The sequence below is a fragment of the Anomaloglossus baeobatrachus genome, chromosome 1 (genome assembly GCF_048569485.1).
Source record: "Anomaloglossus baeobatrachus isolate aAnoBae1 chromosome 1, aAnoBae1.hap1, whole genome shotgun sequence".
In the NCBI taxonomy this organism is placed as follows: domain Eukaryota; kingdom Metazoa; phylum Chordata; class Amphibia; order Anura; family Aromobatidae; genus Anomaloglossus; species Anomaloglossus baeobatrachus.
Genome location: NC_134353.1, coordinates 319,499,920 through 319,644,098, shown reverse-complemented (window position 1 = coordinate 319,644,098; position 144,179 = coordinate 319,499,920). Strand labels below are relative to the sequence as shown.

The 144,179-nt window shown below is 48.9% G+C and overlaps 3 protein-coding genes across 6 annotated transcripts in view; 1 reads left to right on the top strand and 2 right to left on the bottom strand.

Moving 5' to 3' along the window:
• The window catches only part of ABCG2 (ATP binding cassette subfamily G member 2 (JR blood group)), a 171,217-nt gene extending 161,820 nt beyond the window's left edge, over nucleotides 1-9,397 (top strand). For all 3 annotated transcript variants that reach the window (XM_075351489.1, XM_075351506.1, XM_075351498.1), the window contains 5 exons: nucleotides 872-996; nucleotides 3,974-4,128; nucleotides 4,270-4,359; nucleotides 6,139-6,230; nucleotides 8,594-9,397. In XM_075351489.1, the coding sequence (XP_075207604.1) occupies nucleotides 872-996; nucleotides 3,974-4,128; nucleotides 4,270-4,359; nucleotides 6,139-6,230; nucleotides 8,594-8,741 (610 nt within the window). In that variant the 3' untranslated portion in view covers nucleotides 8,742-9,397. The remainder of the gene's footprint in view (nucleotides 1-871; nucleotides 997-3,973; nucleotides 4,129-4,269; nucleotides 4,360-6,138; nucleotides 6,231-8,593) is intronic.
• Nucleotides 9,398-23,666: 14,269 nt separating this feature from the next.
• Nucleotides 23,667-124,324, bottom strand: PKD2 (polycystin 2, transient receptor potential cation channel). 2 transcript variants are annotated; one of them, XM_075351469.1, is made up of 15 exons: nucleotides 123,651-124,324; nucleotides 114,144-114,257; nucleotides 100,917-101,050; nucleotides 94,534-94,784; nucleotides 94,080-94,304; nucleotides 93,629-93,857; nucleotides 87,788-87,955; nucleotides 78,305-78,486; nucleotides 76,765-76,885; nucleotides 55,757-55,855; nucleotides 47,016-47,137; nucleotides 46,255-46,372; nucleotides 26,462-26,625; nucleotides 26,146-26,293; nucleotides 23,667-25,767 (listed from the first exon to the last, which is right to left on the bottom strand). In XM_075351469.1, exons 1-15 carry the CDS (start codon nucleotides 124,138-124,140, stop codon nucleotides 25,528-25,530), a joined length of 2,805 nt encoding a protein of 934 aa, XP_075207584.1. In that variant the 5' UTR covers nucleotides 124,141-124,324; the 3' UTR covers nucleotides 23,667-25,527. The 2 variants fall into 2 exon arrangements, with proteins under 2 accessions (XP_075207584.1, XP_075207593.1); XM_075351478.1 differs by having other exon boundaries at nucleotides 26,462-26,622.
• A 7,775-nt stretch (nucleotides 124,325-132,099) lies between these two features.
• Nucleotides 132,100-139,834, bottom strand: SPP1 (secreted phosphoprotein 1). Its single transcript, XM_075351456.1, has 7 exons — nucleotides 139,724-139,834; nucleotides 139,556-139,623; nucleotides 139,177-139,200; nucleotides 137,434-137,616; nucleotides 136,839-136,859; nucleotides 136,376-136,525; nucleotides 132,100-133,877 (listed from the first exon to the last, which is right to left on the bottom strand). The coding sequence occupies exons 2-7, from the start codon at nucleotides 139,607-139,609 to the stop codon at nucleotides 133,665-133,667; spliced, it is 645 nt and encodes a 214-aa protein (XP_075207571.1). The 5' UTR covers nucleotides 139,610-139,623; nucleotides 139,724-139,834; the 3' UTR covers nucleotides 132,100-133,664.
• Between the last annotated feature and the right edge of the window lie 4,345 nt (nucleotides 139,835-144,179).

The following is a 144,179-nucleotide window of genomic DNA, read 5'->3' as shown; positions in this document are numbered from 1 at the left end:
TTCTCCTTGTCAGTATTTTGAATAGCTGGCATGTAGTAGTACATTTTCTCCTGCAGTGGCTACTGTATGGCTTCACTTGGCTTCACCGGTTTCTATTTTCATAGACATGCTCAGTCTGTGCAGTAGTTTTTACAATCTTTTTTTTTTTCTAGAAAATGTTATAAATTGTTTTTAGATCTTCCACAAAATGTACTTAATATTACCTGATCTTTACCTGCAAACCCTTTCACTGTTGTCTTTGAATGGTTATTCCCCCCATAGTTGTCCCCCCCCCATATTTATGTTCCGTTAGGGTATATGACTGTCCTATTTGAGCCAGTATGAAGTGAATCTAAAAGTGGCTTTAAACACTGCAACATCGCAAACGACATCGCTGTAACGTCACCGGTTTTGTGATGTAATAGCGACCTCCCCAGCGACATTGCAGTGTGTGAAACACATCAGCGACCTGGCCCCTGCTGTGAAGTTGCTGATCGCTACAAATCGTTCAGGACCATTCTTTGGTCCTTTGTTTCCCGCTGTGCAGCAAAGTTTTAGTGTGTAAAGGGGACTTTACAGCGACTTCGTTAGCGACTTCCCTTTCAAAAAGCTGCTTTACAACGTCCCCAATGACTAGCTAGGTCGTTCTGCAGGTCCGGATCGCTGTTGCGTCGTTGGCCAGGTTTGCCTGTTTGACAGCTCACCAGAGACTTTGTAGCGATCCCGGCCAGGTTGGGATCGCTGGTGGGATCGCTAGAAAGTTTCAGTGTGTAAAGGGGCCTTAACTTATGGCGAAGGTAGACCTACTACAACCATGTTTGAATAAACTTCGGCTCAGTGATCCTCAGGCACCTATGTCCGATCACTAACGGAATAATTTGTTATCTTTCAGACACGAGTACATCAGTGGATACTACAGACTGTCAGCATATTTCTTCTCCAAGCTGATTGCAGATATGATTCCCATGAGGACAATGCCAAGCATTATTTTTACATGCATTATCTATTTCATGATTGGTAAGTGGATTCCAAAATACGGTAGAAAGTATTTGCTATATGTTGCCCTGATAATATGCTGATCAGCATTAAACTGCCCACAGAACTAAAAGATTACATGATTAAATTCCAACTGCCCGATCCTTAAGGTGGTGTCACACACAGCGACGACGACAACGACGTCGCTGCTACGTCACCATTTTCTGTGACGTTGCAGCGACGTCGCTGTCGCTGTGTGTGACATCCAGCAACAAGCTGGCCCCTGCTGTGAGGTCGCCGGTCGTTGCTGAATCTCCTGCTTCATTTTTTCGTCGTCGCTCTCCCGCTGTGAAGCACACATCGCTGTGTGTGACAGCGAGAGAGCGACGAAATGAAGCGAGCAGGGAGCAGGAGCCGGCGTCTGGCAGCTGCGGAAAGCTGTAACCAGGGTAAACATCGGGTAACGAAGGGAAGACCTTTCCCTGGTTACCCGATATTTACCTTCGTTACCAGCCTCCGCCGCTCTTGCTGCTAGTGCCAGCTCCTGCTCTGTGCACATGTAGCTGCAGTACACATCAGGTAATTAACCCTATGTGTACTGTAGCTAGGAGAGCAAGGAGCCAGCGCTAAGCAGTGTGCGCGGCTCCCTGCACTGTGACATGTAGCTGCAGTACACATCGGGTTAATTAACCCAATGTGTACTGTAGCTAGTAGAGCAAGGAGCCAGCGCTAAGCAGTGTGCGCGGCTCCCTGCTCTCTGCACTTTGACATGTAGCTGCAGTACACATCGGGTTAATTAACCCAATGTGTACTGTAGCTAGGAGAGCAAGGAGCCAGCGCTAAGCAGTGTGCGCGTCTCCCTGCTCTCTGCACATATAGCGACGTTATGATCGCTGCTGTGTCGCTGTGTTTGACAGCTAAGCAGTGATCATAACAGCGACTTACAAGGTCGCTGTTACGTCACAGAAAATGGTGACGTAACAGCGATGTCGTTGTCGCTGTGGTTATGTGTGAACCCAGCTTTATGTCCCCAGACTTAATCTGTAGAACAGTTCGGGAGGCACCCCATATAGTGGGTCATCTGAGTCAATAAAGATTAGGTGCAGTCAACTTTTATTTGATCCTTGATTCTCTGAATATATAGTCAATGTGGGACCATCCTTGGCTGTCAAAGGAGACAATTAGCAAAATTGGCGAAGACAACATACAAATTATTCTTACAAAATAAAATGTATCAGCAACTCTTGACTCTTAAGAGGTGATGCCTGGGAAGTGAAGGATTGAGCTCTCTAAATTGAAACATGTGAACCTTTTTGTTTTCAGGGTAGACACGCAGCCTCTATTGATGTATGACAGGTATTCTTTCCTATCCCAATTGAAAACTCATGAGCTGCGCATTGATGTGTATAGGACACTTGAAAAAGATAGCTGTCATAGGGCTCATGTGTGTGGGTACCGTAGGTTGCTGTGAATTTAGCAGCCTTTTTATACTGCATTAGTGGCTATTAACATGGAGCTTCATTTAAAGGAAACCTGTCAGGTCCTGGATGCAGAACCATGAGCAGCTCGGGGTGCATATTGCTAATCCCTGCCTGGCAATAAGGAATCTTTAGAAAACGTATTTCTAAAAATCCTTTATGATATGCTAATGAAGCCAGGGACTAGTCCCCTGGCCATTGCTTCTCTTGCTAGTCGACTCCTTTGGCTATGTGCGCACAGTGCGTTTTTCGCTGCGTTTTTGCGCGTTTTTCGGGTGCGTTTTTGGCCTCAAAACTGCAGGACTTTGCTTCCCCAGCAAAGTCTATGAGTTTTCATTTTTGTTGTTCGCACACATCTGTTTTTTTTACCTGCGTTTTTGAGTTAAAAAAAAAAAAATGGACATGTCAGTTCTTTCCTGCGTTTTTCTGCGTTTTCCCCCCTTGCAATGCATTGGAAAAACGCAGCAAAACGCAGAGATCAAAAACGCAGCAAAACGCACCAAATCTCGGCAAAAACGCATGCGTTTTTTGATGCGTTTTTGTGCGTTTTTAGCGACCAAAAACGCGTCAAAAAGACGCAGTGTGCGAACCTAGCCTCTAGCATGTAATCACGCCCCTGTGGGCGTTCTAACATGCTAATGAATGCATAGTATCAGAGGATGACCTCACTCACCTCTCTGCTGCCACTGCGTCCGGCTCTGGATTTTGGCTCCGTGTGCATGATCCCTGGACTTTCAATCATGCACACTATGAAGCTGGGTTTACATGTCACGGCTTCAAATTGGTGTAGTTGGCATGACTGGAAGTCCAGGATCATGAGCACTGAGCCAAAATCCAGTGTCGGACGTGGTAGATCTCTTTATCTATGCTACTATAGGTTGGGACTACACCCAGAACCGCTCTTGAGACCTGACAGGTTCCCTTTAAAGTTATTTCAGATTCTGTCACTTAAGTGTAACTGCTGAACGATATTCAGTAAATGTAGAAAATTTGGCATTATAATAATCTTGGCCAAGAAAAAAAGAATTAGAGTACAAATATATAAAATGGACATGATGCAACATTGAATCACAAAAGACCTGTTAGGTTTAATTTCAGCATCAGACAAATGTCTGTTCCCTATGTGTAGTAAAATACTTACCAGTCGCCATTTTCTACTGGTGCTGTCACTGCTCCGGTCCATCTCTGCCATCTTGTCCACATCTGTGACTGGCTGGAAATCAGAGGTAATGGTCACTAGCTTTCAATGTAATTCTTTGAAAGCCATGTTCTGACTGTGACAGACTTTCATTGAGAAATGACTTGCGGTCCGCCTAGCAAACACTGGAGCGATCCAGCTAGTCATAACTCCCGTCATGTGGACTTGAGCAGTGCCCAAAACAGCAGAAGACTGTGACCGGTAAGTATTTCACTACACATAGGGAAAAGATGTTAGTGCTGAAAAAAAAAAATATATGGTGCTTTAAAGGAGCTAAGAAATATCAATGCTACCTCACTAAAATGTTAAATCTATAATTATATTTTGTCTTTCTATGTTTTAGGATTCAAGCCTACAGCAGGAAGTTTCTTCACCATGATGTTCACCTTGATGATGATTTCCTACACCGCTACATCCATGGGTTTAGCCATAGCAGCTGGTCAGGATGTAGTTGCTGTTGCTAATCTTCTCCTGACCATAAGCTTTGTGTTTATGATTGTGAGTATAGCACATCATATCAAATAATAACTTTCTGTTCTTATTTATACCTTTCCTGGAGAATTTGCAGCGATTTCTTGTGTAGAATAACAGCATAGTAAATCGATATAGATATATGATGATTATCTGTTTGCTTTGTAGATATTTTCTGGTTTACTGGTGAACGTCACATCCATTATGAGTTGGTTATCTTGGCTCAAGTATTTCAGCATTCCTCGATATGGCCTGACTGTAAGTCATATTTTGAGTAATCTTTTTTATTTCTTTAGATATTATCAGTTTATTTTTGCATTATTCATTACTTCTATGATGTAATTGTATTCTCATTAACGACAGGTAACTGTGATTGGTATGCAATGTCCCGTAATGATTTCTTTAATTAATTTGTTCTATGCATGGAAGATTTGCAAAGAATTGAAGCCACCTATATTTTCAGAGTCTCAGATTTTTGTGTGCAGGTGCTTGTTTTTTAGTAAGATTACTAACCCAATCTATTTTTCTCTGAATGTCCATGTTTAGAGTAAGGGGTACTTTACACGCTGCAACATCGCTAGCGATTGCTAGCGATGTCGAGCGCGAGAGCACCCGCCCCTGTCGTACATGCGATATCTGGTGCTTGCTGCCATAGCGAACATTATCGCTACGGCAGCTTCACATGCACATACCTGGTCAGCGACGTCGCTGTGACCGCCGAACAATCCCTCCTTCAAGGGGGAGGTGCGTTCGGCGTCACAGCGACATCACCGTGATGTCACTAAGTCGGCCGGCCAATAAAAGCGGAGGGGCGGAGATGAGCGGGACATAACATCCTGCCCACTTCCTTCCTTCCGCATTCACGGTGGACGCAGGTAAGGAGATGTTTGTTGTTCCTGCGGTTTAACACAGATCGATGTGTGGTGCTGCAGGAACGACCAACAACATCATATCTGCAGCAGTAACGACATTATGGAAATTAATGACGTGACACAGATCAGCGTTTTTTTTTTGTTTACGTTTTTGCACTTATTCTTCGTCGCACCTAGGATTTACACATTGCGATGTCGCTACCGGCGCCGGATGTGCGTCACTAATGACAAGACCCTGACGATATATCGGTAGCGATGTCGCAACGTGTAAAGCCCGCCTAACTGCTTTGGCCTGCACATCCAATACAAGAATTAGAGTGAGGCCTAGGACACACAGTGAGAAAAACGGTGCGAATGGAATTCGATAAAAAATCTCATTCCACTTGGATTAATATTACTCTATGGGGCAGTTACCATGAGCGATTATTTTCTCGGTCCTAATCGGACCGAGAAAACAGTCGCAGCATGTTGCGAGTGGAGCACGATCCTGTTCCACTCGCACCCATGCAAGTCTATAGGGCGAGAGAAACATCGCACTTCTCTCGCGTTACACCGGTGTAACGCGAGAGCAGTGCGATTCTCGCATCAGCTGCCAACAGAGAAGATAGGGAGATAAAACCCTCCCTCTCCTCCTCAGCGCCGGCCCCCCCTCTGCAGCTGTGGTCTGATCGCACGATCGGACCACAGTCGCATGACCCTCGAATGACACTCTGCTCCCGCTGTGCTGCGAGTGTGAGCAGAATGTCATGCGAGGAATCACATATAACCTTGTGTGGCCTTGGCTTGAGAGTGAGAGAGACTTTCATGATCAGGACATGTGGTTAAGCAGCGATATTTCATAACAACATTGAAGTCAATGAGTGAAAAACGCTGCTAAACTGAACTGATAATTGACATGCTTCAGCTTTTTTCTGCATCAAAAACCGGACCGAAACCGGACAGAAAAAAAACGTGGTGTGTGCACAGCAAATCAGCAAACCCATTAACTTAGCTGGCTCTAGGAGAGACATGCAAATTTCGATGCAGATTTAAAAAAAAAAAAAAAATGCATGAAAAACTGCATCAGAAATCACAGCGTGTGTACAGGGCCTTAGGGGAAAAATTCCTTGTAGTCACCACATAGTCTTTTTTATTTTGCTCATTGTTTTATTGTTTCTCATACCAGGCTCTGCAAGCAAATGAATTTCCAGGGTTATATTTCTGCAGTAGCAAGAACACAACAGTGGATCAGTGCAATGCAAACAGCCCAAATGTAATGTAAGTGTCCCCATTTAAATATACAATTAAATGATGTTTTTCATTTTTTTTTTTTAAAAGGGAACCTATCACCAGATTTTTCATGTATAAACTAAAACAACCACCTTCAGCAGCGCTTGTGCTGCTTCCATAAAGGTGCATATGATCCCCTGACTCCTACTGTATACCCCCCAAATACCTTTTAAAAATCTCCTGTGCTGTATGTAATCCAGGCGGTCCAGTACAATGAGCGTGCTAGCTGCGGAGTCTGTCCCTCCCCTCTGCGCTGTTAGTCGTCCTTTTATTATGATTGACGTGAATGATGCCTCCTCCATAGCTGGGTCAAATCTCACGCCTGCACAGAGACTTCGCCGGCTCACAGGCAGAGCGTAATACATAAGTGTGCATGCGCAAAACGGCAAGGTCTCTGTGCAGGCGTGAGAGTTTGCCTGGGTATGAAGATGACGCACCTTTATGGAAAGCAGTGCAGGCGCTGCCGAAGGTGGTAGTTTTAGTTTATACGAGAAAAATCTGGTGACAGGATCTCTTTAATTCTATGTATTTTATATAATTTTCAATTAACACACAACGAAATACTGTATAACGGTTATATGAATGAAAAAGTAAATGATCAGGGTTTACATAGCTTTCCTGGATTTTGCTGCATAGACTTAAAGGTGTGTTCTGTGACTATGATACTAATGACCTATATTTTAAACAATAATTTGAATATGTCTCATCTGTACTGGAATTTTTGTCTTATACCCCAGTCAATATGGTAGAAACCTGCTAGCCCCTATTAAAACTTAACAGAAACCACAACAGTACATTAAAAGCTGTATATACAGGCACTACACAACCATACATTAATTCCACTATGGCTACACACATGCAAAACATTAGGTACTTAGTGCAAAATTGCATAAGCCCATCTACCAGTAATAGGGTACCATCTAAGATAAGGTTACCTTAACTTTACTGACTAATCTCACTTTGTACCTAACCAGGCCTTAAATAGTGGGGAAGAGATCCAAACCGGCTTTGCTCTAATTAAAAAATGTCTAGGAAAAAGAGTAGATAAGGGTTTACTACTGAGGGGACCAATCTGATTTGCGGTCACCTTGTCGCTGATGCACGAGCTTATACATTCTGAAACTAAATTCATCACGTTGTAATGTGTAATAAAGGTAGAATTCATGTATTCATTAATTGCCGAGTATCATTTCATGATAGACACATTGAAAGCTAGTTTTTTAGATTTTGGGTAGGGCTTTCAAACCCTTCATTGATTACCAATAAACCTATTTTTATAGCTGTCAATAAAGGGCGTTGTTCTAGATCCACCAAAAAAAAGAATAAATAATAGTTAAAAAAAATGTAACAATCACCTGATAATAATAATAATCAAGGCTTGGAAATCAATGTTATCCCTAACTAGATATTGATACAGTGCCTTGTGAAAGTATTCACACCCTTGGCATTTTTGTCTTTTGCTACCTCAAAACCTGGAATTTCACTTAGATTTTTTTTTTTTGAGAATTTGCATCAGTTCATGCAAAGAACATGCCTAAAACTGTAAACATTTGCTTTTCTTTTTATTGTGAAGCAAACAGATAGGACAAAATAACTGGAAACATCAGTGTGCATAACTATTCACCCCCTTGAAGTCACTACTTTGTTGAGCCTCCTTTTGCGGCAATTACAGCTGCAAGTCGCTTTGGATAAGTCTCTATGAGCTTTCCACTAGGATTTTTCCCATTCCTCAAGGCAACACTGCTCCAGCTCCTTGAAGTTAGATGATTTCCTGTGGTGAACATCAATCTTCCAGTCTGACCACAAATTCTCAATTGGATTATATTCTGGACTTTGACTAGGACACACCAATACCTTTTTACATGTTGCTCCTTAAACCACTTGAGAATTGCTTTAGCAGTATACTTTCGGTCATTGTCTTGTTGGAAAGTGAGCCTCCTCCCAGTCTCAAATCATTGACAGACTGAAACAGGAATATCAAGAATATCTCTATATTTTGCACCATCCATCTTGTCCTTGACTTGGATCATTTTTCCTGTTCCTGCTGCTGTAAGACATCCCACAGCGTGATGCTACCACCATCATGTTTCACTGTGGGGATGATGTTCTCGGGGTCATAAACTGTGTTTGTTTGGCGCCAGACACAGCGTTTACCTTGGTGGCCATTTTGGTCTTATCTGACCACAGCACCTTCCTCCATACATTTGGAGAATCTCCCAAATGTTTTTTTTTTTTGCAAACTGAAAATGAGCCTTCTAATTCCAATGAGCCACAAAATATCAAGGAGAGCTGTTCGTTCTCCTAAAGTAATATCTATGTTTAATTTTGTTTTCTGTATTTTTATTTTAAAGGGGCTCTGGAATAGAACATCTTACAAATCAAGGGATTGACTACAGCAGCTGGGGCCTGTGGCAGAACCACTTGGCATTAGCTATAATGACCCTGATATTCCTCACAATCGCCTATCTGAAGCTGAAATTCATGAAGAAGCTGACATAGGCTGCACCAACAAGACCACTTTGACTAGCCACTAATCCTATATGTAAATATGTGTTATAAGCCAAATCACTAAGTGACCTGTCTACCCTAATGTATGGAACACAGATAAGGATTAGCGGAGTAATATTGCCATTGTATGACCACCCGTATGTTTCCGCAGGTGCTTTGCAGACCATCCTGAATATAACTGGTGCGCCAAGAGAGCTGTGAATGTAATGTTATGTAACAGTTGTAGGAATATGAAAGCCAGAAATGTCTTAAAATATCGTATATGCCTGTCGAGCCTTGCCATTATATGGTTTACACTTTCAGGAGGAGGCAACATAATTTTGCCTATGCTACATGTACTAAGTATTGTTTTACAGTAATGTAAATTAAACTTGAGAAGAATTATTTATGACTAATGTTCAGAATATACTTTTATTAATATTCTAATTTGTGACTTTTTTATGTTTGTGTAGAGGCTACTTACCAGGAATTGTTTTGTAACAGCTGTAAATTAAACGTCTGAATGTTAAAATTCAACAGAAATGCTATGCAGCGTTTGCACAGAAACAGCATTTTTATGAATATTTTTTTAAGATAATGTAAGCTTGTAGGGGCAGAGTTAAGTAAGAACTGCCTTGTGAATGTCAAAAATAAACTTGTTTTCCTTGTGCTAATTTTGTAGCTTTATTCTTCTGACCTTGGTTGCTTAAGTGTCATGCTCATTGTCATTGGTGTGTCCCGCACTGGGGAGACCTCTGGCAAGTCTGGGACCAGAAGGTCACAACGCCTTATTATGCGCTGGTCTGCAGCTTGTGTTTGCGTGAATCTACTTTCTTTAGGTGCTGTAGGGGTTAAGGACTCTTTCCTATCTGGCTACTTTGTAGCCTTAACCTTAGGTGCAGCTCTTTGACTACTCCCATTCGCAATAAAAAGTCAAGTTTCTCACCATCTGATACCCCTTGTAAAATCTTATTCGTATGCAGTCCACTTTGGAAGGAGCCAGTCTCTGGTAGAAGCTGAGGAGTCGTGACAATTACAGCTGTGGTGTCTAGCTGCGTTAGAAGTGCTTGGAATCTTTTCCTTTTTGTGTCTATTTTCCCTCTGTCTGCCTCCCTTCCCTTGTGTTGTATAATTGCAGTGGTGAGAATAGTACTCACACCACCCTTCTCACTAGCCACGGTGAATTCAGGGCAAGCTAGGGCCTTGACTAATAACGGCAACGAGGAGGGAAGGACACACATAGTAATGTTAGACAGCGTAGGGTACAATCTCAGGTGAGTGGCAGGAGGTGTACCCTCTCCCTATAGCCGGGGTCTTCCATCTATACCAACCCTGTTAGTACCCCAGAAAGATAACAATACAAAAAAAGGCATCGACTGTCTATACAGGTGTCCCGATATGTAGTAGGTATAATAATAATATTAGCAAATACCTTCAATTAGAAATGTAGTATAGTTCTCTTGATTTAGCCATGTCCCACCTCATCTGCAAGGCATTAAAGGTTAGGTATCCATGGTTACGTCCACTCATAGTGACAGTAAGTTGCTCGTGGTCGTAACCATAGACCTAAGCTGCAATGCTTTGCAGATGAGGCAAGATACATTGCTATATCAGGAGAACTATATTACATTTCTACTATGGTACATTCGTATAAGAGCTGGGAATAACCCTTTAACTCTGAGGAACACAAACTGAACAAGCTGTACAATAATATAAATGAAAAAACTCACAACATTATCTATGCATTGATCATTTTTTTTGTCCCAGAATTTATGTAGGCTAATGTATGCATGAAATGAATGCAACAGCAGCTCTCGACTATTGATTTGGAAAGATGAGCCATCGATAGTGACGAGACTTTGACATTGGTCGTCAAACATTTCTTGTATCAACATAATGGAAATGATTAAGCTTGGTTGATTTTAAAAGTTTTAAAAATCAGCATTGGGATCTGTGCACAAGTCCTCTTTTTCACCCGGGTGTGCTCCGTAACCTGCCTAAAAAAAAGAGCTTAAAAAACGTTAAGCGCAAACATATGCACAGCGGAAAAAAACGACTTGCTGTGCATATGTTCAGCTTATTTACCTTCTTTAGGCCATGTGCGCACTAGAAAGTGTCTTTTTCTTAAGAAAAAAATGGACCCTCCTTAAAGAATCCCACACCTGTGGTAGAAAACCGCAACAAAATCCGTATATGGTTTTACTGCGGCTTCCTACGGATTTACCGTGGATTTTCCACAGGTTGGTCCCTGCGGATTTTTACCATTATCTATGGCAAAAACCACAGGTACCTGCAGAAAAAAAGTGACATCCACATTAATTCCGCAGCGAGGAAATCCGCAGGTAAAAAAAATGCTGTGCGCATTCTGTGTGGTTTTTTTTTTTTTCTCAAAAACCCATAGGATTTGCTGGGGAATGACTGCAGCAATGTTAGACACATTTTCCAAAGCAAATCCGCGGTAAATCCACAGCGTGCGCACATAGCCTTAAGGCCACTTTACACGCTACGACATCGCTAAAGCGATTTCGTTGGGGTCATGGAATTTGTGACTCACATCCGGTCGCTTTAGCGATGTCTTTGCGTGTGACACCTATGAGCGATTTTGAATCGTCGCAAAAACTGTCAAAATTGCTCATTGGTGACATTCTCGAATATAGTTGCTGCTGCAGTAGCGATGTAGTTCCTTGTTGCTGCGGCAGCACACATCGCTCCGTGTGACACCGCAGGAGCGAGGAACGTCTCCTTTCCTGCGTCCCGCCCGCAATGAGGAAGGAAGGAGGTGGGCGGGATGTTACGTCCCGCTCATCTCCGCTTCTATTGGGCGGCCGCTTAGTGATGTCGCTGTGACGCTGCACGGACCGCCCCTTTAGAAAGGAGGCGGATCGCCGGTCACAGCGACGTCGCTAGGCAGGTAAGTAGTGTGACGGGTCTGGGCGATGTTCTGCGCCACGGGCAGCGATTTGCTCGTGTCGCACAACCGATGGGGGCGGGTACCCACGCTAGCGATATCGGTACCGATAAAGTGGCCTTTAGGCCCTGTGCGCACACTCCTGCAGAAATTTCTTGAGAAAATGGTTGTAATCTTTCTGCAGACATTCCCCAGCAAAACCTATGGAAAAAATAGCTATGTGCACACTGCGTTTTTTTTCTGCAGAATTTCTTGAGAAAAAGAATGTGCATGTCACTTCTTTTCTGCAGGTACCTGCATTTTTTGCCATGGATAAATGGTAAAAAACGCATGGACCAACCTGCAGAAAAAACGCATCAAAAACTCACAAAAACACGGTAAAACCGCATGCATTTTTCACTAATCTTTTAGACAAGAAATTTCTTGAGAAAAATCCTTTTTCTAGTGTGCACAGGGGCCATAAACAGCTTTGTGTTTTTTAAGCCCGGTTAATTCTTAACATGGCTTCCAGTTAGAAGTGGCTCATTGTTTTATACAAACAAGTAAAAGAAAGCCACTGCAAAAAAACAGAAAAGACGCTTCGGGGAAAAAAAAAATGGGAGTGTTTTCCTGAATAGTTTTGTTTGAAACAATCGACAGGTACACCGGCATCTAAAAAACACTGTGTGCATATTCCCTTAGAGGAGAAGATGTGGTTCCGAGGCCGCTATGACATAAGGCTTAATGGGATCTATTAACTTTATAGCCTTAAGGGCACTTTACACACTGCGATATCGTTATCTATATCGCTAGCGAGCGTACCCGCCCCCGTCGGTTGTGCGTCACGGGCAAATCGCTGCCCGTGGTGCACAACATCGCTTACACCCGTCACACGGACTTGCCTTCCCTGCGACGTCGCTCTGGCTGGCGATATGCCTCCTTTCTAAGGGGCCGGTTCGTGCGTCATCACAGCGACGTCACACGGCAGCCGTCCAATAGAAGCGGAGGGGCGGAGATGAGCGGGCGGAATATCCCGCCCACCTGCTTCCTTCCTCATTGCCGGTGGACGCAGGTAAGGAGATGTTTGTCGTTCCTGCGGTGTCACACATAGCGATGTGTGATGCTGCAGGAACGACGAACAATCAAAGGCATGCACCACCAACGATATTATGAAAAGGAGCGACGTATCAACTATTTTTGACGTTTTTGCGATCGTTGCTCCTAGCTGTCTCACGCTGCGATGTCGCTAACGACGCCGGATGTGCGTCACAAACACCGTGACCCCGATGATATATCGTTAGCGATGTCGCAGTGTGTAAAGCACCCTTTAGGCTGGCCATATACATTAGATGCTTCAGCTGATTGTTTGGCCAACAGCCGTTGCTTTCAACTCTCCCATACACGGGTGCGCTCCTGTGTTTTCTATGAGAAAGACGCATGTTGCTATGTCAGCTGGTGACATATTTCAAGAACAATGCAGTCGACAGTCCAAAATTGGACATGCCCGATTAACATCTCTAACGACCATCAGTCAGCTGGCGCACATTAAACTGCCGACCAAACCCGTCAATATCGTCAGGTTCAGCAGACTTTAGTCTAATATTTATCATTTTCTGCTCATATAGTAGAAATCTTTATGCATCTTCTGTGGTGGGGACCCCTCCTGGTTTTGGTTGAGAAATAATGTTGCAAAATAAGTAAATGACACCTTCTGAAAGCAGGAATCAGTGGAAAAGTAGTAAGTGACCCTCAAGATTCAGAATCTCTTGAGCTCTTCATTTGTGCTATTATTATAGGTCTCAATTCCACTACTAACCACTGGCACAAACCACAAAAGACAAAAATGGCAATATCTTTATTAAGGTAAAGTGCATGTGGTATAACATACTGTACCTATGGAATACAAGTGTATACAAGCTTACACTACACAACTACTCATTAAAGGCAGGGGTGCACAATCTGCGGCCTGCAATACCCTTCTCTGCGGCCCTCAACTATCTGGTCAAAGATACTCTTGACAGTGTCTGGTACATGATAAAGGAGTGGGGAATAACACCATTGTGCGGGTATTAATGGTGCACTGTGTGACCGTCTGTGAGACCCCAATATTTTTGGCAAATGGGAGTTTTATAACACAAAACAAACTAGATGAGGTGAACAAGTGGCCATGCATGAGTGATAGATTACTGATCAGTGGGGATCTGAATGCTGGAACCGGCACCAGTCAGCAGAATGCGGAATTTTTATAAAAAAAAAGGGCAATTTAATCCCAGTTACAAAATGGAGCAGTAGGCTGGACACCCAACTGATGCTCCATCATTCTCTACCGGGCTGCCGGAAAAATGCGAGCACAACGCTCAACAGCTCAATAGGGAATGATTAGGGCGGTGGTTGAACATGTGCAGTCACTCGACTCTAACGATGGCCAATTGTTGAAGGTTGCAATGGTCAGATCTCTACCAATCAATAAGTTATCACCGGCAACCCCTATAACTACAATGAAAAGAGCTGAATTGTGTCACTTCCTTTCTGTACAGTGAATGGGGACAAAGGGACCTTTTATCCTTCTGATAGCTGCAACTATTAGGTACCTATGGCATATACTTATCGCATGCCCTCAGAAGGTAATACCCCCTAATATCTAAGATTTATTGCGGCCCCTTGGGGATGGTTCAATCTAACAATGCAGCCCTCAGACCAAAAAAGATTGTGCACCCCTGCGTTAAGGTAATGTCAAGTCAGTGATATTTAGTCAGCTGTACTGTACACTACAGACAATGCAAGAGACAAATCAGCTTACAACATGAGCAGTAAGTGTATGTTCACACAGTGAGTTTTTTTCACAATGATGTTGAAGATGATCCACGCAAAAATCCACACAAAAAGAACTTTGAATACTCGTTGAACACTGTTTAGACGATGATTGTTTAAAGAGGTTTTCTAAAGAGAGAGTGAAAACTTTGCAGCAGTAAATAAAGTCACATCTTTGAGGCAGATTCCATGTGGCACCTGCTCTAATTGTCAATGTAAGGCCGGTGTCCTACTTGCGAGTGCCTCGCGTATATCTCGCGTGAGTTGCGCGTTGCATCACCCGTCACGGACTCACACTCTCCTCGCAGGAGTGTCTCAGCTGCATAGAGATGTATACAACCAACCCGCTCCTGTGAGCAGAGCGTGAGTCCGTGCCGGGTGATGCAACGTGCAACTCACGCGAGATATACGTGAGGCAATCGGAAGTGGGACACCGGCCTAGAGGGCCATAAAACTCCAGGTGGAAAATCCACCGTGCTGTAGATATGAACAATTATTTTAGCGTTTGTTTCTGACAAGGTTTGGAAAAACACGCCACAAACGAAAAAAATATGGTGACACTTCAATGATTTAAGGCAGAAGCTTTGTAAAATCCACTGTAAAGACAAAAGCTGGGTTTATGGAAATGGATTTCTAGTTTTGTCAGCCTCCCAAAACCTCTGTGTGAACATACACCATACACTTCTTGGCCGCTTCCGTCTGACTACACACACTGTGTGAATAGCCATCCAACATAACACAATTATGTAAGTACTACACATATACAATCTCGCCATGTTATGTGATTCAGAATGTTCTAGTGTAAAATCGATTTACTTCTCACACTCGAGCAGACTCGTAAAACGTACACGGATATCCATGAAACTTTAGCACTTCAAGATGAAGTTTGTTCATAAAAATATAGTAACAACGTGCTACAGAATTATTTACAAAGCCTTTGATCTCTGGACACCGGGCAATAAGAACAGTTTTCCCTTTGATTTTTCAATGATGCCGGTCGTCCAGTTTCAGAATTATTTGTGTAATCCGTACTGTATGTGGCAGAACTGTCCTATACATGTGAAAATAATAATGTATATCAAAATCTATACACATAGTGGTGACAACATCCTATTTATATGTGTTAAATGGATTTTCCGCCCCCAGAAATTTCGGATGTAGATCTGCCATGTTTGAGCCTTTCCTAGGTATCCACCTAAAGTAAAATTCTAGTGTGATAATACTGTATTGTATAATGCTGTATCGGTAATAATAGAGGACTGTTCTTTGATGTGGGTGCTTCTACAAAGTTGGATCAGATTACATGATTGGATTAAATGATGCAGAGGATATGCAGTTAAAGGGAATCTGTCACCAGGTTTTTGCCCCCTAATCTGAGAGCAGCATAATGTAGAGACAGATACCCTGATTGCAGCAGTGTCACTTACTGGGCTGTTTGCTGTAGTTTTGATGAAACCACTGATTTATCAGCAAATTATGACTAGAGGACTAGTAAACCTGCTGCCAGGTAGTCCCCCATATTCATGATCTGTGTATAGCCACACCCCCACCTTTGATTGGCAGGTGTACACAGACAGTGGCCAATCAGTGATGTGGGTGGGTTTATACAGAGCTCAGCGTTCAGAGAACTGGTAAAACGCCAACAGATAAAACAGTGATTTGATCAAAACTGCAGCAAGTAGCCCAGTGAGTGAAACTCTGCTGTAATCAGGATCTCTGCCTCTATATCATGCTGCTCTCAAATAGGGTAGAAAATATTTGGTGGCAGATTTCTTTTAATTTGAGGTAGGCAATAGCATATGAACCCCGATTCTTGTTTTCTTTCAAAAAGATCATCAATCTGGGCTTCTGTACAATGAAAATAATTGGTTCACACCCAATGTATTTCAGAAAAGCAGAGCAAGCTCTACTATTCTTCCTTCATAGGAGATTCTAATGCATTTCCTTTCATGGACCAAAAAAAACCCCAAAACATGCCTAATGCCTAACATACCCCATTATGTTCCGTTAAATTGTGTACATTTTAGCAGTAACATGATCAGTGTCTCAGCTCACCAGAAGTTGGTGTGTTACTGCAGGACACATATGTAAGAGGAATATACAGATGTAGCAGTTTTGACCCAAAGATATAAGATGAAGGGAATTTTGTTTACTTACCGTAAATTCCTTTTCTTCTAGCTCCAATTGGGAGACCCAGACAGTGGGTGTATAGCTACTGCCCTCTGGAGGCCGCACAAAGAACTACACTTAAAAGTGTAAGGCCCCTCCCCTTCTGGCTATACACCCTCCCGTAGGAGTACAGATTCCTCAGTTTTAGTACCAAAGCAAGAAGGAGGAAAGCCAATAACAGTTTCAAAAACAAATTCAATCCGATAACACGATCGGAGAACTTAAGAAACAACATGAACAACATGTGCACCCGAAAAAACGAAACCCTAAGAACAAATAGGGCGGGTGCTGGGTCTCCCAATTGGAGCTAGAAGAAAAGGAATTTACGGTAAGTAAACAAAATTCCCTTCTTCTTTTTCGCTCCTAATTGGGAGACCCAGACAGTGGGACGTCCAAAAGCAGTCCCTGGGTGGGTAAAAAGATACCACATGAACGGGCTGTCAGACAGCCTCTTCCTACAGGTGGGCCACCGCCGCCTGAAGGACCTGTCTACCTAGGCTGGCATCTGCCGAAGCGTAGGTATGCACTTGATAGTGTTTGGTAAACGTGTGCAGACTCGACCAGGTAGCCGCTTGGCACACTTGCTGAGCCGTAGCCTGATGCCGCAATGCCCAGGACGCACCCACGGCTCTGGTAGAATGGGCCTTCAGTCCAGATGGAATCGGAAGCCCAGCAGAACGGTATGTGTGAAGAATTGGTTCCTTGATCCACCGCGCCAGGGTGGATTTGGAAGCTTGCGATCCCTTATGCTGACCAGCGGCTAGGACAAAGAGCGCATCAGAACGGCGTAGAGCCGCCGTGCGAGAAATGTAAATCCTGAGTGCTCTCACCAGGTCCAACAGATGTAAACCCTTTTCAAATTGGTGAACTGGATGCGGACACAAAGATGGCAAAGTGATATCCTGATTGAGATGAAAGGAAGAAACCACCTTGGGAGAAAACTCTGGAATTGGACGCAGTACTACCTTGTCTTGGTGAAACACCAGGAAGGGAGATTTGCAAGATAACGCCGCTAGCTCGGACACTCTTCGAAGAGACGTGACCGCCACAAGAAAAACTACCTTTTGTGAAAGCCGAGAAAGGGGAACCTCTTTCAAAGGCTCGAAAGGCGGCTTCTGGAGAGCAATGAGAACCTTGTTCAGATCCCAGGGTTCCAATGGCCGTCTGTAAGGAGGAACGATATGACAAACTCCTTGGAGAAACGTGCGTACTTTAGAAAGCCGTGCCAAGCGCTTCTGAAAGAATACGGATAGCGCGGAGACTTGACCCTTAAGAGAGCTAAGCGACAAACCTTTTTCCAACCCAGACTGCAGGAAGGAAAGAAAAATTGGCAATGCAAATGGCCAGGGAGAAAACCCTTGAGCCAAGCACCACGCTAAGAATATCTTCCACGTTCTGTGATAGATCTTAGCTGAGGATGGTTTTCTAGCCTGTCTCATTGTGGCAACAACCTCATGAGATAAACCTGAGGCCGCTAGGATCCAGGACTCAATGGCCACACAGTCAGGTTCAGGGCCGCAGAATTCAGATGGAAAAACGGCCCTTGAGACAGCAAATCTGGACGGTCTGGTAGTGTCCACGGTTGGCCTACCGTGAGATGCCACAGATCCGGGTACCACGACCTTCTTGGCCAATCTGGAGCGACGAGTATGGCTCGATGGCAGTCGGACCTGATTTTCCGGAGAACTCTGGGTAACAATGCTAGAGGTGGGAACACATAGGGGAGTCGGAATTGCGACCAATCCTGAACCAAGGCGTCTGCCGCCAGTGCTCGGTGATCGTGAGACCGTGCCATGAAAACTGGGACCTTGTTGTTGTGCCGTGACGCCATCAGATCGACGTCCGGCGTCCCCCAGCGGCAACAGATCTGCTGAAACACGTCCGGGTGAAGGGACCATTCTCCTGCGTCCATGCCCTGGCGACTGAGAAAGTCTGCTTCCCAGTTTTCCACGCCTGGGATGTGAACTGCGGATATGGTGGACGCTCTGCTTTCCACCCACGTCAAAATCCGTTGGACTTCTTGAAAAGCTTGGCGACTGCGTGTTCCCCCTTGGTGGTTGATGTACGCCACCGCCGTGGAATTGTCCGACTGAATCCGAATCTGCTTGCCTTCCAGCCATTGTTGGAAGGCTCGCAGGGCAAGATAGATTGCTCTGATTTCCAGAACATTGATCTGCAGGGTGGACTCTTCCAGAGTCCACATCCCCTGAGCCCTGTGGTGGAGATACACCGCTCCCCACCCTGATAGGCTCGCATCCGTCGTGACCACTGCCCAGGACGGGGGAAGGAACGACTTTCCCTGTGACAATGAGGTGGGGAGAAGCCACCAACGCAGAGAGTCCTTGGCAGCCTGAGAGAGGGAGACAGTCCTGTCGAGGGACGTCGATTTCCCGTCCCATTGGCGTAGAATGTCCCATTGTAGAGGGCGCAGATGAAACTGCGCGAACGGGACTGCCTCCATTGCTGCTACCATCTTTCCTAGGAAATGCATGAGGCGCCTCAGTGAGTGCGACTGGCTCTGAAGGAGAGATTGCACTCCAGTCCGTAGCGAGCACTGCTTGTCCAGTGGAAGCTTCACTATCGCTGAGAGAGTATGAAACTCCATGCCAAGATAAGTCAGAGATTGGGTCGGGGTTAGATGAGACTTTGGAAAGTTGATAATCCACCCGAAACTCTGGAGAGTGTCTAGTGCCACCTTCAGACTGTGTTGGCATGCCTCTTGAGAGGGTGCCTTTATAAGCAGGTCGTCTAGATACGGGATGACCGAGTGACCCTGCGAGTGCAGAACAGCTACTACTGCTGCCATGACTTTGGTGAAGACCCGGGGGGCTGTTGCCAGACCGAAAGGTAACGCTACGAACTGCAGGTGTTCGTCGTGTATGACGAAGCGTAGGAAACGCTGATGCTCTGGTGCGATCGGCACGTGGAGATACGCATCTTTGATATCTATTGATGCTAGAAAATCTCCTTGAGACATTGAGGCTATGACGGAGCGTAGGGATTCCATCCGGAACCTCCTGACTTTTACGTGTCTGTTGAGCAACTTTAGATCCAGGACGGGCCGATACGATCCGTCCTTTTTTGGGACCACAAACAGATTGGAGTAAAAACCGTGACCTTGTTCCTGAAGAGGGACGGAGGTCACCACTCCTTCCGCCTGTAGAGCGGCCACCGCCTGCAACAGAGCATCGGCTCGGTCTGGTGGTGGAGAAGTTCTGAAGAAACGAGTTGGCGGACGAGAACTGAACTCTATCCTGTACCCGTGAGACAGAATATCCCTCACCCAACGGTCTTTGACGTGTGACAGCCAGATGTCGCCAAAGTGGGAAAGCCTCCCACCGACCGCGGGTGTGGGAATCGGAGACCGCAAGTCAGGAGGACGCCGTCTTGGCAACGGTTCCTCCGGCTGTCCTTTTTGGGCGTGACTGAGACCTCCAAGAATCTGAGCGTCTCTGGTCTTTTTGAGTCTTTTTTGACGAGGCGAATTGGGACCTGCCCGGTCCTCGAAAGGACCGATAACCAGACTGACCCTTCCTCTGTTGGGGTCTGTTTTGTCTGTGTTGCGGTAAGGATGAGTCCTTACCCTTGGAGTGTTTGATGATTTCATCCAAACGCTCTCCAAACAATCGGTCACGAGAAAAAGGCAAATTGGTTAAGCACTTCTTGGAATGAGAATCTGCTTTCCAATGTCTCAACCACAGGGCCCTACGCAAAACAACGGAGTTGGCTGACGCCACTGCCGTGCGGCTTGTAGCGTCAAGAACAGCATTAATCGCGTACGACGCGAATGCCGCCATTTGCGAGGTCAATGGTGCTACCTGCGGGGCAAATGCACGTGTGACGGAGTCAACTCGCGCAAGCCCGGCTGAGATAGCTTGGAGTGCCCATACGGCTGCAAAAGAAGGCGCTAATGACGCTCCAATCGCTTCATAGATGGATTTCAGCCAGAGTTCCATCTGCCTGTCAGTGGCATCTTTAAGTGCCGCTCCATCTTCCACTGCAACCAAGGATCTAGCTGCAAGCCTGGAAATTGGAGGATCCACTTTTGGACACTGGGTCCAACCCTTGACCACCTCAGGGGGAAAAGGATAGCGTGTATCTTTAAGCCGTTTAGGAAAACGCCTTTCAGGATAAGCGTGGGGTTTCTGGATTGCGTCTCTAAAGTCAGCGTGGTCCAGAAAAGTGCTTAAAGTACGCTTAGGGTATCTGAAATGGATTCTCTCGTGCTGCGAAGCTGACTCCTCCACAAGAGGAGCTGGTGGGGAAATATTTAACATCTTATTGATGTTAAATATAAGATCATTAACTATGGCGTCACCATCTGGTGTATCTAGATTGAGAGCGGTCCCAGGATCAGAATCCTGATCAGTTACGTCCGCCTCATCACCCATAGATTCATCTCGCTGGGATCCTGACCATTGAGATGAATGTGAAGGCCCGTCATAGCGAGCCCGCTTAGGCTGCCCGGGGCCATCGTCCGAGTCAGAGTCTTCACCCTGAGGTGTATATGCCCGTCCCGGAGCTTGGAGCTGAGGGGGACCAGGGGGCAATGATTGCACAGTGTCCGTGGCCTGAAGTACAGGCCTAGCTCGCAATGTGTCAAGAATTTGTGACATAGTGAGAGACATTCTGTCAGCAAAAGCTGCAAACTCAGTTCCTGTCACCTGGACAGCATTCACAGGTGGTACACCCTGGGTCACGTCCAGCAGAGGTCCCGACTGTGCAAGCGCCGCAGGGGCCGAGCACTGCACACAATGGGGGTCCGTGGAGCCTGCCGGTAGAAAAGTCCCACATGCGGTGCAGGAAGCATATAATGTCTGTGCCTTGGCACCCTTGCGTTTTACGGACGACATGCTGCTGGCTCTCTGCAATGTGAGAGAGTCTATAGCCAAAGGGCGACCAGCGCTATGCAATACAAAGTATTTGTAGAAACAAAATACTAAGAATACTACTGGCACAAGAGGGGGTGAGCCCTGAGGGCTGCTTACCGCCCGCTGAATAGCGGGTAAGAGGCTGCAGAATTCCTTGTCTGGGTCTCCCCGGCTCCCCTCTGCAGCTCAGCGTGTCAGCAGGAATGGCTGCCGGCGTCTGTGGAGAGGGGCGGTCCGTGGGAGTTCCCAAACAAAAGTGCGGGAAACAGTGTCCCCTCTGTGCCGATTGTGAGGGCTGGAGTATGTAAAAACGACTCCAGCCCTCGGCGCTGATGCACTGGCCAGCGTCCCGCCCCTCTCCTGACTGGCAGGTCTGGGGGCGGGAACGAACGGAAGTAGGCCGCAAAAGCCGGGGACTCGAGTTATCAGCGCGGCCGCCGTAAAAGCGCGGGCCGCGCTGAAGTCCCCGGCGCACCACAAGTGCCAGCCGCGCCGCAGTCCCAGCGGCCGGCGTGACCGATTCCTAGACGTGGCCAGCGTCCCGCCCCTCTCCTGACTGGCAGGTCCGGGGGCGGGAACGAACGGAAGCAGGCCGCAAAAGCCGGGGACTCGAGTTATCAGCGCGGCCGCCGTAAAAGCGCGGGCCGCGCTGAAGTCCCCGGCGCACCACAAGTGCCAGCCGCGCCGCAGTCCCAGCGGCCGGCGCGACCGATTCCTATAAGTGTGCCTGCTTCAGCGAAGCTGAATGAGGCCATGGCACAAGCGCCGTAGCGCTGATGTCCCCCGGCGCACTACAACACCCAGCATGCTGCGGTGTGAGCGCCAAATGCACGGGGACACAGAGTACCTTGAGGAAGCAGGGCCATGTCCCTGATGTACTCCGCTCCATCCAGCATCTTCTCCAGGGGCTGTAGATGGAGCACGGTCTCAGTGCCTGGAGACCAGTAAATCCCACTTCACCCAGAGCCCTGTAAAAAGGGATGGGGAAGGAATCAGCATGTGGGCTCCTGCCGCCGTACCCGCAATGGGTACCTCAACCTTACAAACACCTCCGACATACAGTGGGGTGAGAAGGGAGCATGCTGGGAGCCCTGTATGGGCCCTCTTTTCTTCCATCCGACATAGTCAGCAGCTGCTGCTGACTAAAAACAATGGAGCTATGCGTGCGTGTCTGACCTCCTTGCGCACAAAGCTAAAACTGAGGAATCTGTACTCCTACGGGAGGGTGTATAGCCAGAAGGGGAGGGGCCTTACACTTTTAAGTGTAGTTCTTTGTGCGGCCTCCAGAGGGCAGTAGCTATACACCCACTGTCTGGGTCTCCCAATTAGGAGCGAAAAAGAAACAGTATATCAAGCTTACTTTTCCATAAAGAAAAGCACAAATAAATGAGTGATACAATGATAGGAACCACCCCAAATTTAGCTATGCTACACCTGTTAGACATGGAGATGATTGGCCATGGAAGGAAACTATCTGAAAGTGGGCAATAAAGAGAAACGGTCACCATGAAAATGTAGTCCAATCTGCTGATACCAGGTAAGGCTAGTTTCACACTACGTCTTTTTAACATCCGCTGAAAACGTTTTTTTAGCGGAAGTACGGATCCTGCTTTTACAGCAAATAACGCATGCAAACGCATATGTTATTTTGCAGGATCCTGCACTGGATGTTTAGGGGCGGGCATTGGAGTCATGTGATCGGGAGTGAGGGGAGCTAGACTGGGAGGAGGCTTCTGACAGCTGCAGACGCTGGTAACCAAGGTAAACATCGGCCTTGGATACCCGATATTTATCTTGGTTACGAGTGTCTGCAGCTGCTGGGAGCAGGGCTGCCTGCACGCGTAACCAACGTAAACATCGGGTAACTAAGAGAAGTGGTTACGCGATATTTACCTTGGTTACGAGTGTCCGCAGCTCTCAGGTGGGAGAGAGAGGAAGGGGGAAAGACAGAGATAGAGAGAGAGAGGGTGAGGGAGGGAGTAGAGAGATAGACAGATCACGCGAGACTGGTTCTGGGCATGCTCAGTACTTTCTGGGCATGCTCAGTACAAAAGCAGGATCCTGTCTATCAGCACGCCAGCGTTCACCTGCGTTTGCGTGCGTTATAGTCAGGATCCAGCAATTTGCAGTATTTGGACGGAGCTCAAAAACGCTACAAGTAGCGTTTTTGAAACATGTTAAAAAACTGCAAGTCACTGGATCCTCACTATAACGCACGCAAACGCAGGTGAACGGATGTTAACGCGAGTCCATTGCAAATGCATTGAAATGAAAACGCATTTGCACTGGATCCGCTTGTCCGCTAAAATAACGTTAAGGACGGATGTTAAAAAGACGTAGTGTGAAACCAGCCTTATAGAGCAGGGTGAGTGGACTAGATTGATGTATAGCTTTCAGAGAAAATATTCAGTGTAACCTTGTACATCATTAATGTTTAATCATTTAAACCTGTGCTTTTTTGGAGATTTTCGGTCCAGTGGGCGGCCCTATCAGTAACTGACAGTCATCTCTGCATGCACTCTCATAAACAGCGCTGCTGTAGAGAAGAAACTGAAGTATCTGCAGGAAGTGATCTTTACTTCTACGCATTTTGGAGGCACAGCTCCTTCATCAGGAAAAAAAAAAAAAATCACAGATGTACATGTTCGTGTTCCGATAAACACAGCTCCTTCATCAGGAAAAAAAAGATCCACAGATGTACATGTTCGTGTTCCAATGGCACAGCTCCTTCATCAGGTGTAAATCACAGATGTGCATCCTACATGTTTCGGAGGCACAGCTCCTTCATCAGGAGTAAATCACAGAAGTATATCCTACACGTTTCGGAGGCACAGCTCCTTCATCAGCAAAAAAAAAAAATAACAGATGTACGTACTGATCAAGGAGCTGTGCCTCCAAAATGTGTTGAAATAAAGATCACATCCTGCAGATACTTCAGTTTCTTCTCCACAGCAGTACAGTTTTTAACCCTTTCCCTTCTTGCATCGATTTGATACCTCTCTACAGAGACTGCTGCAGCGCTGCCTATCAGTTACACTTCTATAGTGGTTCTGACGTTTCACAATTGCTCCAGGTGAGCAATATCGTTGTGTGTAATATCCAATCCTACTGGAATAAAACCCTAATTGCGCCTGTTTTTCTTTCCAGTTTCTTTAATACATGCACTCTTATAGTCAGCTTCTCCTGCTCTATAACATGAAGCCTGCAGATTGAGCTGTATCGTCATGAAAACAGGTTCTCTTTAAAGATAACTCCTTAAACCTATGACCTAAGATATTTATCATGGCCCCATATATGTTTAATAAAAGCCTGTCTCAGAGCTGATTTATCAGTAGAGACTTATGGCAATGTTGTCCTCATTCAGCTGTCTCTCCTCTGCATCCTTCTTCTGTATTTTCTGCGATCTTCTGCTGTCCTCCCTGCAACCCTCAGTAGTTACACTGAAGTGTAAGGGAGCAGACCTAAAGCAAACCCTTCTCTCCCAGCCAAAAACATGGCACACAACTCTGCAGAGAAAGACACAGGATGCTACTGTACTCTGTGGGGTCTAACTCTGAAACCCACCCAAAACTGAATTGTCATTTTGGTGAAAACCATGAGCAATCTTTACATCAAGCTGGTAAACTGGACTAAAATCTTTGGCATCCAAAGGGCAGCAGGACGTAAGCCTGTACGCAATATATTGAGGTGGGGTGGACGAGGCTAAATTGCATTGAACCTTTCTATTATAATATATTGTAGACATTCAGCACTGATAGACAGCCATACTGTACAAGGAAATGGCTCTTCAGCCTGCAGCACTAAGCCTTATATTCATCTACATGCAGGGCACGGTATGCCTATTTCTTCTCTTATTATTATGGTCTGGGTATAAATCTCTAGGCAGGTGCTTTCTCTGTGTTGATCGCTCTACTACTCTCTGGAGTAGTCTGGGATCATTGTACGCTTGGTTGGATGTCTAGAATAAGAAATTGCTCAGGTCTGGATTTGTCAAGCTGCAGGTTTCCTCTTGTTGGCCTGAAATCGAATAGCCATACTCTACTACCTGTGACCTCAGTATTTAGATCTGGCTGTTTGCAACACTAGTGGCTACTGCTCCTCCATCCTGGCCCTCTGTTGACTGCGAGGAGGGGGGTCGTGAGCTCCTGGAGCGAGCCTGGCCATTGGCTCCACTAGGAGTCCCCAAGCGGTGGCTCATTTGGGAAGCAGCGTCATCGGATTCCCATCTTTCTAATTCTTCTCTCACCAGGCGCTCCATTTGTTCTCTATGCATTTCATTATCTCGGCCAAGCCTTTCATCCTACATATGGAAACAAATGAAAATTATAACTTGTGATAACAGCCCCTTTGGACTTATGTTTATTGCTCTATGCTCCCCGCAATTATTTCACATTTCACCATTTCTCTCCCTATAAAGTCCTTCCAATCCCATGAGGCCACAGAATAGCATAACACAAACCATAAAAGCCAGAACCATTTGTGCCAGAGAGTTATCCTTCCCTCAATATCCTCCTAGATAAGCATAGAGCCATGATAGAGGAGTTGTAATGTTCTCCCCTCCGACTGCTTGCATTAGGTACTCATCCCATTTAAGAGTTTTCATAAATTCTTTCCACTATATAACCAAAACCCATAATTCAGTAAAGGATGTGAATAAAGTCTTTAATAAGACACATGCCTCAGTGACTCCATCCAGAAGTCTTGCCAGGACCTCTCTGCGCTTCATTTTAGCCCTCTCCATGGCTTCCAGCTTAACAATCACTGCATCAATCTTGGACACGATACTTCCAATAGAGTGTTCCATCCGATCAACTCTCCTAACCAGACTAAAGGAAAAGATATTCATAAACTTGCATCACAAGCATTAGCTATAGCAAAAGACATAAGAAATTGTTTCATGGGGACAGTGAGTGGACCTCACACTACCCTTTGGTATCAAGCCTTTTATACAGAGATAGAAAACTACCAGCCATATAGGTAAAACGTGCACTCACACTTGAAATTCTTCATAGGAGACACCACTAGAGCTGCTGCCTCTCCTGCGAGAGCTGTGTCCACTGTCCTCATCATCATCCTCTTCTGAGTCATCAAGGCTGCGTGGGAAGCTACGGCTGCTCATGGGGCGAGGCAGAGAGCTGCGGTCCAGCTCCAGGTCCTCCTTGTAGGAAACAAACATGCAGCTACTGATTGCTGATCATTGGACAAAAAGAAGCTTTGAGTTTTAACATTAGTCATAAAAGGTAACTAAAAAAAATGCCCCTCCCTTACTGATAACAGGGTGTGCGCTAGTGACTGGCGAGGGTGCTCACCACTGCTCGTTACTCGATCAAGCCTCGGAGTTTGAAAATGCTCGAGTTTCCCATTGACTTGTACTATACTCGAATCGCATTGGAGCAGCCAGATGCTAGATCGAGTAACGAGCAGTGGCGGGCACGCTCGCTCTACACTAGTGTGGGCACATTGTGTCTGAGTTTTCCATCACAGGTGCAGTATTTGGCAGGAACTCTTCCCAATGTATACTTCTGCCTTATAACACCATTACACAGTGGAATACACCATCCTGTAGCTCCAATTGTGCAAGAATAGTAAACAGCGCAGTATTAGCGCAATTCATCAAAGTGCTTTTACCAAACCTCTGTGAAATATGGAATTGCGCAAAATTTTTGCATCATTTGGCTTCTTCACTTTCACCCATTGTGCCCTACTACCTATCTTCTGTGACTCTGGTAAGACATTTGGTGGATCTGTGTCATTACTTGTACAGTGGAACCTTGGTTAACGAGAACAATCCGTTCTGGGAGTGTGCTTGTTAACCAAGTTACTCGTTCAGCAAAGCAAGATTTCCCATAGGAAATCATTGGAATGCAGACGATTCGTTCCACAACTTGTTAAATATCCCATCCTGGTGCCCTATTGTGCCATTCCACACATGCACAAACACATACAAGCATGTACAAACACGCACAAACACACAAGCACAAACACATATTATGCTCACCTTACCTTCCGTTTCCTCGCTGGTCTCCTAGAACTTGCAGTTCACCCGTACAAGATGTGCATCGGGTAACCAAGGCGACCGATGCTGGACCTTCCGCACCCAGCACGCTGACGTCAAAGGCAGGATCCGCTTGCCTCTGATTGGCCAGCGCGCTGCCTTTGAGTAGCGCCTGACAGGGGAAGTTCCTCCCTCATCGCGATGGTTACCGGATACACATCCTGTGGAGGGACGACCTTTCCCTGTCAGCCGCTACTCAAAGGCAGCGCGCTGGCCAATCAGAGGCAAGCGGCTCCTGCCTTTGACGTCAGTGAACTGGGAGCGGAATTTTCGGCATCGGTCGCGATGGTTACCTGATACATGCAAGTTCCAGGAAGCCGGCAAGGGACCGGAAGGTAAGGTGAGCATAATATGTGTGTGTTTGTGTGGACTGCAAGAGCGGGTTAGAGCGCGTTGGATGTATGGAACCGGAAGTGTGTGCGGTGAGTATTTGCTCGTACAGCAAAGCTTTCTTGTAAACCGAGTTACAAATTTACAGCAAGCTTTGCTAGTTAGGCGAAATACTCGCGAACTGGGTTACTCGTTAAGCGAGGTTCCACTGTATTGTGTTAGCACTTTTTGCACAGCAGCACCTTTAATTGTCTCAAACTTATTATGGCTATTCAAATATAGCCTGCTTATGTATGTTATACCGTGGTTGACGTACTGGCACTGTGGCCTATTCCTATCCTTACATATCATTCTTATATGTATGTACTTTGTTTTTATATATGTTGTACATTTAAATCTCCTCCTTTTGTCGGTGTACATATATGTGCATATGTAGCAGAACTGGTTGTGTAATACACACTGCAGAGAAACACTAACATTAGATCTATTACCTCCCTATTCTACCATAGTGCATTAAAATCAGTGGTAAGGATGCCTCCACAATACACCCCAGGGAAGCTTTAATTAGTAGGAAAAATATTTTTCCTATTTTCTAATGTCTACACATGGGGTGCCTTTTAGGCTGTGTGCACACACTGCGTTTTTTGGTGCAGTTATCATAAAACTGCATGCCTATCCTTATGCTAGCAAAGCCAATGAGAATTTTGAAGTGTAGTGCAGGTTGCTTTTTTTTTTTCTTTGCAAAAAAAATCTGCAGCATGTCAATTCTTGGTGCATTTTTCCCCTACGTTTTTCAGTCCTTCCATCCAAGGACATCATTATGAAAAACGCACAGAAAAATAACAAACCAGAAACGCACCTCATGTTTTGTGCGTTTGTCTGAAAGACAAAATGTCTGCACGAAATACTCAGTGTATGCATACCCTTATGGTATAGTGTTTCATATAGTCTGATAAATACGATAAGGCCTTGGTTCCACTTGCTCATAGCTTCCCATGTGACACATCGGAAGTGATACGCTAATGACCCTATGCTGCAGGTGTCAGCCGAGGGTCATGCGACTGTGATCCGATCTTGCAATCACATCACAGGTGCGGAGAAGAGGGAGGGAACATTTTCTCCCCATCTCCTCCACTGCCTGTCTCTGCATACATCGCACTGCGGTCGGATAACATTCGAGTGCAGTGCAATATTTCACACTCTCCCATAGACTTGTATGGGGGCGTGGGAGCCGAGACTCGCTGCCAACCACAGCATGCTGCAATTCATTTCTTATGCAGCTATGGCATAAGAAATCAATCGCAAATGGACACTGCCCCATAGTTTTGCACTGGTGCAAGTGCAGTCCAATGTTTTATCCGATTGCCCTCGTCCCTACAAACCGCAAGTGGAGCCGAGGTCTAAGTGAACTAATCTGTAGATTCAGTCTTCTGGCATCCTTTGGTGCCTGACTAGTGAGGTCATTGACCTGGAACAAGTTTACACACCCAGCAGAGTCTACTCTAGTGATCTGCAGGTACTTTCTAGGTCAGTGACATATCTATATAGGTAAGCTGTGGAAAAGGATCAGCCATATTCTGCTGACACAGTCTCTTTAAAGTTGACGGGTTCTGGAATACAAAGTCCAGGTGATTTTATTTTGCAATGTTTTCTGCACACCTAAATAACAGCTTATTAATGCAACAGAAATTTAGGGTAAAGTCCAAATGTGGTGGATTTTCTGGGCGCAAATCCACATAAGATCTTCCCTGCAAAGCTGCAGCAAAAATCTAGTACAGAGTTTAAAGCATAGTGACCTCAAATTTCATCCCTGTGAGGAAATGAGAGGTAACAATCTGCAACAGAACTTGACCTGCTGTGTTTTATCTGCAGCGTGTCAATTTCCATCAGGAGAAAATCTTCAGAAAGTGGATGAGATTTGTAAAATACCATTCATCCACTTGTCAGCTACTATTTTCTACTGCAGATTTACCCTAGACATACCGTGTTTCCCCGAAAATAAGACCTCCCAGGAGTTTTCAGGGAAGCTTTAATATACGATATCCCCTGACAATAAGACCTAGCCACGGTCAATAATGAAGTATCATGCAGCGGTGAAAGAGTTAATGACACTGCAGGACACTTCATTATAGGCAGCGGACACCCCCAGAAAAGAGAAAAGACAGAAGACCCCTGATCATACTCACCAGACGCCGACCAAGAGCAGGTGAGCGCATCAAGGTCCTGCAGCAGAACACACACACACACACACTACAGATCGCATCCACACACTCACAACATCCGGCGATATCGCTTGCTTCTCGGCGGCGATACTGTGCGTGCAGTGACCTTCCACGACCTGCCAAGGATCACATGGCCGGAATCATGTGGTATGTCCGGATGTTGTGAGTGTGTGCACGCGTATGTGCAATATTGTGTGCGTGCGTGTGCGTGCGAATGTATGCGATCGGATGTGTGAGTGTCGGCAGGAGGCAGAGGAGCACGGCGTGCAGCACAGCTGCTGGGACCGCCCACCGGAGGGCACAGGGAGAAGTGGGGTGTGTGTGTGTATATATGCGATCAGATGTGTGACTGTGTGAACGTAAGCGATCGGATCTGTGAGTGTCGGCAGGAGGCAAAGGAGCACAGCGTGCAGCACAGCTGCTGGGACCGCCCACCGGAGGGCACAGGGAGAAGTGTGTGTGTGTGTGTGTGTGTGTGTGTGTGTGTGATATCTGATGTCAGCCAGACGTAGGGGAGCACAGCTGCAGGGAGATCACAGGGAGAAGTGATGTGTGTGTGTGTGTGTGTGTGTGTGTGTGTGTGTGATCTGATGTCGGCCAGATGTAGGGGAGCACAGCTGCAGGGAGATCACAGGGAGAAGTGATGTGTGTGTGTGTGTGTGATCTGATGTCGGCCAGATGCAGGGGAGCACGGCTGCAGGGAGATCACAGGGAGAAGTGATGTGTGTGTGTCTGTGGAGTATGTGTGTGTGTGTGATCTGATGTCGGCCAGATGCAGGGGAGCACAGCTGCAGGGAGATCACAGGGAGAAGTGGTGTGTGTGTGTGTGTGTGTGTGTGTGTGTGTTCTGATGTCGGCCAGATGCAGGGGAGCACAGCTGCAGGGAGATCACAGGGAGAAGTGGTGTGTGTGTGTGTGTGTGTGTGTGTGTGTGATCTGATGTTGGCCAGACGCAGGGGAGGCATGCAGCACACCTGCTGGGAGATCACAGGGAGAAGTGATGTGTGTGTGTGTGCCTGTGGAGTGTGTGTGTGTGTGTGATCTGATGTCGGCCAGATGCAGGGGAGCACAGCTGCAGGGAGATCACAGGGAGAAGTGATGTGTGTGTGTGTGATCTGATGTTGGCCAGACGCAGGGGAGGCATGCAGCACACCTGCTGGGAGATAACAGGAGGATCTGGGAGCCACACAGACGACCTGGGCTGGTAAGTATGACGATCCTGGGATGGGGGGGGGGGGGGTGTCTGCTTTTTGTGGGGGTAAACTTAACCCCAACCATGTCTCCTCGAGACTAAGGCACCTCCTGAAAATAAGACCTAGCGCTTTTTTCAGGGCAAAAAAGAAGGGAATTTTGTTACTTACCGTAAATTCCTTTTCTTCTAGCTCCTATTGGGAGACCCAGACGATTGGGTGTATAGCTACTGCCTCCGGAGGCCACACAAAGCATTACACTAAAAAGTGTAAGGCCCCTCCCCTTCTGGCTATACACCCCCCGTGGGAACACGGGATGCTCAGTTTTAGTGCTAAAGCAAGAAGGAGGAAAGCCAATAACTGGTTTAAACAAATTCACTCCGAGTAACATCGGAGAACTGAAAACCGTTCAACATGAACAACATGTGTACCCGAAAAAACCAAAAATCCCGAAGGACAACAGGGCGGGTGCTGGGTCTCCCAATAGGAGCTAGAAGAAAAGGAATTTACGGTAAGTAACAAAATTCCCTTCTTCTTCGGCGCTCCATTGGGAGACCCAGACGATTGGGACGTCCAAAAGCAGTCCCTGGGTGGGTAAAGAAATACCTCATATTAGAGCTGCAAGACAGCCCTCCCCTATGGGGAGGTAACTGCCGCCTGCAGGACTCTTCTACCTAGGCTGGCGTCCGCCGAAGCATAGGCATGCACCTGATAATGTTTGGTGAAAGTGTGCAGACTCGACCAGGTAGCTGCCTGGCACACCTGTTGAGCCGTAGCCTGGTGTCGTAATGCCCAGGACGCACCCACGGCTCTGGTTGAGTGGGCCTTTAGCCCTGAAGGAACCGGAAGCCCAGCAGAACGGTAGGCTTCAAGAATCGGTTCTTTGATCCATCGAGCCAGGGTGGCTTTGGAAGCCTGCGACCCTTTGCGCTTACCAGCGACAAGGACAAAGAGTGCATCGGAGCGGCGCAGGGGCGCCGTGCGGGAAATGTAGATTCTGAGTGCTCTCACCAGATCTAACAAATGTAAATCCTTCTCATACCGATGAACTGCATGAGGACAAAAGGAAGGCAAGGAGATATCCTGATTAAGATGAAAAGAGGATACCACCTTAGGGAGAAACTCCGGGATCGGGCGCAGCACTACCTTGTCCTGGTGGAAGACCAGGAAAGGAGCCTTGGATGACAGCGCTGCTAGCTCAGACACACTCCGAAGAGATGTGATCGCTACCAGAAAAGCCACTTTCTGTGATAGTCGAGAAAGTGAAACATCCCTCAGAGGCTCGAAGGGCGGCTTCTGGAGGGCAACCAGTACCCTGTTCAGATCCCATGGATCTAACGGCCGCTTGTACGGGGGTACGATATGACAAACCCCCTGCAGGAACGTGCGCACCTTAGAAAGACGTGCTAGACGCTTCTGAAAAAAGACGGATAGCGCCGAGACTTGCCCTTTAAGGGAGCCGAGCGACAAACCTTTTTCTAACCCAGATTGCAGGAAAGAAAGAAAAGTAGGCAATGCAAATGGCCAGGGAGACGTGGGCTTCCTAGCCTGTCTCATGGTGGCAACGACCCCTTGAGATAATCCTGAAGACGCTAGGATCCAGGACTCAATGGCCACACAGTCAGGTTCAGGGCCGCAGAATTCCGATGGAAAAACGGCCTTTGGGACAGTAAGTCTGGTCGGTCTGGTAGTGCCCACGGTTGGCCGACCGTGAGATGCCACAGATCCGGGTACCACGACCTCCTCGGCCAGTCTGGGGCGACGAGTATGACGCGGCTGCAATCGGATCTGATCTTGCGTAGCACTCTGGGCAAGAGTGCCAGAGGTGGAAACACATAAGGGAGCCGGAACTGCGACCAATCTTGCACCAAGGCGTCTACCGCCAGAGCTCTTTGATCGCGAGACCGCGCCATGAAGGTCGGGACCTTGTTGTTGTGCCGAGACGCCATTAAGTCGACGTCCGGCACCCCCCAGCGGCGACAGATTTCCTGAAACACGTCCGGGTGAAGAGACCACTCCCCTGCGTCCATACCCTGGCGACTGAGGAAGTCTGCTTCCCAGTTTTCCACGCCCGGGATGTGAACCGCGGATATGGTGGATGCTCTGTCCTCCACCCACATCAGAATCCGCCGGACTTCCTGGAAGGCTTGCCGACTGCGTGTCCCTCCTTGGTGGTTGATGTATGCCACCGCTGTGGAGTTGTCCGACTGAATTCGGATCTGCTTCCCTTCCAGCCACTGCTGGAAGGCTAGTAGGGCCAGATACACTGCCCTGATTTCCAGAACATTGATCTGAAGGGTGGACTCCTGCTGAGTCCACGTACCCTGAGCCCTGTGGTGGAGAAAAACTGCTCCCCACCCTGACAGACTCGCGTCTGTCGTGACCACTGCCCAGGATGGGGGTAGGAAGGATCTTCCCTGTGATAAAGAGGTGGGAAGAAGCCACCACTGCAAAGAGTCCTTGGTCGTCTGGGAAAGGGAGACTTCCCCGTCCAGGGATGTTGACTTCCCGTCCCATTGGCGGAGAATGTCCCACTGAAGTGGGCGCAGATGAAACTGCGCAAACGGGACTGCCTCCATTGCTGCCACCATCTTCCCTAGGAAGTGCATGAGGCGCCTTAAGGGGTGCGACTGACCTTGAAGGAGAGACTGCACCCCTGTCTGTAGTGACCGCTGCTTGTCCAGCGGAAGCTTCACTATCGCTGACAGAGTATGAAACTCCATGCCAAGATACGTTAGTGATTGGGTCGGTGTCAGATTGGACTTTGAAAAGTTGATGATCCACCCAAAAGTCTGGAGTGTCTCCAGCGCAACATTCAGGCTGAGTTGGCATGCCTCTTGAGAGGGTGCTTTGACAAGCAAATCGTCTAAGTAAGGGATCACCGAGTGTCCCTGAGAGTGCAAGATTGCTACCACTGCCGCCATGACCTTGGTGAAAACCCGTGGGGCTGTCGCCAGACCAAATGGCAGAGCTACGAATTGAAGATGGTCGTCTCCTATCACGAAACGCAGAAAGCGTTGGTGCTCTGTAGCAATCGGCACGTGGAGATAAGCATCTTTGATGTCTATTGATGCAAGGAAATCTCCTTGAGACATTGAGGCAATGACGGAGCGGAGGGATTCCATCCGGAACCGTCTGGCGTTCACATGCTTGTTGAGCAGTTTTAGGTCCAGAACAGGACGGAATGAGCCGTCCTTTTTTGGCACCACAAAGAGATTGGAGTAAAAACCTTGTCCTTGTTCCTGAAGAGGAACAGGGATCACCACTCCTTCTGCTCTTAGAGAGCCCACCGCCTGCAGAAGGGCATCTGCTCGGTCGGGATGTGGGGAAGTTCTGAAGAACCGAGGCCGAGGACGAGAGCTGAACTCTATCCTGTACCCGTGAGACAAAATGTCTGTTACCCACCGGTCCTTGACCTGTGGCAGCCAAATGTCGCAAAAGCGGGAGAGCCTGCCACCGACCGAGGATGCGGAGGGAGGAGGCCGAAAGTCATGAGGCAGCCGGCTTGGAAGCGGTTCCTCCGGTTGCTTTCTTGGGACGTGAGTGAGCCCGCCAGGAATCTGAGCTCCTTTGCTCCTTTTGAGTCCCTTTGGACGAGGAGAATTGGGGCTTGCCCGAGCCTCGAAAGGACCGAAACCTCGACTGCCACTTCCTCTGTTGAGGTTTGCTTGATCTGGGCTGGGGTAAGGAGGAGTCCTTACCCTTGGACTGTTTAATGATTTCAGCCAGTTGCTCACCAAACAGTCTGTCTCCAGATAGTGGCAAGCTGGTTAAACATTTCTTGGAAGCAGAATCTGCTTTCCATTCCTTTAACCACAAGGCTCTGCGCAAAACCACAGAGTTGGCGGACGCCATTGAGGTACGGCTCGTAGAGTCCAGTACCGCATTGATAGCGTAGGTCGCAAACGCAGACATTTGCGTAGTTAAGGACGCCACTTGCGGCACTGCTGGACGTATGATAGAGTCCACCTGTGCCAGACCAGCGGAAATAGCTTGGAGTGCCCACACGGCCGCGAATGCTGGAGCAAACGACGCGCCGATAGCTTCATAGACAGATTTCAACCAGAGGTCCATCTGTCTGTCATTGGCATCTTTAAGTGAAGCCCCATCCTCCACTGCAACTAAGGATCTAGCCGCAAGCCTGGATATTGGGGGATCCACCTTTGGACACTGGGTCCAGCGTTTGACCACGTCAGGGGGAAAGGGATAACGTGTATCCTTAAGACGTTTGGAGAAACGCTTGTCTGGGTAAGCATGATGTTTCTGGACTGATTCTCTGAAGTCAGAGTGGTCCAGAAAAGTACTCAATTTACGCTTGGGATACCGGAAATGGAACTTCTCCTGTTGGGCCGCTGCCTCCTCTGCAGAAGGGGCTGGGGGAGAAATATCCAACAGTCTATTGATGGCCGCTATAAGGTCATTTACCATAGCGTCACCATCAGGGGAATCTAGATTGAGAGCGGTGTCAGGATTAGACTCCTGATCCCCCACCTCTGTCTCACCATACAGAGACTCTTCTCGCTGAGACCCTGACCAGTGTGATGATGTCGAGGGTCTGTCCCAGCGAGCCCGCTTAGGGTGACTGGGACCGTCATCCGAGTCAGAGTCTTCAGCCTGTGATACCTGGGACCCCCTTGAAGTACGGATTAGTTCCAACTGAGGGGGACCGTGGAGCATAGACACAGCAGTGTCCATGGTCTGAGTAACTGGCCTGGCCTGCAAGGTCTCCAGGATTTTTGTCATAGTCACAGACATCTTATCAGCAAAAACTGCAAATTCTGTCCCCGTCACCGGGGCAGGGTTCACAGGCGTCTCTGCCTGGGCCACTACTACCATAGACTCTGGCTGACGAAGTGGCACAGGAATTGAACATTGCACACAATGGGGGTCATTGGAACCTGCCGGTAGATTAGCCCCACATGCGGCACAAGCCGTGCATACAGCCTGTGCCTTGGCACCCTTGCGTTTTGCGAATGACATGTTGTTGTCTCCTCAGAGCAATATAGGGTATAAGCCAAGAAGCGACCGTACAGTGCAATATAATATATATATATGGTACAGGGAAAAAGTACCCAAAATAACACTGTGGCACTAGTGGGGCCAGCACTTATGTGCAGCTTACCGCCCGCATAACGCGGGTGTGTGGTCAAAAGAGTCCCTTGTCTGGGTCCCCCAGAGCCTGTGTCCTTTCTCCAGCCAGACTGCATGCAGGAATGGCTGCCGGCGTCCTGTGGAGAGGGGCGGGCCCTGGGCGTGTTGAGACCAAGAGCGGGAAACTTGCGCCCCACTGTGCCCAGTGAGAGGGCTGGAGTATGTAAATAAGACTCCAGCCCTCAGCGCTGACTATGTAACAGCGTCTCTCCCTTCCCCTGATTGAACAGGGGGGGGGGGCGGGAACGAAGCGGAGCTAGGCCGCAAAAACCGGGGACTAGATTTATGAGCGCTGCCGCCGTAAAAGCGCGGTCAGCGCGAGTCCCCGGCGCACTACAAGTCCCAGCCGCGCCGCCGCTCCCGGAGCGGCCGGTGCGGTAGTTCCCAACAATAAAATCACTCAGCTAAGCTGCAGTGACAATTACCCCAGCGCGCAGCGCTATTGTCCCCGGCGCACTAGCACACCCAGCAAGTCTGGAGTGTGCGTGGCCTGTCTGTGCGGGGACACAGAGTACCTGAAAGTTGCAGGGCCTTGTCCCTGATGGTACTCAGCTCCTCCAGCAGGTTCTCTGGGTCTGTGGATGGAGCCCGGCCTCAGGGTTTGGGGGCCGGTAAGATCCCACTTCCCCAGAGCCCCTCAGGGGGATGGGGAAGGAAAGCAGCATGTGGGCTCCAGCCTCCGTACCCGCAATGGGTACCTCAACCTTACAAACCGCAAGTGGGGAGAGAAGGGAGCATGCTGGGGGCCCTATATGGGCCCTCTTTTCTTCCATCCGATATAGTCAGCAGCTACTGCTGACTAAACAGTGGAGCTATGCGTGGATGTCTGACCTCCTTCGCACAAAGCTTGAAAACTGAGCATCCCGTGTTCCCACGGGGGGTGTATAGCCAGAAGGGGAGGGGCCTTACACTTTTTAGTGTAATGCTTTGTGTGGCCTCCGGAGGCAGTAGCTATACACCCAATCGTCTGGGTCTCCCAATGGAGCGCCGAAGAAAAAAAATATAAGACAGTGTCTTATTTTTGGGGAAACAGGGTATGCTGGTAAACTGAGCAATATTTTCATGTAGACTTACCCTAAATGTCCAGGGTGGGCCATATGTGTATCATGTATTTCTGATATAACACTAAACTATATGTAAAAGGGGGTCTCCAGATTTAGTAATGCATAGCAGCAACAATAGGTCTTGTGTAGTAACGTCAGCTCAGCCCCTTTCACTTAAAAAGAATTGTCGTTGGCCTGGCACTTCATGTTCTGTAGAGATCACTTTTCAGCAGTCATCTCACTATCATCACAGGCAGGATTACATGAAAGGTATCACTTATATTTAAAAAATATAGAATCCATCATTTGCTAACAGGTAATATCACAGCTCACCGCCTCCCCCTCCCTGCATTGACGTCCACACACATCGCAAAGCATGCAGAGAGAACTCTCCCTCACAATATAACCAATATGCAGACTAGAAGCTTCCATTTGGCAGTGTAGTTTCTTTAAAGTATAACTGAATGCAGTGAAAGAAGTGTTATATCGTGTTAGGCCACGTTCACATGTTCAGTATGTTTCATCAGTATCTGTAAGCCAAAACTCGGAGTGGGTAATAATACAGAAGTGGTGCCCGTGTTTCTATTAGACTTTTCCCCCGATTGTTCCATTCCTGGTTTTGGCTACAAATACTGAGGTAAAAAACTCACCAAATACTCACCATGTGCATGTGGCCTAAGTGCATGAATACACTTCCAGGTTGCCGTCCTCCCTGGCTTCCAGCGCTTCTCCAGTCTACTTCACACTCATGTGGCTTCTATTACGAATTGCTGACTCGCACTGGGCTCTATTTGGGAGCCAGAAGTCTCTTTTACAATATAAGCCTATAGATCCTCGTTCTGACACTGAATAGACTTACACTGTAAAGCCAGAGTCACACTTGCAAGTGACTCGTGCAAGTGTCACATCGCATCACCCAGCACAGCCTGACGCTCTCTGGACAGGAGTGGGTCAGCTGCATGTATTTCTACGCAGCTGACCTGCTCCTGTCCGGTCAGCGGCAGGCCATGCCGGGTGATGTGATGCGAGTGTGCGACCCCTGCAGCGGTCGAACCGCTCAGATCCGGGGTCTGCTGTGGCTCGAGGGTCTCCGGACCCAGGGCTTGCAGCCACTTCAAATGAAAAGGGGTATTTACAGGGGGTAAGAGTTTGTGACGCCAACCGTGGTTCGCGGTAAGGGGAGTACCACCGCTGCCGATGGGAGTACCCTGGGGAGTTGGAGTGGGGCAGCCAGATGACGTTCCCTCTACGGGTAGGGGAGGCCCCGGGACTATGGATGGTGGAGGTGATGGGGAGTGTGGTGCAGATGGGAAGCAGGAGGAGGAGTGCGTACTCACTCAGGTAATGTTGGCAGTCCTGCGACCGCAAAGCAGACTTTTACACACAGGTAAACCAAATCTCTGGGTGCCGCTGCCACTTCAGGGGAGCTCGTCCGGGAATCCGCTCCCTTTGGTATTGCTGATCTGTACCTTGCCTCCATGCACTGTATTTTAGTGTTCGTTGTGACCCCTATGCTTGAAGCTGTCGGGGTCCCGCTCCCCACTGTTAAGTAGTGAAGCTGTGCTCTCGATGGCTAACATTTGGGATTTCAGTGGGCTGCATAAGCTGGAAAGAAGGGAATTTTGTTTACTTACCGTAAATTCCTTTTCTTCTAGCTCCTATTGGGAGACCCAGACAATTGGGTGTATAGCTTCTGCCTCCGGAGGCCACACAAAGTATTACACTTAAAAGTGTAAACCCCTCCCCTCTGCCTATACACCCCCCCGTGCATCACGGGCTCCTCAGTTTTGGTGCAAAAGCAGGAAGGAGGAAACTTATAAATTGGTCTAAGGTAAATTCAATCCGAAGGATGTTCGGAGAACTGAAAACCATGAACCAAGAACAATTCAACATGAACAACATGTGTACACAAAAGAACAACAGCCCGAAGGGAACAGGGGCGGGTGCTGGGTCTCCCAATAGGAGCTAGAAGAAAAGGAATTTACGGTAAGTAAACAAAATTCCCTTCTTCTTTGTCGCTCCATTGGGAGACCCAGACAATTGGGACGTCCAAAAGCAGTCCCTGGGTGGGTAAAAGAATACCTCGGTAAAAGAGCCGTAAAACGGCCCCTTCCTACAGGTGGGCAACCGCCGCCTGAAGGACTCGCCTACCTAGGCTGGCATCTGCCGAAGCGTAGGTATGCACCTGATAGTGTTTCGTGAACGTGTGCAGACTCGACCAGGTAGCCGCCTGACACACCTGCTGAGCCGTAGCCTGGTGCCGCAATGCCCATGACGCACCCACGGCTCTGGTAGAATGGGCTTTCAGCCCTGAAGGAACCAGAAGCCCAGAAGAACGGTAGGCTTCAAGAATTGGTTCCTTGATCCACCGAGCCAAGGTTGACTTGGAAGCCTGCGACCCTTTACGCTGGCCAGCGACAAGGACAAAGAGCGCATCCGAGCGGCGCAGGGGCGCCGTACGAGAAATGTAGAGTCTGAGTGCTCTCACAAGATCTAACAAGTGCAAATCCTTTTCACATTGGTGAACTGGATGAGGACAAAAAGAAGGTAAGGAGATATCCTGATTGAGATGAAAAGGGGATACCACCTTAGGGAGAAATTCCGGAACCGGACGCAGAACCACCTTGTCCTGGTGAAACACCAGGAAGGGGGCTTTGCATGACAGCGCTGCTAGCTCAGACACTCTCCGAAGTGATGTGACTGCCACTAGGAAGACCACCTTCTGCGAAAGGCGTGAAAGAGAAATATCCCTCATTGGCTCGAAAGGTGGTTTCTGAAGAGCCGTTAGCACCCTGTTCAGATCCCAGGGTTCTAGCGGGCGCTTGTAAGGAGGGACTATGTGGCAAACCCCCTGCAGGAACGTGCGTACCTGTGGAAGCCTGGCTAGACGCTTTTGAAAAAACACAGAGAGCGCCGAGACTTGTCCCTTAAGGGAGCCGAGAGACAAACCCTTTTCCATTCCGGATTGAAGGAAGGACAGAAAAGTGGGCAAGGCAAACGGCCAGGGAGTAAAACCCTGATCAGAGCACCAGGATAAGAAGATCCTCCACGTCCTGTGGTAGATCTTGGCGGACGTTGGTTTCCTGGCCTGTCTCATAGTGGCAATGACCTCTTGAGATAACCCTGAAGACGCTAGGATCCAGGACTCAATGGCCACACAGTCAGGTTGAGGGCCGCAGAATTCAGATGGAAAAATGGCCCTTGAGACAGCAAGTCTGGTCGGTCTGGTAGTGCCCACGGTTGGCCCACCGTGAGATGCCACAGATCCGGGTACCACGACCTCCTCGGCCAGTCTGGAGCGACGAGGATGGCGCGGCGGCAGTCGGACCTGATCTTGCGTAACACTCTGGGCAGCAGTGCCAGAGGAGGAAATACATAAGGCAGTTGAAACTGCGACCAATCCTGAACTAATGCGTCTGCCGCCAGAGCTCTGTGATCTTGAGAACGTGCCATGAATGCCGGGACCTTGTTGTTGTGCCGGGACGCCATTAGGTCGACGTCCGGCTTCCCCCAGCGGCAACAGATCTCGTGAAACACGTCCGGGTGAAGAGACCATTCCCCTGCGTCCATGCCCTGGCGACTGAGAAAGTCTGCTTCCCAGTTTTCTACGCCCGGGATGTGAACTGCGGAGATGGTGGAGGCTGTGGCTTCGACCCACAGCAGAATCCGCCGAACTTCCTGGAAGGCTTGCCGACTGCGTGTGCCGCCTTGGTGGTTGATGTATGCCACCGCCGTGGCGTTGTCCGACTGAATTCGGATCTGCCTGCCTTCCAGCCACGGCTGGAACGCCTTTAGGGCTAGATACACTGCCCTTATCTCCAGAACATTGATCTGGAGGGAGGACTCTGGCTGAGTCCAGGTACCCTGAGCCCTGTGGTGGAGAAAGACCGCTCCCCACCCTGACAGACTCGCGTCCGTCGTGACCACAGCCCAGGATGGGGGCAGGAAGGATTTCCCCTTCGACAAAGAAGTGGGAAGAAGCCACCACTGAAGGGAGGCCTTGGCCGCCCGAGAAAGGGAGACGTTCCTGTCGAGGGACGTCGACTTCCTGTCCCATTTGCGGAGAATGTCCCATTGAAGTGGACGCAGATGAAACTGCGCAAAAGGAACTGCCTCCATTGCTGCCACCATCTTCCCTAGGAAGTGCATGAGGCGCCTCAGGGGGTGCGACTGGGCTCGAAGGAGAGATTGCACCCCTGTCTGTAGTGAACGCTGTTTGTCCAGCGGAAGTTTCACTATCGCTGAGAGAGTATGAAACTCCATGCCGAGATATGTCAGCGATTGGGCCGGTGTCAATTTTGACTTTGGGAAATTGATGATCCACCCGAATCTCTGGAGAGTCTCCAGCGCAATGTTCAGGCTGTGTTGGCATGCCACCCGAGAGGGGGCCTTGACAAGCAGATCGTCTAAGTAAGGGATCACCGAGTGTCCCTGAGAGTGTAGGACTGCTACCACTGTTGCCATGAAATTGGTGAAGACCCGTGGGGCTGTCGCCAGGCCGAAAGGCAGTGCCACGAACTGAAGATGTTCGTCCCCGATGGCGAAACGCAGGAAGCGCTGATGCTCTGGTGCAATCGGCACGTGGAGATAAGCATCCCTGATGTCGATTGATGCTAGGAAGTCTCCTTGGGACATCGAGGCGATGACGGAGCGGAGAGATTCCATCCGGAACCGCCTGGTTTTCACGTGTCTGTTGAGCAGTTTGAGGTCCAGAACGGGACGGAAAGATCCGTCCTTTTTTGGCACCACAAACAAGTTGGAGTAAAAACAGTGACCCCATTGCTGAAGGGGAACAGGGATCACCACTCCTTCTGCCTTCAGAGTGTTCACCGCCTGAAGAAGAGCATCGGCTCGCTCGGGGGGCGGAGATGTTCTGAAGAAACGAGTCGGGGGACGAGAGCTGAACTCTATCCTGTAACCGTGAGACAGAATGTCTCTCACCCATCGGTCTTGGACATGTGGCAACCAGGCGTCGCAAAAGCGGGAGAGCCTGCCACCGACCGAGGATGCGGTTTGGGGAGGCCGAAAGTCATGAGGAGGCCGCTTTGGGAGCGGTTCCTCCGGCGTTCTTTTTAGGACGTGACTTAGACCGCCATGAATCGGAGTTCCTCTGACCCTTCTGTGGCCTGTTGGACGAGGAGAATTGAGACCTGGCTGAGGGCCGAAAGGACCGAAACCTCGATTGTACCTTCCGTTGTTGAGGTCTGTTTGGTTTGGACTGGGGTAAGGACGAGTCCTTTCCCTTGGATTGTTTAATGATTTCATCCAATCGCTCGCCAAACAGGCGGTCGCCAGAAAATGGCAAACCGGTTAAGAACTTTTTGGAAGCAGAGTCTGCCTTCCATTCACGTAGCCACATGGCCCTGCGGACTGCCACTGAATTGGCGGATGCTACCGCCGTACGGCTCGCAGAGTCCAGGACAGCATTCATGGCGTAGGACGCAAACGCCGACGCCTGAGAGGTTAAGGACACAACCTGCGGAGTAGCGGCACGTGTGACTGCATTAATCTCAGACTGACAAGCTGAGATAGCTTGGAGTGCCCATACGGCTGCGAATGCCGGAGCAAAGGACGCGCCGATGGCTTCATAGATGGATTTCATCAGGAGCTCTATCTGCCGGTCAGTGGCATCCTTGAGTGAAGCACCATCTGCCACTGCAACTATGGATCTAGCCGCCAGTCTAGAGACTGGAGGATCCACCTTGGGACACTGAGCCCAACCCTTGACTACGTCAGGGGGGAAGGGATAACGTGTGTCATTAAGGCGCTTAGTAAAGCGCTTATCTGGAAAAGCCTGGTGTTTCTGGACTGTATCTCTGAAGTCGGAGTGATCAAGAAACGCACTCCGTGTACGTTTGGGAAACCTAAAATGGAATTTCTCCTGCTGAGAAGCTGACTCCGCAATCGGAGGAGCTGGAGGAGAAAGATCCAACACCTGATTGATGGACACTATAAGGTCGTTTACTATGGCGTCCCCTTCAGGTGTATCAAGGTTGAGAGCGGCGTCAGGATCAGAGCCCTGATCTGCCCCCTCCGCTTCATCCTCCAGAGAGTCCTCATGCTGAGACCCTGAGCAGTGTGATGAAGTCGAGGGAAGCTCCCAGCGAGCCCGCTTAGCCGGTCTAGGACTGCGGTCCGTGTCGGAGTCCTCACCGTGGGACCTATGAGTCGCCTCAGGAGCACTTTGCTGCTCCAACCGAGGGGGGCCTGGGGACAATGATTCAACAGTGCCCGGGGCCTGTGTTACCGGTCTGGACTGCAAAGCTTCTAGTATCTTAGCAGACCATCTATCCATAGACTCAGAAAGTTTGTCAGCGAATACTGCAAACTCTGTCCCTGTCACCTGGACAGTGGCAGCAGGTGGTTCCACCTGGGTCGAGGGTCCCACCAGTGGCAGAGGCTCCGGCTGAGTGAGTGTCACAGGGGCCGAGCATTGCACACAATGAGGGTAGGTCGAACCTGCAGGTAGCATAGCCGAACATGAGGTACAGGTTGCAAAGTAAGCCTGTGCCTTGGCACCCTTGCTTTTTGCGGACGACATGCTGTTGTCTCCTCTTAGAGCAATCAGAGAGGGTATATAGCCAAAAGCAAATAGTGCGGCCGTACAGAGTAAATGTATACAATATAAGCATATAAATATACACTTCGGCACCCAGGGGGGCCAGCACCTAGTAACAGGTGCGGCTTACCGACCGCTCTCAGCGGTTGTGTGACCACCAGATTCCCTGTCTGGGCCTCCCAGAGCTGTAGAGCTCGGTGTTGTCTCCCCTCTGAAGTTCTCCAGCATCAGAAGTGCTGATAGGAATGGCTGCCAGCGTTCTGAGAGGAGGAGGGAGCCGTGGGCGTGCCTCAGAAAGTGCGGGAATCTGGTGCCCCACGGTGCTCAGTGAGGGGGGAGGAGGATACAAAGTATGCTCCAGCCCTCAGCGCTGACGTCCAGTGCAGCGTCCCGCCCTTACCCCTGACTGGCAGGCCCGGGGGCGGGAGTATGCGGTACTAGGCCGCAAAAGCCGGGGACTAAAGTTATAAGCGCGGCCGGCAAACAAGCGCGGTCAGCGCGGTAGTCCCAGCGCACAAACACACCCAGCAGCTGCTGGAGCGTCCATTACACAGGCGCTCTATGCGCCGTCCCCAAGGGGACACAGAGTACCTCAGAGGAGCAGGGCCTGTCCCTGACGATACCCGGTCTCCTGTCCAGCAGATTCCCCCAGGGGCTGCGGAGGGAGCACGGTCCCAGTGCCTGGTGACCGGTTAGGATCCCACTTCACCCAGAGCCCCTAAGGGATGGGGAAGGAAAACAGCATGTGGCTCCAGCCTTTGTAACCGCAATGGGTACCTCAACCTTAACAACACCGCCGACCAGAGTGGGGTGAGAAGGGAGCATGCCGGGGGCCCTGTTATGGGCCCTCTTTTCTTCCATCCGATATAGTCAGCAGCTGCTGCTGACTTAAATGTGGAGCTTGCGTGCATGTGTGCCTCCTTCAACACAAAGCATAAAAACTGAGGAGCCCGTGATGCACGGGGGGGTGTATAGGCAGAGGGGAGGGGTTTACACTTTTAAGTGTAATACTTTGTGTGGCCTCTGGAGGCAGAAGCTATACACCCAATTGTCTGGGTCTCCCAATGGAGCGACAAAGAAAGCCCTATCCCATTCTTTGTGTTGATGCCTTCGATCTCTGAGCTCTTGGGGAAAGTCCATAAAGAAACTATCCTCCACAAGTTAATTATCAGGTTGCGTGAAGCTACTCCCTGATCTAGGGTCCAGTACCCTGCCGCTGTGCTCGGTCCCGGGTCGGTTACCAAGTACTCCGGTGCCCACTGTTCCCCAACACTAAGCCTGGCACCTTTCTTCAGTACCCTGCGACCGGGTCTCCGACTCCTTCGGTCCCAGACCACTGTCTGCGACTTAGCCAAAAGTCCCCAGGGAGATCCAACTCCCAGCTCCTCACTCTTTGGGAGCTACTACTCTTCTGCCTGTCAGCTCTGCTCTGCTCTCCATTTCCTTCCTCACTGACTTCCCCGCTCCCACCAATCTGTCTGACCCCTAGGTGAGTGGCCCTGTTCCAGCTAGACCACCCACTGGTGTGCCTGACAAGGTGTGGTGTGAGGTGTGACTAGGATTTGAATGCTGATGGAGCAATACCAAAAGTTAGGATCCCAGAACCATGAGGGGTTGAGTCCTGCACCACAAGAGAAAGAGGGTGCAGTAACCTGTGACACCCTGACTAGTTCAGGGGCGTCACACGAGATTTGCAAAAGTCACTCGCAAGTGTGACTCTGGCTTAAAAGCCAATTCCGGACCACACACAAACCCCAGTATGATCCAGTGAGTTAAAATAGAAGTCACCTGAGTGAGAAGAGGATTGGAGTGGGTCAGCTGCATGTATTTCTACGCAGCTGACCCACTCCCGTCCGAAGAGCGTCCGGCCGTGCCTGGTGATGAGATGTGAGACTTGCACGAGTCATTCGCAAGGGTGACTCTGGCCTAAAAGCCAATTCCGGACCACACACAAACCCCAGTGTGATCCAGTGAGTCAAAATACAAGTCACCTGAGTGAGAAGAGGATTGGAGCGACGCTGGGAATCGAGGAAGACAATGAATGGTGGTTTAACATTTAAGCAAGTGACATGCAATTTCTCCATAATTCATAACTTTTTTTCTTCTGATTATTATTATTTTTAAAGCAAAACTAAAACCTTGAAAAAAAGAAATGCAATTTCTGAACGTCTCCCGATAAACCTTTTCTTGCACAAGTAAATGTAATATGCAGGAGAGCAAAATACATCTGTGCTCACCCTCTCCTTCTCCAAATCATCCCGCATCTGCTGATGTTCATGTTCAGTAAGTTCCTGGTCCCCATCTTGGTCATATTTAGCAAAAATGGCCTCAATTTCTGCATCGGTGTGGCCTTTCCTGTAACAAAAAAGTAGACATTTTATAAAACGAATTATGAAAATGATATCGAACAGATATTTTTTCACCAAGCCAATATAAAATGTCTATATTTCTATCTATCTATATATATTTATGTATATATGCAATTTCCATGGCTACGTGGTGATTCGTCCCTGTGGTGTTGTATACCACAGTATATAGGAAGCCCCTCATATTTCTACCCATATACAGGTGTACTTTACACAGAAGCTGCTCTCTAATTCTACCATGTAGTGGTCCGTGTGGCGCCATCATTCGCAATACACAAACTGAACACTACAGGAGCTATCACACACTTGTCATGTGTCCAAGCACAACAGTCCTGATGAGTGAAGCGTCAGAAAGAACTGGTGGGAATAGGTTTCAGGTATATTTATTTATAGCTGGACGTCGGCTATTTCTGCCCTGGTAATGGACACATTTTAGGCTGCTATTTTTAAATACTACATTTTTGAGGAATGTTGGCAAATGTGTTTGCTATAGAAAGTTTGGGAACATCTCCAGTTTTACCATTTCAAAAATTCCAATAGACAAAAAATGGCCACAAATAACTCAGCATTCCTCCAGGGGCTATTGCATAACTAAATATGTGACAGAGTATAAAAAAGGAAAATAATCTTACCCCTTCAAGTCCTGTCGTAGTTCATCAAAATTAAGTTTCCCCCCTCCTTGTCGGAGGCTCTCCGAGATATCATCCACTGCAGTTTTCTTGAGCTTCAGCTTCACCATTGCTTTACTACAACCCTGGAATTGATACATACATTTGACTGATATACACAAAAGATATAAAATAGCCCATTTAGAAGACAAACCACAGAAGACATTTCGATGAGAAATCTGCCACAGGTGGTTATACCACTGGGGCCACTTTCACACATCCATTTATCAGGGTCCGAGATATAAGGCCCTGTCACACAGAGATAAATCTGCGGCAGATCTGTGGTTGCAGTGAAATTGTGGACAATCAGTGCCAGGTTTGTGGCTGTGTACAAATGGAACAATATGTCCATGATTTCACTGCAACCACAGATCTGCCAATGATTTATCTCTGCGTGTGACAGGGCCTTTACAGTCTCCTGACCCAAATTCAGCAGCCTCATGTATGGCTACGAGGCTGCAAAGTTCTGACAAGGAGATCCATGGCTAGGCTTGGACCCCGATACATGGATGATTGAAACCTCCCGAAAGATCAGCTGATCATTAAGGAGGCATCTACTAAGTTCACCTAAGGAGTTTGCGTCCATCAGTTTATACCATAAGGGACAATAATTAATTCTGGCACAAAATGACGGAGACCAGAGTATGTTAGAGATTTATATTTGCCAGGATATATGAATATCAGATACGTCTCCGTATCTGTAGTAAAATATCTCTATTGATATGTATTAATCTCTACTACTTTGGGGAGATTATGGAACGTTATAGAGAGAATTCTGCCACTGTGTTAATGGGAACTTGACAATTTTAGTGTTGTAAATGGGGCGATTTGCACCAAATCTTTACTATACTTAAATATGGTCCGTACAGTTCCCAAAGCTAGGAAGGAGTGTGTCAAAATGTCACACTCATTAATATCAAATTTGGCGCAAATTGTGATTTTCTTATGTTTGTTAAAAGTTAAAGTTTCAACTTAAATGTATTTGTTTCTTGCGTTTAAAGGGAACCGGTCATGTCCCCAAATGCTAGTAACCTGCATTATAAAGCTGTCCGGCTGCCTTACTGAAGACACGGCTATAAGGAGAAAATGTGACTTTATTCCTCCCGGGAGCTGCCAGCTTTCAGTCTTCAGTTACAGTCACTGCTCCTTAAGCCCGCTTTACACGCTACAATATATCTTACGATGTGTGGGCGGGGTCACGTCGTAAGTGATGCACATCCGGCATCGTAAGGTACATTGTAGTGTGTAACAGCTACATGCGATTGTGATTGAACGGTAAAACGTTGGTCGCATGCACGTCGTTCAATTCCTAAAAATTGAACGTCAGATTGTTAATCGTACCCGGGGTAGCACACATCGCAGTGTGTGACACCCCGGGACCGATTAACAGATCTTACCTGCGTCCTGCGGCTCCCGCTTCTATTGGCCGGCTGCTGCGTGACGTTGATGTGACGCCGAACGTCCCTCCCACTCCAGGAAGTGGACGTTCGCCGCCCACATCGAGGTCGTATGGACGGGTAAGTACGTGTGACGGGGGTTAATCGTTTGTGCGGCACATTCAACAAATTGAACGTGCCGCACATACGATGGGGCGGTTACGATCGCATACGATATCGTATGCAGAATCGTAACATGTAAAGCAGGCTTTACACAGTGTGCTATGGATGTAAACACCACCGAATACTTTCATTGCTGGCTGGCTTGAGTCCCGGGGCATGCTTATAGCCACAACTCACTGTGTGCTGAGTGATGACTGCGTGCCTCTATGTCTGAAAGCTGGTGGCTCCTGGGAGGAAAAAACAAACATTTTCTCATTATAGCTGTGCTTTATGTAAGGTGGCCGGAACAACCTTGGAATGCTATTAACCCAATAGCCCTGATTCATCATTGCCTTTCTGTTGGTTTTATCTAATTTTGTGCATTTTTTGTTTTCAGCCAATTTATTATTCTACTTGTGACTTTTTAGAAGCCTATTTTATATGTGCTCGGCTGTGTTTTGTCTTCCCACTTTTATGGGCAGAGTGTAGTGATTCCGGATACTTTGATCAATTTGAGTTTCTAAAAAGTCACAATATTTGACGCAGCTCTCCTCCAGTGTCCCCACGGTGTGGTTTTATGCAGATCTTTCAATAGGTGCATGTTTTGTGTTATTTTGATGAAGATGCAAGTTTTTGCTCAAACGGTTGAAAAAAAATGGTTAGAAAGAAGAAGGGAATTTTGTTTACTTACCGTACATTCCTTTTCTTCTAGCTCCAATTGGGAGACCCAGACAATTGGGTGTATAGCTTCTGCCTCCGGAGGCCACACAAAGTATTACACTTAAAAGTGTACAGCCCCTCCCCTTCTGCCTATACACCCCCCCGTGAGTCACGGGCTCCTCAGTTTTGGTGCAAAAGCAGGAAGGAGGAAACTTATAAATTGGTCTAAGGTAAATTCAATCCGAAGGATGTTCGGAGAACTGAAACCATGAACCAAAAGAACAATTAAACATGAACAACATGTGTACACAAAGAACAACAGCCCGAAGGGAACAGGGGCGGGTGCTGGGTCTCCCAATTGGAGCTAGAAGAAAAGGAATTTACGGTAAGTAAACAAAATTCCCTTCTTCTTTGTCGCTCCATTGGGAGACCCAGACAATTGGGACGTCCAAAAGCAGTCCCTGGGTGGGTAAAATAATACCTCGTAATAGAGCCGAAAAACGGCCCCTTCCTACAGGTGGGCAACCGCCGCCTGAAGGACTCGCCTACCTAGGCTGGCATCTGCCGAAGCATAGGTATGCACCTGATAGTGTTTCGTGAAAGTGTGCAGGCTCGACCAGGTAGCCGCCTGACACACCTGCTGAGCCGTAGCCTGGTGCCGCAAAGCCCAGGACGCACCCACGGCTCTGGTAGAATGGGCCTTCAGCCCTGAGGGAACCGGAAGCCCAGAAGAACGGTAGGCTTCGAGAATTGGTTCCTTGATCCACCGAGCCAGGGTTGATTTGGAAGCCTGTGACCCTTTACGCTGGCCAGCGACAAGGACAAAGAGTGCATCCGAGCGGCGCAGGGGCGCCGTACGAGAAATGTAGAGTCTGAGTGCTCTCACCAGATCCAACAAGTGCAAATCCTTTTCACATTGGTGAACTGGATGTGGACAAAGAGAAGGTAAGGAGATATCCTGATTGAGATGAAAGGGGGATACCACCTTAGGGAGAAATTCCGGAACCGGATGTAGAACCACCTTGTCCTGGTGAAACACCAGGAAAGGAGCTTTGCATGACAGCGCCGCTAGCTCAGACACTCTCCGAAGTGATGTGACTGCTACTAGGAAGACCACTTTCTGTGAAAGGCGTGAAAGAGAAATATCCTTCATTGGCTCAAAAGGTGGTTTCTGAAGAGCCATCAGCACCCTGTTCAGATCCCAGGGTTCTAATGGACGCTTGTAAGGAGGGACTATGTGACAAACCCCCTGCAGGAACGTGCGTACCTTTGGAAGTTTGGCTAGGCGCTTCTGGAAAAACACAGAGAGCGCTGAGACTTGTACCTTAAGGGAGCCGAGCGACAAACCCTTTTCCAATCCTGATTGAAGGAAGGAAAGAAAAGTGGGCAAGGCAAATGGCCAGGGAGTAAAACCCTGATCAGAGCACCAGGATAAGAATATTCTCCACGTCCTGTGGTAGATCTTGGCGGACGTTGGTTTCCTGGCCTGTCTCATAGTGGCAATGACTTCTTGAGATAACCCTGAAGACCCTAGGATCCAGGACTCAATGGCCACACAGTCAGGTTGAGGGCCGCAGAATTCAGATGGAAAAACGGCCCTTGAGACAGCAAGTCTGGTCAGTCTGGTAGTGCCCACGGTTGACCCACCGTGAGATGCCACAGATCCGGGTACCACGACCTCCTCGGCCAGTCTGGAGCGACGAGTATGGCGCGGCGGCAGTCGGACCTGATCTTGCGTAACACTCTGGGCAACAGTGCCAGAGGAGGGAACACATAAGGCAGTTGAAACTGCGACCAATCCTGAACTAATGCGTCTGCCGCCAGAGCTCTGTGATCTTGAGACCGTGCCATGAATGCCGGGACCTTGTTGTTGTGCCGGGACGCCATTAGGTCGACGTCCGGCATCCCCCAGCGGCAACAGATCTCTTGAAATATGTCCGGGTGAAGGGACCATTCCCCTGCGTCCATGCCCTGGCGACTGAGAAAGTCTGCTTCCCAGTTTTCTACGCCCGGTATGTGAACTGCGGATATGGTGGATGCTGTGGCTTCCACCCACAGCAGAATCCGCCGGACTTCCTGGAAGGCTTGCCGACTGCGTGTTCCGCCTTGGTGGTTGATGTATGCCACCGCTGTGGAGTTGTCCGACTGAATTCGGATCCGTTTGCCTTCCAGCCACGGCTGGAAAGCTTTTAGGGCAAGATACACTGCCCTTATCTCCAGAACATTGATCTGCAGGGAGGACTCTGGCTGCGTCCAGGTACCCTGGGCCCTGTGGTGGAGAAAGACCGCTCCCCACCCTGACAGACTCGCGTCCGTCGTGACCACCGCCCAGGATGGAGGTAGGAAGGATTTCCCCTTCGACAATGAAGTGGGAAGAAGCCACCACCGAAGAGAGGCTTTGGCTGCCTGAGAAAGGGAGACGTTCCTGTCGAGTGACGTCGACTTCCTGTCCCACTTGCGGAGAATGTCCCATTGAAGTGGGCGCAGATGAAACTGCGCAAAAGGAACTGCCTCCATTGCTGCCACCATCTTCCCTAGGAAGTGCATGAGGCGCCTCAAGGGGTGTGACTGGCCTTGAAGGAGAGATTGCACCCCTGTCTGTAGTGAACGCTGCTTGTCCAGCGGAAGCTTCACTATCGCTGAGAGAGTATGAAACTCCATGCCAAGATATTTCAGTGATTGGGCCGGTGTCAGATTTGACTTTGTGAAATTGATGATCCACCCGAATCTCTGGAGAGTCTCCAGAGCAATGTCCAGGCTGTGTTGGCATGCCACACGAGAGGGTGCCTTGACAAGCAGATTGTCTAAGTAAGGGATTACGGAGTGTCCCTGAGAGTGAAGGACTGCTACCACTGCTGCCATGACCTTGGTGAAGACCCGTGGTGCTGTCGCCAGGCCGAAGGGCAGTGCCACGAACTGAAGGTGTTCGTCCCCTATGGCGAAACGCAGGAAGCGCTGATGCTCTGGTGCAATCGGTACGTGGAGATAAGCATCTTTGATGTCGATTGATGCTAGGAAATCTCCTTGGGACATTGAGGCAATGACGGAGCGGAGCGATTCCATCCGGAACCGTCTGGTTTTTACGTGTTTGTTGAGCAGTTTTAGGTCCAGAACAGGACGGAAAGATCCGTCCTTTTTTGGCACCACAAACAAGTTGGAGTAAAAACCGTGACCCTGTTGCTGAAGAGGAACAGGGATCACCACTCCTTCTGCCTTCAGAGTGCACACTGCCTGAAGAAGAGCATCGGCTCGCTCGGGGGGCGGAGATGTTCTGAAGAAGCGAGTCGGCGGACGAGAGCTGAGCTCTATCCTGTAACCGTGAGATAGAATGTCTCTCACCCAACGGTCTTGTACGTGTGGCAGCCAGGCGTCGGAAAAGCGGGAGAGCCTGCCACCGACCGAGGATGCGGTGTGAAGAGGCCGAGAGTCATGAGGAGGCCGCTTTGGGAGCGGTTCCTCCGGCGGTCTTTTTAGGACGTGACTTAGACCGCCATGAATCGGAGTTCGTCTGACCCTTCTGTGTCCTGTTGGACGAGGAGAATTGAGACCTGCCCGCGGGCCGAAAGGACCGAAACCTCGATTGTACCTTCCGTTGTTGAGGTCTCTTTGGTTTGGACTGGGGTAAGGATGAGTCCTTTCCCTTGGATTGTTTAATGATTTCATCCAAACGCTCACCAAACAGGCGGTCGCCAGAAAATGGCAACCCGGTTAAGAACTTTTTGGAAGCAGAGTCTGCCTTCCATTCACGTAGCCACATGGCCCTGCGGACTGCCACCGAATTGGCGGATGCTACCGCCGTACGGCTCGTAGAGTCCAGGACAGCATTAATGGCGTAGGACGCAAACGCCGACGCCTGAGAGGTTAGTGACACCACCTGCGGAGCAGAGGCACGTGTGACTGCATTAATCTGCGAGTGACAAGCTGAGATAGCTTGGAGCGCCCATACGGCTGCGAATGCCGGAGCAAAGGACGCGCCGATAGCCTCATAGATGGATTTCAACCAGAGCTCCATCTGTCTGTCAGTGGCATCTTTGACTATGGATCTAGCCGCCAGTCTGGAAACTGGAGGATCCACCTTGGGACACTGAGCCCAACCCTTGACAACCTCAGGGGGGAAGGGATAACGTGTGTCCTTAAGGCGCTTAGAAAAGCGCTTATCTGGACAAGCTCGGTGTTTCTGGACTGCGTCTCTGAAGTCGGAGTGATCCAGAAATATACTCATTGTACGCTTGGGAAACCTAAAACGGAATTTCTCCTGCTGAGAAGCTGACTCCTCAATTAGAGGAGCTGGGGGAGAAAGATCCAACACCTGATTGATGGACGCTATAAGGTCGTTCACTATGGCGTCCCCTTCTGGTGTATCTAGGTTGAGAGCGGCTTCAGGATCAGAGTCCTGATCTGCCACCTCTGCTTCATCCTCAAGAGAGTCCTCATGCTGAGACCCTGAGCAGTGTGATGAAGTCGAGGGAAGCTCCCAGCGACCCCGCTTAGGCGGTCTGGGACTGCGGTCCGTGTCAGAGACCTCACCTAGGGACCTATGAGTCACCCCAGGAGCACCTTGCTGCTCCAACCGAGGGGGGCCTGGGGTCAATGATTCAACAGTGCCCGGGACCTGTGATACCGGCCTGGACTGCAAGGCTTCTAGTATCTTAGCAGACCATTTATCCATAGTCTCAGAAAGTTTGTCAGCGAATACTGCAAACTCCGTCCCTGTCACCTGGACAGTGGCAGCCGGTGTTTCTACCTGGGCCGAGGGTCCCACTAGTGGCTGAGGCTCCAGCTGAGTAAGTGCCATAGGTGCCGAGCATTGCACAAAATGAGGGTAGGTGGAACCTGCAGGTAGCATTGCCGCACATGAGGTACAGGTTGCAAAGTAAGCCTGTGCTTTGGCACCCTTGCTATTTGCGGACGACATGCTGTTGTCTCCTCTGAGTACAAACCGGGAGGGTATATAGCCAAAAACCCACAGTGCGACCGTACAGAGTAAATGTATAGCATATACACCTATATAAATACACTTCGGCACCCAGGGGGGCCAGCACCTAGAAACAGGTGCGGCTTACCGACCGCCCAAAGCGGTTGTGTGACCACCAGATTCCCTGCCTGGGCCTCCCAGAGCCGTTTGTCTCTCCTCTCCAGCTTCAGAAGTGCTGACAGGAATGGCTGCCGGCGTTCTGTGAGGAGGAGGGGGCCGTGGGCGTGCCCAAGAAAGTGCGGGAATCTGGTGTCCCACTGTGCTCAGTGAGGGGGGAGGATGATACAGAGTATGCTCCAGCCCTCAGCGCTGACGTCCAGTGCAGCGTCCCTCCCTTCCCCTGACTGGCAGGCCCAGGGGCGGGGATATGCGGTACTAGGCCGCAGAAGCCGGGGACTAAAGTTATCAGCGCGGCCGGCAAACAAGCGCGGTCAGCGCGGTAGTCCTGGCGCACTAACACACCCAGCAGTGCTGCAGCGTGTATGACACAAGCGCTCCATGCGCCGTCCCCACGGGGACACAGAGTACCTCACAGTAGCAGGGCCTTGTCCCTGACGATACCCAGCTCCTATCCAGCAGATTCCCCAGGGGCTGCGGAGGGAGCACGGTCCCAGTGCCTAGAGACCGATTAGGATCCCACTTCACCCAGAGCCCTGAGGGGATGGGGAAGGAAAACAGCATGTTGGCTCCTGCCTATGTACCCGCAATGGGTACCTCAACCTTAACCGCACCGCCGACCAGAGTGGGGTGAGAAGGGAGCATGCTGGGGGCCCTGTATGGGCCCACTTTTCTTCCATCCGATATAGTCAGCAGCTGCTGCTGACTAAATTGTGGAGCTATGCGTGCATGTGTGCCTCCTTCGCACAAAGCATAAAAACTGAGGAGCCCGTGACTCACGGGGGGGTGTATAGGCAGAAGGGGAGGGGCTTTACACTTTTAAGTGTAATACTTTGTGTGGCCTCCGGAGGCAGAAGCTATACACCCAATTGTCTGGGTCTCCCAATGGAGCGACAAAGAAAGCCCACTTTTTGACTTGGTGCCAAATTCATGAACCACGTGCACCATCTGGTGCAATAAAAGTCAGTAAATGCCTCAAACCTTCAAAAAACAAAAAATAAATCGGGGCTGATATCGGCAGATTAATAGCATTTGGGGGACATTACATGTTAAGGTAGGCGTAGCCTGTCTAGAATGGGCACCTTTTTTGTGACTTTTAGACAGAAAGGTGGTCATAAATTACCATGCACACTTTACTTTTCATTTTTAGATTTTGTGGTACATAAAAATCGGTGTATTAAATGGCATAAAAGTTTGGTATTGAGAAAGAAATGTGGAAATTTATACAAAATTCTGAGCATAAACTCAATGGTGTTTGTTTTTGGCATTTCATGAACCATTATGGGTCGAACATAAAGTATTCCTGACAGCAAAATACACGTGAATCCCCAAATAATCGGAATAACCCATCAGTCCCTGATACAGCACTGATTAATTCTATACATTATTACAGCACAGAGTAATAACATTATTACCTTTTTGATCAGATCGGTCAGTTCCATCTCGCTCTTTTGCTGGGCCATGTCAGTCTTGACTTCTGAATAGGTGTCGCTGATAATGGCCAAAAACATGTTCTGTCAAATATAAACAGTATTCATTTTTTACATCTGCAGAGGCATAGATTACCATTAGCATCATGGACTCCGCTCATAACAAGCAATCTGTGGATGGGACAATTTAGCCTAAATATGAAGAAGCATTTGTGATTGTCTGATTTCCATCTAGAAAACATGGATGATTTCCATCCGATTGTCATTCATGTGATAGCTGTGTGTAAGTATGTTACACCTGTGTGCCATACATCCACATTTTAAGTTGTACATGATCAAGTAGGGTTTGCTAGGTTAATAGGAATCTTCAGAAGGTTTTTGCTATGTAATCTGAGAGGAAGAGAGCCCGATTAAAGAGATGTGTCTCTTACTAGGCTGTGCCTTGCTGTTTCAGTGTTTTATCAGAAGAAAATTATCACTGCACGACAACTGCCATTATGGAAAAGATATAGCGGCAACTTGAGTAAAATATCTGGTTTTTTAGGATTCCTTTTAAAGGGAAGGTGCCATCAAAAATGTTTTTTTTTAATAACTGAAAAAATCTAAATTATTAATGGTTTAATTTTTTTGTTTACCCCTTCACGACCTTTGACGGATCTTTCCATCATGGAGCGTGTCACGTTCGTCCTCGCACCTGCCACGGGAAGGATGCGGCGATCCGCGCACATACATATCAGCTGTTTTTAACAGCTAACATGTGTGCCTACATGTTATGAGTGGAATCGCATTCCACCCGTAACATTAACCCCTTACATCTCACTGCCAAAGTCTGGCAGCGAGATGTATATACGCGCGGTCATGATTTTTACTTACCGCCGCCCCCACCGGAAGTCACATGAGTGATCACATGACTTTCGGTGGTTGCCATGGTAACACAGAGTCATGTGATGACGCCTGCAGCTATGAAGAATCACTTTCATTTTCACTCGGCCCGGAGCCAAATGAATCAGGAAGAGACCATATCTGCTGAATAGCTGTGATCAGCAAATAGTGCAGAGCGATCGGATTGCTGATCGCTATAGCCCCCTAGGGGGACTAGTAAAATAAAAAAAAAAAAGTAAAAAAAAGTTTTAAAAAAAACCTAAAAGTTCAAATCACTCCCCTTTCACACCATTGAAAATTAAAGGGTTAAAAAAAATAAAAATATATACACATATTTGGTATCGCTGCGTTCAGAAATGCCTGATCTATCAAAATATAAAATCAATTAATCTGATCAATAAACGGCGTAGTGGCAAAAAAAAAAATTCCAAACACCAAAATTACGTTTTTTGGTCGCCGCAAGTTTTACGCAAAATGCAATAACAGGCGATCAAAACGTAGCATCTGCGCAAAAATGGTACTATTACAAACATTAGCTCGAGACGCAAAAAATAAGCTGTCACTGAGCCATAGATCCCAAAAAATGAGAATGCTACGGGTTTCGGAAAATGGCGCAAAACGTACGCCACTTTTATTGGACAAGCTTGTGAATTTTTTTAACCCCTTAGATACAAGTAAACCTATACATGTTTGGTGTCTACAAACTCACACTGACCTGAGGCATCATACCCACACATCAGTTTTACCATATAGGGAACACTGTGAATAAAACATCCCAAAAACTATTGTGCCATCACACATTTTTTTGCAATTTTTCCACACTTGGAATTTTTTTGCTGTTTTCCAGTACAATATATAGTAAAACTTATGGTTTCATTTAAAAGTACAACTCGTCCCGCAAAAAACAAGCCCTGATATGGCAAGATTGACGGAAAAATAAAAAAAATAAAAAAAGTTACGGCTCTCGGAAGAAGGGGAGCAAAAAACAAAATCACAAAAACGGAAAACGCCCGGGGGCTGAAGGGGTTAAATATCATTTGTTTTTAATGGAGCAAAATATGAAAAAATTTAGAAAGTTTGATATGTTCCACTTTTAAACACTAGGGGGAGCAGCTGTAAACCTAGCCTGGAACACAACTGCAGTAAAGTGGGCAGAATCTGCTCTCCTGTGTGTGATGTCACCTCACCTCCCGTTCTGGGCGTGTCCAAAAGGATCAATGAGGATGAAGTTTAGGATCACAGTGCGGAGCCATTTTGTTTGACTGGTTTGACTGCAAAGTGACCCTTATATGTGTAAAGTGTCACCAAGGACAGATGGCACAGTGCTCTATAATACTGTGCCCCATAACATACCGTGCCCCATAATATCCACAGTGTGCCACAATACTGTGCCCCATAATATACAGTGCCCCATAATATACAGTGTCCACAATACTGTGCCCCAAAATATACAGTGTTCCACAATACTGTACCCCATAATTTACAATGCCTCATAATATACAGTGTCCACAATACTGTGCCCCAAAAAAGAGAATTTTGTTTACTTACCGTAAATTCTTTTTCTTATAGTTCCGTATTGGGAGACCCAGACATTGGGTGTATAGCTTCTGCCTCCGGAGGACACACAAAGTACTACACTCAAAAGTGTAGCTCCTCCCTCTGAGCCTATACACCCCCTGGAGAAACCAGATCTAGCCAGTTTAGTGCAAAACCTGAAGGAGAATAGCCACCCACAAGTAAAAACAGAGCAAGCACCGGAACAACCGGAGCCTCTGTCTACGACAACAGCCGGTGATAACACGCGGAACAAGAAACTACCAAAAGGCAACAGGGAGGGTGCTGTGTCTCCCAATACAGAACTATAAGAAAAAGAATTTACGGTAAGTAAACAAAATTCTCTTTTTCTTTATCGTTCCTATGGGAGACCCAGACATTGGGACGTCTCAAAGCAGTCCATGGGTGGGAATAAACAGAAAAACTGAGAAGTAGGCAGAGCCTAACTTCACAAGTGGGCGACAGCCGCCTGAACGACGCGTCTGCCCAAGCTCGCATCTGTCGAAGCATGAGCATGCACTTGGTAGTGCTTTGAAAAGGTATGCAGGCTAGTCCAAGTGGCAGCCTGACAGACTTGCTGAGCCGTAGCCTGGTGCCTGAAAGCCCAAGAGGCACCGACAGCTCTGGTCGAGTGTGCCTTGATCCCCGGCGGGGGAGGCACCTGAGAACCCAGGTAGGCATCCGAAATGGTGGACCTAATCCAACGGGCTAAGGTCGGCTTAGAAGCAGGGAGGCCCTTGCGCCGACCTGTGGTTAGCACAAAAAGAAAGGTGCACCGCCTAAGAACAGCGGTGCGAGACACATAGATCCGGAGCGCACGCACCAGATCCAAAGTATGCAACGCTTTTTCAAAGCGATGAACAGGAGCCGGACAAAAGGAAGGTAGGGTAATGTCCTGGTTAAGGTGGAAAGGAGAAACCACCTTAGGGAGAAAGTCCGGAGTCGGACGGAGAACCACCTTGTCTTGATGAAAAACCAAAAAAGGGGACTCCGAAGAGAGCGCAGCTAAATCAGATACTCTCCTAAGGAACGTTATGGCCACTAGAAAGACCACTTTCTGTGAAAGACGAAACAAAGAAACCTCCCTAAGAGGTTCAAAGGGGGGTTTCTGCAAAGCCGTGAGAACCAAATTGAGGTCCCAGGGATCCAAGGGCCGCCGGTAAGGCGGAATGATGTGAGATGCACCTTGCATGAAGGTGCGGACCTGAGCCAGCCGGGCGATACACCGCTGGAACAGCACTGACAGAGCCGAGACTTGTCCCTTGAGAGAGTTGAGGAATAGTCCCAGCTGCAGACCGGACTGTAGAAAAGACAAAAGGGTCGGCAAGGAAAAAGGCCAAGGAGAATGGCCAGAAGAACGACACCAGGACAGGAAAATTTTCCAAGTCCTGTGATAGATCTTGGCAGAGGAAGACTTACGGGCCCGAGTCATCGTGGAGATGACCTCAGGGGGGATACCAGAAGCCGTCAAGATCCAGGACTCAAGAGCCACGCCGTCAATCTGAGAGCCATAGAATTCTGGCGGAAAAACGGACCTTGTGAGAGAAGGTCTGGACGGTCCGGAAGATGCCACGGCGCCTCTACGGACAGATGGAGCAGGTCTGGGTACCAAGCTCGCCTGGGCCAGTCCGGGGCAATGAGAATGACTCGACGGCCCTCCATTCTGATCTTGCGCAGAACTCTGGGCAAGAGAGCTAGAGGGGGAAACACGTAGGACAGACGAAACTGGGACCAGTCTTGAACCAGAGCGTCCGCTGCGAAGGCCTGAGGATCGTGGGAGCGAGCCACGTAAACCGGAACCTTGTTGTTGTGATGGGATGCCATTAGGTCCACGTCCGGAGTGCCCCACTTGCGGCAGATTGACTGAAACACTGCCGGATGCAGGGACCACTCGCCACTGTCCACGGTTTGACGGCTGAGATAATCTGCTTCCCAGTTTTCCACGCCTGGGATGTGGACTGCGGATATGGTGGACTTGGAGTCCTCCGTCCATTGAAGGATGCGTTGTACCTCCAACATTGTCAGGCGGCTGCGTGTCCCGCCTTGGTGATTGATGTAGGCAACCGCTGTCGCGTTGTCTGACTAAACTCGGATGTGCTTGCCAGCCAATAGGTGGTGAAAAGCTAGGAGAGCCAGGAGCACGGCTCTGGTTTCCAGCACATTGATCGAGAGGGCGGACTCGGACGGAGTCCAAGTGCCCTGTGCTCGGTGGTGGAGACATACCGCTCCCCAGCCGGATAGACTGGCATCCGTGGTGAGAATCACCCAGGACGGAGCCAGGAAGGAGCGTCCCTGAGACAGAGAGAGGGGCCAAAGCCACCACTGAAGAGAGCTCCTGGCTTGTGGCGACAGAGCCACTAACCTGTGCAAGGAGGAAGGCCGCTTGTCCCAACAGCGGAGAATGTCCAGCTGCAGAGGACGCAGATGGAACTGGGCAAAGGGAACAGCCTCCATTGACGCTACCATCTGACCCAGCACCTGCATCAGGTGCCTGATGGAATAACGGCGGGACCTCAGCAGAGAGCGCACCGCCAATTGGAGGGATTGCTGTTTGATCAAGGGCAACTTCACAAGTGCCGGAAGAGTCTCGAACTGCATCCCTAGGTACGTGAGACTCTGGGTCGGAGTCAGAGTGGATTTGGGCAGATTGACAATCCACCTGAATTGGGCTAGAGTGGCAAGAGTGAGCGAGACACTCCGCTGACAGTCTGCGCTGGATGAAGCCTTGACTAGAAGGTCGTCCAGGTAAGGAATCACTGCCAACCCCTGTAGGTGCAGAACCGCAACCACTGCTGCCATGACCTTGGTGAATACTCGAGGGGCTGTGGCTAACCCGAAGGGGAGAGCCACGAATTGGAAATGTTCCTCTCCGATTGCAAAACGTAGCCAACGCTGGTGTGAAACTGCAATTGGCACATGCAGATAGGCATCTCTGATGTCGATGGATGCCAGGAAATCCCCTTGGGTCATTGAGGCAATGACTGACCGCAGAGATTTCATGCGAAAATGCCGCACCTGAACATGCTTGTTGAGAAGCTTGAGATCCAGGATGGGCCGGAAGGAACCGTCCTTTTTGGGGACTAGGAAGAGATTTGAGTAGAAACCTCTGAACCGTTCCCGGGTGGGAACCGGTACAATTACTCCGTTGGCCTGCAAGGATGCCACGGCCTGAGAGAAGGCGGCAGCCTTGGAACAGGGGGGAGTTGACAGAAAAAATCTGTTTGGCGGGCTGGAAGAGAATTCTATCCTGCAGCCGTGGGAGATGATATCCCGCACCCACTGATCGGAGACGTGTTGAAACCACGCGTCGCCAAAGTGGGAGAGCCTGCCACCGACTAAGGACGTTGGTGGCGCGGACAGATAGTTACGAGGAGGCTGCCTTAGTGGCAGCAGCTCCTGCGGTTTTCTGTGGACGCGCCTTTGTGCGCCAGTTGGATTTTTGGTCCTTGGCTGAGTTAGTGGACGAGGCCGAGGGCTTAGAGGACGACCAGTTGGAGGAACGAAAGGAACGAAACCTCGACTGGTTCCTACCCTGGACAGGTTTCCTGGTTTTGGTTTGTGGCATGGAAGTACTCTTCCCGCCAGTAGCTTCCTTAATAATTTCATCCAGTTGTTCACCGAATAGCCTGGTCCCAGCAAAAGGGAGCCCAGCAAGGTACTTCTTTGAAGAAGCATCTGCCTTCCACTCTCGAAGCCACAAGATCCTGCGGATAGCGAGGGAATTAGCCGAAGCCACCGCAGTGCGGTGAGAGGCTTCCAGCATGGCAGACATGGCATAGGATGAAAAGAAGGATTTTTGTGTACTCACCGTAAAATCTCTTTCTCTGAGTCTTCATTGGGGGACACAGGACCATGGGTTATGCTGCTGTCACTAGGAGGCTGACACTAAGTAAACAGAAAAAGTTAGCTCCTCCCCAGCAGTATAACCCCTGAGCCGGAGGCGGGCTCAATCAGTTTAGTGCACAAGCAGTAGGAGGAGAACCAAACAATCCTGGATAAAAACAAGGTAAGGAACTATGACGAACAGTCGTGTGACCAGTGACCTGGGAATATAGGCACTGGGGCAACAGGCATGTCATATATAACAAAAAACACAAGCAGGGTGGGTGCTGTGTCCCCCAATGAAGACTCAGAGAAAGAGATTTTACGGTGAGTACACAAAAATCCTTCTTTCTCTATCGTTTCATTGGGGGACACAGGACCATGGGACGTCCAAAAGCAGTCCCTGGGTGGGAAGAAAACCATCACCGGAGATAGGAAGGAAGCCGCTTCCCCTTGCCGGGCTTGACCCAGACCTACAAGCGCCTACGTTGTTACAGGTGTGCCAATGCCACCCGCAAACCTTACGCAAAGACTGGCCTCTGCCGAAGCTTGGGTGTGAACCTGGTAGAAAATAGTCAAGGTATGCCGACTAGAGCGGGTGGCGGACCAGGGGACCTGGTCGATCGACGACTGGAGTCCAATCGTTCAAGGGTGCCCCTTGCTCGATAGACCGCGGCGGAAGTCCGTCCTTCATGCGATAGTCTTCACAGATGGCGGAAAGGATCCATGTGATATTCTGGCCCTTGGCGCCGGCATACGCTTCTTGGGCAAGGGTGGAAGGAGGACTGACGGTCGGTGTAACCGAAAAATGGTGTCCTGCAGACACGAAAGACTGAGGGCTCGTACCAGCCCTGGAACGAACTATGCCCCTTTTAGGCTGAGAGAGTAGCCTAGAACCGAAAAAACGAAACCTAAAGTCCTCTGCTGGAAGGAACAGCGAGGTGTCTTGGACAGAAACGAAAGGTTCTGGCTGGAGCCCCCCCTTGTCCTGCTGGCGGAGCCGGAAAAGGGGGGAAAAAACGACAAGAGGGCTGTCCGCCCTGATGCCGTCTGTAACAACCAGATGGCCATGAGGAGCCCACCTATCAAAACAGGTGGGAGCAGGGAAAAAAGGGGTACCTTGAGCGAACCCATCACTGGATTAAGGTCCCACATTTCTAGTGAACGATGAAATAAATCTTCGAGGAAACTGTATTCCCGGCCCTCTTCAATGTCTGCCATCATCTTGTCGACAGACCTGACCGAGCCAGCACCCGGGATCCACTGGTGAGGCCATGTAACTTGGGACTTCTGAGTCCTGGTAGAATAGAGGGGCCCCGACACGGAAGAATTTTGCGGTCTGGAAGGAGCCACGGGGCATTTGCGAGGAGATGAGTAAATTATGTGAACTATGCTCGCCTGGGCCACTCCCGAGCTATTGCTTGCCTTGGTCCATCTTGAGAACCCTCGAGACCATAGGAAGCCGCGGGAAGATGCACGATAGCCTGAACAGGCTACACGACCGGTCTAGGGCGTCGTCATCTAGTCCAGAGCAGGTGCATACTCGAAGCACCATTGACTGAGATTTGGATCGGAAGGCCAAAAAGGTCCACGACCGGAGGTCTTCCTTCGCCAGAGATCTGGCTGGAGATTTCCGTGTTGGAGCCAGTTACCTACGCGAGGTCTATCCTACAGCGGAAATCGGCCGTCCAAACGTCCACGCTAGGGATGTGCTGCCGAGATTAGCGAGTGAAGGGACCCGTCCCAGAGCAAGATATTCTTGGCCTCTCCCTTGCCATGACACTCTCTGCGTCTTCCTGGTGGATGATGCACATCACCGCTGTGGCATGGTCCGACTGGAACCTGGCTGGGTAACCACGACCTAGAGAAGAAATTTTAACCGGGTTAACCAACTGGCTCTGAAGTCCGGAATGTTGAAGGAGAGACGACGCTCTAGGGGTGTCCCTCGGGACCGTGCCGAGGAATGGTGGGATAGCCTACCCTAGCACGGGAGGCTGGTGACGGTTGATAATAAGCTCCAGAGGAGGAAAGGGAAGCTTCCCAAGGATGGTAGCGAAGACTGGTCCGCTAGGAGGAGATTGGCGGGTCACCCGTGAAGACGGAACCATCCTGTCTCCGTTCTTCAGTGTGTTCCGTTGGGGAGTCCGGGATGAAATCTGGTATGTGCCCCGTCGCTATCACCGCCACAGGCTGTCGAGGACTCGCATAGCCAAAAAACCGAAGGGAAGAAACGGGAGCGGGAGGCAAAGAGCACGCGGGGCTCTGTGCCAGGAGGGAAACTACTCCTGCGTGAGGAGTAGCCACCCTTGAACGGCTCGAATACTGTGCCTGAGGGATGATGGACCGGACCGGGCCGGGTCTGGGAGGACTCCTTCTGGTAGCTCAGCTACCCTAGTAGCGAGGAAGGGGAAGCTTCCTAGAGGGTGATGATGGTCTAAACCTCAAGGCGAGGGTCCTTGAAGGGAGACTCTGGGCCTCCCGGTCGTTTCTGGGCGGAGAGAGACTAGCAGCTCTGCAGAGTAGGATGCGTAGGGACAGTGATCCCTGCAAGCGTTTTTAGAAGGCTGGAATGGTCCGCAGCCATGAAAGGCGGAGATGGCTGTTGTAGGGATAAAGGCTTCCAGACGGGTTGCGGCGTGGACGGGGCTGCGTGAGGGAACGATCCTGGTGCATCAGGGCCGATGCCGGGAAAGGGATATACCCTTCCCTTACGTAGCCTAGGGGAGAGAGTAGTCTACCCTGACGTAGCCTAGGGATAAACTAGACTCACCTATCTCCGAAAGGGCGTTCCCGAAAGTCGGAAAAAAGTCAGCGACTTCCTAGATGTCGAATCTGCGTTCCTGATCCCGAGTCAGAGGTCTCGATGGTGGGCACACTGATGCTAGAGGTTCAGGCCGAGTAGCGGGCAGACATCAGGTTTGTGAAATGAGGGTACTCACTGAAGAAGATACCCAGCCCTGGGTCGGCATAGGTGGGACGTGGACCGCTGCGTATGGTGTCCGCGAAGTCCCTGCGGAGCGGCACGATGGTGACGAGAAGCCCGGAGGAACCCAGGCGGGTCGCATAAAGGGTAACGTGCCGCTTCCTTTCGGAGCCCCCTTCGAGAAGGGGCAAGACAAATAAACGGACTTACCACTGGGAAGAAGGGAATTTTGTTTACTTACCGTAAATTCCTTTTCTTCTAGCTCCAATTGGGAGACCCAGACAATTGGGTGTATAGCTATGCCTCCGGAGGCCACACAAAGCACTACACCAAAAGTGTAAAGCCCCTCCCCTTCTGCCTATACACCCCCCGTGCTCCCACGGGCTCCTCAGTTTTGGTGCAAAAGCAAGAAGGAGGAAAAAATTATAAACTGGTTTAAAAGTAAATTCAATCCGAAGGAATATCGGAGAACTGAAACCATTCAACATGAACAACATGTGTACACAAAAAAACAGGGGTGGGTGCTGGGTCTCCCAATTGGAGCTAGAAGAAAAGGAATTTACGGTAAGTAAACAAAATTCCCTTCTTCTTTGTCGCTCCATTGGGAGACCCAGACAATTGGGACGTCCAAAAGCAGTCCCTGGGTGGGTAAATAATACCTCATAATAGAGCCGTAACGGCTCCGTCCTACAGGTGGGCAACCGCCGCCTGAAGGACTCGCCTACCTAGGCTGGCATCTGCCGAAGCATAGGTATGCACCTGATAGTGTTTCGTGAAAGTGTGCAGGCTCGACCAGGTAGCTGCCTGACACACCTGCTGAGCCGTAGCCTGGTGCCGCAAGGCCCAGGACGCTCCCACGGCCCTGGTAGAATGGGCCTTCAGCCCTGAGGGAACCGGAAGCCCCGAGGAACGATAAGCTTCGAGAATTGGTTCCTTGATCCACCGAGCCAGGGTTGATTTGGAAGCTTGTGTCCCTTTACGCTGGCCAGCGACAAGGACAAAGAGTGCATCCGAGCGGCGCAGGGGCGCCGTACGAGAAATGTAGAATCTGAGTGCTCTCACCAGATCTAACAAGTGCAAATCCTTTTCACATTGGTGAACTGGATGAGGACAAAAAGAGGGTAAGGAGATATCCTGATTGAGATGAAAGGGGGATACCACCTTAGGGAGAAATTCCGGAACCGGACGCAGAACCACCTTGTCCTGGTGAAACACCAGGAAAGGGGCTTTGCATGACAACGCTGCTAGCTCAGACACTCTCCGAAGTGAAGTGACTGCTACTAGGAAAACCACTTTCTGCGAAAGGCGTGCGAGAGAAATATCCCTCATTGGCTCGAACGGTGGTTTCTGAAGAACCATCAGAACCCTGTTCAGATCCCAGGGTTCTAACGGACGCTTGTAAGGAGGGACGATGTGACAAACCCCCTTCAGGAACGTGCGTACCTGTGGAAGTCTGGCCAGGCGCTTCCGAAAAAACACAGAGAGCGCAGAGACTTGTCCCTTAAGGGAGCCGAGCGACAAACCCTTTTCCAATCCGGATTGAAGAAAGGACAGAAAAGTGGGCAAGGCAAATGGCCAGGGAGAAAAACCCTGAGCAGAGCACCACGACAGGAATATTTTCCACGTCCTGTGGTAGATCTTGGCGGACGTTGGTTTCCTAGCCTGTCTCATAGTGGCAATGACCTCTTGAGATAATCCTGAAGACGCTAAGATCCAGGACTCAATGGCCACACAGTCAGGTTGAGGGCCGCAGAATTCAGATGGAAAAACGGCCCTTGAGACAGCAAGTCTGGTCGGTCTGGTAGTGCCCACGGTTGGCCGACCGTGAGATGCCACAGATCCGGGTACCACGACCTCCTCGGCCAGTCTGGAGCGACGAGGATGGCGCGGCGGCAGTCGGCCCTGATCTTGCGTAACACTCTGGGCAACAGTGCCAGAGGAGGAAACACATAAGGGAGTTGAAACTGCGACCAATCCTGAACTAAGGCGTCTGCCGCCAGAGCTCTGTGATCGTGAGATCGTGCCATGAATGCCGTGACCTTGTTGTTGTGCCTGGACGCCATTAGGTCGACGTCCGGCATCCCCCAGCGGCAACAGATCTCCTGAAACACGTCCGGGTGAAGGTACCATTCCCCTGCGTCCATGCCCTGGCGACTGAGAAAGTCTGCTTCCCAGTTTTCCACGCCCGGGATGTGAACTGCGGAGATGGTGGAGGCCGTGGCTTCCACCCACATCAAAATCCGCCGGACTTCCTGGAAGGCTTGCCGACTGCGTGTTCCGCCTTGGTGGTTGATGTAAGCCACCGCTGTGGAGTTGTCCGACTAAATTCGGATCTGCTTGCCTTCCAGCCACTGCTGGAACGCTTTTAGGGCAAGATACACTGCCCTGATCTCCAGAACATTGATCTGAAGTGAGGACTCTTGCTGAGTCCACGTACCCTGAGCCCTGTGGTGGAGAAAGACTGCTCCCCACCCTGACAGACTCGCGTCCGTCGTGACCACCGCCCAGGATGGGGGTAGGAAGGATTTCCCCTTCGATAATGAAGTGGGAAGAAGCCACCACCGAAGGGAAGCTTTGGTTGCCTGAGAGAGGGAGACGTTCCTGTCGAGGGATGTCGGCTTCCTGTCCCATTTGCGTAGGATGTCCCATTGAAGAGGACGCAGGTGAAACTGCGCGAAAGGGACTGCCTCCATTGCTGCCACCATCTTCCCCAGGAAGTGCATGAGGCGCCTCAAGGAGTGTGACTTACCTTGAAGGAGAGATTGCAACCCTGTCTGCAGTGACCGCTGTTTGTTCAGCGGGAGCATCACCATCGCTGAGAGGGTATGAAACTCCATGCCAAGATATGTCAGCGATTGGACCGGTGTCAGATTTGACTTTGGAAAATTGATGATCCACCCGAAACTCTGGAGAGTCTCCAGTGTAGCGTTGAGGCTGTGTTGGCATGCCTCTTGAGAGGGTCCCTTGACCAGCAGATCGTCTAAGTAAGGGATCACCGAGTGACCCTGAGAGTGGAGGACCGCAACTACTGTAGCCATGACCTTGGTGAAAACCCGTGGGGCTGTTGCCAGGCCGAACGGCAGTGCCGCGAACTGAAGGTGTTCGTCTCCTATGGCAAAGCGCAGGAAGCGCTGATGCTCTGGAGCAATCGGTACGTGGAGATAAGCATCTTTGATATCGATCGATGCAAGGAAATCTCCTTGGGACATTGAGGCGATGACGGAGCGGAGGGATTCCATCCGGAACCGCCTGGTCTTTACGTGTTTGTTGAGCAGTTTTAGGTCCAGGACAGGACGGAAAGACCCGTCCTTCTTTGGAACCACAAACAGGTTGGAGTAAAAACCGTGACCCTGTTGCTGAAGAGGAACCGGGACCACCACTCCTTCTGCCTTCAGAGTGCCCACCGCCTGCAGAAGAGCATCGGCTCGCTCGGGAGGCGGAGATGTTCTGAAGAATCGAGTCGGAGGACGAGAGCTGAACTCTATCCTGTAACCGTGAGACAGAATGTCTCTCACCCAACGGTCTTTTACCTGTGACAGCCAGGTGTCGCAAAAGCGGGAGAGCCTGCCACCGACCGAGGATGCGGTGTGAGGAGGCCGTAAGTCATGAGGAAGCCGCCTTGGTAGCGGCACCTCCGGCGGTCTTTTTGGGGCGTGACTTAGACCGCCATGAATCGGAGTTCCTCTGATCCTTCTGAGGCCTTTTGGACGAGGAGAATTGGGACCTGCCCGCACCCCGAAAGGACCGAAACCTCGACTGTCCCCTCCTCTGTTGGGGTATGTTTGGTTTGGCCTGGGGTAAGGATGTTTCCTTTCCCTTGGATTGTTTGATGATTTCATCCAATCTCTCACCAAACAAACGGTCGCCAGAAAATGGCAAACTGGTTAAGCACTTTTTGGAAGCCGAATCTGCCTTCCATTCCCGTAGCCACAAGGCCCTGCGTATTGCCACCGAATTGTCGGCTGCAACCGCCGTACGGCTCGCAGAGTCCAGGACAGCATTAATAGCATAGGACGCAAATGCCGACGTTTGAGAGGTTATGGACGCCACTTGCGGCGCAGACGTACGTGTGAGTGCGTCAATTTGCGCTTGACCCGCTGAGATAGCTTGGAGTGCCCATACGGCTGCGAATGCTGGAGCAAAAGACGCGCCGATAGCTTCATAGATGGATTTCAACCAGAGCTCCATCTGTCTGTCAGTGGCATCCTTGAGTGAAGCCCCATCTTCAACTGCAACTATGGATCTAGCCGCCAGTCTGGAGATTGGAGGATCCACCTTGGGACACTGAGTCCAGCCCTTGACCACGTCAGGGGGGAAGGGATAACGTGTATCCTTAAGGCGCTTGGAAAAACGCTTATCTGGACAAGTTCGGTGTTTCTGGACTGCCTCTCTGAAGTCAGAGTGGTCCAGAAACATACTCGTTGTACGCTTGGGAAACCTGAAACGGAATTTCTCCTGCTGAGAAGCTGACTCCTCTACTGGAGGAGCTGAGGGAGAAATATCCAACATTTGATTGATGGACGCGATAAGATCATTCACTATGGCGTCCCCATCAGGAGTATCAAGATTGAGAGCGGCCTCAGGATCAGAATCCTGATCAGCTACCTCCGCTTCATCATACAGAGAGTCCTCCCGCTGAGACCCTGAACAATGTGATGATGTCGAGGGAATTTCCCAGCGAGCTCGCTTAGGCGGTCTGGGGCTGTGGTCCGTGTCAGAGACCTCACCCTGGGATCTATGAGACACCCCGGGAGGACATTGTTGTTCCAACTGAGGGGGACCAGGGAGCAATGATTCCACAGTGCCCATGGTCTGAGATACCCGTCTGGACTGCAAGGCTTCTAGTATCTTAGCCATAGTCTCAGAAAGTCTTTCAGTAAAAACTGCAAACTCCGTCCCTGTCACCTGGACAGTGTTAGCAGGTGGTTCCCCCTGGGCCACCGTTAGCAGAGGCTCCGGTTGAGTAAGTGCCACAGGGGCCGAGCATTGCACACAATGAGGGTCAGTGGAACCTGCCGGTAGTATAGCCGTACATGCGGCGCAGGCAGCATAGTAAGCCTGTGCTTTGGCACCCTTGCTTCTTGTGGACGACATGCTGTTGTCTCCTCTGAGCAATCCAGGAGGGTATATAGCCAAAAATCAACCGTGCACCATACAGTGTAAAGTATAGCCTATAATCATATAATCTATAAGTACACTTCTGCACTAGTGGGGCCAGCACCTCAGGTGCTGCTTACCGCCCGCTCAAAGCGGTTGTGTGGTCACCAGAATCCCTGCCTGGGTCTCCCCGAGCTTGTCTCCCCTCTCCAGCGTCAGAAGAGCTGACAGGAATGGCTGCCGGCGTCCTGAGGAGAGGAGGGGGCCGTGGGCGTGCCCTAGAAAGTGCGGGAATCTGGTGCCCCACTGTGCACAGTGAGGGGGGTGGAGTATGCAAAGCATGTTCCAGCCCTCAGTGCTGACGTCCTGTACAGCGTCCCGCCCTTCCCCTGACTGGCAGGCCTGGGGGCGGGAAAAGAGTGAGACTAGGCCGCAAAAGCCGGGGACTAAAGTTATAAGCGCGGCCGGCGCGGTAGTCCCCGGCGTACTAACATTCCCAGCCGCGCTGCAGTGTGAAATGGCAGCGCGCGGTCAGCGCGGTAGTCCCCAGTAAACTAACACACCCAGCCACGCTGCAGTGTGTGATGGCCCAAGCGCGGTCAGCGCTGCGGTCCCCGGCGCACTAACACACCCAGCAATGCTGGAGTGTTTCTGTGCGCGGTCCCCACGGGGACACAGAGTACCTCAAAGTAGCAGGGCCTTGTCCCTGACGATACTCGGCTCCTTATCCAGCAGAGTCCCCAGGAGCTGTGGATGGAGCACGGTCTCAGTGCCTGGAGACCGATTAGGATCCCACTTCACCCAGAGCCCTAAAGGGGATGGGGAAGGAAAACAGCATGTGGGCTCCAGCCTCCGTACCCGCAATGGATACCTCAACCTTAACAACACCGCCGACAAGAGTGGGGTGAGAAGGGAGCATGCTGGGGGCCCTGTTATGGGCCCTCTTTTCTTCCATCCGACATAGTCAGCAGCTGCTGCTGACTAAGCTGTGGAGCTATGCGTGGATGTCTGCCTCCTTCGTACAAAGCATGAAAACTGAGGAGCCCGTGGGAGCACGGGGGGTGTATAGGCAGAAGGGGAGGGGCTTTACACTTTTGGTGTAGTGCTTTGTGTGGCCTCCGGAGGCATAGCTATACACCCAATTGTCTGGGTCTCCCAATGGAGCGACAAAAAAAAATCGCGTCCGGGGATTATCCATGATCACGCAGTCACCGTGCGAACTGGATGTCCACTGCAAAAACCGCAGTGGCCCCCACCTTGTTCCCTGCAAAGAGGCATGCCCCCTCTCTCCAGAGCCCTTTGGTGGGATGAAAATGACAATAACACAAACTTACCGCTGGTAAATGCCGTGTCTGGTTGCCGTCTGTGATCATCAGCGGCTCCAGTTTAGTATGCTCCTTCTCTCCGAAATCGCCTTGGAGAAGGGAAAAAAGACAATGACAAGACTTACTGCTGGTCAACTCCGTGTCTGGTAGTAGTCTGTGAGCCCGCGGTAACTCGGCGAGCTCTGGATGTCCTCTGAGCACATAAGGGTCTGCTTCAAATGTCTTAAGGGAGACCTGCGTGCACAGAGAGAAGAGGGCTGTCCGTAGCCTTACGGCTTGACTCACCATTTGTAGCAGGCTATTCGTCATGCGCCCAGACATCTAGGTCCTGCTCGGAATCCAGCAGAGGTGTAAGTCTGGGCCATCACCCGAGAGGTCGGAAGACTGCCGGAGGAAGGACAGTCTGGACCTGGGGGATAAGTGGAAACTGGGGGGCCACAAGGACGAGACCTGGCGGGTCCGCTTCCAGCATAGGAGAAAAGGTCCCTGGTACGGGACTCACCTCCCCGAGGGGAATGCGCCAGTCCTATGGATGGTATGACCGAGCATCGGCCGGAGACGCGGCGCATGCGCACGAACCCGAGGGACGTAGCGAGGGGAGTTATGGCCTGAGACAGGGCGTTACCAGCCGGCAGGGGTCAACAGCAAACTGACATCTTCTTCAAAATAACTCACAAAAGAGGGGACCGAGTCTTGGGCTTACCGGCCCAAAATCACTAAAAAGTCGAGCTGGAAACGCTATGTACTAAAAAACGTGATAGAAAACAAGTGCCCGCATAAGCATTGTAGGAGTCAATGTATGAAAAATCATGCACGTATTTTTAATAAAAAAATCGACCCAATATAAAAATATATACTACAAATAAGAGTGTGTTGTGTTTTTCCCCGAAAAAAGTTGCTGTAGCCTCAGCAATCCGCAGACCGGGAGCCTGCCATAATCTTTGGTTTTTTGTTTTTTTTTTAAATAAAATGAACACTGAGGGAGCGGGAAAAAATATCCCCCACCCCCCTGGTGATGCCTGGGGCACAGCAAAGGGCGGAAAAGGAGAGGCCGGCGGCCAATAGCGCTGCGCAGGAGGCGGGCCTGGGACGCCGAGGACCAGGCCGAAGCCGGGGGCTAAATTTTGACGCTGCCGCGGCCGAGGCAGCGCCGGCGGACCCGGCCGCAAGGCAGCGGCGTCGCAGCCTGGGACGCCGAGAACCAGGCCGAAGCCGGGGGCTAAATTTTAGCGCTGCCGCATGGGCAGAGGCAGCAGCGGCAGACCCGGTCGCAAGGCGGCGGCGTCGCAGCCGCGAATCGAATCCGGCCGGCCTAAGCGTCTGCAGGGAGCTCCGCGGACGTAGCGGGGGTGGCCGGCGACTAGGCCCAGACCGGGGCCTACATTTCTGCAGCCGCCCAAGGGGAGAAGGTAGGAGAGGGTGTCCTACCTGATCCGCGGCGCGCTCCGGAGTGCAGGCTGGGACTCTGCACATGCTCCTGTGTGCTCCGCTCGCAGAAGGGATGGCTGCGGGCACCAGGAAGCCGGCTGAAGAAGGCAGGGAGGTGGACGCTGGTGGGGGGGAAGCCCCTAAATGTAGCAGTGCTGCGGGCCCCATCCTAGATCGAGACGCGCTGTGGTCCAGTCCCTATTTGCAGAGCCCCTTGCGCCCTTTGGGGTGGTACCGCAGAGCGGATAGGGGGTGCCCAGGAAGATTCTGCCCCACACGATCACACCAGGGATTGGTACCGCGGGAATGGACGGGGGCGAGGGCCCGAAGACTCAAACCTCTGCGACCCTAGGGAGTGGTACCCACCGGGCTTGCGAGAGCTGAGGAAGAGAAGTACGATACCTGCAGAAACAGAGAAGTACCACAGATGAGAGCGACGAGCGTCGCCGAGAAAAAATGAAAAAATACGCAAAAAATCAAGTGGCTGAAGGGGGCCCAGTCGGCCCACATCAGCCTCCTACGACACGAAGCAAAAAACTGATTGAGCCCGCCTCCGGCTCAGGGGTTATACTGCTGGGAAGGAGCTAACTTTTTCTGTTTACTTAGTGTCAGCCTCCTAGTGACAGCAGCATAACCCATGGTCCTGTGTCCCCCAATGAAACGATAGAGAAAAGCGGAAGCTTGGGAAGTTAAGGCAACCATCTCGGGCATAGATTCCCTGGCGAGGGAATGCATCTCCTCTAGAGAAGCAGAGATGGCTTTGAGAGCCCACACTGCTGCAAAAGATGGGGAGGACGAGGCCCCTGCCGCCTCATATACAGATTTGGCCAGAAGGTCAACCTGACGGTCAGTGGAATCCTTGAGAGGTGCCATCAGCCACTGATACCACGGTCCGGGCTGAAAGTCTAGATACGGGGGGGTCTACTTTTGGTGAATGAGCCCACTCCTTGACCACCTCAGGTGGAAAGGGAAAACGGTCATCAGAACCACGCTTTGGGAAGCGTTTGTCAGGACAGACCCTAGGCTTGGTCACAGCGGCCTGAAAACTGGAGTGGTTAAAGAACACACTCTTTGTCCTCTTAGGCAAGGTAAACTGGTGCTTTTCTGCCAGAGAGGGTTGCTCCTCTGATACTGGCGGATTGAGGTCCAGTACAGAATTAATGGACGCAATCAAATCACTAACATCTGAGTCACTTTCGGACAGATCAATGGGGCACATGGAGGTAGCATCCGAGCCCCCTGTAAAGGCATCCTCCTCGTCCTGCGAGTCAGCCTCTGAAACAGAGCCGCGGGGCGAGGAAGGGGAGGAAGCCCTACGTCTCCTCTTAGGAGGACGGGGCCTGGGACCAGATGAAGAATCCTCTGTGAGCTCCGCTGAGAGAGCCCTAGCAGCAGAGGCACCCTGTGAGGGGGGCTGATGCATGTTCAGCAAAGTCCGGGACAGCTGTCCCATGGAGTCGGCAAAAGACTGGGAGATAGACCTGGTTAAGGATTCTACCCAAGCCGGGGGTTCAGCCACAGGAGCAGGAGCAGCCTGAGAGACCACTGGGGGTGAGACTCCAGGCTGAGGCACCGCCAGGTTAGAGCAGGCATCACAATGTGGATAGGTGCTCGGTTCCGGCAGCACGAGTTTACATGCAGTGCATACTGAGTATAGCTTTGCCTTGCTCCTCGTGTGAGACATGCTGCTGGAGTGGGGGCTCTGCTAGAGTGACGCTCAGAGAGTATATACAGAGGCCCACAACCAAAGGTTGTGGCTTACCAGACCGCTGGAGCGGTGTTGTGTGCCCTCCAGATCCCAAAGCCCGGACCCCCAAGCACCTCAGCAGGGATGCTGCAGCCAGTGATGATCGCAGAGAAAAACGCTGATAAAATGGCGCCGGAGCGAGGAGAGGGAGCGGGGCCAACTCTGAGAGTGGGATCTGGAGGGCCAAGGAGATTTACAGGAGAGGAGACATGTACTCAGTGAGGAGTGTCTCTCCCCTGTGCAAATCGGCCGCTGGGTGAGCCGCACTGTCCCTCTGCATGAATGACATGCGAGGGCAGTGAAAACAAAAGTAGGCCTCCGGCGAAGCCGGGGCCTAAATTTGAGCTGTGCGGCCGGCGCGCAGGCACCATCGGCGCGGTTCTCAGGGGAAAACCAGAGAACCGGCCGGAAATGTTAGAAAACTCACTTAGCACACTCTCCCACCATAATAAAATACAGGGACCCCCAGAATATAAACGTCTCAGGTACTTAGCTTGCTGAGACGCAGGGTAGCCAGTCCCTGGGGATGAGTGCTCCGTCCAGCAGGATCCTGAAGGGCTGCGGATGGAGACCGGTCTCCTGCAAGCATGGAGAACCGTGCTGGCTCCCACTTCAAGCCAGAGCCCGAGTGATGGTGAAGGAGCGCGGCATGTAAGGCTCCAGCCTTGTAATCAACCTTAACAGCACCGCCGACACAGTGGGGTGAGAAGGGACACGCCGGGGGTCCAGACTTGGACCCGCTTTTCTTCAAACTCTTTCCAAAAATGAAAAATCAGATGAGAATGCATGTGTGGATGTATGCCTCCTGAACACAAAGCAATGAACTGGCTAGATCTGGTTTCTCCAGGGGGTGTATAGGCTCAGAGGGAGGAGCTACACTTTTGAGTGTAGAACTTTGTGTGTCCTCCGGAGGCAGAAGCTATACACCCAATGTCTGGGTCTCCCATAGGAACGATAAAGAAATAGTGTTTCACAATACTGTACCCCATAATATACAGTGCCCTATAACATACAATGTCCACAATACTGTGCCCCATGATATGCAGTGTCCACAATACTGTGCCCCAAAATATAGTGTTCCACCATACTGTACCCCATAATATACAGCGCCGTATAACATACAATTTCCACAATACTGTGCCCAATAATATACAGTGCCCCATAATACTGTGCTCAATCTTCAGCAGACAAAACCGTGATTCTATTATAACTGCTGCACCCAATAAACTAAGTGATACATTGTTAGAATCAGAATCTCTGTTTATAACTCATGCTGTTGTTAAGATTACATAGCAAAAACGTGCGGAAATATTTCCTTTAATAATGGCAATATATTTGTAAAAATCGGAAACTATACAGATGATCCGCAAGGGATCTCTTAAGGCCTAAAACACATGGCATGAAAATCGGTGCAAGTGGAGTGCGATAAAACATGGCATTCCACTTGGACCAATATTACTCTATGTGTCAGCGCACATGAGCGATTATTTTCTCAGCCCCAATCGGACCGAGAAAACAATCGCAGCATGCTGCAACTGTAATGTGTTCCTTTTTTCTCTCACACCCATTCAAGTCTAAGGGGCGAGAGAAAAATCGCACTGCACTTGCGGTACACCGGTGTACCGCGAGTGCAGGGCGAGAATGGCAATAGCCGGCAACGGAGGAGACAGGGACATAAATCCCTACCTCCCCTCCTCAGTGCCGGCCCATCCCTCCTCAGCAGCGGCCCGCCCCCCGCAGCTGTGGTCTGATCGCATGATCGGACCTCAGTCGCAGTGACATTCGGCTCTGCTGTACTGCCAGCGTGAGCCAAGTGTCATGCGAGAATTGCATTAGTCCACCTTGTGGCCCCGGCCTTAGACTTGTGCAGGCAAGACTCCCCCAAGATATGGAAGTGAATACTGCATGCTACAACGTTTTTCTTTCAGACACTTGGTCCATGTGAAAAACCTGTCATCTGAACAGCCCTATTGAATTACATTGGTCAGTGTGCTGTCTGATTGTTACTCTGCCATATTATTCACTTGTCTGAACAAGTGCTGTTATCATATACAATTTAAACTATGGTCATAATGACCTAGCATTGGTCATAGATAAAATAGAATAAACTGACTGATGTTATCCACAAACAAATGAACTAATGGTAACAAAAAAAAACAAAACAACGAAAAAAGTGACCAGAAAAGAAATGTAACAAATAATATAAATCACGTACCAAAAGGATGAAGAACATAAAGAACACAAAAGATGTAAAGTAAAGGGGCCCCAGGATTCGATTTGCTTCCTCAATCTCAGTGAAGTTGAAATCTCCCAAAAGAATACGAAACTGAGTAAAACTAAAAGGAAGAACCAATATAGTTCATTAGTAAAGGGTCTACAGATAATAAATCACGACATGAAGAGTATGGATGGTCACTGCACACAGATAATGACATTGTATCAGCTTACAAGAAGCCCAGATAGATAGGTCCCCATACACAGAGTAATGCCGGCCAAACCTGCCGATAATGAAGGGTTTATCCGACAAGTCAAAATGTGTATGGGGGTCCTGGAACAAGGATTGTTGGGGGAGATACATATCTGCCATGTCTGATTCTGTCTGGCAGCGGCTCTCTCATACAAAACACAGGAGCGCGCGGTAGAGAGAGCACTCTTGTATATGGGAGAGATGGCTGCAGGCTGAATGATCGGCAGAACCATGGTTGGTATGATAGCCATCTATCTTTTGTGTTTGAGAGCCCCGGAACAATGATTGTTGATTGAGATACATATCTGCCTTGCCTGATTCTGTCTGTCAATGGCTCTCTCATACAAAACACAGGAGCGCGCGGTAGAGAGAGCACTCTTGTATATGGGAGAGATGGCTGCAGGCTGAATGATCGGCATAACCATGGTTAGTACAACTGCCAAATATTGTGTATGTGAGCCCCGGAACAATGATTGTTGGGGGGAGATGAAGCTCCGGCATGTCTGATTTCAGACTGCTGAATCTTTTGTTCTCCCTGAGATAAGTGATATCTGGCAGTGGCTCTCTCATAGAGAACACAGGAGCACTCGATAGAGAGAGTACTCTCGTATATGGGAGAGATGGCCAAGACGGGTGCTGCCTGAATGATCAGCAGAACCATTGTTTGTCTGACAGCCATTTTATGTGTATGGGGGCCTCAGAACAATGATTGTTGGTGGAGATAAAGCTCTGCCATGTCTGATTTCTGACTGCTGAACCTTTTGTTTTCCCTGAGATAAGTGATATCTGGCAGTGGCTCTCTCATAGAGAACACAGGAGCACTTGGTAGAGAGACCACTCTTGTATATGGGAGACTTGGCCGAGATGGCTACTGGCAGAACCACTGTTTGTCTTTCCGACAGCCATCTTGTATCTATGGGGGGCTTCAGTCTCAGTTCACGTTTTGAAGCCCTTAACATGTCCTGAGATATCTGAAGACCCCATTCACAAAGTTTTCCTTTTTGTAAGAGGGTCCACAGCATTCTTGTTTTCAATACCATTAACTTTTGAAAAGGTAGCATCAAATTTCACTTTGGTACCAGACAGATAATAGAAAGCTAACAGGATGGTATCATGACCTTAATTGAACTGTGGGAAGTCCAGCGGTGGCATACAATGAAACAGGATAGCCAAAACCACACATACAGTGCTCATTATTGGATACTCCAGCCCTTCTAAAAAAAAATCTTGACCTCCAGTACGAATAACTAAGCGCTTGAAGACAAATTGCACTGAATTAAGTACTTACATGCAGTCTTGGAAGCTACTGAAGTCATCAACCTGGGTGCCAAACACAAGGTAGGCAAACTGGGCGTATGCAAGGAATATGATGAAAAACATGATGGAGAAACCTAGGATGTCCTTGGCACAGCGAGACATGGTGGTCGACAACTGAGTCATGGTTCTGTTGAAGTTCACAAACTTAAAGAGCTTTTGGAAACAAAATTACAAAGTTTTAGTATATAATCCATTACGCTGACCTGTTATGAACAGTGGAGACGTCTGAGGGCTTCAAAATGTTTACGCAGCAGGAATAGAGGGATTTCTGACAATGAAAAATCTTACAGCGAAACCGATATAAGATCTGTGCGCAATATGTAAGATGGGAAGATTAAACAAAAATGTATGTTCATCAGGTGTGAAGACTTCTGGAATATTTGTCCAGAAGAAAGCAAAATCCCCAATGAGGCCTAAGAAAACTCTTTTATGCCTCATTCAGGCATCTGGGACTTGGGTATGTTTTGGATCAGATTTTCCCCAGTGTTTTTACTATCAGTGTTTTTTCACGTATGGAAAAATAAATACATAAAATTACAAAGCTTCTCCTATACTTTACGATGTTAATGACGGACACTACAATGATGCTGTCTATGATTTTCACGGAATCATAGACTGAAATGGGGGATTTTAAGCCGTGATGCTGATAAAGAAGGGAATTTTGTTTACTTACCGTAAATTCCTTTTCTTCTAGCTCCTATTGGGAGACCCAGACAATTGGGTGTATAGCTTCTGCCCCCGGAGGCCACACAAAGTATTACACTTTAAAAAGTGTAACCCCTCCCCTCTGCCTATACACCCTCCCGTGCATCACGGGCTCCTCAGTTTTGGTGCAAAAGCAGGAAGGAGGAAACTTATAAATTGGTCTAAGGTAAATTCAATCCGAAGGATGTTCGGAGAACTGAAAACCATGAACCAAAAGAACAATTAAACAAAAGAACAAACAGCCCGAAGGGAACAGGGGCGGGTGCTGGGTCTCCCAATAGGAGCTAGAAGAAAAGGAATTTACGGTAAGTAAACAAAATTCCCTTCTTCTTTGTCGCTCCATTGGGAGACCCAGACAATTGGGACGTCCAAAAGCAGTCCCTGGGTGGGTAAAAGAATACCTCGATAAAGAAGAGTCGAAAACGACCCCCTCTTACAGGTGGGCAACCGCCGCCTGAAGAACTCGCCTACCTAGACTGGCATCTGCCGAAGCATAGGTATGCACCTGATAGTGTTTCGTGAAAGTGTGCAGACTAGACCAAGTAGCTGCCTGACACACCTGCTGAGCCGTAGCCTGGTGCCGCAATGCCCAAGACGCACCCACGGCTCTGGTAGAATGGGCTTTCAGCCCCAAAGGAAGCGGAAGCCCAGAAGAACGGTAGGCTTCAAGAATCGGTTCCTTGATCCACCGAGCCAAGGTTGACTTGGAAGCCTGCGAACCCTTACGCTGGCCAGCGACAAGGACAAAGAGCGCGTCTGAACGGCGCAGGGGCGCCGTGCGAGATACGTAGAGCCGGAGTGCTCTCACCAGATCTAACGAGTGCAAATCCTTTTCACATTGGTGAACTGGATGAGGGCAAAATGAAGGTAAGGAGATATCCTGATTGAGATGAAAAGGGGATACCACCTTAGGGAGAAATTCCGGGACCGGACGCAGAACCACCTTATCCTGGTGAAAAACCAGGAAGGGGGCTTTGCATGACAGCGCTGCCAGCTCCGATACTCTACGGAGCGATGTAACTGCCACTAGAAATGCCACCTTCTGCGAAGGATGTGATAAAGAGACATCCCGCAGCGGCTCGAAAGGTGGTTTCTGAAGAGCCAATAGCACCCTGTTAAGATCCCAGGGTTCCAGCGGACGCTTGTAAGGTGGGACTATGTGGCAAACTCCCTGCAGGAACGTGCGTACCTGCGGAAGCCTGGCTAGGCGCTTTTGAAAAAATACGGATAGCGCCGACACTTGACCCTTGAGAGAGCCGAGAGATAAACCCTTGTCCATTCCGGATTGAAGGAATGAAAGAAAAGTGGGTAAGGCAAAGGGCCAGGGGGTAAAACCCTTGCCAGAGCACCAGGATAAGAAGATCCTCCAAGACCTGTGATAGATTTTGGCGGACGTTGGTTTCCTGGCCTGTCTCATGGTGGCAATGACATCCTGAGATAACCCTGAAGACGCTAGGAGCCAGGACTCAATGGCCACACAGTCATGTTGAGGGCCGCAGAATTCAGATGGAAAAACGGCCCTTGAGACACCAAGTCTGGGCGGTCTGGGAGCGCCCACGGTTGACCCACCGTGAGATGCCACAGATCCGGGTACCACGACCGCCTCGGCCAATCTGGGGCGACGAGAATGGCGCGACGACAGTCGGACCTGATTTTGCGCAGCACTCTGGGCAGCATCACCAGAGGAGGAAATACATGGGGCAGTCGAAACTGCGACCAATCCTGAACTAATGCGTCCGCCGCCAGAGCTCTGTGATCCTGAGACCGGGCCATGAATGCCGGGACTTTGTTGTTGTGCCGTGACGCCATGAGATCGACGTCCGGCGTTCCCCAGCGGCGACAGATCTCTCGAAACACGTCTGGGTGAAGAGACCATTCCCCCGCGTCCATGCCCTGACGACTGAGAAAATCTGCTTCCCAGTTTTCTACGCCCGGGATGTGAACTGCGGAAATGGTGGAAGCTGTGGCTTCCACCCACTGCAGGACTCGTCGGACTTCCTGGAAGGCTTGACGACTGCGAGTGCCGCCTTGGTGGTTGATGTATGCGACGGCAGTGGCGTTGTCCGACTGGATCCGGATCTGCCTGCCCTCCAGCCACCGATGAAAGGCCAATAGGGCTAGATACACTGCCCTTATCTCCAGAATATTGATCTGAAGGGATGACTATCGGAGTCCAGGTTCCCTGAGCCCTGTGGTGGAGAATAACCGCCCCCCACCCTGACAGGCTCGCGTCCGTCGTGACCACAGCCCAGGTGGGGGGTAGAAAGGATTTTCCCTGCGATAGAGAGTTGGGAAGGAGCCACCACTGAAGTGACGTCTTGGTTGCAAGGGAAAGAGAGACGTTCCTGTCGAGTGAAGTCGACCTCCTGTCCCATTTGCGGAGAATGTCCCACTGGAGTGGCCGCAGATGGAATTGCGCGAAGGGCACTGCCTCCATCGCTGCCACCATCTTCCCCAGGAAGTGCATGAGGCGCCTCAAGGGGTGCGACTGACCCCGAAGAAGAGATTGCACCCCTGCCTGCAGCGAAAGCTGCTTGTCCAGCGGTAGCATGACTACTGCTGACTGAGTATGAAACTCCATCCCAAGGTACGTCAGTGATTGGGTCGGTGTCAACTTGGATTTTGGGAAGTTGATGATCCACCCGAACTGCTGGAGAGTCACCAGAGCGACTGTAAGGCTGTTTTGACACGCCATCTGAGAGGGTGCCCTGACCAGAAGATCGTCTAAGTAGGGAATCACCGAGTGGCCCTGAGAGTGTAGGACCGCCACAACAGATGCCATGACCTTGGTGAACACCCGTGGGGCTGTCGCCAGGCCGAAAGGCAATGCCACGAACTGAAGGTGTTCGTCCCCGATGGCGAAACGCAAAAAACGTTGATGTTCGGGTGCGATCGGCACATGGAGATAAGCATCCTTGATGTCGATCGATGCTAGGAAGTCTCCTTGTGACATCGAAGCGATGACAGAGCGGAGAGATTCCATCCGAAACCGTCTGGTGCTCACATGTCTGTTGAGCAGTTTGAGGTCCAGAACGGGACGGAACGAGCCGTCCTTTTTTGGCACCACAAACAAGTTGGAGTAAAAGCCGCGACCATGTTCCTGGAGGGGAACAGGGATCACAACTCCTTCTGTCTTCAGAGTGTTCACCGCCTGAAAAAGTGCATCGGCTCGCTCGGGGGGCGGAGATGTTCTGAAGAAACGAGTCGGGGGACGAGAGCTGAACTCTATCCTGTAACCGTGAGACAGAATGTCTCTCACCCATCGGTCTTGGACATGTGGCCACCAGGCGTCGCAAAAGCGGGAGAGCCTGCCACCGACCGAGGATGCGGCTAGGGGATGCCGAGAGTTATGAGGAGGCCGCCTTGGAGGCAGTGCCTCCGGCGGTTTTTTGGGGGCGTGCCTTAGACCGCCACGCAAAAGAGTTCCTCTGGCCCTTCTCTGGCCTGTTGGACGAGGAGGATTGGGACTTGGCTGAGGGCCGAAAGGACCGAAACCTCGGTTGTATTTTCCGTTGCTGAGGTCTCTTCGGTTTGGACTGGGGTAAGGACGAGTCCTTTCCCTTGGATTCCTTAATAATTTCATCCAATCGATCGCCAAACAATCGGTCGCCAGCAAACGGCAAACCGGTTAAGAACTTCTTGGAAGCAGAGTCTGCCTTCCATTCGCGTAGCCACATGGCTCTGCGGACTGCCACTGAATTAGCAGATGCTACCGCTGTACGGCTAGCAGAGTCCAGGACGGCGTTCATGGCGTAGGACGAAAAAGCCGACGCTTGAGAAGTCAAAGACGCAACTTGCGGAGCAGAGGTACGTGTCACCGCATTAATCTCAGACAAACAAGCTGAGATAGCTTGGAGTGCCCACACGGCTGCAAAGGCCGGGGCAAAAGACGCACCTGTGGCTTCATAGATGGATTTCACCAGGAGCTCTATCTGCCTGTCAGTGGCATCCTTGAGCGATGAGCCATCTGCAACTGATACTACAGATCTAGCCGCCAGTCTAGAGACTGGAGGATCCACCTTGGGACATTGATCCCAACCCTTAACTACGTCAGAGGGGAAGGGGTAACGTGTGTCATTAAGGCGCTTAGTAAAGCGCTTGTCCGGAAAAGCTCTGTGCTTCTGGACAGCATCTCTGAAGTTGGAGTGATCGAAAAAAGCACTCCGTGTACGTTTGGGAAACCTAAACTGGTGTTTCTCCTGCTGCGAAGCCGACTCCTCTATAGATGGAGCTGGGGGAGAGAGATCTAGCACCTGGTTGATGGACGATATAAGGTCATTTACTATGGCGTCCCCTTCAGGTGTATCAAGATTGAGAGCAACGTCAGGGTCAGAGCCCTGAGCTGCGACGTCCGCCTCATCCTCCAGAGAGTCCTCAAGCTGAGACCCCGAGCAGTGTGAGGAAGTCGGGGAAGATTCCCAGCGAGCCCGCTTAGCCGGTCTGGGACTGTGGTCCGTGCAGGAGTCCTCCACGTGAGACCTAGGGGCCACCCCGGGAGCACGCTGCGGCGCAGACCGAGAGGGGCCTGGAGGCGATGATCCAACAGTGCCCGGGGCCTGTGTAAGGACCGGTCTGGACTGCAAGGCTTCTAGTAGCTTGGCAGACCATTTGTCCATAGACTGAGCCATGGATTGTGAAAGTGACTCAGAGAGTTTCTCAGCAAAAACTGCCAACTCTGTCCCTGCCGCCTGGACAGGGGAAGCAGGAGGGTCTGCCTGAGCCAAGGGGCCCACTAGTGACCGAGGCTCCGGCTGGGCAAGTGCAACAGGGGTCGAGCATTGCTCACAGTGAGGGTAGGTGGAACCCACAGGTAACATAGCCCTACAAGAGGTACAGGTTGCAAAAAAAACCCTTTGCCTTAGCGCCCTTGCTCCTTGTGGACGACATGCTGTTGTCTCCTAGGAGAGTGATCACTGAGGGTATATAGCCAAAAGCAAACAACCCGGCCGAACAGAGAAAATATATACAAATATATATATATATACTCCGGCACCCTAGGGGGGCCAGCACCGGGTGACCGGTGTGGCTTACCGACCGCCCAAAGCGGAGTGTGTGTCCACCAGATTCCCTGCCTTAGGTCTCCCAGAGCTCGTTCCTGAAATCCTCCACCGGCAGAATGTTGTATAAAAATGGCTGCCGGAGCTCTCAGGGGAGGAGGGAGCCGTGGGCGGCGACTATTAAAGTGCGGGAATCTGGGGCCCTACAGTGATCAGTGAGGGGGGGGAGGACACCTAAAGTATGCTCTAGCCCTCACTGCCGACGTCAGGTCGACCGTCCCACCCTTACCCCTGACTGGCAGGCCCGGGGGCGGGAGTTATGGTACTAGGCCGCAATGAAGCCGGGGACTAGATTTAATACCGCGGCCGACAAACAGGCGCGGTCGGCGCGGAAGTCCCGGTCTTCACAAACCAGCAGCTGCTGCAGCGTCTGTGAAACAAGCGCTCCATGCACCGTCCCCATGGGGACACAGAGTACCTTTTGATGCAGGGCCGTGTCCCTGAGGATACAATAGACTCCTGTCCGGCAGATTCCCACAGGGGCTGTGAATGGATGACCGGTTAGGATCCCACTTCATCCAGAGCCTCTAAGGAATGGTGAAAGAAAACGGCATGTAGCTCCAGCCTCTGTACCCGCAATGGGTACCTCAACCTTAACAGCACCGCCGACTTAGTGGGGTGAGAAGGGAGCATGCCGGGGGCCCTGTGGGGGGCCTCTTTTCTTCCAACCGATAAAATCAGCAGCTGCTGCTGACTAAAATGGAGATGCATGAGTGGATGTGTGCCTCCTTCTACACAAAGCATAAAACTGAGGAGCCCGTGATGCACGGGAGGGTGTATAGGCAGAGGGGAGGGGTTACACTTTTTAAAGTGTAATACTTTGTGTGGCCTCCGGAGGCAGAAGCTATACACCCAATTGTCTGGGTCTCCCAATGGAGCGACAAAGAAAACCAGATGTCTTTGTGATATCTGCATGAACACATGGTAGACAAAAAAACACCTCCACTTGTGAATGGCAACAGACTATAAAATCATGACTAACACGTGTATGTGAAAAACAAACATCTGAATAACTACATCCATAGTCTCACTGCTCTTACAGAAAAGAAGACCTCCCTATGTTGTGTAGAAACCTAGTTTTTCTCTAGATGTAGTGAACTTTCTATTGATATAGTAGAAAAGAAGATTGCGGTTAATGGCGTTCAGACTGCAGTCATAGACATAGTAGGCAGGCACTCTGCTGGGTACTGTAGTCCACCCATTCAATTTCTTACTTTGGTTGCCTGCCTTTGGAAACTCTACTTTGTCTTTCCAGTGCATTGTTGCCTAAAACTGGACACAATAGTCCAAATTCTGCTAGTGATTTGTAGAGCAATTACATGCAGCTTACCTTATAGGGGAAAAGTATACAAACTATACATAGTAAAAATTCTTTAAAGGGAACCTGTCAGCAGAAATGTCCCCTAAAACCTAACAGATTCCCCCTCTGCAGCTCCTGGGCTGCATTCTATAAAGGTCCCTGTTATGATTGTGCCCACTTTCTGACCGAAAAAAAGTGTTTATAAAGTTGTACCTTTTTGGCTTCTGATTCTGTAAATCTGTCACGGGGGCGGGCTGCCTGATGGCCGTTATTCTGCCCCCTGGTCCTGTATGCCGCCCCCATCGCTGATTTCAATACTTCTGGACGCCGCCCACTGCTCCAGCCATCCCCGCGCATGCCCAGTGCCCATCTCTCGGGGATGAGCACTGTGCCCAGCGTCACCGCTAGTGACGTGCACTCAGGGTTAAGATTATGGGCGGTGCTGTGATGTTTATTCCTAAGCAACCGCCCATAATCGCGGGACCGCGCTTTCCCCCTCGGCCTGCTTCTGCTTCCTGCCTCGGGGAAAGATGGGAAGGAGGCGAAGTGAGGTCAGCAGCAGCGCGCTTGCGCAGAAAGAAGCAGGCCGAGGGGGAAAGCGCGGTCCCGCGATTATGGGCGGTTGCTTAGGAATAAACATCACAGCACCGCCCATAATCTTAACCCTGCGTGCACGTCACCAGCGGTGACGCTGGGCACAGTGCTCATCCCCGAGAGATGGGCACTGGGCATGCGCGGGGATGGCTGGAGCAGTGGGCGGCGTCCAGAAGTATTGAAATCAGCGATGGGGGCGGCGTACAGGACCAGGGGGCAGAATAACGGCCATCAGGCAGCCCGCCCCCGTGACAGATTTACAGAATCAGAAGCCAAAAAGGTACAACTTTATAAACACTTTTTTTCGGTCAGAAAGTGGGCACAATCATAACAGGGACCTTTATAGAGTGCAGCCCAGGAGCTGCAGAGGGGGAATCTGTTAGGTTTTAGGGGACATTTCTGCTGACAGGTTCCCTTTAAGACAGTGCTGAAAAATGTGTCCCAATGTCGATCATACTACAGATCTACAACACAGCATAAGACCAGGGTGACATGTAGAATACACAGCGCAGCTTACCAGCAAATAAAAAGAAAGGACTCAAAATGGGAGAATAAAATGGTTATACGGGGTAGATTTCTAATTCTTACATAGGGTTGGCTTAGATTTATCCCAGTGGTTCATGCTGGTAAATTTTAACACTTTCCAGTCTATGTTTGTCCATCTATTTGTTGACTTAGTGCCAAACATTTGTGGCAAAATGTTGGTGCACAACATCATGCACCTTTTCCTAAAGGCAGATTTTCAGAGAAGCCATGCCCCCTTGTCGGACAAGAGGCATAAAGTGTCTAAATCACATAATAAATATGATCCGAGACATCTTATGGAGCAAATTATACCAGAATACTGGAGCACTTGGGTTGATAAATGTCCCCGATCCTTTGTTTTATGGATGGCTCTATTGAACTCTAAGGGGTACTTTGCACGCTGCGACATCGCTAGCCGATGCTAGCGATGCCGAGCGCGATAGTACCCGCCCCTGTCGCAGGTGCGATATCTTGGGATAGTTGCCGTAGCGAACATTATCGCTACGCCAGCTTCACATGCACTCACCTGCCCTGCGACGTCGCTCTGGCCGGCGACCAGCCTCCTTCCTAAGGGGGCGGGTCGTGCGGCGTCACAGCGACGTCACACGGCAGGCGTCCAATAGAAGCGGAGGGGCGGAGATGAGCAGGATGTAAACATCCTGCCCACCTCCTTCCTTCCGCATAGCCGGTGGAGGCAGGTAAGGAGATGTTCCTCGCTCCTGCGGCTTCACACACAGCGATGTGTACTGCCGCAGGAACGAGGAACAACATCGTACCGACATTATGGAAATGACCGACACTACACAGATCGCCGATTTACGACGCTTTTGCGATCGTTTATCGCCGCATCTAGGCTTTACACGTTGCGACATCGTTACTGGCGCCGGATGTGCGTCACTTTCGATTTGACCCCGACGATATCGCAGTAGCGATGTCGCAACGTGCAAAGTACCCATAAGGCTGCGTTCTCATGTAGCGGTCATGCTGTGGCCTTTAACTTCAGAAATCCTATACCCCTGTGGTCTTTCCAATGTTTCCTCAGAAAATCCCATAGTCTTCCAGGGAAACAACCATTTCACTTAGAAAACTACGTGACCATTACATTCGATCAAGGCCTATCGTAATGGCTGCGCGATCTTGCACGGGAAGTAGCTGTTTCCCTGTAAGATTAAGTGATTACACTAGAAAATAATGGAAATATCACAATGACCCAGGACTGCTGCAGATTAAAGCCACTTAATAGGAGTAATAAGGGTATAATGAGAACGGTTACCTTAACCCAGGCGAAGAATACAGTGACCGCAGCCACGTTATTGAACTGGTTCTGCCAGTAAGCCAGGGACTCCAGGCTGTGGAACACATTCATGTCTGCCAGCAGCTTGCTCAGAGGTCCTTCCATTGACATTCGGTACAGGTTGAGGGCCATGGCCACCACAGAGAGCTACAAGAACAAAATAAGAAAAACAATCAACTATGTTTGAAGTTTTTGTTGCACAAGGAAAAGTTACAAGGGGTTCACCAATGACTTTAGTCACTGGTCAATTAAGGGCGCAACCTGTGATATTAGAAACAGGAACTGTTATATCCAATCACCTCTCAGAACGGATAAACAAGATAATACATCCATTTTGACCAATCCAAGTTTCCCTTGGATGTTATCATTTGCCATTACTGTGCCAAATTCCAGAAACCTCAGTTGACTATGCTCATCACAAAAACACTCATCCTAGAAATAATGATAAAAGTAGCAGGAGAGACTCTTGCACAATCTTTCTGAATGACAAACAATCAGTCTTGTCTAAATCCTGCACTGATCACAGAGGTTAATCTTCTGATTTGTTTAATTTTAATTTGTATTACTGTAGATGGAGAGAGGTTCCTGCTGCAGCCAGTTTTCTAGTAGATACTCTAACTGTCCAATTTATCACATACTTCTAAAATTGGAAAATATTCTATTCTTGTGACAGACACAGGCAAGTCTAGGACTAGAAAAAAGAAGGGAATTTTGTTTACTTACCGTAAATTCCTTTTCTTCTAGCTCCTATTGGGAGACCCAGACAATTGGGTGTATAGCTTCTGCCTCCTGAGGCCACACAAAGTATTACACTTTTAAAAAAGTGTAACCCCTCCCCTCTGCCTATACACCCTCCCGTGGACCACGGGCTCCTCAGTTTTGGTGCAAAAGCAGGAAGGAGAAAACTTATAAATTGGTCTAGGGTAAATTCAATCCGAAGGATGTTCGGAGAACTGAAGACCATGAACCATAAGAACATATCAACATCAACAACATGTGTACACAAAACAATAACTAGCCCGAAGGGCACAGGGGCGGGTACTGGGTCTCCCAATAGGAGCTAGAAGAAAAGGAATTTACGGTAAGTAAACAAAATTCCCTTCTTCTTTGTCGCTTCATTGGGAGACCCAGACAATTGGGACGTCCAAGAGCAGTCCCTGGGTGGGTAAAAGAATACCTCAATAAAGAGAGCCGAAAACGGCCCCCTCTTACAGGTGGGCAACCGCCGCCTGGAGGACTCGCCTACCTAGACTGGCGTCTGCCGAAGCATAGGCATGCACTTGATAGTGCTTCGTGAAAGTGTGCAGACTAGACCACGTAGCTGCCTGACACACCTGCTGAGCCGTCGCCCGGTGCCGCAAAGCCCAGGACGCACCTACGGCTCTGGTAGAATGGGCTTTCAACCCTGAAGGAAGTGGAAGCCCAGAAGTACGGTAGGCCTCGAGAATCGGTTCCTTGATCCACCGAGCCAAGGTTGACTTGGAGGCCTGAGAGCCCTTACGCTGGCCAGCGACAAGGACAAGAGCGCGTCTGAACGGCGCAGGGGCGCCGTGCGAGACACGTAGAACCGGAGTGCTCTCACTAGATCCAAAGAGTGCAAATCCTTTTCACACTGGTGAATTGGATTAGGGCAAAAGGAAGGTAAGGAGATATCCTGATTTAGATGAAAAGGGGATACCACCTTAGGGAGAAATTCCGGGACAGGACGCAGAACCACCTTATCCTGGTGGAAAACCAGGAAGGGGGCTTTGCATGACAGCGCTGCAAGCTCAGACACTCTCCGAAGTGATGTGACTGCCACCAGGAAGGCCACCTTCTGAGAAAGACGGGAGAGAGAGACATCCCGCAGCGGCTCAAAAGGCGGCTTTTGAAGAGCCGTCAGCACCCTGTTAAGATCCCAAGGTTCCAACGGACATTTGTAAGGTGGGACCATGTGGCAAACCCCCTGCAGGAACGTGCGGACCTGCGGAAGCCTGGCTAGACGCTTTTGAAAAAACACGGAGAGCGCCAACACTTGGCCCTTGAGAGAGCCGAGGGACAAACCCTTGTCCATTCCAGATTGTAGGAATGAAAGAAATGTGGGTAAAGCAAACGGCCATGGAGGAAAACCGTTATCAGAGCACCAGGATAAGAAGATTTGCCAAGACCTGTAATAGATCTTGGCGGACGTTGGCTTCCTGGCTTGTCTCATGGTGGCAATGACATCCTGAGATAGCCCTGAAGACGCTAGGAGTCAGGACTCAATGGCCACACAGTCAGGTTGAGGGCCACAGAATTCAGATGGAAAAACGGCCCTTGTGACAGCAAGTCTGGGCGGTCTGGAAGTGCCCACGGTTGACCCACCGTGAAATGCCACAGATCCGGATACCACGACCGCCTCGGCCAGTCTGGAGCGACGAGAATGGCGCGACGGCAGTCGGACCGGATCTTGCGTAGTACTCTGGGCAGCATCGCCAGAGGGGGAAACACATATGGCAGTCGAAACTGCGACCAATCCTGGACCAGAGCGTCCGCTACCAGAGCTCTTTGATCCTGAGACCGTGCCATGAAGGTCGGGACCTTGTTGTTGTGTCGTGACGCCATGAGATCGACGTCCGGCGTTCCCCAGCGGCAACAGATCTCTCGAAACACGTCTGGGTGAAGAGACCATTCCCCCGCGTCCATGCCCTGACGACTGAGAAAATCTGCTTCCCAGTTTTCCACGCCCGGGATGTGAACTGCGGAGATGGTGGAGCCTGTGACTTCCACCCACTGCAGAATCCGCCCGACTTCCTGGAAGGCTTGACGACTGCGAGTGCCGCCTTGGTGGTTGATGTAGGCGACGGCAGTGGCGTTGTCCGACTGGATTCGGATCTGCCTGCCCTCCAGCCACCGATGGAAAGCCAATAGGGCTAGATATACTGCCCTTATCTCCAGAATATTGATCTGAAGAGACGATTCTATTGGAGTCCAGGTTCCTTGAGCCCTGTGGTGGAGAAAAACCGCTCCCCAACCTGACAGGCTCGCGTCCGTGGTGACCACGGCCCAGGTTGGGGGGAGGAAGGATTTTCCCCGAGACAGAGATGTGGGTAGGAGCCACCACTGAAGTGATGTTTTGGTTGCAAGTGAAAGGGAGATGTTCTTGTCGAGGGAAGCCGAACTCTTGTCCCATTTGCGAAGAATGTCCCATTGGAGTGGCCGTAGATGGAATTGCGCGAACGGCACTGCCTCCATAGCTGCAACCATCTTCCCCAGGAAGTGCATGAGGCGCCTTAAGGGGTGTGACTGACTCCGAAGAAGTGACTGCACCCCCGCCTGCAGAGAAAGCGGTTTGTCCCACGGTAGCTTGACTAACGCTGGCTGGGTATGAAACTCCATCCCGAGGTAAGTCAGTGATTGGGTCGGCGTCAACTTGGATTTCGGGAAATTGATGATCCACCCGAACTGCTGGAGAGTCGCCAGAGTGACGGTAAGACTTTGTTGACATGCCACCTGAGAAGGGGCCCTGACTAGGAGATCGTTCAAGTATGGGATCACCGAGTGGCCCTGAGAGTGCAGGACCGCCACGACGGATGCCATGACTTTGGTGAAAACCCGTGGGGCTGTCGCCAGGCCGAAGGGCAATGCGACAAACTGGAGGTGTTCGTCCCCGATGGCGAAACGCAGGAAACGTTGATGTTCGGGTGCGATCGGCACATGGAGATAAGCATCCTTGATGTCGATCGATGCTAGGAAGTCTCCTTGTGACATCGAGGCGATGACCGAGCGGAGAGATTCCATCCGAAACCGTCTGGTTCTCACATGTCTGTTGAGCAGCTTGAGGTCCAGAACGGGACGGAATGACCCGTCCTTTTTTGGCACCATGAACAAGTTGGAGTAATAACCGCGACCACGTTCCTGAAGGGGAACGGGAATCACAACTCCTTCTGTCTTCAGAGCGTCCACTGCCTGAAAAAGTGCGTCGGCCTGTGCGGGGGGTGGGGAGGTTCTGAAAAAACGAGCCGTAGGTCGAGAGCTGAACTCTATCCTGTAACCATGAGACAGAATGTCTCTCACCCATCGGTCTTGAACGTGTGGCCACCAGGCGTCGCCAAAGCGGGAGAGCCTGCCACCGACCGAGGATGTGGATAGTTGAGGCCGAGAGTCATGAGGAGGCCGTCTTTGAGGCAGTGCCTCCTGCGGCCTTTTGGGGGCGTGACTTGGACCGCCACGCATAGGAGTTCCTCTGGCCTTTCTCCGGCCGGTTGGACGAAGAGGATTGGGGCTTGGCGGAGGGACGAAAGGACCGAAACCTCGATTGGATTTTTCTCTGCTGAGGTCTCTTAGGTTTGGACTGGGGTAAGGAGGAGTCCTTTCCCGAGGATTCCTTAATAATCTCATCCAACCGTTCGCCAAACAAACGTTCGCCAGAAAAAGGCAAACCAGTTAAGAACCTTTTGGAAGCAGAGTCTGCTTTCCATTCTCGCAGTCACATGGCCCTGCGGACTGCCACGGAGTTAGCGGGTGCTACAGCCGTACGGCTAGCGGAGTCCAGGACGGCGTTCATGGCGTAGGACGAAAATGCTGAACAAAGCATAAAACTGAGGAGCCCGTGGTCCACGGGAGGGTGTATAGGCAGAGGGGAGGGGTTACACTTTTTTAAAAGTGTAATACTTTGTGTGGCCTCCGGAGGCAGAAGCTATACACCCAATTGTCTGGGTCTCCCAATGGAGCGACAAAGAAAATACCTTTTATCCAAGTGGCCCAAAAGCCCAACTTACTATTGATATCTGCTCTCTACAGAGGTCGACAGCCTGACAATTATATCCCAGACATCCCAAACGGCAAATAGTAATACAAAACATGTATGTACGAGGGGCGATCCAAAAGTAATGATAATCGGTTATTTCTATTGCACACAGAAATTAAAATAAAATGTTTTCTTCTCTCTTGGGTACCCACTACTCCAGGAAAAAAAAAAATCACTTAAATAGGCCACGATTCCCGGGAGCTACATTCATTTGAATATGAACTGCGGAGGAGTGAACATCAAAATGGAAAAAAACGAGCTCAGAGCTGTCATCAAATACCTCTGCTTGAAAAAAATGACTACCAAAGACATACACAGCGACTTGGTGGAAACATTGGGGGACTCTTCTCCTCCATATTCCACAGTTGCACGCTGGGCCAAGGAATTTAAGCTGGGAAGAACATCGACGGAAGATGAACATTGTGAAGGACGCCCATCCACGTCCCTCAATGAAGAAAACGTGAAAAAAGTTGAAGAAGTTGTATTGGCAGATCGAAGAGTGACTATCAGGCATGTAGCTGAGGTCACAGGGATCTCATATGGCAGTATTCAAAGAATCCTTGCAAAAGAATTGCATATGAGAAAGGTCTCCGCGCGTTGGGTGCCAAAAATGTTAACCGACGAGCAAAAGAAGAAACGAGTTGACATTTCAATAGCAAATCTCGAAAAGTTCCAAGCAGACAAGGAGACTTTTTTGTCACGTTTTTTGACCATTGACGAGACCTGGATCCACCACTTTGATCCCGAAACTAAACAACAATCGATGACATGGAAACGAGCCAACGAACCAACAATTGAAAGAAATTCAAAGTGTCAAGCTCAGCAGGGAAGGTTATGGCGTCCGTTTTTTGGGACGCTGAAGGAATTATTATGGTGGACTATTTGGAGAATTTTCCACAGCAAATTCCGCAGTTACTTTCTCCCGTGGGCACATGGCCTAAGACTAGGGGCAGGGGGCTTAGATTTAAAGCCCCACTCCATCACTGAAATCGAGATAAAACGCTGGAGTGGTGCATTAATTACAGAGGTGTTACGCTAGATACAATACCTACCACAATAATGACAATATCCAGACAATTCCAGAGACTGTGGAAATAATGCAGCCGATGATAATAGATCTCCAGGAATTCCTCCACCATGTAATACAGGATGAAGATACAGAATGCGATTTCACAGGCAGCCAAGAAATAGTCGAATGTAGAGACATAGTGAATCAGCTTCACCGTCTGGAACTGCCAGGAGGTAACTAGCCCTCCTGTTGCCGGGAACTCGACCAGCAGCCTAAAAAACGTACACAAAAGGCCAGCATCAAATGAGGTTCATAGGTCAGGGAATGGGATAAACGGCAACCTAAAATAAATAAAGGTTTATGACGATGTACACACTTATCGACTCATAGGTGAAAATGGCAGAAGATAAGATCGCCCACAATCATGGCTCCACTAGGGGATGACACCATGAACACAGTGGTCATAGACCCTACAGTCTCCACTAGTGACATACCTGATAATGCAGAAGAGGTTAATATTTGCATTATACACTGTGAAGTCCATGAACACTGCCCGGGTGCCTCGGTCCAGCCATAGGTTACTCTTCAAGGTCCCAATCTGGGCAGCAGCTTCTTCTCTGGTCCTTGACAGATCGAAGTAATACCCGGCTCCGCTGTATGAGGAGATAAGGCCCCACTGACCTCTGCCATTTAGATCCCTTTCTGTGGTGTATGTCCACCTGTATAGACATATTGTCACATAGATTATATAGTCCATACCTCCATTATCAGTTCCATAAGTAATCAATAAGCGATGTGTTTCTGTCTCCCATCGCATGTGTTTTGTGAGTCATCTTTACACACCGTCAATATCTAATCCTAATGTCATTCTATCTAGGCCGTATACCACACCTTGAGGTCATAGCCTGATGTTATCATTACATTAAAAATCCAGAAAGCCATACATACGCAGTTCCATTGCGTAGTCCAAAGGGGGCAGTATCCTCATTTCTGACAGAGTACATATCATAGCACTCTGTGATTTCATCCTTCAGGTCTTCTGGAACCGAACAGGAGCCGTTCCTCACTTTAAGCTGACGCAGTCTAGGTACTCCAAGGAGCAGGTTCTCGTAGTAGATAAAGCTCCGATTTTCTGCTATGGTCCTGTTGTTGTACCACATGTCCCAGTACAGGCCGTCTACAAGAGGCCCCTCAGCAAACTGTAACACAAGAACATGAAATACAGACTAAGATCTCTCATTACTAGTTGTGATGCCAACAATTTAATGGGTTTAATGCTGCTAGAATCATGGGTATCAAGAAGTCTAGATACGCTTCCTCATTACTCAGAGCTATGCTACTCCAAAAAGAAAAGTAGTGGAGATACGGCACAGGCAAAGTCTAGAGGTCATGTGGCCGGTGGTGCAGGCAGCATGAAACAGCTGACAAGCTTCACTATACATAATACATAATACACTAAGGACCCCAAAACTAAAAATGTATGACATAAGTACACGCTGGTAAATCTGACAGGATATGCTTTCTGAAACGAAGGGAATTTTGTTTACCGTAAATTCCTTTTCTTCTAGCTCTAATTGGGAGACCCAGACAATTGGGTGTATAGGCTATGCCTCCGGAGGCCGCACAAAGTATTACACTTAAAAGTGTTAAGCCCCTCCCCTTCTGCCTATACACCCCCCGTGCTCCCACGGGCTCCTCAGTTTTGGTGCAAAAGCAAGAAGGAGGAAAAAGAATTATAAACTGGTTTAAAGTAACTTCAGTCCGAAGGAATATCGGAGAACTGAAACCATTCAACATGAACAACATGTGTACACAAAAAAACAGGGGCGGGTGCTGGGTCTCCCAATTAGAGCTAGAAGAAAAGGAATTTACGGTAAGTAAACAAAATTCCCTTCTTCTTTGTCGCTCTATTGGGAGACCCAGACAATTGGGACGTCCAAAAGCAGTCCCTGGGTGGGTAAAATAATACCTCGTAAGAGAGCCGTAAAACGGCCCTTTCCTACAGGTGGGCAACCGCCGCCTGAAGGACTCGTCTACCTAGGCTGGCATCCGCCGAAGCATAGGTATGCACCTGATAGTGCTTCTTGAAAGTGTGCAGGCTCGACCAGGTAGCCGCCTGACACACCTGCTGAGCCGTAGCCTGGTGCCTCAAAGCCCAGGACGCGCCCACGGCTCTGGTAGAATGGGCCTTCAGCCCTGAGGGAACCGGAAGCCCAGCCGAACGGTAAGCTTCGATAATTGGCTCCTTGATCCACCGAGCCAGGGTTGATTTGGAAGCCTGTGACCCTTTACGCTGGCCAGCGACAAGGACAAAGAGTGCATCCGAGCGAGGCCCCATCTTCCACTGCAAGTATGGATCTAGCCGCCAGTCTGGAGATTGGAGGATCCACTTTGGGACACTGAGTCCAACCTTTAACCACGTCAGGGGGAAAAGGATAACGTGTATCCTTAAGGCGCTTCGAAAAACGCTTATCTGGACAAGCATGGTGATTCTGGACTGCCTCTCTGAAATCAGAGTGGTCTAGAAACATACTCGGTGTACGCTTGGGGAACCTGAAACGGAATTTCTCCTGCTGAGAAGCTGACTCCTCCGCCGGAGGAGCTGAGGGAGAAATATCCAGCATTTGATTGATGGATGCAATAAGATCGTTCACTATGGCGTCCCCGTCTGGAGTATTAAGATTGAGAGCGCCCTCAGGATCAGAATCCTGATCAGCTGTCTCCGCATCATCAACCAGAGATTCCCCCCGCTGAGACCCTGAACAATATGATGTCGAGGGAAATTCTAAGCGAGCCCGCTTAGTCGGTCTGGGACTGAGGTCTAAGTCAGAACCCTCAGCCTGGGATGTATGAGATACCCCGGGAGGACATTGTTGGTCCAACTGAGGGGGGCCAGGGAACAATGATTCAACAGAGTCCCTTTGCTGAGATACCGGCCTGGACTGCAAGGCTTCTAGTATCTTAGCCATAGTCTCAGAGAGTTTTGCAAACTCCGTCCCCGTCACCTGAACAGCGTCAACAGGTGGCTCCCCCTGGGCCCCTCTTAGCAGAGGCTCTGGCTGAAGAAGTGCCACAGGGGCCGAACATTGCACACAATGAGGGTCAGTGGAACCTGCCGGCAGCTGGGTCGTACAAGCGGCGCAGGCAGCATAATAAGCCTGTGTTTTGGCACCCCTGCCTTTTGTGGGCGCCATGCTATTGTTTTCCCTGAGCAACACAATAGGGTATATAGCCAGAATGAACTGTGCTCATACAGTGTAAAGAATATACTATAAACAAATAATGTATCAATACACTACAGCACCATGGGGCTAGCACCAACAGGTGCTGCTTACCACCCGCCTAAAGCGGTTGTGAGGCCACCAGAGACCGTGTCTGGGTCTCCCAGGGTTTGTCCCTCTCTGCAGCGTCGGAGGAGCTGACAGGAATGGCTGCGGCGTCCTGACGAGAGGAGGGAGCCGTGGGCGTGGCCGAGAAAGTGCGGGAACTGGTGCTCACACTGTGCACAGTGAGGGGGGTGGAGTATGCAAATCATACTCCAGCCCTCAGTGCTGCTCGTTCCGTGCAGCGTCCCGCCCTTCCCCTGCCTGTCAGGGCTGAGGGCGGGAGAAAAGGAAACTAGGCCGCAAGAAAGCCGGAGACTCGAGTATAAGCGTGGCCGCCGTAAAAGCGCGGCCGGCGCCGAAGTCCCCGGCGAACTACAAGTCCCATCCGCGCCGCAGTTTCCCATGGCAGCGGCGGTTAGCGCGGTAGCCCCTACATATAAACACACTCAGCGACGCTGAGTGTGTAATGGCACAGTTTAACCCGGTCAGCGCCGCGGTCCCCGGTGCACTAGCACACCCAGCAAAGCTGAGGTGTTGCCGTGCGCGGTCCCCACAGGGATACAGAGTACCTTCAAGTAGCAGGGCCATGTCCCTGAACGGTACCCGGCTCCTATCCAGCAGGCTCCACAGGAGTTGTGGATGAAGCACGGTCTCAGTGCCTGGAGACCGATAGGATCCCACTTCGCCCAGAGCCCTGAGGGGGATGGGGAAGGAAAACAGCATGTGGGCTCCAGCCTCCGTACCCGCAATGGATACCTCAACCTTAACAACACCGCCGACAAGAGTGGGGTGAGAAGGGAGCATGCTGGGGGCCCTATATGGGCCCACTTTTCTTCCATCCGACATGGTCAGCAGCTGCTGCTGACCAATCTGTGGAGCTATGTGTGCAGGTCTGCCTCCTTCGCACAAAGCAAAAAAACTGAGGAGCCCGTGGGAGCACGGGGGGTGTATAGGCAGAAGGGGAGGGGCTTAACACTTTTAAGTGTAATACTTTGTGCGGCCTCCGGAGGCATAGCCTATACACCCAATTGTCTGGGTCTCCCAATAGAGTGACAAAGAAAAACAGATTTATAGAAATCCTGCAGCTTTTCCGCTTGTGAACTGATGAGGTGGTTTAGCTCAGTCAAGAGGGAGTGGTTTAGCTATCAATATTGGTAAGAGTTCACATTGAGCAGAAGGGGCAGGATCATGCTGCAGACAACTGTCTTAGGGCAGAGTCACACTGGCGTACGACTCGCACGAGTGCAAACTGAGAAAATATCGTATTGCACTTGACCCCATGTAATACAATTCTGCAGTTTTTCCTCAGCCCTAATTGGACTAAGGAAAAAAATTGCAGCATGCTACGATTGTCTGCGAGTCTTAGAGCACTCACACCCCATACAAGTCTATGGCTGCGAGAGAAACATCGGACTGCACTCAGACATCATCCAAGTGCAGTGCGATATACATAAAGGATGACAATGGGGAGATAAGTCCCTCCCGCTCCTCCGCGGCTGTGATCCAATCACAAGATTGGGTAACAGTATAATGACACGCGGCTCCCGCTCGCAGCAGTGGGTCATTAGCATATCACATCCCATACTCTCGCATCGGATGCTATACCCTAATGTGACTCCAGCCTTAGGGGTACTTTGCATGCTGCGACATCGCTAGCCGATTGTAGCGATGCCGAGCGCGATAGTCCCCGCCCCCGTTGCAGATGCGATATCTTGTGATAGCTGCCGTAGCGAACATAGCTGCCCTGCGACGTCGCTCTGGCTGGCGACCCGCCTCCTTCCTAAGGGGGCGGGTCGTGCGGCATCACAGCGATGTCACATGGCAGGCGGCCAATAGAAGCGGAGGGGCGGAGATGAGCGGTACGTAAACATCCCGCCCACCTACTTCCTACCTCACTGCAGGCGGGACGCAGGTAAGGAGATGTTCCTCGCTCCTGCGGCTTCACACACAGCGATGTGTGCTGCCGCAGGAACGAGGAACAACATTGTACCTGTCGCTGCAGCGAAATTATGGAAATGACCGACGCTACACAGATCAACGATTTTCGACGCTTTTGCGATCGTTATCGGTGCTTCTAGGCTTTACACGTTGCAACGTCGTTACTGGCGCCGGATGTGCGTCACTTTTGATTTGACGCAGAAGAGATCGCAGTAGCAATGTCGCAACGTGCAAAGTACCCCTTAGAGTCTGACACATGATTGTGAAGATGGGAGACATGGCTGAGTTTCTAGGACACAGGATTTGGTTAAAACCCTGCAATTTCTTAAAAAAAAAAATTCAATACAATTTTGCAACACATAAGCAAAACACTGGACAGGCTGCAATTCACATCACAACCACTGGGTGGACACAGGCAAATGGCGGTAACATGTATATCACACGACAAACTATCACACAAAGTGTTCTTGAAATCTGCTAATATGTCACTATACATCTTGGGATAAATTAAGCCAAGATCCAGATAAGGAAAAATACTTCTGAAGAGTGCTTTCATATATATCTTTTTTTTTTACACAGTGCTGTTCAAAATTTTAGGCAGATGTGGAAAGGATGCAACAACATAAGCCTGCTTCCAAAAATAGAGCGATTAATAGATTGTATTATTGACAAAAATAAAGTGAATGAACAAAAGAAAAACCTAAATCCAATCCATATTTGGTGTGACCACCCTTTGCCATCAAAATAGTGGCAGTTCTACGAATACTTGCAGAAAGTTCTTGAACATGCTCGGCAGGGAGGTTGTTCCAAACATTCTGAAGAATTAACCACAGATCAATGGATGTAGACTTGTACAAATGCTTTTGTCCCTTCCTGTAACTCCAGACAGGCTCAATGATGTAGCGATCAGGTCTCCTTGTCTTTCTTTACACCGAAGATTGTTCATATTGACATTGGTTGTACGTTTGTTGTCATTGGCAGAATAACTTTGAAGCGAATAATACGCCTCCCTCATGGTATTACAAGATGGGAAAGTATCGGCTTGTATTCTCAGAATTCAGGACACCATTAATCTTGACCAAATTCCCTACTCCATTTCCCCTTACTCCACAAGCCCCAAATTTGCAAGGAACCTCCACCTTGCTTCATTGATGCCTGCAGACAATTTCTGCAGCCTAGTTCCTAGGCTTTTGTGCATAGTTGAGTCTCTTGGCCTTGCTCCCTTGTCGAATGTATGTTTTTCGGCTGCAATTCTTCCATGAAGACCACTTCTTGCCAAGACCATTTTTTGCCAGACTTCTAAGAACAGTAGACACTAAATAGTTACCACTGCCAGTTCTGAGCTGATGGCACTGCTGGACATCTTATTTTGAAAAGAAGAACACATGATTTGTCTTTCATCTACAAGTTTCCTTTGCTGACCACTGCATCTACAGTTGTCAACGTTGTTCTTTTTCTGATGTCTTCATTTCTGAGAAATACAGGCAGACACTTATTCATGTTGGAGATGTTTGATTGGCTCTAAATTTATTCAGCAGCAGGACAATGACCCCAAACATATAGCCAACGGCATTAAGACCTATCTTCAGTATAAAGAAAAAAAGGAGTCCTGGAAATGATGATATTGGCCCCCACAGTGTCCTGATCACTACATCATCTAGTCTGTCTGGGATTACATGAGCCGACGGATTGGTGCCAGCCTACATCTACAGAAGATCTGTGGTTAGGATTACAGACAGATTACAAACTGTTGGGTGATCACCATAATTAATTCTCAGATGCACTAAAATGGTTTTGTCCTTGGGTTTTCTTATCAGTAGTAAAGAACAAAAAGTTTTGTTTCCTTGTGGCATTACAGTTAAAGGATCTGTCCTAATAAAGATTCTCACTATCAATGACCAGTATTGTCCTCATACCAATGATCTTACTTCAGAGTTTACAAATCCAATAAGTTTTTTTTGGACCATGTTTCTTTACCATTAGGACCTAACCATTCTAACATACCCATCACTGAAAATGAATCAGCACCCACACCACCCATCATCTGTGTGCTATGCAATCCTTTACCTTCCAGAAGTCATCCATGGTCATCAAGGTCTTGAAGTTGGTGTTTTCACTTTTCGACACCGGCGTATCCAGAAAAAGCTGTGTCATAACTTTCGTGTAATAAAACATGCTGGACGTCACCATGCCATAAGTCACTGCAAAAACAAGACACAATACAGAACCATTTACATCAGTTACTTCTTTCAGCCAGCATTATGTAGCAATGTAAGGTTAAAAATAGAAATATTTGATTTAGAGGAGTTGTCCAACCATAAACTAAGAGGCCATAATTATCTGACCAATCTCCGAAGCTCTGACTGTAAGAGGAAGTGGAACAAATCCGGGGTTCATTTTTTCGCCCCTCTAATTGCAGATCCCAGATAAGAGTGAAGTAAAGGGCACGTTACACGCTACGATATATCTTACGATATGTCGTCGGGGTCACGTCGTAAGTGACGCACATCCGGCGTCGTTTGACATATCGTAGCGTGTGACAGCTACGAGTGACTGTGATCGAGCAAAAAATACTCACCTTATTGTTGCTCGTTGACACGTCGCTCATTTTCAAAAAAAATCGACGCCCGGTTGTCCTTTGTTCCCAAGGCAGCACACATCGCTATGTGTGACAACCCGGGAACGATGAACTGCAGCTTACCTGCGGCCGCCGGCAATGCGGAAGAAAGGAGGTGGGCGGGATGTTACGTCCCGCTCATGTCCGCCCCTCCGCTTCTATTGGGCGGCCGCTGTGTGACGTCGCTGTGACGCCGAACGTCCCTCCCTTTTCAGGAAGAGGATGTTTGCCGCCCACAGCGAGGTCGTTTGGAAGGTAAGTACGTGTGACGGGGGGTTACCGACTTTGTAAGACACGGGCAAGAAATTGCCCGTGCCGCACAAACGATGGGGGCGGGTGCGATCGCACGAGAAATCGACGCGTGTAAAGCAGCCTTAAGGCCTGCTGATTGTTAGGTCACTATTAGGCTATGTGCGCACTGGGAAATGAAATTTCCTTGCGTAAATTCCGCATGCTCTCAAAGATTACCGCACCCGCGGTAAAAAAACACGGGAAACCGCACCCGAAAACCACATGCGGTTTGCCGCGGTTTGCTGCGGTTTTACCGCGGTATTGTTCGCGGTATTGCCGCGGTTTTGCCGCGTGCGGGTTGGGATGTGCTTTATTGCATTCAATGCAATAAAGCACATTGAAGAAAAAAAAAAAAAATACATTTAATTCTGATAGTAGATAGACAGAAGAATAGATAGAGGGATAGATAGATAGACAGACAGATAGATAGAGGGATAGATAGATAGAGGGATAGATAGAGGACAGATCGCTGCATTTCCCACGGTCGGCAGTGAGTTCACATTACCGGCCGTGGGAAATGACCGGTAATTACCTCTGCTGTCTGCTGCTTTCATTCAGCGCTGTGTCTGTGACAGTCGCGGCTGGATGGAAGCAGCGCAGGACGTCGGACCTGTGGATTACGCCGGAGCTTTGTTTGGGGGGGGTTAATAAAATGGTGAACGAGGCTTGTTGGTTTTATTTAAAATAAAGGATTTTTCTGTGTGTGTGTTTTATTCACTTTACTTACGGGTTGATCATGTCAGCTGTCACATAGACGCTGCCATGATCAAGCCTGGAGTTAATGGCGGTGGTCCCCCACCATCATTAACCCCTTGTATTACCTTGCCACCACTGCTACACGGTGGCAAGAAGAGCCGAGGACACGCCGGTGCTGCCACATAACGCATGCGACAGTGCCGGGGCAGCTGCGGCTGATATTCTCGGCTGCGGGAGGGGGAGTGAGGCGGAGGACATTAACCCTGCCCCTCTCCCTCCCCAGCCTGAGAATACCGGGCCGCCGCTGTGTCCTTACCTCGGCTGGAAGGTAAATATGCAGCGGAGCCCACGTTCTTTGTTTTCTATATTTCCGTTTTCTTTCTATGTGTGTTCTATGTGTCTGTGTCTATGTGTTCTATGTCTGTGATGTGTTTGCGTTTACTCTCTGCTTTGCTTCCTCTTCCTGTAATGACATCACTTCCCTGCAAAACCGCAGACAGGCGATGTACATTACCGGAGGTAAACCGCGAAATACCGCAGGGAGTAACGCCAGAAAACGCAGTGAACCGCACAGAATTTGCTGCCTGCGTTATTCCCTGCGAGATTTCATGATTAACATTGGAGTCAATGGAGTGAAATCCCGCAGCGATGTGCGGAAAAGAAGTGACATGCACTTGTTTTTGCTGCGGGATTCCCGCAGCAAAACATGCAGCTGTCAAATTCCGCCCAGTGCGCACAGGATTTTTTTTCTCCATAGGATTTGCTGGTGATTCACTGCAGAGATGTTATGAACATTTTCTGCAGCGAAACATGCAGCAAATCCGCGGAAAATCCGCGGCAAAATCCGGTAAGTGCGCACATAGCCTTAGCAGTCAGCACTCACCGAGGATTGCTGGTCGGATGAAGATCATGTCCTTCCAGCATGCTCTGGTCCCATACTGGGCTGTTGGAAGCTTATTATGCCATCCTGCTGTAAGAAAGCTTCTTGCTTTTGGGTTTAATTGCAAAATACAACACTGACTTGTCATGTACATGCTTAGCATTTTTTGTGACGGAGGTGGTAATTCTGGCGGATCATTCCAGGAGTATCAGGCCGACACCTGTCACTTTAATAGCAGAACACTATGCAGCATGATCTTCCACTAAGGATCATATGAACATTTAACTCGAAGTATACAAAGCATAGCGTTAAATAGGCAGAGTAGGAGATCAGGGTCAAGGCCTGACTCGTTATTGGAAGTCCTCACCAGGTTGGTCCTTAAAGAGAATCTAGACAATCTATCAGCGGGTTTTTGCTATGTAAGCTGAAGCCAGCATGCAGCATGGGTTAATATAGAAAGTTCAGGCATATCTGTTTTGTCACAGTCCTACCTTTTATTTATGCCTGTTTAAATGGAACCTGTCACCAGATTTGTCATTATTAAACTAAAAGTGTCACCTTCTGCAGCTCCTAGGCTGCATTTTATGAAGGTGCACCTTGGCCCTGACTCCCCTTCCAGACCCCCAAAATAACTTTAGAAAACATGACCGTTACATATGCTAATTAACTGATCTAGTCAGAAGGGCGTGCTCTTTTTCGGCTCCGGTCTCCCCTCCTGCCGCTGCTTGCCGTCCTCCTTTCTTGATTGATGTGATGACGCCTCCGTCATCCTCCTCGTCTCATTTTCAAATCTCGTGCACGTGCAGTTATGTCGGCTCACACAGGCGCAGTTACCTCTGCCATATCGCGGGCAGAGCAGAAAACTTAGCTGCCCTCGCCGGTGAGCTAAATGCGCAGGCGCGAGATTATGATCGGTGCTGTGCATGACTTCACTAGCGTCATCCTCGTACCCGACCTAATCCTCACGTCTGCGCATTTAGCTCTCCAGCTATGTTTTCTGCTCTGCCCACGATTCAGATTGTGACAGAAGGGCTAAAGCCAGTAATTTGTGTGATACATCGTTGGATTCAGAATCTCCTTGCCTACATCATGCTGTTCTCAGATAAGGTAGCAAAAACCTACTGACAGATTCCCTTTAACCCCTTTACAGGTACGTCCTTGGTCGTATAGCGGTAATCACCGCCGGCTGCTGCTGTGAGCCAGCGGTGATCCCTGCACATGTCTACACTGATTTCAACAGCAGACATGTGGAGCTAACAGATGCGGATAGATCCGTGCCTGCTTGCCACTTAGACCATGCTGTCAAAATGTGACAGTACGACATTAATGGCTGATGCGGGGATTGCGCCAGTCCCCGCTGCCATTGGCCCCGTGACATGATGCTGGGAGCAGATGGTTGCCATGGTAGCTATCATGACGTATTTCCTGTGTGAGCCGACAGATCGCCGACTCACACAGCATCGCTGCATTTCTGCTGATCAGAGTTGTGCAGCTCTGATCAACAGGGATGCACAAGCGATTAGACTGTGCAGTGATAAAATCCCCTAGGGGGACCAGTAAAATAAAAATTAAAAAATGTGAAAAAAAAGTTTTGAAAAATATGAAAAAATAAAAAAAAAAACCCCAAAAGTTCAAATCACCCCTCATTCGCCCCATTGAAAAATCAAACAGTTAAAAAATAAAAAATATACACATATTTTCTATTGCGACGTTCAGAAATGCTCGATCTATAAAATCAATTAACCTGATTGGTACACAGCATGGAGAGAAAAAAAATTCCAAATGCCAAAATTATATGTTTTTTGATCACCGCAAAATTTTTTTAAAATGTGATCAAAGAGCAGCATTTGCACAAAAATAGTATAACTAAAAACAACAGTGCAAGACGCAGAAAATAAGCCGTCACTAAGCCACAGATCCAAAAAAATGAGTACGCTACGAATCTCAAAAAATGGCACAAAAAGCACCATTCTTATTTTGCACAAAGTTTTGAATTTTTTTTAACCTCTTAGATAAAAGTAAACCTATACATGTTTGGTATCTACAAACTCGCACCGACCTGGGGCATCACACGAACACATTTGTTTTACCATACAGTGAATGTGGTGAATAAAATATCCAAAAACCAATGTGCAATTGCACTTTTTTTGCAATTTCACCGCACTTTTTTTCACGTTTTCTAGGACACTATATGGTAAAACTATTGGTTTCATTCAAAAGTACAACTCGTCCCGCAAAAAAATAAGAAGAAAGGGTGCAAAAAATGAAATGAAAAATCACCTGTGGGGGAAGGGGTTAAGTTAGTCCTCACATTTTTGCTATTTAACCATGATCACTCAAGACCAGCTCTATGCATAATAAAAAAGAGAATTTTGTTTACTTACCGTAAATTCTTTTTCTTATAGTTCCGACATGGGAGACCCAGACCATGGGTGTATAGCTTCTGCCTCCGGAGGACACACAAAGTACTACACTAAAAAGTGTAGCTCCTCCCTCCGAGCATATACACCCCCTGGATGACAAATCCAACGAGTTTAGTGCAAAAGCTGAAGGAGGACATCCACCCACAAGTAGAGATAGAGTAAAACCCGGAATAACCGGAACCTCTGTCTACAACAACAGCCGGTGAAAACACACGGAACAAGAAAACTGCCAACAGGCAACAGGGAGGATGCTGGGTCTCCCATGTCGGAGCTATAAGAAAAAGAATTTACGGTAAGTAAACAAAATTCTCTTTTTCTTCATCGTTCCTTATGGGAGACCCAGACCATGGGACGTCTCAAAGCAGTCCATGGGTGGGAAATAAACAGAAACTGAGAAGTAGGCAAAACCTAACTTCACAAATGGGCGACAGCCGCCTGAAGGATGCGTCTGCCCAAGCTCGCATCTGCCGAAGCATGAGCATGCACTTGGTAGTGCTTCGAAAAGGTATGCAGACTGGACCAAGTGGCAGCCTGACAGACCTGCTGAGCCGTAGCCTGGTGCCTGAAAGCCCAAGAGGCACCGACAGCTCTGGTCGAGTGCGCCTTAATCCCCGACGGTGGAGGCACCTGAGAACATTGGTAGGCATCGGATATGGCCGACCTAATCCAACGAGCTAGGGTCGGTTTAGAAGCCGAGAGACCCTTGCGCTGACCCGTGGTTAGCACAAAAAGAGAGATGCACCGCCTAAGAGCGGCGGTGCGTGACACATAGATCCGGAGCGCCCGCACCAAATCCAAAGTATGCAACGCTTTCTCAAAGCGATGCACAGGGGCCGGACAAAGGGAAGGCAATGAAATGTCCTGGTTAAGGTGGAAAGGAGACACCACCTTAGGGAGAAAGTCCGGAGTCGGACGGAGAACCACCTTGTCTTGGTGAAAAACCAAAAAGGGTGACTCCGAAGAGAGCGCAGCCAAATCAGAGACTCTCCTAAGAGAAGTTATGGCCACCAGAAAGACCACTTTCTGTGAAAGTCGAAACAAAGGAACCTCCCTAAGAGGCTCAAAGGGGGGTTTCTGTAAGGCCGTGAGGACCAGATTAAGGTCCCAGGGATCCAAAGGCCGCCGGTAAGGCGGAATGATGTGAGATGCGCCCTGCATGAAGGTGCGCACCTGGGCCAGTCGGGCGATACGCCGCTGGAACAACACTGACAGAGCCGAGACTTGTCCCTTGAGGGAATTGAGGAATAGTCCTAGCTGCAGACCGGACTGTAGAAAGGACAGGATGGTCGGCAAAGAAAACGGCCAAGGAGCATGGCCGGAAGAGCGACACCAGGACAGGAAAATTCTCCAAGTCCTATGGTAAATCCTGGCCAAGGAAGACTTCCGAGCCTGAGTCATAGTGGAGATGACCTCGGAAGGAATGCCTGAAGCCGTCAGGATCCAGGACTCAAGAGCCACGCCATCAATCTGAGAGCCGCAGAATTCTGGCGGAAAAACGGACCTTGAGAGAGAAGGTCTGGGCGGTCCGGGAGATGCCACGGCACCTCTACGGACAGACTGAGCAGGTCTGGGTACCAAGCTCGCCTGGGCCAGTCTGGAGCAATGATTATGACCCGACGGCCCTCCATTCTGATCTTGCGCAGGACTCTGGGCAAGAGAGCTAGAGGGGGAAACACGTAGGCCAGACGGAACTGGGACCAATCCTGAACCAGCGCGTCCGCTGCCAAGGCCTGAGGATCGTGGGAGCGAGCCACGTAAACCGCGACCTTGTTGTTGTGCCGGGATGCCATTAGATCCACTTCCGGAGTGCCCCACTTGCGGCAGATTGACCAGAACCCTGCCGGATGCAGGGCCCACTCGCCGCTGTCCACGGTTTGACGGCTGAGATAATCTGCCTCCCAGTTTTCTACGCCTGGGATGTGGACTGCGGATATGGTGGACTTGGAGTCCTCCGTCCACTGAAGGATACGTTGAACTTCCAACATTGCCAGGCGGCTGCGAGTCCTGCCTTGGTGATTGATGTAGGCAACTGCTGTCGCGTTGTCTGACTGGACTCGAATGTGCTTGCCCGCCAACAGGTGGTGAAAGGCTACGAGAGCTAGGAGCACAGCTCTGATTTCCAGCACATTGATCGAGAGGGCTGATTCGGACGGAGTCCAAGTGCCCTGTGCTCGGTGGTGGAGAAATACTGCTCCCCAGCCGGAGAGACTGGCATCCATGGTGAGGATCACCCAGGACGGAGTCAGGAAGGAGCGTCCCTGAGACAGAGAGAGGGGCCGAAGCCACCACTGAAGAGAGCTCCTGGTCTGTGGCGACAGAGCCACTAGCCTGTGCAAGGAAGAGGTCCGCTTGTCCCAAAAGCGGAGAATGTCCAGCTGCAGAGGACGCAGATGGAACTGGGCAAAGGGAACCGCTTCCATTGACGCCACCATCTGACCCAGCACCTGCATGAGGTGCCTGATAGAATGACGGCGGGGCTTCAACAGAGAACGCACCGCCAGAAGAAGGGACTGCTGTTTGACTAAGGGCAGCTTCACAAGTGCCGGCAGAGTCTCGAATTGCATCCCCAGGTACGTAAGTTTCTGGGTCGGGGACAGAGTGGACTTGGGCAGATTGACAAGCCACCCGAATTGAACAAGCGTGGCGAGAGTGAGTGAAACACTCCGCTGACAGTCTGCACTGGAAGAAGCCTTGACTAGAAGGTCGTCCAGGTAAGGAATCACTGCCAACCCCTGGAGGTGCAGGACCGCAACCACTGCTGCCATGACCTTGGTGAATACACGAGGGGCCGTGGCTAACCCGAAGGGGAGAGCCACGAATTGGAAATGTTCCTCTCCGATTGCAAAACGTAGCCAACGCTGGTGTGAAACTGCAATTGGCACATGCAGATAGGCATCTCTGATGTCGATGGATGCTAGAAAATCTCCTTGGGTCATTGAGGCAATGACCGATCGCAGAGATTCCATGCGAAAGTGCCGCACCTGAACATGCTTGTGAGAAGCTTGAGATCCAGGATGGGCCGGAAGGAACCGTCCTTCTTGGGGACTAGGAAGAGGTTTGAGTAGAAACCTCTGAACCGTTCCCGGGCGGGAACCGGTACAATTACTCCGTTGGCCTGCAAGGATGCCACGGCCTGAGAGAATGCGGCGGCTTTGGAATAGGGGGGAGTGGACAGAAAAAATCTGTTTGGTGGGCTGGAAGAAAATTCTATCCTGTAGCCGTGGGAGATGATATCCCGCACCCACTGATCGGAGACGTGTTGAAACCACACGTCGCCAAAGTGGGAGAGCCTGCCACCGACCAAGGACGTTGCTGGCGCAGCCAGATAGTCAAGAGGAGGCTGCCTTAGTGGCAGCGGCTCCTCCGTTCTTCTGAGGACGCGGCTTCGTGCGCCAGCTGGGTTTTCGATCCTTGGCTGAGTTAGTGGACGAGGCCGAGGGCTTAGAGGCCGCCCAGTTAGAGGGACGAAAGGAACGAAACCTCGACTGGTTCCTGCCCTGGACAGGTTTCCTAGTTTTAGTTTGTGGCAAGGAAGTACTCTTCCCGCCAGTAGCTTCCTTAATAATTTCATCCAGTTGTTCACCGAACAGCCGGGACCCAGCAAAGGGGAGCCCAGCAAGGTACTTCTTGGAAGAAGCGTCTGCTTTCCAGTCACGAAGCCACAAGATCCTGCGGATCGCGAGGGAATTAGCGGAAACCACCGCCGTGCGGTGAGAAGCCTCCAAAATGGCAGACATGGCATAGGATGAAAAGGCCGAAGCCTGGGAAGTTAAGGCAACCATTTCGGGCATAGAATCCCTGGCGAGGGAATGTATCTCCGCCAGAGAAGCAGAGACTGCCTTAAGAGCCCACACTGCTGCAAAAGACGGGGAGAACGAGGCCCCTGCCGCCTCATATACAGATTTGGCCAGGAGGTCAACCTGGCGGTCAGTGGGATCCTTAAGTGAGGTGCCATCGGCCAGATACAACTGTCCGGGCTGAGATTCTAGACACCGGAGGATCTACCTTTGGTGAATGAGCCCACTCCTTGACCACTTCTGGTGGAAAGGGAAAACGGTCATCAGAACTACGCTTTGGGAAGCGTTTGTCAGGACAGGCCCTGGGCTTGGTCACAGTGGCCTGAAAACTGGAGTGGTTAAAAAACATACTCCTTGCTCTCTTAGGTGAGGTAAACTGGTGTTTTTCTACCAGAGAGGCTTGGTCCTCTGACACTGGTGGATTGAGGTCCAGTACGGAATTAATGGACGCAAACAAGTCACTAACATCCGCATCACCTTCAGATAGATCAATGGGGTACATAGAGGTAGCGTCCGAGCCCACAGTAAAGGCATCCTCCTCGCCCTGCAATTCAGCTCGTGAATCAGAGCCGTGGGACGAGGAAGGAGAAGAGTCCCTGCGTCTCCGTTTAGGAGGACGGGGTCCGGGAACAGATAAAAAATCCTCTGTGAGCTCTGCAGAGCGAGTCGGAGCAGCAGAGGCGCCCTGAGAAGGGGGCTGATGCATGGTCAGCAGAGTCCGGGACAGCTGTCCCATGGAGTCAGTAAAGGACTGGGAGATAGCTTTAGAAAACGATGCTACCCAAGCCGGGGGTTCAGCCACCGGGGCCGGAGCAGCCGGAGGGACCCCTGGGGAGACTCCAGGCTGAGGCACCACCATGTTAGAGCAGGCATCACAATGTGGATATGTGCTCGGTTCAGCAGAATGAGCTGACATGCAGTGCATATAGAGTAAAGCCTTGCAGCCTTGCTCCTAGTGAGACATGCTGCTGAGGTGGAGGCTCTGCAGTAAAGAACACACTCCTTCAGAATGACCCCCAGAGAGTGTATAATAAAGCCCACAACCAGAGGTTGTGGCTTACCAGACCGCTTTTTGTGTGCCCTCCGGATTCCACAGCTTGGACCCCCAGACAGATGCAGTAGCTGCAGCAGCCAGCGCCGATCAGTGTGTAAACGCTGATAAAATGGCGCCGGAGTGAGGAGGGGGGGCGGGGTTTAGTCCAAGAGCGGGAACCGGAGGGCCAAGGAGAAATACAGGGGAGGGAAACAACTCCTCAGAGAGGAGTGTCCTCCCCTCTGCTGAACGGCCGGTGGGCGGCGCCGCACTGTTCCCCTGCATGACTGACATGCAGGGGCACTGAAAACGAAACTAGGCCGCATCTGAAGCCGGGGCCTAGATTTTTCCATGTGGCTGACGAGCAGGCACCTTCGGCGCGGTTCTCAGGAAAAAAACAGAGAACCGGCCGGAAATCACAGCAAAGTGAAACAACACACTCTCCCCACAATAAATGTACAAGGGACCCCTCAATAACGTCTCAATACTTAGCTTATGAGACGCAGGGCCAAGTCCCTGAGGGGTGAGCGCTACGTCCGGCAGGATCCTGAAAGGGCTGCGGATGGAGACCGGTCTCCTGCAAACTAGTGAGAACCGTGATGGCTCCCACTTCAAGCCAGAGCCCGAGGGATGGTGAAGGAGCGCGGCATGTGAAGGCTCCAGCCTTGTAAAATCAACCTTAACAGCACCGCCGACACAGTGGGGTGAGAAGGGACATGCCGGGAGTCCAGATTGGACCCGCTTTTCTTCCAAATCTTTGAAATCAAAAATCAGATGAGAATGCATGTGTGTGTGTGTGACCTCCTGAACACAAAGCATTGAACTGGTTGGATTTGTCATCCAGGGGGTGTATATGCTCTGAGGGAGGAACTACACTTTTAAGTGTAGTACTTTGTGTGCTCTCCGGAGGCAGAAGCTATACACCCATGGTCTGGGTCTCCCATAAGGAACGATGAAGAAATACACAGGTCTGACTATCCAGCATGCATAGTACTACACCTAAAGATCTCCATATACTTTACATGGCTGTCCACCAAACAATGGTTCTACCGGCCCAGCTCCTACATACTCCTGAGCACTCACTCTGCCGAGCACCCCAGTATTCTCCATCACTCCTCTGGTGGCAGCTTATCTCAGGGAGAACGCACGGATCTGAAGCCCAAAAAGTGGACCTGACAGAACTTTATCTCCCCTGACAATCATCTGTCCATGGCCCCCATACTCATTAGACTGTTGGCCGGACCCATCTATATTGACGTTAGTGTAATGTGTTTGTAATGTGGCTTAAGGCTAGATAAACACGGATATTGGAATGAACCTGAAAATGGAGATCACGTAAAATACATCAATAATTTACCAGCAAAGTGTATTCAGCTTAAAAACACTAAAAAGAAGATATATAGGTTGCATTCGGGACACACTAGGACAAGCACTGATCCCCTCACACAGAAGAAACCTTTGAAAATGATTCCGTTTCTGAGCTCCGGGACTCAGTCCAATTTGTTATAATTACTACTGTCCCCAAAACAGAGGAATTGAGCCACATCCTGCCACATCCACTCAGATATGGCCGTATATACCATGCACAGCTATTCGTGGACTCACTTCAATGACTAGTAAAACACTAACCAGCTCAGCGGGAGAGCACAGACAGCGGAAGAGCTGCCTCTGCAGGAGTCCTGTTTGCTCAGGTACAAGGTCACTGAGGGACAAGCTCCTGCCAGGTACATGTAGGAGGACCAGCTATAGATAATGTGCCACTCTCATTTAACTCTTTGATGGGTCATTATAAGTGCACAGTGAGAATACTCTAAATTTATATAATCAGCCACAGGAGGCGGACGTAAAGTAATGGGAATAACAAAAAAAGTCCTCTCTTGTTGCTCATGTCCTTGGTGGACAAAGAAAACTAGGAGACATCCTAAAGATCCACCTGAAGATGCAAACAAAAGACAGAGATGGTGATCTAATCCACTGCTGCCTCCAGCCATTTGGCTGGGAATCCCATCCAAGGATGTAGAAGGGTAAAGACAATCAAAAAGTATAAGATTCGGACAAAGGACCAGGTAATGGCCATACGTACCTGTAGACCAGAGGACAGACGGGCCTATAACAATGAGCTGTGAGGCAGAAGAGAAGTGCTACACAAATAGCTATGCTGACACAACAGTAGCCTTGGATGATCAGACTGTTTGGTACAGATTGGTCTGAAGGCCTGAAAAAATGTCACAAGGTGTAGTAGAAGTCATCGGATGGGATGACGAGGACCACCTTTAGAATGAAGGAAGGAAAAGGATGCAAGGAAGGTCTGCCACATCAGACAAACTTCAGTGCCAGAATGAAAAAGTATCTGCCAGGAATAAGCAGAGGAAAGATCGTACACAGATTACAAAGATGACGATTGCAAGGAACAGGATGCTGTCACTAGTGGTTGGTGGCAAAAAGGGGAGCAGGATAGACAACCCCTTGAAGGTGAATCCACAATCCATTTCGGGGAAACGTTTGACCAGACCCAATTCTGAGGGAAAAATGAAAAGTTTTCTCAGCCTAGCTGTAGGAGAACTTGTAAGCCATGTAGAAAATAGGAAACAGGGAGGACTTCTGGCTGTCCTCATGGTTGTGACATCTTGTTCGAAAAAAATCATAAGATAAGATAAATATGAGGTTTCATCCATGGTGATGAACCCTTGAAGAGAAAGTCATTCCTGCTACATCAATATCAGTAGATTTTGGACAGAAATGAAATAATGTGGGTGTGCTGCACCGGATGAAGCTGGTTTGGTGGCACCGGGATTGGGAGAAAGTCTTATGTCTTGATAAAAATCATAGGAAGATGTTAAAATGGCAAACTATGCCCAACTACATCTACACAATAATAAACACACAATGTGGTTTGCATTTTTCGCTGATATGAAATCAAACATTAAAGGATTTGTCTCTTCATTGTTCAGGAGCTTCCTGCTTCCCAGGGAGTGGTCCACTGATTATTGATGGACAGATTACACCAGCAGCACCGTAGCCATGCTAGTCTGACCTATACATGCTATAGGCAGTTTTGCCCCCTACGCATCAAAGACCCGCAGACGCTACAGTTCTGTCCAAATTCAGAGAAAAGAGCTTGTGAGCGCTGCTCTGATTGTCTTGGACACCAACCACCACTGATACACTGCAGAAGTGGGCTGTAACCTAGGCAACGAGCAGTAAACAGTAACATTAAAAATCTGTTCTTGAGAACAGAAGGCTTTTTAGCAAGCAAATAAATTGCAAAGGTGCTTGTTTTACAAGTACTGGGCAATTTTACCCTTTAATAAAGATGAGAAAACCCCTTTAAATTTGGCATTACTAAAAACACTAAAGATAACATTTTTTTCCATAACACAAATAGGAGCAAAAGTGAACAGGTACATCAGTAGCTTCATCTAATGGTCAGTCAGAAATATCACAGAAACATATTGCTTCCATCGGCAAAACCTTCACATTCTATACTATTTTGAAGTATTGGGAGGCAGGCATTATATAGTACAGAAGGGGACAATACAGAGATAATAAATACTTACAGACGCATAAGAGGAACAGAAACACTACATAAGTCACCAGCTCTCGCAGGATGGCCTTTAAGTATTTTTCCCTTGTAGTTATTCGGTCTGCTGTATATCTTGTGCCCCAGAGACCTGTAGAAAGAGGAAAAATAGGAGTGCCAAAAATAAATCAATTCATTAAAGCAAATAAAAAACCCAAACTAAAGGGAAAACATGACAAAATAATTTGTCCTCTCCTAGATGATCTATCTATCTATCTATACATCCATCTATTTATTATTCTATCTATCCATCCATCTATCTACAGTCATATGAAAAGGTTTGGGCACTCTATTAATGTTAACCTTTTTTCTCTATAACAATTTGGGTTTTTGCAACAGCTATTTCAGTTTCATATATCTAATAACTGATGGACTGAGTAATATTTCTGGATTGAAATGAGGTTTATTGTACTAACAGAAAATGTGCAATCTGCATTTAAACAAAATTTGACCGGTGCAAAAGTATGGGCACCCTTATCAATTTCTTGATTTGAACACTCCTAACTACTTTTTACTGACTTAAAGCCCCGTCACACACAGAGATAAATCTTTGGCAGATCTGTGGTTGCAGTGAAATCATGGACATATTGTTCCATTTGTACACTGCCACAAACCTGGCACTGATTGTCCACAATTTCACTGCAACCACAGATCTGCCGCAGATTTATCTCTGTGTGTGACAGGGCCTTTACTAAAGCACTCAATTGGTTTTGTAACCTCATTGAGCGTTGAGCTTCATAGGCAGGTGTATCCAATCATGAGAAAAGGTATTTAAGGTGGCCACTTGCAAGTTGTTCTCCTATTTGAATCTCCTATGAAGAGTGGCATCATGGGCTCCTCAAAACAACTCTCAATCTGAAAACAAAGATTATTCAACATAGTTGTTCAGGGGAAGGATACAAAAAATTGTCTCAGAGATTTAAACTGTCAGTTTCCACTGTGAGGAACATAGTAAGGAAATGGAAGAACACAGGTACAGTTCTTCTAAAAGGGGTTATCCGGCTTCTTTGACTTTTTTTTTTATTTCCCTATTGGGCTACATTGGGGCAGGTAAGTAGATAGTGAGCACTTACCTGCTCTGCTGTCAGCCCCTCTCCCCCGGCTCAGAGCGGTCATGTGACCGCTCCTGCCGCGATTTTGCTGCTTCCGGTCATTTCATGTCAACATGGGCAGGACCATGTTGACATGCAAATGTGGAACAGCTTGTTGCCTCCCTGCTGGGCTGTACAGTACGAGGAGTCCCCGCCCCCTTCCCTGCACCCTCCCACACATTCCCCCGCACCTCTTTTACTCTCCAGTAACCTCCCCCTGCACTGCTGTGGGGTCCGTGACCTGGGGGAGGGGCCTGGCGGCGGCTGCCATGGTGTCAGCGCCAGCACCAGGCCCCCTGCTCAGGATCACACATTCAAATGTACCGGCATCACAGATCACAGATGCCTGTACATTTGAAAGTGCTGATGAGAAGCAGCGCAGCGCAGCTGCTCATCACTGTCCCTCCGGCTGTCTGTGCTCTCTTCAGCACAGCGGTGACGTCACTACTGTGTTGATATGTCCAGAGCACAGACAGCTGGCGAACATGCAGGAGCGGCGGGGACCGAGGACGGGTGAGTATGTACTCCCTACATGTGTTCCCTATGGGAGGGGGTGCGCAGAGCCATATGTGTGCGTGTGCAGAGCCATATGTGTGCGTGTGCAGAGCCATATGTGTGCGCGTGCAGAGCCATATGTGTGCGCGTGCAGAGCCATATGTGTGCACGTGCAGAGCCATATGTGTGCGTGTGCAGAGCCATGTGTGCGTGTGCAGAGCCATATGTGTGCGTGTGCAGAGCCATATGTGTGCGTGTGCAGAGCCATATGTGTGCGTGTGCGGTAGAGCCATATGTGTGCGGTGCAGAGCCATATGTGTGCGGTGCAGAGCCATATGTGTGCGTGTGCAGAGCCATATGTGTGCGTGTGCAGAGCCATATGTGTGCGTGTGCAGAGCCATATGTGTGCGTGTGCAGGTTTGCAGAGCCATATGTGTGCGTGTGCAGAGCCATATGTGTGCGGTACAGAGCCATATGTGTGCGTGTGTGGTACAGAGCTATATGTGTGCGGTACAGAGCCATATGTGTGCGGTCCAGAGCATACGTGTGCGGTGCAGAGCATACATGTGCGGTGCAGAGCCATATGTGTGCGTATGCGGTGCAGAGCCCAATGTGGGGCTGTTATTTGCAATGCTGTAGTGATACCAGGTCAGGTGCTGGGGAAGAATACTGACAGGGAATGTGTGTGCAGGGGGCGGGCAGAGGGTGGGGCTGGACACTGGGGTGGGTGGTGACAGCTCTGACTGAGGTTTTGCACAGGAAGTGGTCATGTTTGCTGGATCTGAATGTAAAACAAGAGCTGCAGAGAATAAAGGGATAATTCAAGAGGAACAAAAGTTAGAAAACAAAAAATAACAATGTAGGTGTGATTTATATGACAATACAGCACAGATAAACTCAAAAATTTTTGTTAAGCTAATGTCGGACAACTCCTTTAAGCCCAGAAGTGGCAGGCCAAGAAAAATATCAGAAAGGCAGAGAAGAAGAATGGTGAGAACAGTCAAGGACAATCCACAGACCACCTCCAAAGACCTTCAGCATCATCTTGCTGCAGATGGTGTCAATGTGCATCGGTCAACAATACAGCGCACGTTGCACAAGGAGAAGCTGTATGGGAGAGTGATGCGAAAGAAGACGTTTCTGCAAGCACACCACAAACAGAGTCGCCTGAGGTATGCAAAAGCACATTTGGACAAGCCAGTTACATTTTGGAAGAAGGTCCTGTGGACTGATGAAACAAAGATTGATTTGTTTTGTCATACAAAAAGGCGTTATGCATGGAGGCAAAAAAACACGGCATTCCAAGAAAAGCACTTGCTACCCACAGTAAAATTTGGTGGACGTTCCATCTTGCTTTGGGGCTGTGTGGCTAATGCCGGCACCGGGAATCTTGTTAAAGTTGAGGGTCGCATGGATTCAACTCAGTATCAGCAGATTCTTGACAATAATGTGCAAAAATCAGTGACGAAGTTGAAGTTACGCAGGGGATGGATATTTCAGCAAGACAATGATCCAAAACACAGCTCCAAATCTACTCAGGCATTCATGCAGAGGAACAATTACAATGTTCTGGAATGGTCATCCCAGTCCCCAGACCTGAATATCATTGAAAATCTGTGGGATGATTTGAAGCATGCTGTCCATGCTCGGCGACCATCAAACTTAACTGAACTGGAATTGTTTTGTAAACAGGAATGGTCAAATATACCTTCATCCAGGAACTCATTAAAAGCCACAGGAAGCGACTAGAGGCTGTTATTTTTGCAAAAGGAGGATCTACAAATATTATTTGTCACTTTTATGTTGAGGTGCCCATACTTTTGCACCAGTCAAATTTTGTTTAAATGCGGATTGCACATTTCCTGTTAGTACAATAAACCTCATTTCAATCCAGAAATATTAGAGTCCATCAGTTATTAGATATATGAAACTGAAATAGCTGTTGCAAAAACCCAAATTGTTATAGAGAAAAAAGGTTAACGTTAATAGGGGTGCCCAAACTTTTTCATATGACTGTATCTATCTATCTCTCTCTATCTATCTATCCATCCATCTATCCCTATATCTATCTATCCATCCTATCTTTTATTCCATCTATCCATCCCTCTATCCATCCATCTATCCCTATATCTATCCCTATATCTATCTATCCATCCCTCTATCCATCCCTCTATTTAGCTATCCCTCTATCTATCCGTACAGTATGTCTATCCCTATATCTATCTCTATTATCTAATATTTATCTACCTATTATTTATCTATCCCTATATCCATCTATATCTATCTCTATTATCTATCATGTATCTATTATCTATCTATATCTATATATCTCTATTATCTATCTATATCTGTATATATTATCTATCTATCTATATCTATCATGGATCTACCTATTATCTATCCATCCATTGGCCACGAAGTGAGTTGGATTGATTACAACTAGACGAGTTAGAAGCTTCCCTGGGGCCTGGTGGTCACCATCCCTCCATGAAATGTCCATGGATTATGTTACTGACAGTATCAGATCCTGAGAATCACCAAGACATTCCTCATAGAAATGAAGGAGCAGATCACTAGCCCTCCTGCGCCACCTACAGGCAGCTGCAATGTAAGTCAGACACAGCAAAAATTCCTGGCTGGTTTTATGGAATGTGGGGACATAATGGAAAAAACTGCACAGCGCTCACTGTCAGCCATGTTATTGAAGGGAGGGGAAGTTCTATGTAACTTACAAAAGCCAGCTAAAGCTCCAGGACTGACCGCAGGCTGCAGGCAATGCTACTTCTGTATGTCATTACACTACAAGGATTGTTTCCAGGGATGCCAATCCCTATTGAGTGAGACCAGATATTTGGGAGACTGGCATGACAATGAGCGCTGTCACCTGCGCTGACATGTAGGCATGTGTACACACCTCTCCTATAGGTTTACATTGTGCCAATGGTGCAGTAATTTAGAAGACTGACCCCTCCACAACATCGAACATCTCAATACTTAAAAATGTGTAGTTTTTTTTCATTTTTTGTGTCCCAAGAATCTGAATCCACACTCCAGTAGCGCCCTGGTGCTAATGCATTTGTGTGCCCACTGCTTCATTCGCTGTCTGTGGGACTGGCAGACAAAGCCATGTGTGGTACTCTCCATTTACTACAGAGACTCTAGACCCGACTCATCATGCCCGGTGTGGTGGACACCGATGGTGAGGAGTCCTGTGGTAGTCAGATGCTCCCGATTCATGAAGACTCTTCATTACTCTGGAGGGTCTGACGAGAGGCGTGTACCCCGGAAATCTCACTCTGGTCAGGTACTAGCTCCTCATGAATGATTAGACGAGCTGTGGCGTCCTGCCCCTGCTGCTCCGATTTCCCCATTTTGTTGGAGCTGGGAAGAACTAACATGAAAATGCCAAAAGTTGCAAAATTTAGGTGAAACTCAAGAGTTGTGCTTAAATTTTGTGACTTTTCAAAACTTTTAAGGCAGAATTTTGGTGTGAAACTTTTAATGTATCGGCATTTTTAGGCCTAGTTGTTATGATCATTTGAGGTTCCAGCTGTTGGACCCCAAAAACATACATTTAAAGCATATCCCGTACAAGGATGTGTGCATTTAAAGGGAACCTGTCAGGTGCAATATGCACGCCAAGCCCCGAGTAGTTCTCTGTGTATATTGCTAATCCCTGCCTAACTGTCCCTGTATACACTAGCATAGATAAAGGGATCTGTAGAAAAACTATTTCTAAAGATCGTATATTTTATGCTAATGAGCACAGGGACTAGTCACAAAGGAGTTAGTTCCTGCGCTCATTCCGCCCTCTTAGCATGTTAGCACTCCCACAGGGGCGTGCTAACATGCCATTCATTGCCCATGGCCCAGCGTCATCAGCGGTGATGCGCGTATCTGTCCGTTGTCACCGCTTCAGAATGCTGGGCTTAGGGTCAGTGCACAGGATCTGAATGCCCTGCACTTCTAATCATGCGCACTAGACCTTTCTGAAGCTGGGGCAAATACACTCTGCTTCATAGTATACAAAAAAAAGGGGAGAAACAGCCGGGCAGTGCAGATCCAAATATTTACTCACAGACCGCAATCGTGCTCAGTAATGGACATTCAGCAGTCCCAGGTGGTGCTCAGCCAGTGGAGTAGCAGATCATCAGCTGAATCCAGAGAAGAAAGGAGGGCGGCCCTGCACAGTGGGATTCTGCAGTTTTAATGACTTTTTGTAAACCAGTTACACAACATGTAAGGGGAGAGGGGAGTGCAGGTACGCCAGACAACGGCAGTTTCGCACTAAGGCAAAGTGCTTCCACGGGTCCTTGTCAATGCCAATGGCTAGGACCCGTGGAAGCACTTTGCCTAAGGGCGGCTTTGCACACTACGACATCGCAGGTGCGATGTCGGTGGGGTCAAATCGAAAGTGACGCACATCCGGCGTCACTTGCGATGTCGTAGTGTGTAAATCCTAGATGATACGATGAACGAGCGCAAGAGCGTCGTAATCGTATCATCGGTGCAGGCTCTGACATTTCCATAATGCCGGTGCCGCGACAGGTACGATGTAGTTCCTCATTCCTGCGGCAACACACATCGCTGTGTGTGAAGCCGCAGGAGCGAGGAACATCTCCTTACCTGCCGCCAGCGGCTATACGGAAGGAAGGAGGTGGGCGGGATGTTTACATCCTGCTCATCTCCGCCCCTCCGCCACCATTGGCTGCCTGCTGTGTGACGGTGCTGTGATGCCGCACGACCCGCCCCCTTAGGAAGGAGGCGGGTCGCCGGCCAGAGCGACGGTCGCAGGGCAGGTGAGTGCATGTGAAGCTGCCGTAGCGATAATTATCGCTACGCCAGCTATCACAAGATATTGTACCTGCGACAGGGGCGGGGACTATCGTGTGCGATATCGCAGCATCGGCTTGCGATGTCGCAACGTGCAAAGCCCGCCTTAGTGCGAAATTCCCGTTGTCTGGCGTGCCTGCACTCCCCTCTCCTCTTACATATTGTAACTTGTTTATAAAAAGTTATTAAAACTGCAGAATCCCACCGTGAAGTGCCACCCTCCTTTTTTCTCTGGATTCAGCTGATGATCTGCTTCATAGTATGCATGACTGGAAATGCGGTGACCTGATCATGCGCACTGAGCCTAAGCCGGCATTCTGAAGCGGTAACAAGGGACACAGGTACACGCGTCACTGCTGATGATGACGCTGGGCCATGGGCATTGAATAGCATGTTAGAATGCCACTGTGGTTGTGCTAACATGCTAAGAGGGCGGACTAGTCAGGGTATATAACGCCCTCAGGACTAGTCCCCGTGCTCATTAGCATAAGATAAAAGATCTTTAGAAATACCTTTTATAAAGATCTCTTTATCTATGTTACTAGATGCAGGGACGGTTAGGCAGGAATTAGCAATATGCACGCAGAACTGCTCGTGGTTTTGGGTTCATATTGGACCTGACAGGTTCACTTTAAGGTTTTTTTAAGGACGACCTATCACTAGGTAAAAAGGGATCAGTTTTTGCTCTTTTATTCCTGCTGCTCCTTGAGTATTCTGTTTATTTTTTTAAAGTCTGCCATATGGTTCCAGAGATATGGCCTTTCTTATTTAATTATATTTTTTCTGGTCTTTATCAAGGGGGCGATGCTCCCTAAAGTAATAATGAGGAGCAGCCTAAAGACATGCCCCTTTGTAAAGAATACTTAATGTTAATATTAAATAATGAGGCCCATATCTCTGAAGCTATATGGCGGACATTAAAAAAAATGGAATACAGAGGAAAGCAGTGAAACAAAATAAGTGGAAAAACTGGTCACTTTTGACCTGACAAGTCCTCTTTAAGGGCTCATTCAGACGACCCTTCCATCTGTCCTGGTCAGTTCCTGTTTTTTTGCGGACCTATTGACAGGACCATGTTTTCAAGGTCTTTTGTGTAGGACGGGATGGCACAGGGAAGCATCAGTTTCTACAAAAACAAACACATCGGATGCCGTATGTCCGTTCCGTAATTATAAAACATGTCCTATTCTGTTCTGTAATAATGGACCGTGACTCAATACAAGTCAATGGGTCCGCAAAATCCCCGGAAGCCGCACGGAAGCACTTCCTTGTGACCTCCGTCGGGTGCCTGTGCAGTATGTGTCCTGCTCCCACTCCAGCCTCGCAGCTGCCCGCACTGCGGTGTGTCAGCATATGCCCGCACTGAGGTGTGTCAGCATATGCCCGCACTGCGGTGCGTCAGCATATGCCCGCACTGCGGTGCGTCAGCATATGCCCGCACTGCGGTGCGTCAGCATATGCCCGCACTGCGGTTCGTCAGCATATGCCCGCACTGCGGTGCGTCAGCATATGCCCGCACTGCGGTGCGTCAGCATATGCCCGCACTGCGGTGCGTCAGCATATGCCCGCACTGCCGTGCGTCAGCATATGCCCGCACTGCCGTGCGTCAGCATATGCCCGCACTGCGGTGCGTCAGCATATGCCCGCACTGCGGTGCGTCAGCATATGCCCGCACTGCGGTGCGTCAGCATATGCCCGCACTGCGGTGCGTCAGCATATGCCCGCACTGCGGTGCGTCAGCATATGCCCGCACTGCGGTGCGTCAGCATATGCCCGCACTGCGGTGCGTCAGCATATGCCCGCACTGCGGTGCGTCAGCATATGCCCGCACTGCGGTGTGTCAGCATTTTACCTCAGTATCTGTAAGGCCATGTGCACATTGAGTATTTGGTGAGTTTTTTACCTCAGTATTTGTAGCCAAAACCAGGAGTGGAACAATCAGAGGAAAAGTATAATAGAAACACGGGCACCACTTCTGTATTTATTACCCACTCCTGGTTTTGTCTTACAAATACTGAGGTAAAAAACTCCCCAAATACTCACCGTGTGCACGTGGCCTTAGTGTATGTGCCAAGTTGATTATTTCCAGCAGATTCTTCTGCAGCAAGAAGCAGTGATCACAAGAATAATGCTGCATATAACCCGGGCCTCCTTGATGCATTTTTTCCCTTTCACTTGAATGGGTGAAACACATTTTAAAAATTTTGAGATAAATCAAATCTTCAAGGAAAGTAATAAGCAGCGTGTGATCCGAAATGTCATTCATTGTGCTGGGACTGTAAAACACATAAAAGTGTAGAAAAAGAGTGACCAAAACGCAGCGTGTGAACAAGCCCTAATGTTACACGACGTACATGTGAACGTTTTCATATGGGGAAACGAACAGGACCTGACAGAACTCGGATGCTGCTGAGCTTATCAATGATAACAGGTTACCCAGCACTATATTTCACCAATATGTGTGCGTGTCTGCGACTAGAGCGGAGATAACCTATGGTCACATAGGTCACATCTGCCCGGCGCCCCCGTCACATCTGCCCGGTGTCCCCGTCACATCTGCCCGGCGCCCCCGTCACATCTGCCCGGTGTCCCCATCACATCTGCCCGGCGCCCCCGTCACATCTGCCCGGTGTCCCCATCACATCTGCCCGGCGCCCCCGTCACATCTGCCCGGTGTCCCCATCACATCTGCCCGGCGCCCCCGTCACATCTGCCCGGTGTCCCCATCACATCTGCCCGGTGTCCCCGTCACATCTGCCCGGCGCCCCCGTCACATCTGCCCGGCGCCCCCCTCACATCTGCCCGGCGCCCCCGTCACATCTGCCCGGCGCCCCCGTCACATCTGCCCGGCGCCCCCCTCACATCTGCCCGGCGCCCCCGTCACATCTGCCCGGTGCCCCCGTCACATCTGCCCGGTGCCCCCATCACATCTGCCCGGTGCCCCCATCACATCTGCCCGGTGCCCCCATCACATCTGCCCGGTGCCCCCATCACATCTGCCCGGTGCCCCCATCACATCTGCCCAGTGCCCCCATCACATCTGCAGCCCCCGGTACCAGCCTCACCTCTCACAACGTGCAGGATTCTGCCCACTCCCTGCGGCTCCTGGGGCTGCTCCGTGCCTTGGCCCACTCTGCCTCCTCCAGGGCCAGGATCGCCCCTTCTCCTGCGGCCCCTTGGCCCCTGGCTGCCGATGCTGTTGTGGTGATACCCCACAAGCCCAGTGCTGCCCCCGCTACTGGAGGACGCCAGAGAAGAGGACCTCCTGCCCGGGCCGGAGGGGTGCCACTCCACGTCCATCTCCACCACCATGCCCTCCTCGCCGTCCTCTTCTTCCTCCATCCCGTCCTCGGCCTCGAAGCCGGGATTGTCTCTGCTCCACGCCTGCCGGGAGCAGGAAGACAGCGGTGACGGGGTGGGTCCAGCAGGGGGCAGCCTGGGAGCGGGCGCGGGGGGCATAGCCTGCCTGGGCAGCGGGTCCATCTCCAGCATGGTCTGGGGGGCTGCCTCTGCCTCCAGCTCGGGCTGAGGCTTCACTCTGCTGGGGTTCACCATGCTGGAGCAGCCATTTTCTCATTCGGGGTCTTTCTGTGGTTGCTTGGCTTCCTCCGCCCTCCGCACAGCTCCGTTATCCGGGGGCAGGCCGTCACTGCACGGCTCGGCTCCTGGGCACCAGCCTGTTAACCCGTCCCGAGCCGGCGCCCGGCCAGCCTGTCCTATGGAGAGGAATGCTCAGGGCTGTTGTGAGTCTGGTCTCCAGGCAACAGTGCCCCAAAATGGGGGAGGGGAGCGGATCAGTCACCTATTAACCACCCCATGCAAATAGTGTGCGTGTGAGGGGTGCCAGCCTGGGCTCTGCTCATTTGGCAGGGGCAGTACACCATTACTTCTACATATCTGAAGTGTCTGGCTGCCATTTTGAAGCCAGTTTTATGCCTTTAACTATTTTAGGCTATGGCAGCTATATGTATGTAGTGTGCTGCACCCTGAGGCTGTGGCCAAAGGCCTTTCACAGTTTCATAGTGCCCAAGACATGGGCAGCATCCCCAGACACTGGAGGAAACCCTTACCTAGGATGGTCTGAGGGGCTTCACCCACTCCCCAGAATACAAAAGAGAGAAATGTCCTCCAAGACACATTATCAACCTATGGCCCTGGTCAGGACTGTGGAACAAGCGGTCTCACCACACATGCTACTCCAGTCAAGGACTAGAGTAGGATTTGTAGCCAAGGAACGCCGCCGCTCATTATGAATTTTATGAAGGGGGGTTTGCACACCTCCATCTTGCCCCAGCTTTGCCAATTTTGTCGGAGCTGAGCAAAATTAGCGTGAGAGCCGTAAGTCGCAAACGTTTAGCGCAGCTTTGAGTTTTGCGATGTTTCAAAACTTTTACGACTGGCTTTAAAGCTTTGGTGAACGGGGCCTTATGTGTTTGAGACTCATGGAGCGTTTCAGAGGAACACATACCTGGCTGCCAGTGCTCATCCAGTGCCTGGTTAGTGATGCCCATGGTTATAATGAAGCTTGAGTCTAATGACAGGTTCCCCTTAAAGGGGTTGTCCACTACTTCAACATTGATGGCCTATGTTTAGAATAAAGGGGGTGTTACACTCAGCGATATCGCTAGCGAGCGCACCCGCCCCCGTCGTTTGTGTGTCACAGGCAAATCACTGCCCGTGGCGCACAATATCGTTCAGAGCCGTCACACCGACTTACCTGCCTAGCGACGTCGCTGTTGCCGGCGAACCACCTCCTTTCTAAGGGGGCGGTTCGTGCGGTGTCACAGCGACGTCACACAGCGGCCGGCCAATAGAAGCGGAGATGAGCGGAACGTAACATCCCGCCCACCTCCTTCCTTCCGCATTGCCGGCGGCCGCAGGTAAGCTGTACTTCGTCGTTCCCGAGGTGTCACACGTAGCGATGTGTGCTGCACGGAAACGACGAACAACCTTCGTGCTCAACAATCAACGATTTTTTTAAAAAGGAACGACGTGTCAACGATGGACGATTTGGTGAGTATTTTCCATCATTAACGGCCGTTCGTTGGTGTCACACGTAACGACGTCACTAACGATGCCGAATGTGCATCACGGAATCCGTGACCCCGGCGATATATCGTTAGATACTTCGCTGACGTGACATGAATATCTGATGGGCAGAGGTCCAACACCCAGTACCCTGCCCATTAGCTGTTTTCGGTGCCGGTGGTGGCACCAGGTGGCCAGAAATGTTCTGGAGCTGCTCCATATTCTGATAGCAGCCACAGCCGGGTACTGCACATCCGCCTCCTATTGATTTGAACAGGCACATTAGAAACGAGCGGATCGCTTCATGCAGCCCTGGTCCACGGTCTAGGTCAGTGTTCTCGGGACAGGACTTGCCTTCCGGGTTCTGGGTTCATTAGTGCAGTGTTTGATTCTTTGGCCTGGTGTGATGGGCAGCACAGCAAATCTGTCCACGGCCAGAAAGCATTGATCTCATCCGTGGCCCAGCATTGCACAAAGCGATCAGATTATCTCTACACAGCATTCAAATGGAATTTACCATTAAAGGGAATCTGTCACCAGGATTTTGTAATCCCATCTGAGAGCAACATAATATAAATACAGAGACCCTAATTCCAGTGTTACTTTACTGGTTTTTGCAGTTTTGGTAAAAATCACTGTTTTATCTGCTGCAGATCTATCACTTTTCTGACTGTTAAGCTCTGTATAACCCTGCCTACATGACTGACAGCTGTCTATGTACACTGCATAGGCAGAAAACTGACAAATCGTGCTGGGGCAGTTTTATACAGAGCTCATAAATATGGAGGACTACATGGTATCAGATTTACTAGTCCTCAAGTGATAATCTGCTGATAAAACTGTGATTTTATCTAAAGTACAGCAAGCAGCACAGTAAAGGCCACTTCTCACTAAGCAACATCGCTGCTGAGGCACGACTTTTGTTGCTAGCGATGTTGCTGTGTGTGAAATCCAGCAACAACCTGGCCCCTGCTGTGAGGTCGCTGGTTGTTGCTGAATGTCCGGGACCATTTTTTAGTTGTTGCTCTCCCGCTGTGAAGCACTCATCGCTGTGTGTGACAGCGACAGAGCAACAACTGAATGTGCAGAGAGCAGGAGCCGGCTTCTACGGACGCTGGTAACCAATGTAAATATCGAGTAACCAAGAAGCCCTTTCCTTGGTTACCCGATATTTACCTTAGTTACCAGCGTCCGCCACTCTCAGCTGTCAGTGCCGGCTCCTGCTCTCTGCACAAGTAGCCACAGTACACATCGGGTAATTAACCTGATGTGTACTGTGGCTAGGAGTGCAGGGAGCCAGCGCTAAGCGGTGTGCGCTGTTAACCAAGGTAAATATTGGGTTGTTTACCAGATATTTACCTTAGTTACCAAGCGCAGCATCGCTTCCACGCGGCGCTGCTGGCTGGGGGCTGGTCACTGGTTGCTGGTGAGATCTGCCTGTTTGACAGCTCACCAGCAACCTGTGTAGCGACGCTCCAGCGATCCTGACCAGGTCAGGTTGCTGGTGGGATTGCTAGAGCGTCGCTTAGGCTACTTTCACACATCCGGCTGTAGCAGTGCGGCACAATACGGCGCTCTGCTGAAAAAACAAAACCGTTTTTTTTTTGCCGCCGGTTTCGTTTTTTCCAGCATTGACTTACATTGGCGCCGCATTGTGCCGCATGGGCTTGCGTTCCGTCCGTTTTTTGCTGCATGCGGCAGATTTAGATTTTTCAATGCATGCCTATGGACGCCGGATGCGGCGCGATGCGGAAAAAACCACATCCGGCCGCCGCATGCGGTTTCTTCCACTGCGCATGCTCAGTAGCGTGCTGCAACCGGAAGAAAACGGACGGGCCGCATGTAAAAACTTATGCAAAGGATGCGCTGTTTTCGCCGCATCCGTTGCATAGGTTTCACAGCCGGATTGAGCCGCACTGCTCAAACCGGAGGTGTGAAAGTAGCCTTAGTGTGACAGTACCTTTAGTGACACATCAGTTTTCTGTCCCTATATTATACTGTTTGCAGATTAAGTAGAAAAAAACCTGATGACAAATTACCTTTAGGCCTAAAACACACTTCCGCAAAAAAAAGTACGTGTCTCACGGTCCGTTTTTCGGGTCCGTGTTCCGTTTTTTAGGGGTGTTTCTCCGGTACAGATGGCATCCGTGTGATGGCGTATGCAAGCCGTGTGTGCGTGTGTAATGTCCGTATTGACATAAAATACGTTCGTGTGCTGTCCGTGTGCTGTCCATTTATAAAGGCCCGCATTCTTACCCAATTAACGTTGTTAATCATTCATCATGAGATCCTGGTGTTGTTGTTTGCCATCAATTGACCTGATAGATTGGTAACAAGTGTTTCAGATTTCGTGATGAAAAACGGACACGGACGATACGTGCTGAACACGGACATATTCCGTGTGCGGTCCGTGCAGGCACGGACCCATAGAGTAAAGCGGGTCCGTGCCTGCGTGCTGCCGGCCAAAAACGGAAATGTCGTCCGTGTAGAAAAGCGCACACACGTACTTACCACACGGACACACGTTCCATGTGATTTTATGTGTGTGTGCCATCTACCATTGAATAACATGGGTCCCCGTGTCTCCGTGTCTCCGTTACGTGCAAATACGTACCGCACACGTACAAAAAAAACGGATGTGTGTTGCGGGTCTTAAATGGCATGCTTTTTTAAGGGGCTGTCCACTCTATATTACTCCAGACTTGTGCATTTGCACAGTGTGCAGGTGTGCATTGTCAGGATTCTCTGGTGCCAGCTTAGGAGCGGGAGGTCATGTAATTGGAAGTATGCGATTTGCACACTTACGGCCACATTCAAACTAGACTTGTCATGACTTGCTTAAGTTATTTGTGTTGAGCAAAGCCACGAACATCTAGTCGACATATGACCGCATGTCAAATTCCATGCTTGCGGTCATGACCCTGCCTGCTTCCGGCACAGGAGAATCCTGACAGCATGCACACTGCACGCTTTGAGGATTCAGAAGTCTGCAGTCACATAGATTGACTGCAGACTTGCGCCCAACCCATTTAAAGAATGAGTAAAAAACAAATACATTTTACTTGAACAAGAAATTTTATTAAAAGTTAACCTTAATAGACCCAGGGTGGTGTAAGGAACAAGCAAAATAAAAATCTCACCTACTAGACTGGCATCACATTTATATACTTGGTACTGTGTCCTTTGCTGGCACTATGCATTAATATCCAGTAGAGGGACGAGCACCATGAGACCACTGATTGACCACAGCCTTCACATTCCATCCCAACAGGAAGAAACACCTTTCTGCCTACTTAGGCTACTTTCACACATCCGGTTTGAGCCCTGCGGCTCAATCCGGCTGTGAAAACTATGCAACGGATGCGGTGAAAACACCGCATCCTTTGCATCAGTTTTTACATGCGGCCGGTCCGGTTTTTTCCGGTTGCGGCATGCTACTGAGCATGCGCAGTGGAAAATACCGCATGCGGCGACCGGATGCGGTTTTTTCCGCATCGCGCCGCATCCGGCCTCCATAGGGATGCATTGAAAAATGCGCCGCAGCGGCCGGATGCGGCGCGATGCGGTGTTTTTTGCCGGAGCAAAAAACGTTGCAGGGTACGTTCGATCCGGCCGCCGCATCGGCTAAATCTGCCGCATGCGGCAAAAACCGGACCGAACGCAAGCCCCTACGGCACAATGCGGCACTAATGTAAGTCAATGCAAAAAAAACCGCAATCGGCGTTACAAAAGCCGGTTGCGGTTTTTCTGCAGAACGCCGTATTGTGCCGCAGAGCAAAAGTCCGGATGTGTGAAAGTACCCTTAGAGGGAGCATTAAAGCACCACTCCAGCATATTTTTTTTATTTCACCGCTGTATTGGTGCTTTAAATCTAAGTCCCTGCCCTTTGCCTTATATCCACCTTACAGCGTCTTCATCTTCTATCACTGCCGCTCCAGACGGTCTTCAGAGATTTGTTACCTGATGGCAGCTCCAGTGTTTCATGGGGTGCGCTGGAGGTCACAACTCAATACAAGTCTATGGGAGCCTCCTTGCTCTCATAGAGATGAATTGGGAGCTTGTGACGTAACTTTTGACTTATGGCCAGTCAGAAGTCACAGTCATAAAATGTCGCCGTGGGACCAGAGCAGAATCAGCCTGGCTGAACTCACACAGCCAGTGCCTGATACAGGCTGCCCACGGATTGGGCAGCATGTAACGACTTGTTAGGTTCACTTTAAGGCTCTATTCACATGTCTGTGTCTGAGTATGGATCGTGATTCACGGACTGACTGTAGATCTCCTAACCTGAACCTGACAGCCTCATAGGCATATACTGTATGTGGTTATCAAGTTTAGATCAGAAAACCACATACAGTCTGTGTATCAAATCTTCATACTTGGACTGTGACCTTGATATGTGTGAATGTGGCCTAAGATTGCGGCTGATCTACAGCCGCTGAATTACTGCTCTGGCTATGTGATGCCAGATATAGAGGTTGTCACCCAACTTAGAACCGGCTATGACCTCATTTTCATAGACGTATCTTACCTATGTATAACTGTCTGCAGCAGCCCATCTCCTCAAGTTCTCCATATGGATGGGAACTACAGCTTGCCTACATTGTCCTCATACCGCGTACAAGGGTCACGCTCTCCCCATAGATGTCACACCAGGCTTCCAGCCGTGCAGGCTGGGCTCAGCGCTCCTGCGTTCCATCACCGCTATGCGCCTGAGCCTGGGTTCCACAACCCTTTCTGAACTCCAATGTCAGGAAGTGATGAAACATGCAGTCCAACATATCAGTTCCAACATAGTATATAAGGCGTCCATTAGCAACATTGTGACTGATACCCATTTATCTTTTGCAGGTTATGCGGCACGGTGCTAAAGTGGACCCGGACACTTTGGCCAATGTGAACTTCTCTTTATTCTTTTTCCTCCTCAACCTTTAATATACAGTACCCTAATGAATCCTTGCTACTGAGGAGGAAATGCATTGGGAGGACTTATTTTTGGGGTCAGGCAGCATCACACTTGGGTGCTGCCTTTGTAAGGGTGGAAGCAACACATAGGGCACAACAGGGTACAAACAATCTACCCCTATATTTGGTGTTCCTACAACCATTAAAGAGACTTTTCCTCAACTATCAAATTGGGTGCGATCTACCCTTTTTATTGCACTAATTTGCACTGTCAGTTTAGCACTTGCACTTTAGGCCGGATTCACACATCGGGCATTTCGCCGCTCTACCGGATCCGTCACACTCCAGTACAGGGCAATACAGTACAATGGCATCGCGGCTACCTCCGGTCACATGCTGCGGTCACATGACAGCATGTGACCAGAGCTTGCCGCGATGCCATTGTACTGTATTACGCTGTACTTGAGTGTGGCGGATCCGGCAAAGCAGCGAAATGCCGGATGTGTGAAACCGACCTAAATCACCTCTAATATTGTAAATTGATTTGTCAGATGCAATTTTAAGGGATCCATTAAAAGTTATATTTTACTTCTCCATGCTATACACTACAGTACTATTCCCTGAGAAGGACTTTCAGCCCCAGATAATCCAATTTTAGGAGGTATCTTTTTACCCCTAAAGGGAATGTGTCCTCAGAAAGTAGCCTAATGTTTAATCAGTTCAAGGCCAGGCTGTTTACCCCTGTTCCTCATTGGGTACATTTCATACATGCAGTTTTAAGAGCTACGGTCAGATAGGCGCATGAGGGGGTATGGGCAATGCCCGCTTGTCTACTTCTTGACAAGCTCCATCATATCTTACATAAGTCCTTGACTAGAGTAAGGTGGGCTTTGCACACTACGACATCGCAGGTGTGATGTCGGTGGGGTCAAATCGAAAGTGACGCACATCCGGCGTCGCAGTCGATATCGTAGTGTGTAAATCCTTTTTGATATGATTAACGAGCGCAAACGCGTCGTAATCGTATCATCGGTGTAGGGTCCGACATTTCCATAATTTGGCTGCAGCGACAGGTTTGATGTTGTTCCCCGTTCCTGCGGCAGCACACATCGCTGTGTGAGAAGCCGCAGGAGCGAGGAACATCTCCTACCTGCGTCACCGCGCCTCACTCCGGCTATGTTGAAGGACGGAGGTGGGCGAAATGTTTACGTCCTGCTCATCTCCTCCCCTCCGCTTCTATTGGCCGCCTGCCGTGTGACATCGCTGTCATGCCGCACGACCCGCCCCCTTCCCCTTAGGAAGGAGGCGGTTCGCCGGCCAGAGCGAAGTCACAGGGCAGGTGAGTGCATGTGAAGCTGGCGTAGCGATAATGTTCGCTACGGCAGCAATCACAAGATATGGCTGCTGCGACGGGGGCGGGGACTATCGCACTCGGCATCGCAAGCATTGGCTTGCGATGTCGAAGTGTGCAAAGCCCGCCTAAGATTTGTGGCAAGGCATGATGCAGTAACAGGAGTGCACCCCCTCATCAAGGGGCAGCCATAATGTTTTTGCCTCAGTATATCAATGCAAAACACAATATTCTGTTTAAATGTTTATTACACTCCAACTAAAACATACCAAAATGTGGCATTTATGTAAATGATATACAAAGGAAGTGTCAGAAAAAATGCACGTCAAACATGTAGGCAGTTCATTCTATACAGTTAATTACATATTACAATCAAGTATTAATGTATTTATGCAATGCACAAGACAACGGAAATTGCATATATGTCCCTAGTGTTATAGAAGTAGTCTCTAAAATAAAGTGTTCCTTACACATCAGCAGCCGATATAATAAACACTTATATCCATAATTTAAATGAGCTTTCGTCAGATAAAGCACAGCGCAACGTTTTATGGCAGGCCAATGGTGCATATTAACTTGACTGGGGGTGACTTTAAGACATTTTTGAGGGTTTATAAATAGGGTTCTGTATGGATTTTTTAGATTTTTGATAGCCCTTTTTCCATTCATCTTGCCCATGTCATGCGTTACAGTATCTTGCCCATGTCATGCCTTACAGTATCTTGCCCATGTCATGCCTTAAGCTGGGTTTACACACTGCAACATCTCAAACGACATCGCTGTAACGTCACCGGTTTTGTGACGCAATAGCGATGTTGTTTGCGATGTTGCAGTGTGTGAAACCTATCAGCGACCCGGCCCCTGCTGTGAAGTTGTAATCGTTACAAATCGTTCAGGACCATTCCTAGGTCCTTTGTTTCCCGCTGTGCAGCATGAAGTTTCAGTGTGTGAAGACTTTGCAGCGACTTTGTTAGCAACTTCCCTTTCAAAAGGCTGCTTATCAACGTCCCCAACAACCAGCTAGGTCGCTCTGCAGGTCCGGATCGCTGTTGCGTTGTTGGCCAGGTTTGCCTGTTTGAACGCTCACCAGAGACTTAGCAGAGACTTAGGGAGGTCGCTATAGCGTCACCAAACCGGTGACGTTACAGCGATGTCCTTTGCGATGTTGCAGTGTGTAAACCCAGCTTTACAGTATCTTGCCCATGTCATGCGTTACAGTATCTTGCCCATGTCATGCCTTACAGTATCTTGCCCATGTCATGCCTTACAGTATCTTGCCCATGTCATGCCTTACAATATCTTGCCCATGTCATGCCTTACAGTATCTTGCCCATGTCATGCCTTACAATATCTTGCCCATGTCATGCCTTGCAGTATAGTCAGAACTTTCAATACTGGGAGCCACAATTTATCTCAATGACATTTTACAGCAGCTACAATTGTAGACACTTTCGTAAACTAGGGTCTGGAGGTTCTACATTGTAGAGGAATGAAAGGCCACCAATTTGAATGCTATGGACCATTGTTGACACACCAAATCCATGTGCATCAGGGGCCATCAGATTGGAAACCTGTCGAAAGACATAGGGTTTTCTATGTCAGATTGGTGACTGATAGATGTGTGTTGCATTGTTTTCTAAATGTGTGAGGAAAAGACTTCTTTGATATTGCTTCATACCAAGGTATGAACTAAACTCTGAGTAGGCTCATTGTATATTATCAGAACAGGACAGCATCATTCACACATAAAGAAAGACAGAGGACAGCAGAAGATAATGGAGATCAATTGTCATGCTCAGGGCTGGAATACCACAGTTGTCCTCTCCTCCGAGCTCTCTTCAGATGTGTTTGGATCTGTTGTAGTTAATCCAAGGATGCTTTGTAGTAGGTTCATCTTAGGGGTGTGCTCATGACTTTCTTCAGAGCTCTCAGATGGTTGGGACTGATGACTTGTGCTCTCAGTGGTCACACTTTCTGAAGAATGATGTGAAGAGCTTCCATGTGCCACCTGTGCAAAGAGATCAGACTGTCATGTGCCTACATACTTTGTCATTTTTAATAGAAAGTCTGCTAAAAAAAAAAGCAATAGAATTGACACAGTCTCCTACTTCTGCAACCCAGTGAATTTCTGTAATTGGTCTAACGACCTAGCACCAATTGAAACCATGTTCACACAGTGAGTATTTTATGTTTTTTACCTCAGAATTTGTAAGCCTAAACCAGGAGTAGGTAAAAATACAGAACTGATCCCCATGTTTCTATTAGACTTTTCCTCTGATTGTTCCATTCCTGGTTCTGGATTACAAATACTGAGGTAAAAAACGCACCGAATACTCACCGTGTGCTCATGGCCTAAAGGAGAAAATAAGCAATGTACAGCAGCCATTGAAATTAGGAGGCCATCTGTGTAATACATGGACATGCTAGGTCCTCCAGAGAGAGATGCTTTTAAGCTACTTTCCACTCCAGGAAATTGATAGTTTGTAAGTAATATACCGTAGGTGCCTCTACTAGCTTATAGTATACTAAACATATTCTTGAAAATGGGTTTTCTAAAACAGACAACCTTGTTAGCCCCTGAAAGGAACCTGTAAGGTCCCCTGATCGTTCCCTATCACGTCTATCACCATATAAATGGTAATTTCCTTATTCCATTAAAGCACCACTCTAGCGTTTTTTTATTGCACCCCTGGAGTGGCGCTTTAAGGGCCAGCACACACGGCGAGTAATACGGAGCGAGTGGAATGCGATAAAAACATCGCATTCCACCCGGACCAATGTTACTCTATGGGGAAGCTCCCATGAGCAATTTTTTTTGTCAGCCCTAATCGGACCGAGAAAACAGTCGCAGCATGCTGAGGGTTGAATGCGATCTTGTTCTACTCACACCCATTCAAGTCTATGGGAGCGAGAGAAACATCGCATTGCACTCGCGTTATACCGGTATAACGCGAGTTCAGTGTAATTCTCGCATCAGCCGGCAACGGAGGAGATAAATCCCTCCCTCCCCTCCGCAGCGCCGGCCCTCCCATCCGCAGCTGTGTTTTAATCGCACGATCGGACCACAGTCGTATGACACTTGCATGACACTCGGCTCCCACTGTGCTGCGAGCGTGAGCTGAGTGTCATGCGAGGACTCGCACAAATCCCCGTGTGGCCTCAGTCTAAATCTAAGTCCTTAACCCCTGTCATATGCTCAGCTTCACTTCACCTTTTATTGCCACCTCTCCAGTTGGTCTCAGCAACATATGACTTTCCAGTGCGCTCCAGTGTTAAATGGCAGAAATTAGAAGAAAAAAGCAATGTGCTAAATAACAATGGGGTCACTTACAAATTTGTCAGTGCCCTCCATATTTTTTTATGGAAACCAGTGTTTCATAGAGTGCACTGGATTTCTCAAATAAAATAAATACATCTCTATGACAGCCTTGTTCTGGCTCTCATAGAGATGTATTGAGCACTTGTCATGTAGCTTCTGACCTATGGCTAGTGAGAAGTTGTAGTCACAAGATGGTGTCGCAGGACCAGAGTGAAGTTGGCAAAAGGTGAAGGTATTGGAGTATTTGACAGGGGCCAGAAGACTTACATTTAGAGCGCCAAGCCAAAAGTGCTCATGTGGTACTTTTATTCGATGTTGCATGCTAACACAATAATCATTGAAGAATTAATTTAATCCTGCAGCCTCACATATACTAATGAGGTAGGTATGGTTTAGCATGGCATCTCTTCCCCCATTTTAGTCTTACCTTGGATCTTCTACTCACTCACCTTGAGTGTCCCTGACAGCCTGCATACACTCCTTGTTATTGTAGGACTATTATGTAGGCTGTTAGTCACACCCATGGACGTGTAATTAGAAGAAGTGAGGCAGGACTATAGAAGAGGCACCCTACCAAACAAGTACTGCCTCATTAGCCCAAGCAACGCTGCAGGAGATCATTCTTGAATGATGCTGTGTAATTATGGAAAATGAAACAATTTATTGTGTATACTGATATAGTAGCGGTTGGGAACTTTGGCGGACCTGACAGGTTCCCTTTAACCCCTTTTGAACTGAGATCAATTTCTTTCTATATGTACAGTAAATATTCGCTGCTTGTATGTGAAATGTTTATCTCATCTCCACAGCGAGAAAGCTGAAAAATTTAGAAGTTGGTCACATACAAAGATAAATTCTATGTAACTCAACGTCAGCCCTTGGTTCCAGTCTGACCAAGAGCAATATCATCATCATTAAATTGCCATGTTCTTCCCAGGTTCCCTCTAGGTACTTGATTGTGTATAGTTTGTATAGTCTCTACTAATATCACCTCATCCCCATGGCCAAGGCACATAGATAATCTCTGTGGATGGCTAGAACCTACATGGATTTCTACATATGCCGTGGTTTTTATAATATAATTTTTGCCCCTCAAGGTAAAAATGGTCTAATTTGCAATCTACAACACCAAAACAAACATCCTACGACCACATACCAGACATATTTTAATACATTTGATGTGTTACCTGATTAAGAGAACGTCTACGGCGGAGTGGGTTACCCCTTGTCTGTTGAGGTGTTGGGCCTTCAGGAGTAGGGGCGATGCTGACCTCTTCTGATGACGAGGAGCGAGAATCGGATTTTGATATACTGTGGCTTTCAATTGAGTTTGTGCTCTGTAAAAACAGCAGATCCATCAGTTGTCAACAATATACAAGCACGGACAACATCTACATGGACTTTAAATGTTTTCTTGTGTTTTTTAATGGATTTGTACTGTATTGTCATCCAGTATGTAGATATGTTTTGTGATAGGGATAATTAGGTTGAGAAGAAATTTGAAGATAGGGATTGATGTGATGACAATCTTTGCAGACTAGGTTATTGCTATAAGATGACAAGTAGTAAATGTTTATATATGATCATGTGTATTCCATGTACATGACATGCTCTGTATAACACTAATTGTGATAAAGGTGATCTACTAACCTGGTGTGAAGATTCTGAAGACTGGAAGAAATAGAAAAAAAATGTAAGTAACTTCTCTGCACTTCAAAAAAATGCATATATACATAAGATATAATACAATTGTTATACAATACAGGTTATCAAACAAGCTTATCACATTATATTTACACTGGTACTGTGTTAAAAAAGTAGGAAACCTTATCACTTGCTGGGCACTAATTCTACTGTGATAAGGGGGTACAAAATATTGACTTAAAGTAAGGCAAGATGCTACAAGTTATACAGTATAAGCCAGTTCTTCATATATTATGATAGATGACTGTATTTAGGGATGGTCGAATACCTCAAATATTCGGCTTCACGAATATTTTTCGAATAGGTCGCCGCTATGCGAATATTCGATGCACAATGTAAGTCTATGGGAAGCTCGAATAGTTGTTATTCGGGGTTTCCCATAGACTTACATTGTGCATCGAATATTCGTAAATAGTCGAATAGCAGCAACCTATTCGGAAAATATTTGCGAAGCCGAATATTTGAGGTATTCGATCATCCCTAACTGTAATAATTATACATAAATAGACTTCTAAAATAGTTTAAATGAAAAAATCATTACACTTTTAGCTGCACGTTTACGGCGCATGCTATCTCCTCTTGCGAAATCTTCTGTAATGATAGACTGAACTGTTGCTCCATTCGTAGTTGGGGCAGTTCTGGATCTCTCCTCCGATGATGATGATGAGGAGGAAGAATCTGGATGTGAATCAGATACAGACTTGCTCTGGCTGATACTTGAGTCCTGAAAATACAACAGTATAGAATGTATAAACCACAATTGATACAAATGTGAAAGTCACAAAAAATTAATTTCTGTTTGCAGTGATATTGGTGTTTATTAATTCACAGACAACAGCCCCGTATTCGCCCCCTTCTAAATATTGGCTGCCAATAGTGATTAGCGAGTGTGCTCGCCACAGCGGGTTACTTAATCGAGCCTCGAGCATCAGAGTTTGAAAATACTCGAGTTTCCCATTGACTTACATTACACTCGGTACTCGAGACGCATCGAAGCACCTCAATGCTCAGTCAAGTAACAAGCAGTGGTGAGCACGCACACCCATCACTAGTTGCCAATGGTTTCTACACACCGCTATTATATCTACTAAATTATTGTTACTGCTTTATGTGCTGTGTTGAAGTAATTCTTTCCCCAATTAAAAGTTTCTGGGTTTCATTCTACGGCGCCGGTGAGAATTAAAGAAATACATAGGCATGTGATTTCCAAAGCTCTCCAAATGATTTTAATAAGAATCAGATCTTTTATAGTCTTCAGAAATATAGGCGTGCCATGCATACATTTTGGTGTTCCTTACATGATAGCAAATAGTAGAATACATAACTGCATAATAAATACAGACACTCCCAGCATCCACCCAGCCTATCCATACCCCCTACACAAGTCTTTGCTCCAAAAGTGAAATCTCACACGCTAAGAACTTTTTGGCACGCCTGAAGACATTACTTCTTTCCTTCCTTTAACATACTGTATAAATTCTGTAAGTATAACTATGGAGAAACGTTATTTAAAAGGAACCTGTAACTCGAATTGTTCTTCCCAAACCAGAAGGCAGCATAAATCAATATGCTGAGAAAACCATAGTTTGGAGATCTGTCTGGGGGGAAATAGGAGAGGTACTAGCATGGAACCACTGGTGGTCCACGTCTTCCCACACCACGGGTATCTCACATCGCAATCGCCTGGAGTGGTGCAGTAGCTTTACAAATTGTTTCCGCTTGACAACCATCTTTCTCATGATATTTTAACATTTGGCAAATTTTAGTACAAATTTGTTGCATCGTTATTTGCGTCTATTTTGTGGGGGGGATTTTTTTTATGACAAAAACTGGGATAAACTTCTTAGTAAATGTGGGTAAAGTTTTTCACAGCCAACAGGTAAACATATGTAATGCCCTTTTACCTGGGGCAATGATCGTCCTAACAAACTTTCAGTAGTGGGTATTGCTCAGAGCCTTATTTCTTCCATCTTGTATGCTGCACCTCCACTTGTGTGGAAAGGGGTATGCAGCAAACAATAATGAAGGAGAAAGGACGACTGATTGTTCATTAAAACCACTAATGGTAATTATTACATGAAAAGGAAAATAAACAAGCACCGATGGAATTCACATATCATCAATCCGTGCTTGTTATGGGGCGTTAATCTATCTTGTAATAGGAACCTCGGTTATTGGGAGCGCCCAATAGAAACGCTTATATTACAAGTTCAGCTCTGCTATATCTGCATATAGTAAATGTAGACTAAAAAGTTGTTAGCATCAGGAATCATGAACTACTTACCTGTGAAGAATCTGAGTTTATAACCTAGAAAATAAAAAAAATAAAATAAATAATCTCTTAATTAGGCATTTTAATATAATGTTGCAATAATCTAATTGGAATTAATCAGTTTATATTTGATAGATTTTATCTACTTTACATATGACATATACCGAATCTAATATCAGATTTATGCCTATAACTTGAACTTACAGGGACTTAACCCTTGCTGATACCAGGGGGGTAAATGTCATCCCATGCAGTTTGGATTTTTTTTCCATTGTACCAGACAAGGGTTAGCACAAGACAATAAGGAAATATTGCTGCATTTTCTTTAGTATCTTCTTATCTGTAGGGTATTGGCTATAGGCAATATCTAAGGATTGGCAGAGGTACTCACAGGCAGCGTGCAGGCAATGCCTACGAGGCAGACGATGAACACAGCAGTTTTCATTTTCCGATGAATATCTGTAAAATAAAAAGATACATTTATGGGTCGATGCTAATTTTCCTTATCGGAATTGTCTATCACTGCGTATTAGAGCAGCCCCTGCTATATATGCATTACCTGTGTATAACCAGGAGCTCTTCTCCGATGCTCTGCAGTGGACTGTGTGACAAGCAGGAGCAATGTTGTGCTGTGGATTGGGCCAGGGCTCGCAGAATTTAAACCGTGGCCACAGACATCAGCAGCCAATCAGCGTGAAGCGAGGGTTATGACACCGTGAGGTTTCTGACCACCTGATCTGCCCCCACTCACCCACACTTCCCCTTGGTTTTGTGGTTTTTTCTGTCAACAGAATGTGAAGGCTTCTGCTCTGACACTACGGTATAATTAGCTGCTTTCATTCAGTTGCATGCAATGTAGCAATATGTAGGAAGTTATAGCCGTGATTTGTTTCTGTTTTTCTGAAGAAACTACATTGTGGTCAAGGAATTTACCTGTCTGATGAGTAAAATAGATTAACACGGCCAGATCTGCCAGACTGAAACCAGTGACGCAGATGAATAATCAACCAGAACTGTCAATAAGCCACCGGAAATTCAGAGCTCTTCATTCTTCATCTATGAGCCCTTGTCTGGTCTTTGAGTCAATATTTCACAAATTGATATTACAGTCCCTTTACGCAGGCAGCTTTCTGCCCCATGCCAAGCACCGATCCATAATATCATTAGTCAATCTGCGCTAATGTAAACTTCTCTTGACGAGTTTTTGATGTTTGTAGCTTTGTAGATAGATATATACATGATAGATACATACATGATAGATACATAATAGATATCTGCCCCAATTAGCAAAATTAGAGTACTTTCATTTTTCTTCCTTGTACTTTTGAGTGTGTTTTTATTTATCTGCTTTTTAATCATGTTTTTTCAGCTGTGTTTTTTCTCTTTTCGGTAGGTTAGGTTTTAAATAAACCTTGTTTTTATTTTTGATATTCCCTGTTATTTTTCTTGGATAAAACCTTGTTGATAAACTCATGATGTACGGATTACTTGCGTTTTTATTTTGTTTCCGTTGCGGAAATATGCGTTTTCTATTTGCAGATTTTCCTCATCGCATTCAAGTCTATTGGGAAAATTCACAAATAAATAAAATCCTCAAATAAAATGCATATTTACCTCAGGACAAATCGACAATTTGTAGATTTCAATCACGCACCACAGATCAGTTTACGCTGCGTAATAAAAACATTGTAGGCATGAGATGTATATACCGTATTTTTCGTTTTATAAGACACAGCAGATTATAAGACATACCCTAAATTTAGAGAGAAAAAAGGTAAAGAAAAAAAATGGAGTCTGTCTGATAATCCGGTGGTGTCTTACTGAGGAGATGAGGGTGGCAGTGATGATGGAGCGAGTTCACAGGAGGAAGGGGCAGTGCTGGAGTAGGGCGATGCTGCAGGCGGTGCGGCGGGTGTCCCAGATGCTCTGTCGGTGGTGTGGGTTTCAAACAAATGGCGCTTGGAGTCAGCATGTGCCCAGATTGAGCTATCAGCTCCATGACAAGCCAAGATCTCATCTGCACATACGCCACCTTCGGGTACCATTTTCCTTAAGTCCACTGCTAGGAGATCAGTGGGCCTGAGGCGGCGCATGCGTAAATGGGATATTGAGCCGAGAGCTCCATCTGTGCACGTGCTGACTCTAGGCACCATTATTTGAAGCCCGCAGCGCTGACAGAGCATCTGAGAAACCCAGCCGCACTGCCCTGCTCCACACAGCCAGCACAGCGCCCACAGCCCCAGTACAGCGCTCGCAGCCCCAGCACAGCACCCGCAGACAGCACAGCACCCGCAGACTGCACAGCGCCCGCAGCCCCAGCACAGCACCTGCAGCCAGCCCAGCCACAGCAGCCAGCACAGCACCTGCCGCCAGCACAGCGCCCACAGCCAGCCCAGCCCCCACAGCCAGCACAGCCCCTGCAGCTAGCACAGCCCCCACAGCCAGCACAACCCCCATTCTCCACCTCCTGATAAGCTAAATTTGGATATAAGATGCACCCCCCATTTTCCTCCCAAATTTTTGGGAGGAAAAGTGCATCTTATTATCTGAAACATATGGTAAATGCTATACACTCTGCTGAAACTGTAATTCTCTGTGTTTTGTTGTGCATGAAAATATAAAGAGTTAAAAATGCACCAAATACTCATCGTGTAAAGCAAGGGTCACACTATCGTATAAAAAAATCATCAGAGTTTCATCTAGAAGATTCAGACGATTTATTTCTCACTTGTCATCTATTTTTGTGTAGATAGACTTGAAAGATCGAGTCTTGTCAGATTTACACAAGAGACCAGAGCATACTGCCATATTTCTTTAGATGTAAATTGCTGATCTACACTCTCCCATTAAATAACATTAGTCTGAGTGTAGTCTGTTTTTTTACACACAGCACTCGGACCAAAAATATGGTCATATGAACAAGCAATAATGGTTCTTTTACTTTAGCTGATGCAAAAAGTAAAGGGAAGGCCAATTGTTAATAGTATTATTCAGTCTCCATGCAGTTTGTAAATCAGTAGCAGCACATCATATTTACACAGAAAGATGCACTGCTAGAAACAAGTAGATTTTATCATGTAGAAAAGATACAATCAACAGACTAATTGGCATGTGTAACCATGACATCCTTGAAATTATTCCAGAAAATGAATTACCGTATTTTTCATTTTATAAGACGCACAGGAGTATAAGATGCCCTCCAAATTTAGAGATATAAAAGGGTAAAATAAAAATGGGGTCCGTCTTACCGGAGGGGGGCGGCAGCGGTGGTGGAGCAGGGTCACAGGAGGCAGAGGCTGTGCTGGCAGTGGCGGCGGGTCAGTGGTGGCAGAGAGGCAGACGGCCGCCGGGACAGAGAGCCAGCCAGCTGCCGGTACCGACAGGCACCCAGCCGCCCACATGCACCAACAGGCACCCGGCCGTCCGCACACAGCCACACAGACTGCCCCCCACAAATTCACCTCCCGGTAAGCTATATTCGGATTTTAAGACGCACCCCTCATTTTCCTCCCATATTTTTGGGAGGAAAGTTGCATCTTATAATCCGAAAAATACGTTTTTTCTCTTAGAAAAATATTGCAATTACACATTTTGTTATACACATTTAATTTCTATGTGTTTATTAAAACAACACAAAAAATGGGGGAAAAAAAGGCAAATTGGACATAATTTCATAGAAAACTCCAAAAATGGTGCAGACAATATTGTTAGCGCCTTCAACTTAATATTTGGTTGCACACCCTTTGGAATAAATAACTACAATCAATCACTTCCTATAACCATCAACAAGCGTCTTACACCTCAACTGAAATTTTGGACCACTGTTCCTTTGCAAACTGCTCCAGGTCTCTGATATTTGACGGGTGCCTTATCACAACAGCAATTTTTAGATATTTCCGCAGGTGTTCAATAGGATTCAGATCCAGACTCATTGCTGTCACTTCAGGACTCTTCAGTGCTTTGTTTCCCTCCATTTCTGGGTGCTTCTTGATGTATGTTTGGGGTCATTGTCCTGCTGGAAGACCCCCCTACCTAGAACGCAAACCCAGCTTTCTGACACTGGGCACTACATTGCAACCCAAAATCCTTTGGCAATCTTCAGATTTCATAATGAACACAGTCAAGGCACTCAGTGCCAGAGGCAGCAAAGCAACCCCAAAATATCTTTGATCCTTCAACATATTTGACTGTAGGTACTGTTTTTTTTCTTTTGTAGGCCTCATTCCGTTTTTGCTAAACAGAACAATGTGCGTTTCGAAATAGCTCTATCTTGGTCTCATCTGTCGATAAACCACTTTCCCAGAAGAATTTTGACTTACATACATTTTGGTAAACTACAATCTAGCTTGTTTATGTCTCTGTGTCAGCAATGGAGTCCTCCTAGTTCTCCTACCACAGTATTTCATTTCCTTCAAATGTCGTTAATTAGTTTGCGCTGACACTGCTGCACCCTGAGCCTGCAGGACAGCTTTTATTTCTTTGGAACTAGATTGGGACTGCTTACCTACCATCCATTCTATCCTGTGTTGCAACCTTTCATCAGTTTTTCTTTGCTGTCTGAGTACAGAGAGATTAGCTACAGTGTCATGGTTATAAACTTCTTGATTAGGTTGCGCATCATGGACAAAGAAACATCAAGATCTCTGAAGATGGACTTGTATCGTTGAGAATATTGATATTTTTTCAACAATTTTGGTTCTCAAGCTCTCAGACATTTCTCCTTTCTGTTCTCCATGCACAGACACAGTTCAAAAATTGAGTCAACTTCTCCCCTTTTTCTCTGTTTTCTTGGTGCGATTTTCATATTGCCCATATCTGTTACTTCCCACAGGTGAGTTTCGAGCATCACATACTTGAAACAAAGTTGTTTACCCACAATTTTGGAGAGGTGCCAACAATTTGGTACAATACATTTTTGGGGTTTTGTGTGAAATTATATCCAATTTGCCTTTTTTCTGTGTTTTTTGCGTTGTTCCAATATACACAAAACAAATAAACATGGGTATAACAAAGCG

What these genes read in the sequence shown, in the direction of transcription:
- PKD2 (XM_075351469.1), bottom strand. Translation starts at nt 124,140, where the DNA reads ATGGTGAACCCCAGCAGAGTGAAGCCTCAGCCCGAGCTGGAGGCAGAG. An exon ending in TGACCGATCTGATCAAAAAG is followed by an intron (nt 47,138 to 55,756) that starts GTAATAATGTTA and finishes TATCAATTCCAG; the next exon opens with GGTTGTAGTAAAGCAATGGT. An exon ending in TCCTATGAAGAATTTCAAGT is followed by an intron (nt 26,294 to 26,461) that starts GTGAGTGCACGT and finishes CTTTTCCTTTAG; the next exon opens with TCTGGTTAGGAGAGTTGATC.
- SPP1 (XM_075351456.1), bottom strand. Translation starts at nt 139,609, where the DNA reads ATGAAAACTGCTGTGTTCATCGTCTGCCTCGTAGGCATTGCCTGCACG. An exon ending in TAAACTCAGATTCTTCACAG is followed by an intron (nt 137,617 to 139,176) that starts GTAAGTAGTTCA and finishes TTGTATTTTCAG; the next exon opens with GACTCAAGTATCAGCCAGAG. An exon ending in GTAAACGTGCAGCTAAAAGT is followed by an intron (nt 136,860 to 137,433) that starts GTAATGATTTTT and finishes TATTTCTTCCAG; the next exon opens with TCTTCAGAATCTTCACACCA.